At 50.7% G+C, this 125,425-nt stretch overlaps 5 protein-coding genes and 1 long non-coding RNA gene across 9 annotated transcripts; 4 read left to right on the top strand and 2 right to left on the bottom strand.

The window, feature by feature from the left end:
* Nucleotides 1–10,954: 10,954 nt before the first annotated feature.
* Nucleotides 10,955–25,161, top strand: SGCA (sarcoglycan alpha). The gene is made up of 10 exons (XM_072940119.1): nucleotides 10,955–11,051; nucleotides 12,180–12,299; nucleotides 12,402–12,556; nucleotides 12,732–12,804; nucleotides 13,166–13,364; nucleotides 13,794–13,956; nucleotides 14,912–15,120; nucleotides 15,311–15,337; nucleotides 20,746–20,939; nucleotides 24,802–25,161. The coding sequence occupies exons 1-9, from the start codon at nucleotides 10,955–10,957 to the stop codon at nucleotides 20,924–20,926; spliced, it is 1,224 nt and encodes a 407-aa protein (XP_072796220.1). The 3' UTR covers nucleotides 20,927–20,939; nucleotides 24,802–25,161.
* On the bottom strand, nucleotides 15,951–16,805 carry LOC107034994 (histone H1.9-like). The gene has a single exon (XM_015251468.3). It carries the CDS (start codon nucleotides 16,555–16,557, stop codon nucleotides 16,036–16,038), a length of 522 nt encoding a protein of 173 aa, XP_015106954.1. The 5' UTR covers nucleotides 16,558–16,805; the 3' UTR covers nucleotides 15,951–16,035.
* Nucleotides 25,162–28,851: 3,690 nt separating the features above from the next.
* COL1A1 (collagen type I alpha 1 chain) lies at nucleotides 28,852–46,484 on the bottom strand. Its single transcript, XM_006218653.4, has 51 exons — nucleotides 46,244–46,484; nucleotides 44,528–44,722; nucleotides 44,359–44,393; nucleotides 44,224–44,259; nucleotides 44,033–44,134; nucleotides 43,154–43,222; nucleotides 42,871–42,915; nucleotides 42,657–42,710; nucleotides 42,423–42,476; nucleotides 41,837–41,890; nucleotides 41,667–41,720; nucleotides 41,281–41,334; nucleotides 41,149–41,193; nucleotides 40,978–41,031; nucleotides 40,818–40,862; nucleotides 40,601–40,654; nucleotides 40,247–40,345; nucleotides 40,117–40,161; nucleotides 39,917–40,015; nucleotides 39,741–39,794; nucleotides 39,515–39,622; nucleotides 39,383–39,436; nucleotides 39,017–39,115; nucleotides 38,779–38,832; nucleotides 38,590–38,688; nucleotides 37,786–37,839; nucleotides 37,524–37,577; nucleotides 37,352–37,405; nucleotides 37,175–37,228; nucleotides 36,673–36,717; nucleotides 36,482–36,580; nucleotides 36,101–36,208; nucleotides 35,562–35,669; nucleotides 35,299–35,352; nucleotides 35,031–35,084; nucleotides 34,689–34,796; nucleotides 34,548–34,601; nucleotides 34,373–34,426; nucleotides 34,074–34,235; nucleotides 33,881–33,988; nucleotides 33,609–33,716; nucleotides 33,455–33,508; nucleotides 33,250–33,357; nucleotides 32,770–32,823; nucleotides 32,547–32,654; nucleotides 32,143–32,196; nucleotides 31,708–31,815; nucleotides 31,335–31,617; nucleotides 31,035–31,225; nucleotides 30,518–30,760; nucleotides 28,852–30,402 (listed from the first exon to the last, which is right to left on the bottom strand). Exons 1-51 carry the CDS (start codon nucleotides 46,350–46,352, stop codon nucleotides 30,256–30,258), a joined length of 4,398 nt encoding a protein of 1,465 aa, XP_006218715.1. The 5' UTR covers nucleotides 46,353–46,484; the 3' UTR covers nucleotides 28,852–30,255.
* A 5,790-nt stretch (nucleotides 46,485–52,274) lies between these two features.
* Nucleotides 52,275–86,898, top strand: LOC140686308 (uncharacterized). The gene is made up of 3 exons (XR_012060030.1): nucleotides 52,275–52,318; nucleotides 53,482–53,553; nucleotides 85,950–86,898. It is a non-coding gene; the product is annotated as an uncharacterized lncRNA (long non-coding RNA).
* On the top strand, nucleotides 78,922–79,832 carry C16H8orf58 (chromosome 16 C8orf58 homolog). Its single transcript, XM_072940030.1, has one exon. It carries the CDS (start codon nucleotides 78,945–78,947, stop codon nucleotides 79,824–79,826), a length of 882 nt encoding a protein of 293 aa, XP_072796131.1. The 5' UTR covers nucleotides 78,922–78,944; the 3' UTR covers nucleotides 79,827–79,832.
* An 11,454-nt stretch (nucleotides 86,899–98,352) lies between the features above and the next one.
* TMEM92 (transmembrane protein 92) lies at nucleotides 98,353–109,012 on the top strand. Of its 4 annotated transcripts, XM_031674655.2 has the most exons (7): nucleotides 103,490–103,646; nucleotides 103,755–103,917; nucleotides 104,023–104,295; nucleotides 106,877–106,902; nucleotides 107,720–107,809; nucleotides 107,981–108,176; nucleotides 108,416–109,012. In XM_031674655.2, exons 3-7 carry the CDS (start codon nucleotides 104,227–104,229, stop codon nucleotides 108,527–108,529), a joined length of 495 nt encoding a protein of 164 aa, XP_031530515.2. In that variant the 5' UTR covers nucleotides 103,490–103,646; nucleotides 103,755–103,917; nucleotides 104,023–104,226; the 3' UTR covers nucleotides 108,530–109,012. The 4 variants fall into 4 exon arrangements, with proteins under 4 accessions (XP_031530514.2, XP_072794995.1, XP_031530515.2 ...); XM_072938894.1 differs by lacking the exons at nucleotides 103,490–103,646; nucleotides 103,755–103,917 and adding an exon at nucleotides 99,085–99,487; XM_072938893.1 differs by having other exon boundaries at nucleotides 103,490–103,888.
* Nucleotides 109,013–125,425: the final 16,413 nt, after the last annotated feature.

The following is a 125,425-nucleotide window of genomic DNA, read 5'->3' as shown; positions in this document are numbered from 1 at the left end:
AAGGATCCTGGCCACGGTGTGTAAGTGTGTGTAGGGAGGGAGGAGGAAGAGTGGTGGTGACCTACACATCTCCTGTCCTGGCAACCCAGAAAGCTGTTTTGATGCTCTCCCCAACCCCTACATGCACAACAAGGGGCCTGGGATTGTCCTCTATCCTTCCACAGCTGCCAGGGCCTCGGAGTGAAGGTCTACCCCCAGACCATGACAGGCCCAGACGCACTGCTTCACTCCACAGATCAAAAAAATGTCGAATATTGTGGACCCTAGGACCCAGAAAACAACTCAGGCACAAAGCCTCCCCCAACTCCCAGCTGCTTCCTGCATCTCAGGCCTTCCTGCGGCCTCTGCCTCCTCCCTCCCCCCGCCCTCTTCCCTTCCATCCTCTTCCTCTTCTTCCCAATTTTCCCACTCCGTCCCCCCCTTGCCTAGAAGGGCTGTCGAAAAGAAATCCTCTCACCTCCACTGTAGGGGTGTGCGTGGGTTTTGTGGGATATAAACTGGTTAGCACGTGCAAAAGAGTGTGGGGGATGGGGTGTGGGAAGCCGCCTGGGAACCCTGAATATTGGGACAAGGAGGGGCCAGGAACCACAGGACTGGGTCTTGAGGTTGGCAATCCTGAGGCTAAGGGAGAGGGACATTTGGGTTCTGGGCAGGAGCTTAGGGACTTGGATTTCCAAGCTCAAATCTGGGACTTGAACCCCTCCCCCAACAGCCCCCCCCCCCCAGCCTCACTGTGGAAGTTGGGTGAGACAAGTCTCACCTAGTTAGGGGTTGGGAGGTTGAGCAGAGTGTCCTCAGAAGCTCTAGTGTGGATTGAGGGAGGGTGCAGGCCCCTGGGTGTTCTGCCCAGAATCTCCCACACCCTTCAGTGAGTCATCTTAACTGGTCCCAGCCCAAGGGGTCTGTGCCCACGCTTCAGGCCAGGTGAGGAAGCCAGCTTCTAAGGATGAGAGGAGCTGAGAACCAACTGTCAGGCCTAGAGACCCTACCCCTCAGCCACCCCCACCCCCGACCCCCAAGAATGTCTCCAAGCAGCAGCTTGGAGTGAACTAGAATTACTGAGATGCTTGGGTTTCCCTTGTCCAGAGACTTCCAAGAGTGAAACCTCTTTTAAGTGCTTTGGGATGCAGGAGGGTCGGAGCCAGCCCAGAGCTTGGGTGACTGAGGCTAATGAGTGGGATCATTATTTCCAGGGCTCCTGGTTAGCTCCGTGACACCCCCAGCCAGGATTCCTGAAGAAGCTTTAATGGAGCAATGAGTGCTTTACCGTCACTCCTTCCCCTGGGGTCTGGCGCCAAGCCGGCTGGCCCGTGAGAGGCGTGGGGACTGGGGTGTTACCTCCTCCCCTCCGTCCAGTCCAGCCCTTGCTGAGGTGGCCTCCCACCTGCAAGGAGGGGGAGGAGGGTGGTTACTTGTGAGAGGGTTACACCCAAACTGATGAGTGTGAATCTAATTTTCATTCCTGAGGCTGTGATCCTCACCCTCCTAGCTCAGTGCCCTGGGGCAGTCTTTCTCTCTTCATTGTCCTTTGTAGAGTTGCCTGGTGTTTTTGCATGGTAGTTTCTTCCTTACCTTTGCCGTGGAATAGAGGGTAGAGTGGTCCCCACAGTTGGCCCGGGAGCCAGGCTGCCAGAATTCAAATCCTGGCTCCACCACTAGCTGTGTGACCTTGGACAAATCCATTTCCATAAACTGAGGAGAAAGTGGCTGGAACACAGAAGACAGGGTGTGTGCCTTTCCCAATTTTTGCTAAAAAGGCTGGAGGCTTCTACAGGGAGAGATAATCCACCCCCAGCCATCTTCCTGATAAAGCCTCTCTCTGTTTTCCCACCTACCCCTAAATCTGATGAGGGCCCTCTGAGACTGTCCCTTAAGGCTTGCAAGTTTTAAATACCAGGTGTTAACTGCAAAGACGGGTGATGAAGGCAGAGAGAGACCTGATTTGTGATAAATCCCAAGCCCTCAGCGCCCTGGGCTCAGGCCCGGGCTGGGCGCCAAGGTTGGCTTCTCTTCCCAGCCCTGGGGCCTTGAGACTCAGCGTCTGAAGTGGTGTTTCCATGGCCAGGGTCATCTGAGCAGAGGCTGGCCTAGCTGAGCAGAGGCTGGCCTAAACCCTGCTCTTTGGCCGTTTTGTAGTGAGCCAGTGGTCCCTGCCCCAATCACTCTCCTTCATCTGGTCACCTGTGCCAGGGATTTGGGCTGATCCGAGGATGCTGGGAAGGCGTGCATGAGTGTACATGCTTACATATACAGAAGAACTCAAAGCCAGGATGTCAGTGTTGGAGGGCCTTCCCTGGCCTTTGGCTGACCCCTTCCCAGGGGGAATGAGGAGGCTGAGACAGTGGGAAGTGACTTACCCAGTTTGGGAGGAAAGAGACCAGGGTTCACAAGGTCTGAATTGAATCTGAGCTCCACCCTTTTGCTGGGTGACCTTGGGCTAGTCATTTCTACTCCCTAAGCCTCAGTTATTTCAAATTGCTCAAACTTGAATGTCTGAGCGTGTCTCCTGACCATGGACGGTCCTGGGTGTCCCCACCTCTGTGGAACAGAGCAGAACATGGGTTTTGACGTTAGACCATCTTTGTTAGAATCTCCATCCTGCCTTTCCCAGTTAAGGGGCTTCAACAAATTTTCTTCATCTGTCAAATGGAGATAATAGACCAACTTCACAGCGCTGTGAGAATTAAGCGAGTTTTAAATACATAAAGCGTTTAGAACAGCTGCTGGCACGAAGCAGGAGCTTGGGGAGCTGGCTGTTAATGATTACATGTATATCTTTAACACATGTGGGTATATCTTTAACACACGTGTGCATGCGAGGGGAGGTGTGGCTGAATTATGGGCACCAGTGCTCGCCTCTCTTGCATCTCTATGTGTGTCTTGCTTGGACTTTTGGACCTCTGGTTTCCTTTTAAGGTCCATTATATGAAATTCTGACACATAAGCACCCCCTGCCTGTAGCTCCACCAAATATTTTGGGAATGAAGGTGACCTTTCTTCTCTACCTCCCAAAGGGTTTTTCATTCCCTCCTCTTAGTGTCTCAAGTCCCCCATTGCCCCTGCAGGGAGAGAGGTCCCTTGGGGTCCTCCCATATCTGAGAGACTGCCTTGCCTGGATCCCTCTGCTCTGACCCCCTTTCTTTCATTCACCCTTCACCCTTCGCTCTAGTGCTAGTTGGAAAGTTCAAATACATCTTGGGGATTCAGGAGGGAGACCAAGAAAGAGTCGGGTGTGTGTGTGTGTGTGTGTGTGTGTGTGTGTGTGTGTGTTGGAGGGCGGGGAATGGGCAGGACAGAGGAAAGATTTCTCCAAATCATCAGTTGCTTTAAAAGAAAGCCTATATTTAGCCAGGCTTGGAGGGCTTGTAAATATGTATTTTGCAAAGCAGACAGCCATAGCCATGGGAGCGCCAGGGAGGTCAAAGAAAAAAAAAAAACCGGAAGATTGGGCAATATAATTTTGTCATCAGCAGATTCGAAGAACTCTTTCTCCTGCCTGCTGCAGCTGCTATTATTACACATCCCTGTGTTTTGATGATGGTTTCTATTTTTCATCTGCTCTCTGGATCTGCAGTGGGTGCCCAAGGAAGAGACTGGCTGTCAGAGTCAGCTTCCTCCATCAGCCTTTGCCTCACCTTCCCGGGTCAGGGGAGAGAGCATCCTGGCCCTGGACGCTCCACCAGGCTTGGCCAGGCGGGCGTGCACCTGGCACAGGAGGAGCCTCTGCAAGGAAAGCCAGCTCCCTAGTCTCCCCTAGTCAACTCCATGCACTTCAGGTGGCCTTGGGGGTGAGAGCTGGGGTGACAAATCTTGCCATTTCTGAGCAGTTCTACTTTAAAGAACTCTTCTTTCAGGGGAAAAAAAAAAAAATATATATATATATATATATATATACACTTTTTTTTTACTTTTAGTTTGAAAAGTTTCTTTAAAAATACAAAAAGTTCAGAGAATCACATAACAAAGAGAATTTACAAATGCTATCTATCATTCTGTCATGTTTGCTTCAGGTTTTTTTATGTAAAAGAAATAGAACAGGAGAGTTTGGAGTTGAAGCCCCTTTGTCTTTCTCTGCAGTCCCGCTGCCCGCCCTACCCACTCTCACCAACTGAGAATGCATGCTTTATAGCCCACAATTTTTAAATTACCATTTTTAACTGTTAAACACACATAACACAAAATTTCCTGTTTTGACCATTCAAAGTGTGCAGTTCGTTGACATTAAGTACATTCACACTGCTTTGCAAAACCATCGTGATTATCCATCTCTGCAACTGTTTCATCTTCCCAAACTGAAACCCTCTACCCATTAAACAAAAACTCCTCATTCCTCCATACCCCCAGCCCCTGGCAACTACCATTCTACTTCCTGTCTCTATGAATTTCACCATTCTAGGTATGTCATATAAATGGAAACATACCGTATTTGTCCTTTTGTGACTGGCTTATTTTGCTTAGCATAATGTCCTCAAGATTCATTCATGTTGTGGCATAGGTCAGAATGTCCTTCTCTTTTAAGACTAGCCCATAATTTCATATTTTCCTTACATACTTAAGTATTCATAAAGCAGCATATAGTAATGCTTTCTGTACTATTAAAATGTGTATAATGACCATCCAACGGGTGGGTATCATTCTGTGACTTTTTTCACTTGATATGTTTTTCACAAATGGAGCCACACTGATACGTACAGCTTTGGTTCATTCATCTAAACTTCTGTTTACTATTTCATCATGTGAATAAGCCACAGCTTATCAGTTCCTCTACTGACAGGCCTTTGAGTTGTTTTTGTTTTGCTGTTATAAGCAGGGCTGCAGTGAACACCCCTGTGCTTGTCTGAACCCATCTCTGCGGTGTACACCTCAGAGCAGGAAGCCACAGCTGCCTACTGGGCTGGCGCTGCCGGGCTGCTCTCTAGAGGACCCTGAACCACTTTACGCTCTTGCCACCAGCATTTGTACAAGATGTCCTGTCTAACCACATTCTTGCCAACATCTGCTTTTGTTAGACTTTCTATTTTTGCCAGTCTGATGGGTGTGAAGTAGTATCTCGTTTGACTCTGCATTCCCTGCCTCTGAGATGGAACATCATATTTTGTTCATTGGCCATCTGGGTTTCCTCCTTGTGAATTGCTTATGTCCATGTCCTTTGCTATCCATTGCAGCTGTTGATACAGAGAGCCCAACTAGAAGTGGTTAGGAATTTTATTATCTCACATAACAAGGAGTTCTAGGTTTGGTTCATTCAGAGGCTCGACTGTGACACTGAGGAAGAGGTTCTTTCTATCTTTCCGTAACACCATCCTCATCATGTTGACTTGCCTCCAAGACGGGCCCCCTCATGGCGCAAGATGGCTGCCTCAGCTCCGGGCAGCTCAGGCAGACAACAATGTCCAGAGACAGAAGAAAGTGGATGCTTTCTTCTCAGTGTCTTTTTCCTAAAGACCCCGCAGGAGAGCTCCCTTTTGGTCTCAGTGAACAGAATTGCATTTATGTCCACACCTAAAACAATCATTGATTAGAGGAACCGTATTATCCTACTATATTTAAACCAATCACTGTTACCCCTTTGGGAATGGGGAAGGTCCAGCCTCACCCAAAGCCTTGATCCTTGATTACTCAATCAGGGTTCTAGTAACAAGGAGGAAGGGAAAGAATACCGTCTAGGGTGGCACTCAAAAGTTCTGTGCTTTTTTTTATTGACTTGTAGGACGTGTTTATATACCCTGTATACTAACCTTTTATCTGTTTCATGTGCTGCCAATATTGTCACACAGGCTGCTGCTTGTCTTTTAACTTCATTTGTAATGTCATTTTCATAGAAGAAAGCGATTTTTTTAATGTAGTAAAATAATTCAATCTTTTGTGACTTATGTCACTCATCTAAGAAAACGTTTCCTACCCTGACCTCTCCTATCTTTTCTTCTAAATGTTTTAAAATTTTGTTTTTTACTTTTAGGTCTTTAATCCAGCTGAAATTCATATTTGTGGCTGATGTGAAGATTGCTTATACGAAGGGGGGAAGTGTAGCTCAGTCGTAGAGTGTGTGCCTAGCATGCACAAGGTCCTAGGTTCAATCCCCAGTACCTCCATTAAATAAATAAATAAACCTAATTACCTCCTCCTCCCACCAAAAAAAAAAAAAAAAAGATTGTTTATATGAGAAGTCAGTTGTCACAGCACTTTTTTTTTTGAATTGTCTCTTCTCGCTCACTGAGTTGCAATGCCACTGCCATCATAAATCAAATTCCCACATATGCCTGGATCTGTTTCTGGGCACTTTATTCTATTGATCTCTTTGTCTAGCCGAGCACCAAGACCACATTGTTTTAATTACTATCGCTTCCAAATAAGTCTTGGTATCTGTTAGGGGCTAATTCTTTTTCAGAATCGTCTGGTCTCTTATTAGTCCTCTGTTCTTCCACATGAATTTTAGAATCAGTTTGCCTAGCTCTCTGAAAAAATCCTGTTGGAATATTTAGTGCGCTTGCATAGAATTGATAGATTTTTATGGAGAGAATTGTCTTCGTGACACTGAGGCTTCTCATTCTTGATCTTAACACATCCCTCCATTTCTCAATTTATTCCTTTTATAGCCTATAGTTTTTATTGTTTTATAGCATATAGTTTTTCTTCACAAATATCTTTTAATAACTTTTCTAAGTTTTTTTCTGGGTTCTGTACAGTTTTCATTTTATTGTAAATCATTTCTTTTTAAAAAGATATTGCAGTTTCTAATAAATGATTGCTCACGTGTAGACATACGGTTGAATTTTGTATTTTCTTTAAATTTGGATGTTAAACTTTGCCCAACAACCTCGCTGATCTCTCTTAATAACTCTGACAACATGCCTATGGGATTTTTGGGGCTTTCTATATAAGTACTCATACCATCCACAAAAAAAGTCAGTGATTTTGTTTCTTTTCTTTTTCCTAATCCTCTGTCATTGAATGGTGGCTGCTGCATCTGACTTCTCCTGGCTCACAGGCTGTGCCACTGGGCTGGCCCTAGGCAGCTATTGCCTTGCACCGTCAGTTATAAATAAATAAAAGACCCCTTACTTTCTCTAGAGCTTTACAGTTTACAAAGCACTTTTACTTCCATTATCTCATCGATGATCCTTACTGCCTCCACTTTACACAGAGGGAGTGTCTGGATAGGAAGGGCCCTGGGCTCCAAGTCCAGAGATGGAGCTGTGCAGAATACTGTGCTGTGGGACCTCTGACAGTCCCTCCCCTTCCCAGTTTCGCCTGTAAGCTGAAAAGTTTGGCCAGGGATGGTCTCTGACATTCTCAGACCCATGATGGATAGCTTTGGGCCCTAATGAGGCTCAAGGAACCCCTTTGAGGACTGAAGTTCACCAATAAAAAGAGAAGGAGGATTCTGGGTATACTTAGGTCCTCAGGCTGGTGCCCCCAAATGTCGTGGGGGTAGGGAAAGATGGAAATATCTTCGCAAGTCGGAGGGATGATACAGATGACAGGGAGGGTGGGGAAGACGGCACTGTGTCCAGCCCCCTGCCTCCATGCGGCTTCTCCTCCTTGTTTGGAAGAACATCCTCTGGACCCGGAACGGGAGGATGAGGCAGAGCTAGAGGCTGTGGGTCCCCTCCTCCGTCGCCTTCTCTACCGCTGCGCTCAGCAAGGACCTCTGACGCGTATCCCTGCCCTGGGCGGGGCGCTCTGGGGCCATCCGTACTGGTTACACGGCTCTGGCCCAATATTGCGCAGGCGCAAGTCCGGGCTGGAGCCGGCGAACGCGCCCTCTCGTGGCAGATTGACAGATCGCACCCTTTGTTGTAGGGCTGGGGGCGGCGAAGAGGATGCAGGAGAAGGATGTGGGTGGAGTCTGGGAGGCAGATGCGACAATCAGATAAAAATGACGAGAATCTCTTTCCTTTGTCCCTCTTGACGACATCTAATCCTCCGTTTTAGATGCAGATGAAGGAAATATGGCCCTTAGAGATCAAGAGACGGGTTCATAGAGATGGGAGTGGAATGAGCCAGAGTTGGGAAGATGATATATTAATCAATCATTCATTTATTCAGTAGACATTCATTGAGATGGGGAGAGACAAGGACAAAGAACTTAAAGTATTAAACTGAAACACTGACGGGCCAAGATGAGGCAGAAACCTGGGGAGACAGGTGTGGATGGCAAAGCAGTAGGGACAGAGAACCAACTAGCTGAGGTCAGGGCTGGGGTAGCAGAAGTGAAGTAGAGGCATTAGAACCTGGACTGGGCTCGTAGAGACAAGGCTGAGAGAGACTGAGATGCAGAACTGACCCCCCTCTTCCCCCAGATGGATGCTCCAGCTGGGTAGGACCAAATCAGGACTTCAAGATGGGCTCCTATGACCACCTATGAAGTGGTCTTGCCAAAGAAAATGGAACCTACACCTGATATGGCTCTTGATCCAACTACAATTTATGAGAAATAACAATGTACAGCAAATACAATTTGCAAGAAGTACAGCACTCAGAGGAACATGTTAAAGAACACCGTAGAGATGCCATCAGCAAAATCCAGACTGGAAAACTATACAGCAAATGACCTGGTTACCCCAAGGAAAGAGAGAGAGAGCGTTAGTTGGAGGAAGAATCTATAGATTTAAAGAGATTTCAAAAGGACCTATCAATTGCAATGTGTACATCTTATTTGGATCCTTATTCAAACAAATACACTGCAAAAAGAAATAAGACGTTTATGAGAAATTGGAAATTTGAACACTATAGCTCAGATATTAAGGAATTATTATTATTACCCTTAAGGTAAAATCATGTGATTGGGTATATTGATTGTGATTATGTTAAAAAAAAGTCATTATCTTTCATAGATTCACAATGAAATATTGAGGAAATTAACTGGGGGGGGTTGGGGAGGGGTGCAGATGAAACGAGACTGTGAGTTGATCCTTGTTGAAGCTGGGTGACAGATATATGGAGGCGTATTGTATTATTTTGTATACTTTAGTTTTATCTTACATTTTCCAAAATAAGTTTTAAAAAATACCCGTGACCTCCCCCTCCCTATCCCCAGGCCTCAAGGAACAGAAGGTGCTGAGGGTTCCAGCAGCAGGTTGCAATCCAGACAGCTCGGAGGTGGGGCGGTCCTCTGGTGGACCTGAGGAGACGTTCAGGGGACTTCCGGTTCGCTCCTGGCAGAGTCCCTGGTTCTCCTGGTTTTGGGGAGGGGGAGACAGGTCAGTAAGGAAGGCTGGCCTCGGCAGGCCTGGTGGCCACTGGGTTTGGGCAATACTGAGGCTGCGGGTGCCAGTGGGTGGCTGTAAAAATAGCAGCCAGGAGAGGGAGGGGAGTCACATGGAACCAGGGAGGGGCTGAGGCCTGGCCAGCTGGCCAGGCTCTGGCACCTTGGCTTGCTCCCTCAGAGCCCTCTGACTATCCTCTACCTCAGACTCTTTCTTCCTCTTGCCCTCCACCTCTGAGAAGGCAGAAAGGTGCCAAGGTGACTCTGGGACATACCTCGCTCTGTCTGAGAGCCTGAGCGGCCACTGACTCTGGAATCTGCTGGCTATCCAAGGACGGAAGGGATGGCCATATGGGGAGGGAGGAAGGGATGAGGATTGAGTAACCCGCCCACTGGTCACCCCAGTCTGCAGGCCAACCCCTTCCCCCTCAGGCCCATCCAGGGCAGGTCCCTGATGTCCCTGCCTGGGGCATTTGGTTGCGGGGGTGAGGTGGCAACCCCTTTTGTCTCAAGGCCCAGGAAGAATGCCTGCACAGGCACCAAGAGTTTTGGGACGCATGGTCCCCTGCCTCCTTCTCAGGACATCTGGGGAGAGTGCCCCCCTGCCTGCTCTGAATGGGAAGCCCAGGGAAAGAAGGATGCCCTGCCTCCTTCACACCTGGACTGAGATCCTTGGGCAGATGCGGGGAGGAGGGGGCAGTGGTGCTCCCCCTAACCCCCACCCTGACCCCCACCAGGACATTGGCGGGACCCTGGGTTGAATCAAGCACCATGCTAAGAGCTTGCCATGCATTCAGCTGTCTGTCGGGTGGCCTCAGGGAAGTTACACACCCTTTATGCCTCTTCTCATCTGGAAAATGGGGACAAAGATAATACCTGCTTCATGGAACTGCTGTGGGGATGGGATGAGTTACTATATGTAAAACCTTCAGCATAATACCAAATGGGGCAGTTCCCCCGGGGCAGAGGCCGCTCATCTCTGCCCCTTCAGTGCCTGGGACATAGTAGATACTTTGTAAATATGTACTGGATTCATGATTTTGTGGATTCCTCGGGAAGACATCAAGAGGCCAGCATTATTTTCGCCCCTTTGTAGTTGTGGAAACAGAGAGGCTGATGGATTTTTTTCAAGGCCACGTTCTCCAGTGAGGGGTCAAGGTGAGATTCACATCCAGGGCTGTAGGCCTGCAGGCCTGGGCCACCTCCTTTACTCCCCTGTCTTGACCTGGCTAGTCCCATCCAGGGCTCTCTCCCCAGACCAGGGGCAAGTGCTGGAGTGCCTGGTCTGAGGACTGGGCCGGGTGAATGGGCACCCTCATGTGCTCTTAAGGAAGCCATCGCCTTGCCCCCTACAGCTGCTAGTTGCCGGGCCCTGTGGCAGGTCCAGGGATAAAAGGATGATAAGTTCCCAGTCCGCCCTGAAACACTGTGTGATTGGGCTGTGCACAGGGGCTTGAGGGGGTCCTGGCCTAGGGGAGGAAAGGAGGCCAGACAGGCTTCAGAGAGGAGAGGAGGCCTGCGCTAAGTCCTGAAAGGTGAATGGAAGTTTGCTGGCTGGGTGCAGGCTGGAAGGGAACTCCAGGCAGAGGGACCTGCTTGTGCAAAGGTGTGTGGACTCAGGAGAGAGCATTAGGTTGTGGGCAGCAGAGTGAGGCTGGGCAGAAGCCTGGGGTAGGGTGTGCGTGCGTGTGCGTGTGTATGGGGGGGTAGGTGAGGAGAGTAGAAGGGGGAGGGATTCTAGACCGGATGGCCCGGTACAGGAGGGGCCTGCAAGCCTTCAACAGGTGGGGAATTCAGGACAATGGGAGCCATTCGGGCTCTAAGAGGGGATCAAGGCAGTCAGGTTGGTGGTTGAGAGATAGACTCTGGCCCCCAGGAGGGGATGATTAGATGGACCTTGTCACACGAGGAGGGTGGCCACCCTAGATTTAGTGCCTGCTCTGGGTGGGGAGGGGGAGGGCCCCGCTGGCTGAAGCCAGCACAGCTGCTCTGGGACACCTTCCCATCCCTCCCTCCTCCCTGCCCCTGGCTCCTGTCTCTGTCACTCACAGGGCAGGGCCGGGCTGGGGCAGCCATGGCAGCCACGTTAATCTGGATTCCTCTCCTTCTAGGCAAGTTGGGATCTTCTTCAGGGCAGAGGCCGGGGATGGGGGCGTGGGAAGTTCCTCAGGGGAGGAGTCGGGGGTGGGAGTGAGGCCAGGACCAGAAGGACTTTGGGGTGTAAATTCTACAGCCGGTGGGGGCTCCCGGGAACTAAGGTTGGGAGCTCTGAGGGGTGGGGTGTCCTAGGCCCGGCCGGGCCTAACCGCACAGGCCCAGAGCGTCGTGGGCCCTTTAATGGGCTGGCTGGGCTGGCTTCTTTCTGAGTCCAGGCTAAATTTGGCCCTGGGAACGTGTGGGGGCTGTTGGGGCAGGTCCTCTCCCGGGGGATCCCCTTCACTCAGTTCCTACCCGCCTCTAGTGTGGGCCCTATTCCCCCTATATGTTGTGGGGGAGCCCCAGAATGGCTACCTGCCACCTCCAAGGGGTCCTGCCCTCCCTCCCCCAACTCCACTCTCTCCAACCTCCCGACAGCATGGGTTCTTTTCCAAGTGCTCTTAATACACACATGCACACACACACACGCACACACACACACACGCACATGCACACGCGCACTCACACACACACCCCTCTCAGCCAGACATCAGTCCCTTCCCACTGTGACCCCCGATTGAGGGCCTAACATGAGGAGTGAAGGGGCTTCCATGAATCAAAACCAAACCAAAGTCTGGGTCTTGTCACTGATTAAAGTGTGTGGCACAGCCAGGACCCCACCGCATCCTTGCTGGGATCCAGCAAAGCCATCTGCCTCCTCGCTCACATTTCTCCTGTCCCTCGGGGACGCCAGGGGCTGGGTAGACAAGGCGAGCTCATTCCCTGGCCAGGACTGAGGTTGGTTTGTACGTCTGGGGCTCATGAGTTTCCACAGTTCTCCTGGCAGGGCTGGTGGGCACCGAGGCCCAGGAGACCACCCTGCACCCACTTGTGGGCCGCGTCTTTGTACACACCCTGGACCATGAAGCCTTCCTGCACCTTGCTGAGCATGTCGGTGAGAGGGGCCTGAGGGGCGCCAGGGTGGATAGGGGTGCCTGGCCCAGGTCTGCAGAAGGCCCTCGTCGTGTCTCCAACCCTCTCTCCTTCCTTCCACCAGCTGTCCCACCTTCTGTCCCTGTCACCTACCATGCCCACCTCCAGGGACACCCAGACCTGCCCCGGTGGCTCCGCTACACCCAGCGAAGCCCCCATCACCCTGGCTTCCTCTATGGCACCGCCACCCCAGAAGATCGTGGACGCCAGGTCATCGAGGTACCAACAGGGACCCCAGTGGGCTGTGTCACTTGCAGCAGGGATCCAGTGTTCATTCATTGATATAAGTCACATGTCTTCAATTTGGGGCGGTAACTCCGTCCTCTCCTGCCTGCCCAGCTGTACCACGTTTCTCCCATAACCCTGGCTCTCAGCCCTCTACTCCATCCTCCAGGTCACAGTCTACAATCGGGACAGCTTCGACACCACCCGGCAGAGTCTGGTGCTATTGATTGGGGATCCAGAAGGTACCACCAGCCCTGCCCCACCCCACCAATGCCAGTCTTGGAGGCTCTCCCCTGGAAAGAGGTGTAGAAGGGGAGATTTTGGAGTACTGGGGAGGGGCAGGGCATCCTGGAAAGACTCTGGAGCTGTATTCTTGGCTGCTCTGCTGATAGGCTATGGGGCTTTGGGCAAGTCGTTGAGGCTGTGGGTGTGGGGGAAGAGCTTTTGAGGCTTGTGATGTGTGGGGTATTGAGGAGGAAGGAAGGGGGCTGAGGGGATACAGGGAGGAGCTTACGTTGGGGAGGCTTGAGAAGGATCCATGCAGGGCTGGGGGGCAGAGCTGGGGGGTGGGTGCAGCCTCAGGCACCCACTTGGTTCTCCCAGGCCCCCTGCTGCCATACCAGGCTGAGTTCCTGGTGCGCAGCCATGATGTGGAGGAGGTGCTGCCCTCAACACCTGCCAGCCATTTCCTCACAGCCCTGGGAGGGCTCTGGGAGCCTGGGGAGCTCCAGCTGCTCAACATCACCTCTGCCTTGGACCGTGGGGGCCGAGTTCCCCTTCCAATTGAGGGCCGCAAAGAAGGGTAGGCATGCAACCCAGGAAGGCTTCCTGGAGGAGGAGAGGGCAGCTTATCTTTTGTCTGGGTGGTTGGCATAGAACATGGGTCTCCCTAATTTCCAAGTGGGGCTTTACCCACATTTTTTCATGCTCACCATGCCCATCTTCACTTCGCAGCATCATGACACTGTCTCCTTTCTTCTGGTCACCCTCTTATCTCTTGTCCTTCCTGGGCCCAAACCCTAGTTACCCTGAACTCTGCACTTCCTTGTGCCCATGAGGACGTGAAATATCCATCCTTGTTCATTCCTGGCGGGGACAAGGCCACCAGAAGACTGAAATGCTCTGTGTACTCTCATCATTACCCCAGATCTCAGAGTGGCCATAGCCCCCAAATCTCCAGTGCCCAGTAATACCCTCCAATTTGCTGATGGTGGTTTCTGTCTGGGCCCAGGGTGTACATCAAGGTGGGCTCTGCCTCACCCTTCTCCACCTGCCTGAAGATGGTGGCATCCCCTGACAGCCACGCTCGCTGTGCCCAGGGCCAGCCTCCTCTTCTGTCCTGCTATGACACCTTGGCACCTCACTTCCGCGTTGACTGGTGCAATGTGTCCCTGGTGAGAAGGGACCCTAGCTCCAGGGGTGGGGTGGGGCATGGCGTCATGGTCTCCTGCATCCCACCTTACTCTCCCATCTCTGTCTGTTTCTCTTAAGTTGTTTCTCAGTTAGAGAGACACACACACACACACACACACACACACACACACACACACACACACACACACACACACACACACACACACACACACACCCTGAAGTTCTACCTTCTTCCACAAGAGGGCGACAGAATCCATAATCTGGACGAGGAATTGCTATAGCTCCTGGAGCCCCAGAAGTGCCCAAACCAAGAGCTAGAACAGTCGCTCTCACGGGGCAGTTCTGAATCCCTTTCTCCACCAAAGACCTCTGTGTGACAGCTCTGTTCTTTCCTCTGAGGTGTCACCTAGCAAATCGACCTGCAATAAGGAACAGATAGTTCTCACCCCTGTGTTAGAAACCAAAGACGCTCACTATTGCTCTTTGGGATCCTGAGCTGAGGTGGTTAGGGCTCCTAGAGATCCTATTCCCAGGCCTAGGAACCTTTCCTGAGACTTGACCAACATTACGGAGACTGATAATCAACATTCTTGAGCACTTGCTCTGTGCTAGGCACTATGCAATCAACAGATTTTATCCTCACAACCGCCCTGGGAGGTAGGTACCACTATTAGCATCTGACTTTACAGGTGAGGAAACCGAGACACTTCAAAGTCATTGCATCACAGCACTTGCCCGAAACAGAATTCAAACCCACGCAGTTGGACTCAAGAGCTGTGCCCTAACCATTGTACATCTCCTGGGATTTCTCTCCTGGCTCCTAGTCCTGCTTGGTCACAAGAGCTGGAGGAGGCCAGGCAGGAGGAATCCCTGTGGTTGCACAGGGTAGGGTGGCCCCAGAACTCCTGCCCTGTGCCCTGGGAGTCTCCGTGTCCAGGCATTCACCCCTGGCTCAGCCCTGGGCTCTCTGAGCAGGTGGATAAATCAGTTCCAGAGCCTGTAGATGAGGTACCCACTCCAGGCGATGGCATTCTGGAGCACGACCCGTTCTTCTGCCCTCCCACCGAGGCCACAGCCCGAGACTTCCTGACCGATGCACTGATCACCCTCCTGGTGCCCCTGCTGGTGGCTCTGTTGCTTACCCTGCTGCTGGCCTATGTCATGTGCTGCCGGCGGGAAGGACGGTGAGTGTGGGGAGCTGAGGGCAGGGAGGGCACTGGGGCTGGTGCTCACATTGCTGGGACTTCTTGTGGCACTTGTGCTCTCTGGGGACCCAGACCCCTCAGGGAGGAAAGGAGTGAGGAGCTCCTGGCCTGGCCTGGCCCCAGGAGGGGTTGTGGATAATAGCTAATCCTCTCCTTTGCTTTCCCACAGGCTGAAGAGAGATCAAGCCACCTCTGAGTGAGTATGAAAATCTGGGTGCTGGGTGGGAGCTCCCCTGGGTTATCAAGCCGGACCCTCTGACCTCCCTGAGCAGCACAGACAAACCAGATTACTCTGGAATGATGGGGACCACCCTTGACTTGTGAGCTCCAGCCCTGAGCTGGCTGGAGCTGACTTGGCGTTCTCATCTTCTGGTGTCCACGGAAGAATCTAATGTGAGACAGGAGAGCCAGGCTTCAGGGATCTGCTGCTACCCTGGGGTGAAGGGTTTGAGAAGCAACTTAAGAGGTTTCCAGCACACACACGCACATACACACACATTCGTACACAACCACATAACTACACTTCCAGGTGAGTCAGACAAAGGGGGGTTCTAGGCCCCGTTCTGCCGTGCAATTTCTGTGGACCTTTCTGGCCTCAGTTTCTTCACCTGCAAGTGGATGTAGTTGAATGAGCTAATGTCTATGGATGCTTTCAATTGCTCCAGCTCTCCCCCTGGCCTTACTTCCATCTAACCTGTATTTTGCCCAGGTTCCACCCCCCCCCACCGTAGCCTTACCTCTCCTCTGTGCCCCCATGCCTCTTTGTCTCCCCTCCTCCCTTGAACCCCAGAGATTACAGGAAGCAGGTGTGAAATAAGTCAGGCTCCTTTTATTCGCACCGCACTGAGCCCATGGCAGGCCTGGAACCCCGGCCTACTTGCCCAGCCTGCCTGGTTAACTGCGGCGGCATTTGGCCATCCTGCGAACCCCCTTGATGAGCCGCTTGTGGCCCTGTTTGGAGCCCCTGAGCAACCGGCGCTGCCCAGGCTGGCGCTGGCCAGGCTGCCGCCGCCGCTGCAGTCTCTTAGCCTTAAGCCTGAACTTGGAGGCGTTCTTCTTGACCATGAGGAAGGAGGCCGAGGCCCCCTTGCCTGTCACCTGCTTGAGCATGCCCTTGTCCACTAAGCCCCTGAGCACTCGCTTGAAACGCCAGGCCTTGCGTGTCATGTTGTAGCCCCTGGTGGCAACGGCCTTCTTCAGAGTGGCCAGGGACACGCGGTTGCGCGCCCCCTTTTCCGCCACAATCCCCAGGATCACCTTGGATATGCTGGGCTTCCGGTGGGCTTTGGTGTAGGCACGGCGCCCAGTCTTGCTTTTGCCAGGGAGCCCCGACATGCTGGCCTGCTGGCCAGCACCCAGGACACTGTTGGAGGCCAAGGGTGCAGATGGGAGCGGCAGTGAAGTGTCTTTCTGCATCTCTTCCTGGGGTAGATGAAGGGAACTGGGTGCGAGGACCTCCAGGATGGTGGCTGGAAGTCTCTACTGGGTTGCTCCTCGGTGGCTTAGGTGTGTCCCAAGTCCTGGTGCCCTTAGAGGCTTCCTCGTAGGGCTCTGGCCCGAGCCTTGCCCTGGGCAGCCAGAAGGAGGACCAAGGATGCTCACCCACGCTGGCCTCAGCAGACTTGTGCCGCAGGTGCAGGGGGTAGTGAGGTTATCTCTGTGGTGACCTCAGGAGGACAATGTGAGGCCATCAGAATCCTGTGAGGGTCACAGTGGCCTCATTGTTCCCTCCAGGGAGGAGCAGACAGAGATGCCTGGTAGCGTGGGCATCTGACATGACAGGCAGCCCGGAAAGAAGGGCTGTGGCTGAGTGAGCCTGGTGGGTGGACCCACATGGTGTGTGTGTGCCTGCCAGCTGATTTAAGGGTGTTCTGATATCCCCAATTGTTGGTTTTTGTTTTTTTTTGAGTAAAGGTAGATTTATTTAGAGAGATACATACTGCATAGAGTGTAGGCTGTTTCAGAAGGCAAGAGAAAGGCCATGAGGTGTCGGGGTTGGGTGCTCAGGTTAAAGTAAAAGTAGATACACACTCCATAGACAGAGTACGGGCCATCTCTGAAGCTGAGGGACCAAGAGAGGCTGCCACGTGTCATGGTGTTGCCAGTTTTTATGGGCTCGGTAGCTTCATATGCTAACAAGTGGGAAGATCATTCTAACCACCCTGGAGAAGGGGCTGGGATTCCCAGGAATTTGGCCACTGCCCACTCTTCGACCTTTCACGGTTAGCCTTGGAGCTGTCATAGTGCTTGTGGTAGTGCCATTTACCAGGATATATTACAACGAGCATATAATGAAGCTCAAGGTCTGCGAGAAGTCAAATCTCTCACCATATTGAGCCTCAAGGCTCACTGAGGGGTTGAATCTTCCACTATTTTGGTGTTTATTGCTGTGTCATTCCTTGAATGGCTGTGCCCTGCTTCTTTCCCTCCTGTCTCATTCCACCCCCTCAGAGATTTTACTCCCAAAATCTTATGCGAGTGCTACTTCCGGGCTGAGTAGGAGCGTTGCCCCTGCTTATCAGGGAGTAAAAATCTCTGAATGACTAACCTAGGGGCCCCAGGGGCAGGACAGCCTTTTGTTTTTGCATCAGAGGGCAATATGGGCTAGAATCCTCACGCAGCCATCATCTGATGTGAGACTGTTGCAACCTGGAAGACACAAACTTTACCAAGAAATTAGAAAAAGTTTAAGAAGGAAGAGTAGACTTATGACTATTAACAGTAAATGAGACCAAATGTCTTAATGTACAGGTTTTCCTGTGCCACACATTATCGATCTGAAGATAAGCACTCATAGGGGCCGAATATTTCCTGGGCCAGTAACCCCAGTTTTAAACCCGCCGTTTTGACCCCACCATCTCAACCCATTGGGTTAAGAAGTGCAAACATTTTTAGAATCAGAATTACACCAACATTTATGAACTTTTTATGGGGACTACAATTTCCAAAGTGAACAGAAATGTAGTTCCTTGATCTATCCAAGTTGATTTAATTCCTCGATCAACATTGATACAAAGCAATGAAAAGGATTTGCTTTTTCTCTTTCTATTTGCATTTTTATTTGGTAGATTTTTTCCCCCCATTGGGATCAGTGATTTTCTATGTAAATTTTACAAGGCTTAATTTTTTTGGCCTGAGCCAAATTTGATCAATTTTATCTTCTGCCATTGTGGGTATCCTCTTCTGACCAGCTATTGCCGCCACGTCTAGCTTTCCTGGGGCAATTTTCTAGCTCTGGTGGTGTCAGGAAAATCTGCTTCCTCTATCAATTTTGAATCAATAACCAATTTTACCATGTGCGATATTAGCCCTTGTTGGTTTGGATTTTCTGTTGATTTATTTCTACAAAATCCAATTCTTTTTTCTTTTTTTTAGCTTTCTCAAGGCCTGCTATTTTCCAAAGTATCCACAAATTGTGATTCTGCTCCCTGTTTTTTGCCTATGTCGGATTTTAGTGGTCAGAACACCCTCTGGCTCAAAGACCCGCCCCTGTGATCTGTGTGCCCGAGGCAGGGCTGTGGGTGCGTGCGTGGGTGCGTGCGTGCGTGTGCGTGTGTAGGAATGCCTGCCTGTCCATTTGTCTGCCCAAGTGCTGATGTGGAAGGACTATAGAGGAAGGCACTGTGGGTCTGGCTTCTTCTCCTGCTCTGGAAAAACGTCCCCAAAACATTTTTCCACCTGTGTGTGTTGCCAGAGTAATGAGACCCAGATGTGGGGCTGGGGGCGGGAAGGGGCCCTTGAACTAAGGCCCCCCCCACTCCCACCCCCACCCCCACCAGGGGAGCATACCTGTCTGGCTGCCTCTGCTTCCATACTCTTCTCGCCCCCTTTCCCTCTCAGCCTCCCCTTGCCTGGGAATGGAAAATTGTGTTTTGGACAACTCAGTTTGCCAAATTCCAGACTCAATAGCTCATCTTGACCCTCCCCTAGCCCTAAGAGGATGACTCCACCTCCTCCTGCTGTTCCAGGAAGTACTTGGTCCTGCTCCCCTGGGAGGAGTGTGGCTCATTCGGCACCAAGCTAAAAAGTCTTTCCTGTCTAATCTTTCAGGCTCTAGCTGGAGTCTGTGCCCACTACTTGAGACTTGGACATGGGTGGGGATTATCTTCCTTCCCCAACCTGATTAGTAATCCAGTGCTAAGCAGGATTGCTTCCACCCTGCCTGGGAGACCCCCCCCCCCACCGCCACCCCTTTAAGAAAACCAGTTCTTACTGTTTGTACTGAAAAGTCTGTGCCGTCTGCCTGACCCAGCAACCAGGTTGTCTAAAAAAACATTTCCAGGCTGAGCCCCAAAATGTGGGTGGTTTCATGTGAAAGGGTTTGAACATATCCCTCTCCTGGAGGCCAAGGTGAGCAGTAATCACACTAAAATAAAACAACACCCGCGATAATAATAGCAACTGAGGTTTCCCTATAATAATAATAACTACCGTTTGCTGCGTGCTGACCGGTAGACATGTAAATGTTTTTCCTGCATGAACTCAGTTAATTCATACAACAACTGCATGACAGTGGAGGAAATGGTGGCACAGAGAGGTTAAGGAACTTACACAAGGTCCCACAGCCAGTAAGCCGTGGAACTCACATTCAAACCCAAAGCTGGTCCTCATGCTTAACCATGCTTAAACCCTCCTTCTCAGAACGAACCAAAGTTGCCTCTGGACAGCAGAAAGCAAGCCCATGGGGATGTCCCATGAGAATGAGGCTCAGCCTTCTTAGGAGAAACTCAAGCTAGAGCTCAGGAAAGACTCCCTAATGGGTGTGTGGTGGTCGGTGCATTTGGGAGCTGCTGGGGTTTCCAGGGCGGGGCCTGGTTCCACTTCAAGGAGCCTTGGTGTGAAACACAGACAGGGAGGAAGACTTAGCATCCGGAGCTGGGCAATGCTGGGGGCAGCCTGGGGCGGGGCAGGAGAAGGGCAAGGTACAACGGGAGCGGAACACGGGTCTGAGGATCCGAAAGATAAGCAGTCAGAGCCTCGCAGGAAAGAGCTCCGGCAAAGGCTGGGAAAAGGTGGAGGAAGTAGGTCGGCCCGACTGCGATGGGGGTGGTGGGGAGGGAAGGGATGCTCAGGGTGAGGAGAGAGTATTAGAAGAGGGAACCGATTGCTAGAAGGGACCCAGGAGGTCATCAGAATATGAAAACAAGATAAAGCCCAGCAAGCAATGACCTCTGGAAATACATATCCTCTGTGGGTATCTATTCAAGTCTTAGTAGCTCAGGAACTCTTACCATGTGCCAGGCCCTCTTCTAAACACTCAGCCTGCATTTTCTCATTTACTCTCAACAACAACCCTAGGAAGTAGGTTTTATTATTATACCCATTTTACAGTTGAGGAAACTGAGGCACAGACTGGTTAAGCAACTTGCAAAGGACATCCAGCTTTGAATCCAGGCTGTCTGCACCCAGATCCCATGCCTTAGTCACTGGACACTGAGCTGGCACCATAGAACTTTCTATTTGTCCTTCCCCACCCATCATGTGTGTGCGTCTTCCCCCAGATCACAGGTGGGGAAGACTGGGGTGGCTCCGAGGTAGTGCCAAGCTGGGCCCCAAGTAGGGGCTGCCTCCCAGAGCTGATGACTGCTGGCCCTGTGCCCACAGCATCCAGATGGTCCACCACTGCACCATTCGAGGGAACACAGAGGAGCTGCGACAGATGGCAGCTAGCCGAGACGTACCCCGGCCACTCTCCACCCTGCCTATGTTCAACGTGCGCACCGGTGAGCGGCTGCCCCCCCAGGTGGACAGCGCCCAGGTGCCCCTCATCCTGGACCAGCACTGAGGGGCCTGCACAGGTGGGTCCGCAGGGAGATGTCAGCCTCATTTCTGGGAATAAGGTGGCCTCCATCTCAAGGCTGGGGCAGGTAGGGGGATGGGAAGAGATACACAGATCTGTCTGCCCCTCCGACGCAGCAGTGGATGGGGGCTCAGCTGTGCCAGGGCTATGCCCCCCAGTGCCAAGCACTCGGAGCCAGAGGGTCAGGGTGGGGAAGGCAGGAGAGTGGGGCCTGGTCCACATGGCCCCACTCTCTTCTGTTTGCTGTTTCAGTTCAGCCCTGGCCTCATCCTCCCTTCTCGCCCCATTCACAAGAGCAGCCACGACCCACGGCCGCATCCCCCCTCCGGATTCTGGCTCCTGACCCCATGTACTCCAGGCTTGGAATAAATGGAGAGATGAGGATTGGGTGGGGTGAGGGTGTCTGGGGTCAGGACCCCAGAATAAATACCTGTCACTCTGTTCATCTGTTGCTGCCTGCACCTTCCTCTCAGCAGCATCCTTCCCAGCCTTCGTGCCTCTGTGTCTCTTTCCACCTTGTGGGGGCCTTCAGAGGCAGCCAGGGGTGACCAGCTTGCCTTTTGGACTCTTGATATTTTGCTGTTTCTCAAATTCTCTGAAAGTAAGAGGGAAAGACCTGCATAGGCAACCTTGATCTTAATCCTCACATGAACCGACCAGCCTCTGCTAATTGGATCATTCCCCATTTTATAGACAAAGACACTGAGGCCAAGAGAGAAAAAGTGACTTACCCAAGGTCACAGAGCAAGCAAGCAGCAGAGCTTGGATTCGAACCTGGCACCTCCACCTCCACACTGCCTTCTGGAGGGCTGAGGGGTTCTGGAAGCAGGAGATCCAGGCTCCAGATCCCCTGGAGGGGGAGTCCCTTTGTAAGCCGTGTAGGGTGATATGGAGACAGGGTTGGTATTCAGGACTCCGAATGTCCAAGCTTGGTGGACTCCTCATGGACAGGGCCAAGGTCTACAGGACACTGCACAGCCTGCAATCCTTGTTGAGCTTAATGTCACCGGCTTAGCTTGGCCCCGTGTGAGCCCTGGAGAGCTCGGCTGGCCAGGAAGCAGCCGCGGCTTGTTTTCCCCAGGTGGCCACCACCAGCACAGGCTGGCTCTGCCCCTCCGCCAAGGCCACACTCAGTCTCGATGCTGATGCTCCCTTGGGAGGACAGCCCAGAGACTAAGCCCCAGGGGGGCCGTAGTTAAGGAGGGGGCTTCTCAATCCCTTTCTGACTCCTCACACTAGGCCTGGACCCTCCCCACTGACCTGGAGCTGACGCTCAATTATCCCTTCTCCCCATGGTGGGGGTGGGGGTGCGGGTGGGGGCATGGACCAGAGTTTTCCCTCACCTGGAGGCAAAGGCCCAGCCTTGGGGCTGAGGGGAGGCCAAAGGGGCCGGAGCAGCCCCCAGTCTAATGGTGGTGTCCCCAGGGCCAAGGACCCTGAGGAGGGCTGAGTTTCTGAATATGGCACCCCATTGTTCAGAAATGTATAGGCGAGGAGTCATGAGGGCCCCAGGTTGTCCCTGGACCTCCTCCCCTTTGTCTCACTTTCCAGAATCCTTACCTTTGTACTGAATCCATCCACTTCTCATGGCCTCCACAATGACCTTCCCAGGCCAGCACCAGGATCTTGCTCCCGGACCTGCACAACAGCCTCCCTGTGGCCTCCCTGCCTCCTCCCTGCTCCTTCAGTCTGGCCTCCAGCAGCAGTCAGGCCCATCCTTTAAAAGGAACAGTCAGGGAGTCTCGCCTCTCTGCCCTCAACCCTCCAGCGCTTTCCCTTGACACCGAGTGAAGCCACACTCTCGGTACAGACCCGGTTCATCCCTCTGACCTCATCCCCTCCTTACCTCCACTTGCCTGCTCCAGCCGCACCACCTGTTAACACACCCTTGTTGCAGGGCCTTTGCTCCTGTTGTTCCCTCTGCTGGGAACCCCAGGCCCCTCCATGTCCACACGACTCCCCAGTGAGTGCAGTGCAGACCCAAACGGCAGGTCCTCAGAGAGCCCCCTCCGGCCTGGCCTCCAGGGCACCCCGCACAGCCTCCTTGCTCTCTGAGGACGTGCTTTGTATGGGTGCCTCCTTGGGGTCAGCCTCAGCTCGGGAATGTAAGCTCCAAGGGGGCAGGATTCTGCGTGCCCCCGGGGGCGCAGTGCTTGCGTGTGGTAGGCGCTCAGGAAGGAAAGGCCAATGGGGCTGGGCTGCTCAGAGCCCTTAAGGAACTTGACCTCCTCTCTGGGCAAAACGGGTGAGCAAGGCCATTGCTAAAGCTTCCACTATCATCTTCTGGGTCCCCTCCACCCCCAATGGCCACTCTCCACCCGCTAGTCCGTTAGTTAATCCCAGAGCATCCGTGGAGGAAGGAGGAGGCTCCGCCAAGCAGTGCATGTGCTCAATAAACGTTTGTTGACTGAAGGGCTCTTTAGGTAACCACCCCTTACCACACGGGCTCTCTGACAGGAGAGTGCCTCTGACCTCCCATTCGCAATTTCCTCCTTTCCCGGGGGCCCCTCGTCTGGCCGAAACCAGGACCTGCACCGAGTCTGCTCCGATTGGAGGCTCCCTGCAGTCAGCCCGCTGTCTGGGGTGGCTCCTGTTTGATCCTTGCCCTTGTGAAGCGGGGGCTCCCCTCTCCCTGTCTCGTGCTCCCACCTTGGACCTCTGTGCTCTTCCCATGCCGGCCAAAGATGGGAAAGTCTGAGGCCAGCCCCACTTTGGACTTTGCCTTGGGATATTGGCAGCACCTCCCTCCCAGCTCAGCTACAGGAGCACACGGGAGCCTGGCTGCCGGCCGGGGAGGAAGTGGCCCAGACAAGGAGCTGGGAGGATGGCGTGACTGCGGAGGACAGAGGGCTGTGCCCGGGCACAGACACCCACCCCACTGTGCCTGGCAGCACGTGGGGACGGCGTGGACACACTCAGCTCCCTGTCTACTCCCCAAGGGGCAGGATTCCACCTGGCAGCCACACCCCAGCCCCTCACAACCAAGAACAAATAGCAGCTGTCCCCTCCATCCTGAGATTTGACCTCACTTCTCTGTCCCCTCCAAGTGCCACAACCACACTGCCCACATGACCCCGTGTGTCCACCTGCATCCCAGACCCAGCCCTCATGCGTGGCCTGACTCTAGACATTTTCTCACCACCTCAAGTTGGTGAGGAGGCCCTCTGCCAGAAGTGGGGACACAGGGCACCCCTACAGCTAGCCTCAGCCCCCCGTGGACTCTTCTCCTTTATTCTTGAGACACGTGTACACACGTTTCACAGAGAGCTCCTTTGATGTATCTGTTGGGATTTGGAATCATAGTGAGCAGGGCTCCGATCATGGCTCTGACAGTTTACTCGTAGACATTAATTATAACTGTCTTGGGGCTTTTGTGAGAATTTGAGAGGACCAGGAGAGCGCCTGGCAACTGGCAGCTCACAAGAATGGAGACTTTATTACATACAAGCACTCCCATGGTCACCCCAAAACCAGAGGTTCATGGGGTTTCCCTGTCCCCTAAGATTGCAATTAAATGAGCTCAGTTTCCATTCTGCAAGTGGAGGCTGAAATTCACCTGGTCCTCGGCTCTGATCTGCTGCTCCATCCTGCTCTATCGGGTACAGCAGCTACTGGCCTCCTGTGGCTGCTGAGCACTTGACATGTAGGTTCCAAATTGAGATGTGCTGCAAATGTAGTGATGAAATGATAATAGTTGGGGATATTGGAGTCAGTAAAAATATCTTATTAAAATTAATATCTCCTGTTTCTTTTAATTTTTTAATATTGCTGCTAGAAAATGAAAACTTACATATGTGGCTCACAATATATTTTTCTTGAGCAGTGCTGGTTTCATTTTCCTTCCTCTGTCTCCACTGCAGATTGATCTAAACCCAGAACTCAGCCCCCTTCCAGAACACCCGCTCACACCAGGCCTCTGCATGTGTCAGAGTTTTCCGAAGACCTGAGGAACGAGAAGGGTTTGCCTCACAGCAGTGAAGTCATCTCACACTTGAATATGTGATCTCCTTGTTCTAAAATGTGCTTTGGTCCCCACCCCACCCCATCTTCCTTTTCCTCCACTGTTTTATGCAGAGAAAATCCCGCTCTCTCCAGCACCCAAGTGCACAAACTCACCTTCCTCCCAGCCTTGCCATGTGCATCTTCTGCAAAGCGTTGGACTCTCTGTGTATGTAAGGGCCTGATTACCCTCCGAAACAAGGGCCATCCTTCTTCCCGGGTCTTGTCTCCTGGTCCGTGGACATTTCTCAGACCAGGAAATGGATGCAGCGACAGAGCTGCTCAGCATCACTGGGGTCCCAGCAGCCCTGGACTTCAGGATGGTGGCCTCCTCCAGCACGCAGCTCCTCCTCCTTTCCCCTCACTCCTCCCTGCTCTATCTGTCCCTTCATCCTCATCACACAGACCCTCTTGTGCCCTCTGTCCTGCCTACATGCACATACGGCCCAAATGCCTAGACACACGCATTCTCACAGCTCAGAGAGCATCTCTCCGGCTGCGGGGAGTGTGTGTGTGTGTGTGTGTGTGTGTGTGTGTGTGTGTAAGCTGTCTCCATGTGCAAGATCCTGCTCACCCTAAACACCCACTCGTGTGCAGGGCCCCTCTGAACACAGACGTGTTTGCTCCTGGGTGGGTGCGTAGTCACAGGACGACTGAGGCGGACCCACCTCACTCACCACACAGCCTCCCACACTCGTGGCCTTGTCTCTGAGAGCCCCATGTTCTCACACGCCCCCACTCAGCCCCGCCTGGCCCTGCATGCCCCCCCGCCTGAGGCTCCCTCACTCCAGCTAGAAACTCCTCTCAACCTCACCCAGCTCTGTCTAGAGGGCTTGGAGGCACCTGGGAAGTTGAGGGTTAAGAAGCTGGAAAAAAAAAGAGAGAGAAAAGCCACCATATTTCGGTTCTAGAAAATCCTACCAGGAGGTGGGCAACTGCCACAAGAGACCCAGGCTTCTGAGAAAGCAGCAAAAGTAAAAAAACAATTCCAAATGAAGTCTCCTCCTTTTCTACAATTATCCATCTGGATTTGACTGAAAAATCAGCTACAAGGACGTGGCCCGTCCTCTCAGAGAGAAGGCAACAATGAGCCAGCAGAGCAGGGTGGGGAGGCCGCGCGGCGCCTCCGGGCGGGCAGCGGGTCTGGGGGAGCGGGCGTGGGCAGCTGTATTTAGGGCAGCAGTGATGTCAGGGGAGAGGAGGGCTTCAGTGGGGAGTGTGATACAATGGTCCCTTTGTCCCCCTCCCCTCCTGTCCGGCGTACACACTGGAACCACAATCTGGCCCCACATCATGTGACACTGGGAGGGCCGCACAGTGGGGCTCTGCCACCACTCCTGCCCTGACGTGCGTCGTCCCCTCGTGTGCCCTCACACGTGTGTGTGCACACACTGCCTGCACATGCGCGTGCCCACCAGTAGATTTGCACACATGTAGTGTGCGGCGTAGTCACTGCTTTAGCTAGAGCTGTGCTGCCCAGCACCTTCGCCAACAGCTACGTGTAGCTAATAAGATAAATTACAATAAAATTTAAAATTTAGGGAAATGGGTATAGCTCCCCTAGGTAGAGGGCATGCTTAGCATGCACAAGGTCCTGGGTTCAATCCCTAGTACCTCCGTTTAAAAAAAAGAAATTAAAAAAAGTTTTAAATTGAGTCCTTCAGTGGCACTATTCACATGTCAGGCGCTCAATAGCCACCTGTGGCTAGTGGCGACCATACCGGATGGCACAGATAGAGAACGCTTTTATCACTGCAGCAAGCACAGGCCCAGAACCTTCCACCACTGTCTGCTCCCACGTGGGGGCTAGTCTACACTTGCTCGTCCTCTCACACTTGCCCACACCTTTTCACATCAATGCTCACACCTCCACACTCTCACCTAGAGGGGCCACCTCTCTACCTCACGTCCTGTTTAGTCCCCCCTGTATCTTCGCCCGAACCCTGCGCCCAGCCCTGCATCACAGCACCTGGCCTCTGACCTCAGCCGGCTCCGCTCAGCCTGGAGAGAATAACACAGGGTGAAAACACGTCAGCCTAACAGTGGCAACGAGGTCTAGTCTTAATGCCAAGGTGAATTTCGCAGATGTGGATGGCTTTGGAAACTCCAAGGCGAACTCAGCCCGGGGTTAGGCAGGAGAATGAAGGCACAATGAGACATGTGAAACATAAAGGAAGGCCTGGAAGTTGAGTAGGGTGGTGCATCACGGGGAATTTTGTTCACCCTTTTTGGCTGGTATGACAGGTGTGGGCAGGGGAGGAGACAGTGACTGTGAACAGGTGGGTAGTGGCCAGGTAAAGCCTTGAATGTTAGGCTGGGGGTGTATCTGGATCCCCCACGGGGGCAGATAAGGATGGGGCCAAGACAGCCAAGGGCCCCAGGGAGCAGGAGGTCCAGGTGGATGGGAGGTACCTAGGCTGGTGTCAGGCAGGCATCACCCATCAATCAATAGACTGATCAGAGGCTCACCAGGCAACTTCAGGTAATGTGCATATGAATAAACTTTTGTTTACCTGCCACAATTTCTAACTCTCTCTAGGCTAATTCTGTGCTGTCCTGAATGTGGTAGAAGAGTGAATGATGAATTATTCAAGGCTGTAATTAACAACCATGACAACTTAATAACAGCCACAGTACTAGTATCAAAGGTGGTGAACTCTGCGGACTCGTCCATCTCTCTGTGGACCCAAGGGTCTTTCCTGCCTTTGAGGCTTAGGCCCTGAGACCTTGGGAGAGAGGCAGGACAGCTTTTCCCTGTTTCTAGGTCTCTGGGTGCCTGGTCTGCTCTAGAGTTCTGACTCTCTGGATCCTCTGTGTCCCCCCGGACTTCACACTGCTGTCCTCCTTCCCTGTGATTGGGGACCTGACCAGTCACCTTCCCTCTGGGCACTTCAAACTCTCAGGCCAGCAGGGAGGGACAGGCAGAGGGAGAAGGAAAGGGAGTGGAGAGAGAAGGAGGAAGAGGAAGCCAGAGGTTTTTAAAAGGAGAAGAAAGGGGCAGGAGGCAAGGGCTGGGCAAAATGACATCCCCAGGCCATTCCAAACCCTGGGATCTTATGTTTTGGGGACCTAGAAGGCCAAGGGGGACCTGAGGGGTCAGGGCCTATTGCTTTCGTGGTGGCACCAGGTACACGCCTGGACAGCAGCTCTCCAAGGTCCTGGGGAGGCTCTGCTGAGGGTCAGTGGTTTCCTCTCTCCTTCCCTGGGGAGCCCAGGAGAAGGAGAGGAGGCATTTCCCCCTCCAGGTCTCCTCCGGCTCTCAGGGCAGGCTCGGTACAGCCTCCTTGTGCTGCACCGCTGGCTGCTCCCTTGGAGGAACTCAGAGAGGGCGGGCGAGAAGGGAGATGAGGACAGATGACCCTCCGAGTTTCCCCAGGGAGAGGCCTTTCTGGCTGGGAGCGAGGCCCTAGGTACTCCTCGCTGTCCCTCCTCCTTCGCCCAGCCACGGGCCTCCCAGTGCTCCTGGGGCAGTGCCATCCACAGCCCTCCAACCTTGCGGGGTGCTTACAGCAGAGGAGGGGGCAGTAAGCGTTGATCGCATTGACAGGCTTGGGCATGAGGCTTGGGCAGCTCAGAATCTGAAGGGAGGCGTGTGTGTGTGTGCATATGTGTGCAAGTGTGCATGTGTGTGCACGTGCATGTGCGTGTGTGTGCTGCACAAGTGGGTTGCCTGTATAGCACTGTGAGGGAAAAGAGGGGGTGGGAGAAGATTGCAGGAGAGAGTAGAGAGACAGGGTTAAGGCGTGAGAAAGGCAAGAGGAAGGGGGAGGGACCATCGAGGATGCTAGATGAGGAGGAGGAGGGAAGGGGCATAAACCCAAGGAGAGACCACCAACCACCCCAGAGCTCCCTTCCCAGGTCTCCCCTCCCCTGACTCCAAGGTAGGAAATTAGGAGGCCACTGCAGGTCTGTTTGGGTCATTTCCACATGCTTTATTCCAGCAATCAAAATAATTAAAAACATCTCAAATTATTATACACATACAAAATAGGTACAGAGTCTCTTGCTTCCTCCCACCCTTAGGGGGAAAAACTGCTTTGTGCTTTGGGAAATTGTGCTCTGAAACCCAGTGAGAGAGGACGCAGGACAGACAGAGAGAGAGGCCATGAGGATGGGATGCAGCTGAGGAGGAGAGGGTTTCAGAGGAGAGAAAGGTGGGGAGAAAGAGGCCGGAGGTGGTGAGAGGCGGCCAAGGGGATGAAGAGAGGGTGGAGAGTGAGTGGCTCTGTCTATAGCCAGCACTCTCTCCCCTCACGATAAATAGCACCTTTAGAAAATTCACAGGAGTCCCCATCCACAAGGAAAAAAAAAAAAACAAAGAATAAAAAAAGACTTTGAACAGAAAGGAACATTTGCTGGCCTGAGGGGGGTGCATCTCGACTTCTATAGCACCAGTGATTCCCTCCCCACCCCACCCCATCACAGAGATGTAGCACCTTTGATATAAAACGGGGAGCCCCTTCCACCCTGCCCCATCCCCGCCCCCACGCAGTTGCCCCGGTGACACACAAAGACAAGAACGAGGTAGTCTTTTAGCAACACAATTACACAAGGAACAGAGCAGTCTCTCCCACCAGCCAGGCTGCACGGGGGATGGACACGTTTCCCAAATCCGATGTTTCTGCTCTGTCTTGGCCCCTCTGACTTTCCTCCAAACCCGGTGGTGAAGGGCCAGTGGTCCCCTTGGCACGCTCCCCTCAAAAACGAAGAGGAGTATGTTGCAGGGGCCACAGGGATGCCAGATGGTAAGGCTTCTTTGGCAGTCTGTGAACTCCAGGTCCGCCCAGGGTTTGGGGGTGCTGGGTGAAGGGAGTGGGCTAGGAGTGTGGGGGCCATTTGGGTGTTTTAGCATTGCCTTTGGTTGCTGGGCAGACAATGCAATGTTTCCTGTGTCTTTTGGGGAGACTCAGATTTGGGGAGCAGTGGAGGGGAGGCCCCAAGTAGGCATGGAGAAAGGAGCAGAAAGGGCAGCGTTGGGGTGTCATAAGCCCAACGGGCAGAAAAGGACTTACCCCCACATGGGTCTTCAAGCAAGTGGACCAAGCTTCCTTTTTTAAAAAGTTATTTATTTATTCTTTTTTTTTTTTTTTGGTAAGGTTGAATGCACTTTTGGTTTTTGGTCATGTTCAGTTGGTCAAAGATAAAAACTAAGTTTGAGAGATGAATGCAAAGGAAAAAAATATTTTCCAAAGTCCATGTGAAATTGTCTCCCATTTTTTGGCTTTTTGTGGGGTTCAGTTTGGGATGTTTGTCTGTTTCCAGGGTCAGGGGCAAGTGGGCTGGGTGGGAGGGAGCCAGGTTGGAGTGGAGGGAGTTTACAGGAAGCAGACAGGGCCAATGTCGATGCCGAATTCTTGGTCTGGGGCGCCAACGTCCAAGGGGGCCACATCGATGATGGGCAAGCGGGAGGTCTTGGTGGTTTTGTATTCGATCACTGTCTTGCCCCAGGCTCCGGTGTGACTCTGGGGTGAAGGGGAGACAACGGGAGAGGGGTGTCATCCAGTGGGACTGAGTGGGTGGAGGGACAGTGGCCGGCCTGGAAAGCCGAAGCCCAGAGTGGGGGCCCGCTGGACTCACCGTGCAGCCGTCGTAGGTGACGCTGTAGGTGAAGCGGCTGTTGCCCTCGGCCCGGATCTCGATCTCGTTGGAGCCCTGGAGGAGCAGGGCTTTCTTGAGGTTGCCGGTCTGTTGGTCCATGTAGGCCACGCTGTTCTTGCAGTGGTAGGTGATGTTCTGGGAGGCCTCGGTGGACATCAGACGCAGGAAAGTCAGCTGGATGGCCACGTCGGCAGGGTCGGAGCCCTGGCCGCCATACTCGAACTGTGGGGGCAAGAGAGGGAGGTGTGAGCAGCTGTGCTGGAGCTTCTAGTCCGGGCCGCCCTCCCTGGAGTCCCCTGAGAGAATCCCCATGAATCCCTGCCCACAGGCACCCGATGTCTGAGTCAGTATGACAGACCTAGGTCTCCTGCCTCCCAACCCAGCTCTGTGCATCCAACTGAGCAGTGGTCTGGTCCACCCAGGACCTACCCTCGGGCCCTTCTGAGCCCTGGGCCAGCCCATCTTATAAGAGTGGCTACAGGGTCCAGTCCCGCACCTGGAATCCGTCGGTCATGCTTTCGCCGTACCAGACGTGCCTCTTGTCCTTGGGGTTCTTGCTGATGTACCAGTTCTTCTGGGCCACGCTGGGCTGAGTGGGGTACACGCAGGTCTCACCTGTCTCCATGTTGCAGAAGACCTTAATGGCATCCAGGTTGCAGCCTTGGTTGGGGTCAATCCAGTACTCTCCTGTGGTGGGGCAGGGCGAGATAAGAGTCAGGGGACACTGGGGATGGGGGCCCCTCAGGGCTCAGCCCCATCACGGCAGGAGCAGGAGGCGCAGCCCGAGGGCGCTCACCGCTCTTCCAGTCGGAGTGGCACATCTTGAGGTCACGGCAGGTGCGGGCGGGGTTCTTGCGGCTGCCTTCAGGGCTGCGGATGTTCTCAATCTGCTGGCTCAGGCTCTTGAGGGTGGTGTCCACCTCGAGGTCACGGTCACGGACCACGTTGGCATCATCGGCCCGGTAGTAGCGGCCATCTCCCCCGGCCTTCTCTTGAGGTGGCTGGGGCAGGAAGCTGAAGTCGAAACCACCGCTGGGAGGACCAGGGGGACCAGGGGGTCCAGGAGGGCCGGGGGGACCCTGTGCAGAGAAGGAGGAGAGCGGAGTTACCGGGGTTCAGCACTCTCGGGGCTGGAGGGCCATGGGCAGACAAGGTGGGGGGCTACGTACAACAGGGCCAGCATCACCAGTGCGACCACGAGGACCAGGGGGACCGATGGGACCTGGGAGGCCGTTGAGTCCATCTTTGCCAGGAGCACCAGCAGAGCCAGGGGGACCCTGCAAGGAGGAAACTGGTTGGAGGAAGCCTACCAGAAAGCACGGCCCCCCCTGCTCTGGCAGAGAAGCCCACCATCCACTCTGCCTCCTCAGCCCCATTATGGCTCATTCTTCCGGCCGGGCCAGGAAGCTTTGTGGGATGAAGGACAGGAAGGGGGAGACTGAGGCCTGTGTGAGGTTGTCCAGAACCTCTCTTCCCTTCTTTCATCCCCTGCCCCAGACCCTTTTCCAGAGAGGCCAGAGACGCCTGTGTCCCAGGCAAAGGGCCCCGAAGTGAGCCTGGGCTTGGGACCCAGAAAGAGCAGATAAATAGGAGACATGACTCACGCGGGGACCAGCAGGACCAGAAGCTCCGGAGGGACCTTGCTCACCAGGAGAGCCCTGAAGGAGAGATGCAAAGGCAGTTAAGGCTGAGTGTGGGTCAAATTCAGCCAGCAACCTCCCCCCCGCTGGCCTCCTCATCATTCTGGACGTCTAGCCCCAGGGTCTCCAAAGGCTGAGACCCTGCCCCCCACAGTCCCTTTTTGTGCACCCCTCACCCTCTCAGAAACTACTTGGAAATGCCCATGACTCTTCAGACCCCAGTCCCCACTAGGGAAGAGAATGCCTGTCCAGAGAGGGAAACTGAGGCAAAGTGCCTGCCACCGACCCATCACACAGCAGGGCTTGGGGAGATGATGAAAGGAGATGCAGTGGCAGCTGGGGGCTGGGGAGGGGCTGGGTGTACTCACGGGAGGACCAGGGGGACCCTGGAGACCAGAGAAGCCACGGTGACCCTTAATGCCTCTGTCGCCCTGTTCGCCTGTCTCACCCTTGTCACCACGGGGGCCTTGGGGTCCCTAGAAGAGAGATGGGGACAGGCTGTCAGGTGGAAGTTCCATTAGCACTGAGTAGGGTGCAGTTCACATGTGGACAAGGGTTCTGAGGACTTGAGGGCCAGAGCAGTGCACTTACAGCAGGACCACGGGCACCAACGGGGCCAATGGGACCAGCAGGACCAGCAGGACCCTAGGGAGAGCAGAGAGAACATTAGATCCTGGTCAGGGAGAGCCCAGCTGAGGGCTGGCACAGCCTGAGCTGCAGGATGAGACCTGCCCTCAGCCAAATTCCTCTTTCCTCACACCTTTTCCTACCATAGCCATCTCTCCCAAGCCCCAGATGAATCTTCATGTAGATTCAGGCTTCAAGTAAGCTGGGGCAAACACCTGAGGACAAACCTCCCGCCCTGGGGGAGACAGGTACTGCCCAGGGGGAGGGGCCTTAAGGTGGAGCTGTGGCTCAATTTTTTCAGAGAGGCCAAGGGCCCAGACATCCTGGTAGACTCCCTCTCCTCCCCTGCCTAGGTGAAGTCAGGTGTCCATCTGCAGGCCCACCGACAGGCCTGGAGGGTCCCTGGCCTGACCAGAGGCAGCAGGCCAGAGCCCAGCGACTTACAGTCTCACCACGATCGCCGCTCTTGCCAGCAGGGCCGACAGGGCCGGGGGCACCAGGAGCACCAGGAGCACCAGGGGGTCCAGCAGGGCCAGTCTCACCACGGTCACCCTGAGCAGGGAGAAGAGAGAAATCCAGGTCAGCCCTAGCTGAAGGGGTCAGGTGGAGTGGCAGGTGGGGCTGTGGCCCTGGGGTGCAGCCATCTTACCTTGGGGCCAGGAGAACCATCTCGTCCAGGGGATCCTTCAGCACCAGGGGCTCCCTACGGAGAGGGAGGAGAGGTGAGCATCAGGGGGAGGGAGGCTCAAGCAAAGGCCAAAATGGCTACACTGAGGGCACTGGAATGGGGCTGGCAAACTCACTTCACGTCCAGACTCGCCAGGGGGTCCAGCCAATCCAGGAGGGCCCATGGGGCCAGGGGGGCCACGTTCGCCATTTGGTCCAGAAGGACCTTGTTTGCCGGGTTCACCCTGAGGGAGAAGAAAGGGTCAGGCCAGAGAAGGGGTGGGAGAGGGCTCTAGGGCCTCCCAGCTCGTCCACCACATCTGTCCTCGCTGATGCCACACCCTCATCCTGTGCCCTCCAAGTCCTGCAACAGTTCATCCAGGGGTCCGCAAGGTGAAGGGGCACTCACAGAGGGGCCGGGAAGACCAGGGAAGCCTCTTTCTCCTCGCTGACCGGGCAGGCCGACCACACCACGTTGTCCAGCAATGCCCTGAGGGCCAGGAGTGCCAGGAGCGCCCTGTGGAGGGGCAGACGAGGTTAAGATGAATTCTGGCGGCCAGGGACAATGCCCCATCTCTGGATTCCTCGGCCCCAACACTTACAGCAGGTCCATCAGCACCAGGGGCTCCTTTCTCGCCAGCGGGGCCAGGGGGACCAGGAGGACCGACCTCACCGGGACGCCCAGCGGGGCCAGTCTCACCACGAGGACCTTTGCTGCCTTCTTTGCCAACAGGGCCGGGAGGGCCAGGGGGTCCAGCATTTCCCTGGGCGGGGAGAAGAGGGGCTGTCAAGGTCCAGTGGATTCTGGAGCATCACTGAGACCTGTCAGGCCCACCACACTCCTGACAGCCTGTGGCCCACACCCTCCCAGACCAGCGGAGTCTCCACCACAGACACTTACAGAGGGGCCGGGGGGACCGACTCGGCCAGCAGCACCAGGGAAACCAGTAGCACCCTGGCAGAAGAGGACAAACAAGTCATCAGAGGAGAACAGCCCCCTTACCTGGCTTAGCCGCCCCTACCTCCAGTCACAGGCCGGGGAGAGCCTCCGTGGAGAGTCAGAGCAAGGTACTCACAGGGGGACCAGCGCTGCCACGAGCGCCTTTGGGTCCGGGAGCACCAACACTACCCTGTAAGAGAGCATAGAGGTGTCAGGGCCGGGCAAGTCCTGGGTCCAGCCTGCCAGCAGCTTGGGGCCCAGAGGATGAGATACTCACAATGGGGCCAGGGGGTCCAGTGGGTCCAGCAGGGCCAGGGGGACCAGCGTCGCCTTTAGCACCAGCATCACCAGGTTCGCCTTTAGCACCAGGTTGGCCGTCAGCACCCTGGGGGAGGAGGGAGTGTGGTGAGCAGAGGAGAGGGCTGTGCCAGCCCAGGGAATCGGGCGGTTCCACAGGGCTGAGGAAGGACAGGAACTCCAGGCAGGAAGATGGTTGAAAGGGAGACAATTTCGCCTCCACCCTCCTTCTCTGAATCTCCCAATGCCTCTGTCCTCATCCAGTCACCCAAGGGCCCGGGTCCGCCTGGAGATGGAAGATGAAGGGGATCTTGGTACTCACAGGGGGGCCAGCGAAGCCAGCAGGGCCGGGGGGACCAGGCTCACCACGGTCTCCCTAGAAGAAAAGGAGGCAAATGGAGAGATGCCCTGATCTGGGAGAAGGCGGGATGGGGTAGACTGGAGGGCAGCAGAGAAGAGCCTGAGGAGCACTCCCCAAGGACCATAACAGGTGGGGGCCAAGGTGGAGGAGGGACAGAAAGAGGGCCAGGGGGCAGTATGAGGGAGAGAAGGGCTGAGTACGGAGCCTTAACCGGGTCTTCTGTACTTACGGGGGCACCACGAGCTCCAGTGGGACCAGCAGGGCCGCTAGGACCAGTTTCACCCTGGAGAGGGAGAGACAAGAGGCTCAAGGTCAGGGGTCCACACCAAATGGTCCCAGTAGATGACTCCAGGAGAGTCCCCCTCCCTCCTGGTTCCGCCACTTCGAGTCACCAGCTTGGAAAGGCAGGAGCTGCCTCGCCCTCAGAGTCATGCCCAGGCTTGCTGGGGAAGCTGTGTGTTAGGGAAGAAGGTGGGGAGGCAGCCACCTCACCTTGTCACCAGGGGCACCAGCAGGGCCAGGAGGACCAATGGGGCCAGTCAGACCACGGACGCCATCTTTGCCAGGAGAACCATCAGCACCTTTGGGACCAGCATCTCCCTAAAGACAGGGGAAAGCTTGAGACTTCCAGCGTTGGGCAAGGAGGCGACCTATAGCATCCTGCTTGTGTGACCCCTCTCCAGCTCTGCCCTGCCCCTACCTGTGCCAAGGACTCAAGATCTTTCAGTGGAAAGGTGTCTGTGTGGGGATTCTGGGGGAACCTAGGTTAAGTAGCCCCATGCCTTGAGTGGAAGGATGAATGAGGGAGCCGTTATGCAGGAGGCACTCCACCTCTTGTTGCCATGGTAACACATGGGAAGGGAAGGGCCTGGACTGCAGGTAGAGGATTCATCAGCCAAGAGGCCAGAGAAGAAGAAGGGAGGTTAAGGAGAAGAGGGAAAGGCCCCAGGGAGGGGAAGGAGAGATGCAGAGGAATCCACAGCAGAGAGATGGGAACCAACAGGGCTCAGGGGAGGGGGAGTTCAACTTACTCTGTCACCCTTAGGGCCTGGGAGACCAGCTGCACCTCGTTCACCAGGCATTCCCTGAAGGCCAGGGGCGCCCTGGCTACCGGGGGCTCCAGGAGCACCAGCATCACCCTATGTGACAACCAAGAAGACTGGAGTGAGGCCTGGGGTCTCGGAAGTGGGTCACAGCTTTGAGCCCCCTCTCAGTTTCTCCCAGCCTTGGTTCTGAGGCCAAGGACAAGCAGTAGCTAAGAGGAAAGCTCACAGCCCAGAACCTTAGGCTGCACATGGACCCCCACCCCAGTCTTGTCCCCAGTCCCTTCCCAACATCTAGTTGGCTGTGGTCACTGCCAGGCATCCACCCCCCACAGGAAGGGTGAGGCCTGGTCCTCATGCTGCCCTCACCTTAGCACCATCATTGCCAGGGGCACCGTTGGCCCCACGGGGACCTGCAGGACCAGGGGGACCTTGCACACCACGCTCGCCAGGGAAACCTCTCTCGCCCTGGAAAGGAAGGACAGGGCACATGATGGCTGCTCCAGAGGCAGGGCCAAGCGCCGGACATCTTTGTGGAAGCAGCAAGAGGCTCTACTTACTCTTGCTCCAGAGGGGCCGGGGGCACCCAGGTCTCCAGGAACACCCTGAGGAGGAGGGAAGGACAGACAGTGAGTGAAATCCATCTTGGCCCTCCCAACTACAAAGGACTCCTGTCCTCCTCCAGGGGGCTGGCCCCCGGAGTCTGTGATTTGAGATCGACCCCCTTCTCAGCACTGAACTGGGATAATCCTTTTACTTCTTCTCAGGATGTGCCAAAGCCCACCCCTCTCCCCAGACTTGGGGTTGAGGGAAAGTCAGAGTATTTAGCAGCTCTAAAAAGAAGTCACCCAGATCATCAGCCATGCAGCTCCTTCCAGGGCCTATTGGGCAGAGATGCAGCTCCCTGTTTCCCTCTGTGTAACGCCCTTCATGATGGGAAGTCCTTCCTCGTTTCTAACCTTGATCCCTCTAACTGATGGCTGTCCGATTAGCAAGGAGGGCTGGACTCTCCCTCTGTATTCCCTGCACTCCTCATCTCTCCAGCTGGCTGCTACCTCTTACCTGTTCACCAGGTTTGCCTGCTTCACCAGGAGGACCAGCAGGGCCAGGGAGACCCTATAGGTGGGAAAAGGGGGGAAGGAAGAGAAGGATTAGAATCTGGAAGAGTACAAAGGGGTGCTCCCCGCAGCCCTCTCCCTGCAGCCCTCTCCCAACACCCTGACAGTCATGAGGCCTCACCTGGAATCCGGGGGAGCCAGCGGGGCCTTGTTCACCTCTCTCACCAGCAGGGCCCTGCGTAGAGGGAATGTCATGGTCACGGGAAGGCCCAGGAAAAGGGGCACAGGGGGATGCCTCCCTTTTCCTGCTCCTCAATGCCCCCTCTCTAGGCCTCCCTGTCAGGGACACTCACAGCAGGTCCGGGAGGTCCCTGAGCTCCAGCTTCTCCATCTTTGCCAGCAGGACCCTGTGGGGAGACAGTGAGAAAAGGCGCAGGGTGGTGAGGCAGTCGGGCAGCTGAGGAAGAGTGCATAGGCCCGGGGTGGGGGGGCCTGGGCCTGGGGCTCCGACGCCCTGGTGGTGGGCTGCAGCCCGCTGCATCCCCCCTCCTGCAGGATGTCGGGAGGTGACGTGGGCAGAGGCAGAAAGGGGACAGGGACCAAAGAGATACTTACAACAGCGCCGGGGGGTCCAGGAACACCTCGCTCTCCAGCTTTGCCAGGCTCTCCCTGTGGGGAAAGAGAGTTAGGGCTGAAGGGGCTAAAATGGGAAACTGGGGCGTCCTGGGTCCCACCTGCTTACTTTGAGTGGAACTTTTTTAACACCTTTATTGGGGTATAATTCCTGTACAGTGAACTACACATACTTCAGATGGACAATTTGATGAATTTTGATAGATGTACACACCTATGAAACCACCAGGAGTGGAATTTTTTAAAGGAGCTTTTTATTACTTTTTAAAAATCTAACTGCGCTGGCGCCGGGGGAAGGCCTTTGCTGGCTTCAGCTGCTCCATCTTTTGGCCTTTCCCTGAGCCCTCTCCTCTTAGACCACCTGCCTTTAGGCTCCTCTCTCCACCCTCTCCCCCCTTTCTTCTCTCCATCACAAGCCTGTGGTGATCTGAGCTGCAAAGGGCTTTAATCTCCTCTGATATCTCCTTTTGAACCTCAAAGAACCCACCAAGATTTAGGGGTGACTGTCATGTAAAAGGCCCATCCTCTCCCCATGTATGTATGCATGTGGGGGCACCAACGAAACTTATTTCCAGGGATACAGCAACGGCAGTGGAGCCAGGAGAGGTTTCTCATTTATTTTATGGATATAATTTATGGACTGAGGCCCAGAGAGGGGCAGTGAGTGACAAACAGCAAGTCAGTGGCAGAGCTGGCCCCAACGCCAGGACTCTTCTTCCCACCCCCACCCTGAGTGTGTCTGTCCCCGGCTCTGAGATTCTGCGTTACGCCTTGCTGAATACTCACAGCAGCACCTTTAGGCCCAGGGAAACCCATCACACCAGCCTGACCACGGGCACCAGGAGGGCCTGGGGGTCCAGGGCGGCCATCTTGACCAGCGGGACCCTGAGGATGGGAGGTACGAAAGTAGAGGTGAGGGCGGAGGGTGGGAGGTCAGGAGAGTGGTAGGGGGCCACACAGGAGAGTGATACTTACAGGGGGGCCAGTTTTGCCATCAGGACCAGGGCTGCCAGGGCTTCCAGTCAGACCCTAAGGGGAAGGCAGAGAGGTGTGAATAGGTTGGGGGACAAGGGTGGTAGAACAGAGTTGGGGGCCAGGGTGGAGGACACTCTAGAAGGCGGATCTGTGGTCCTGCTCCAGAGTGCTTCATCCCAGAGCCCACAGAGAATGGGCAGGGTCCTGGGCCAAGCTGGGCAGAGGACTAGGGTCTCACCTTGGCACCAGGCAGACCAGCTTCACCGGGGCGACCAGCTTCACCAGGAGAACCTTTGGGGCCAGCAGGGCCAGGAGAACCACGTTCACCAGCGGGACCCTGGTTGGGGGAGTCACAGCAACAATTAGGGTCCAAGTCTGGGCCTCTTTACCAGAGGCCGGCATCTTCTTTCCTGGGCAGTGGAGTGGGTAGGCGGGGGAGCGCTTTGAGGGGCATTGGTGGTGGTGGGAAGGTCAAGGTGAGGCTGAGTGTGAAGAAGGAGGTCTGCAGCCCCAGGGCGGGGCACTGATGACTGGGTGGTGGGAGAGGGAGTGGGTGACTACACCTGGAAGAGGAAGGTAACGTCCAGGGTGGAAGAGAGGTTACCTTGGGACCGGCGACACCATCTGCACCAGGGAAACCACGGCTACCAGGTCCACCCTGTAGGAGGAGAGGAGGTCAGTGAGCTCAGACACGCGGGCACCAGGCTGCACTGGGTGTGGAGAAGGGGGCACTTACACGCTCGCCAGGGGGTCCAGGCAGGCCAGCGGGTCCAGGTTCACCTCGGGCTCCTCGCTTTCCTTCTTCGCCAGCAGGGCCAGGGGGGCCTTGAACACCAGTGGGACCCTGGGGAGGGTAGAGAGCTGGCTTGAGGCTGAGCCTCCAGCACCAGGGGCTCCCATTCCAGCTTGGACCTCCCCCCAGGGGCTCCCAGGACAGACAGATGGAGCTGCAGGGGACTTACAGGCTCTCCCTTGGCACCAGTGTCTCCTTTGTTGCCAGGAGCACCAGGTTCACCCTGTGTCGGGGGAAAGAAGATGAGTGGAAAGTGAGTTGGCCTGGATCTTCATGCTCCCCAGACGAGGGTCACTCCAGCCAGCAGTGCATGGGGTAGGGCAGGAGGGACAGAGTGGTACTTACGCTGTTACCCTTGGGACCAGGGGGGCCGCTGGGGCCCTGGGGTCCAGAGGGGCCTCGGGCACCAGGGAAGCCAGGAGCACCAGCAATACCAGGAGCGCCCTGCGGGAGGCAGAACAAATTGAGCCCAGGAGTGGAGGTCACAGGATGGAGCAGAGGAAGATGGGTACCAGGAGGAGCTCTGAAACCTGCAGGATACTTACGTTGGCACCTTTAGCACCAGGCTGTCCATCAGCACCAGGGTTTCCCTGTGGAACAGAGAGAGGTGGGTGAGAGACAGGCAAGGACTCTGAGTTGAGGAGGGTCACAGGGCTCTGAGGAGGTAACACTTACAGCAGGGCCGGCAGCACCAGCAGGGCCAGGGGGGCCAGGCTCACCACGCACACCCTGGGGACCTTCAGAGCCTCGGGCTCCTTGGGGACCAGCTTCACCCTGGATTAGAAGAAAGAGCATGTCAGGAGCCACCCTGGGAGCCCAGCCTTACCTCCGGATGACAGGGAATAAAGTGTCGAGACAGAAGATCGAGAGCCAGGACTCCAAGATCAGAGAAGGGGACCCCAGAACAAAGGTGTTGGGGACTGGGCTTTTCTCTTGCCACTCTGGGTCCCTCTGGTTTGGGGAGCAGGGAGACACACACCCCTTGGCCTGTGGGAGCTGCGCTCAGAGGAGGAGGGTAGGGGTTCTCACCTTAGCACCAACAGCACCAGGGAAGCCAGGAGGACCAGCGGGGCCAGTGGGACCCTGAGAATGAAAGGGAGATGTTAGCAAGAAGATGGTAGCTTCAAGTCACACCCTGGGACAGAAGAGGTCTTAGCGTTCAGACCTGCCCCCGGAATCAGCCCCAAGAGCTGGCACTGAGACCCCTCCCCACTCCCAGGCACTGAGGTCTAGGGGCTGTACTCACAGGGGGTCCAGCAGCACCAGTAGCACCATCATTTCCACGAGCACCCTGCAGGAGAGAGGGGAAGCCAGGGTTACCTTCACTGAGCACTGCCCAGTCCCTTTAGTTCCTGAGGAACCCTTTCCAGAACCGTGGGAGCCCCCAAGGGGCCAGGAGTACTTACAGCAGGGCCGGGGGCTCCAGGGCGACCTCTCTCACCAGGCAGACCGCGGGGGCCCTGACAACAAAACCAAGAGAAGCCAAGTGAGATGGGAGACACAACCCTCTCCTCCAAGTCCCCATCTTGCCCCTACACCCTGCTTCATCTCTTCCTTCTAGAACTGGACACACTCACCATCTGACCAGGAGCTCCATTTTCACCAGGGCTACCAGGCTCACCCTACAGAGCAGAGAACAGGGTTAGGAATTCATTCACGAGGGGACCAGGGGCCAGGTAGAGGACCGCAACATTCATACAGCCACTTACCTTAGGACCAGCGGGACCAGCATCTCCCTTGGCACCATCCAAACCACTGAAGCCCTAAGATAGGAAGAAGGGCCAAAGCGAGATCCTATGGAGATGGTGGATCGCCTTGACACCCTCCCAGACCTGAGGAGGAGTCTCAGCGGGCCATTGCAGCTAACCCGCTGTGTCTGAGCTAGACTAAACCCCAAGTGGCCCAAGATCTCACTCCATCCCTTTATTGGGATTTCTTTCCCAATGAAGGGAAATTCTTCTGGATGTCTACTCTCTCTACCTGTTGGAACTTATGTAGCTGCCACCCTATCAGGACACCAGGATCCTTTGGGGAAAGGGCTGGAATGGTGGGATGCTGGGACTTTGGGAACTTAGATGATGCAAAGGGGACTCACTCTGTGTCCCTTCATTCCAGGAAGGCCAGCTGTTCCAGGCAATCCCCGAGCACCCTGGAGAGAAAAGACAGACAAAGGCAGAGCCATTAGAAGGCAACACCGTGGACACAGCTCCCAAACAAAGTCCAAATGCAGCAAAACTAGGGGGCCAGCCCCACCATCCTGCTCACCTGAGGTCCAGGAGGCCCACGCTCACCAGGGCGACCAGGCTTTCCAGCTTCACCCTGAGAGAGAGAGAGAAAAGGTCACTGTGCCTGTGTCCCCTGAGTTGGAAAACCAGGGACGGTCCAAGCCCTCCTGGGATTGGATTATTGAGAGTCAGGCTTAGGGGCCCAGAATCTTATCTTGGTTTATATCTATTGTGAAACACTTGCTTGGTGAATTTTGAGTCCCTCCAAAGGAATTTCTCTTTATTTCTGCCACCAGCATCTTAATCTCACCATATGGAGTGCAAATCTGAGGTGTCCAGAGTGGTTAAGCATAAGAAAGTCATTCACCCCAAGGGACAGGGTTGGGGACTGCTTTAAGGTGGCTGGGATGAGGGGAGGGACAGCCACCCCTGTTAGGAAGATTGGGAAACATCCCAGGAGGATGAAGATCTTTGTTCAAGAGCAGTCCCATGCATCAGGGAGAATGTGCCCTCCTTTCTCTGGGTATCAGCTCTAAAGGTGATGGGGCACTGGAGTGGAGATTATAGGGACCTAGTCCATGGAGGTGGTGGGGGTCAGGTGACCTCTCCTCACCAGGGCTACTTACATCATCTCCGTTCTTTCCAGGGGGGCCAGGAGGACCACGGGGACCCATGGGACCCTAGAGGAGACAGGAAGAGAGGATGTTAGGATAACCAAGATAAGAAAATAAGAAGGAGAAGGCTGGGATCAGAAGGAGGAGTTAAGAAAGATCCCAGATGGGGGTCCTTCAATAGGAGAATCCATATGTTTGCAGAGGAAGGGTGTGTTTGCATAGAGAGTACAAGTCCTTGGCACTTACGGAGGATCCAGGCTCGCCAGGCTCACCAGGGGGGCCTTGGAAACCTTGGGGACCCTGGAGAACAAGGAGAGAAAGATAGGGTAAGAAGGGCAGGTCCCTGCCAAACTGTCCCCCCATCTCACCAAGAAATCTCTGAGCACTTTCCCTACCCTCATCCCAATCCTCCCTCCAAAAGACCGAAGCCCAAGGTAGTGTAGACATCCAGGATACTCACAGGTGCACCAGGGGGGCCAGGGAGACCACGGGGACCAGAAGGACCCTACAGAAAGAAAAGAAAGGGAGGCCATAGTGATGCCTGTGTAGGAAAGTTTATCTCCCATGGTCCCTGTTCGAACCACCCAGTTGCCTTGCATCCTCTCTGGATTTTGAGATCTCAAAGGTCATCTCGACCGCCTATATTATCTATGCCACCCCGGATGTCAGATGCCTTCATTGGCCCATCTTGTCTGAATCCCCATCTGCTCCTCTGTCATCTACACCTCCTGCTGGTAGCTCACCATGGGGCCGGGCACGGAAATTCCTGTTGATTTCTCATCATAGCCATAAGACATCTGGGGAGCAAAGTTCTAGAAGAGAGAGTGCATGAGAAAGCAAGGTCAGGATGGTGAGTTGAAAGGCAGAAAATATCACCAGTAACGGGGAAACGGATGTCACGTGCCTCCTGATGTGATGCGCTATGCAGAGGACATTATGTGTGGCATAGTCCTGCCCAAAACGCATCACTCGTATCTAATCATGACACATCCAACCAACCCAAACTGAGCGACAGTCTGCAAAACAACTGGCCTCTTCAAAAAATTTCAGTGGCATAAAAGACAAAGCCTAAGGAATGTTCCAGATGAAAGGAACATTCATGACAGTGAAATGCAATCTGTGATCCTGGATAGGGGGAGAAAATGCTACAAAGGATGTTATTGGGACATTGGTGAAGTTTGAATACGGACTGCATGTTAGATAATAGTATTGCATCAGCTAGATTTCCAAAATATAAGTATTGTGCAATGGTCATGTATGAGAATGAGAGAATGTTCTTGTTCTCAGGAAATAACATACGGAAGTATTTAGGAGCAAAGGGACGTAACATCAACAACTTCTCTCAAATGGTTCAGAAAAACATCCTGATAATTATATGTGTACATATAGACTGATAAAGGAAATGTGATAAACCGAAGGAGATGTGTGAGTTCTTTGCATTATTCTTGCAACTTTCCTTTTTTTTTTGTAAGTTTAAAATTATTTCAAAATATAAAGTATGCCATCTGCCCCTCAAAAACCCCAGCAAAGAAAAACATCCTGGGCGGGGGTTGGGGGGGCGGCGGGATGTGGTGAGGCCCAGCACACAAAGCCTTCCAGGAGCGCCAGGACTATTCACTTACTCCTCCGAGGCCGGGGGGTCCGGGAGGTCCGGGAGGTCCAGGAGGTCCGGGAAGTCCAGGCTGTCCGGGGATGCCATCTCGGCCAGGGGGGCCTGCGGGTCCCTGCAGCGGGAGAGGGCGGGCGGGGTGAGCGCAGGCCAGAAGCCACGCCCACCTCTAGCCCGCAACAGCCGAGAGAGGGCAACGCTTACCCTTGGGCCTCGGGGGCCAGTGTCTCCTTTGGGTCCCTATGGGGTTGGGGGAGAAGAAACAAAAGGAGCCGAATTAGTGAAGGAGAACTGTGAAGAGTCCCGGGCTGGGTGGCGAGGTTGAGGGCAGAGGATTACCTCGACTCCCGTGGTTTCTTGGTCCGTGGGTGACGCTAGGGAGGGAAGAGACGCGGCTTAGAGGCAGGGTTTGCTCCAGATGCTCCCGGAGGCAGTGGCCTTGCCCGCACGGGGCAACAAAGTGCTCCCCTCCAGCCTCACCCGCCCCGCCCCAGGCCCGGAGCTATACCCTCGCCATCGGGGCAGACGGGGCAGCACTCGCCCGGAGGGGCTTTGGCGCCGGGACAGTTCTTGATTTCGTCGCAGATCACGTCATCGCACAACACGTTGCCGTTGTCGCAGACACAGATCTGGCAGGGCACCGGTTTCCATACGTCTCGGTCATAGTACCTGAGGCCGTTCTGTACGCAGGTGACTGGTGGGACTGTGACAAGAGGGGGAAGGTGGGGGCGGTCAGCGGCTCGTGAGTCTTGCACCTCGGGGCTCCAGGTACCCCAACCCCATCATCCCTTCCCCTCTGTCTTAGAGGTATGTTTAGATTTGCCATTTCCCGCCCCCCGCTTTTTTTCTTTTTTGGTTTTTGTTGTCCCCTTCCCCAAATCCTTAGAAGCTCATCTGCTCCTCATCAGCGTCAGTGACAGGGCCGAGGCGCCTGGCCAGGGCGGCTATAACTCTTTCCAGTTCTTAGGAATTTAAACAAAGCTTTAGTCCGGGGTTGCTTCCAATCCCAACCTCAGTCCATAGGCGCTGAAGCCAAGTGAAATAAAAAGCCATTGGGTGGGGGAGTAGGGGTGGGGAAGTGGGAAGAGAGAAACAACAGTAAGCGCTCCATCCAAAGGTCAGGCTTGTGGGGTGTGGTTTGGGTGGAGACAGGAGGAGGTGATGGGAGGAGAGATGGGAGGTCCAGCCCAGATTCCGCCCCATTCCCGGGGCAGGTGGGATGGCGTGGGCGGGGCTAGAAGGATGGAAAGGGTCTGGTTGTGTGGGATCCCACCCAGAGACTTGAGATGTACCCTAAAAGTAGGATACGCCCTAATCTCCGGCGCCCAGACATCTCAAAGGGCCGCTCTTGGGGACAATCTCCATTTCCAAAAGCCAGCCAGTGCCTCTGGTCACTCCTTAGCCAAAGAACTAGAAGTCCGCAAATAGTAAATTCAATAAGTTAACCACGCCCACCACGGAGCGTCTACCCAGACGGCCACTAGATGGCGGGCAACACTAAGCAATTTCCCTCAAATGGCCACTTCTTTCAGAGACAGAGGCTACCCTATCCCCAGGTTTATTTTCCAGGTCTAGGGGTGGGGTACACACCCGGCAACCACCCGGGTCTTCTCGCTCTAGCTCCTGAGCGGGGAAGCGCTGGACAGGGAGGCGTAGTGCCTAGTGTTGATCAGCAGAGGGCGCAAGGACCCTGCCTGGCCAAGTCCGCGCCGAAGTTTCTCATGCTCCAACCCGCCCACTCTACGCGCCCCCTCCCCCCTCAGCCCAGCACCTCCGCTGCCCCCGGAACACTGTCTATCCTGCAGAGAGAGCAAACAATCTTTCCTTATGAATCATCCCATAGCCTTCGTGATTGCTTTTACATCTTGGGCTCCAAATTCCCCGCTCGGCGCCTCAATCCCATCTTCGATGTACTTTCCCCCAACCCAGGGCCCAGACCCCATTTTCCCCGCTGTACTTCACAGTGAGAGTTCAAGACTCCTCAAGTGCCAACTCACGCGGTGCTGCATCTTCCCCTCCCACTCTCGGGGGGAGGTGTTCATCCACACCCCTACCCAGAGTGCACTGCCTTCTATCCCAGGGCGCCAGGAAGAGCCCTCACCGTCTTCCTTCCATCCCTGAGTCTCCGGAGCATCCCAAGTCTCAGTTTAAGCGGCGGACCCCCAGGACCAAGCGCAGGACAAGATACCAAACCACCCTGGACTCCCAAAAGTTTGGGACTTACTGTCTTCTTCTTGGCCTTCTTGGCCTTCTTGGCCCTCCTCTTGGCCGTGCGTCAGGAGGGCGGTGGCCGCTAAGAGGAGCAGGAGCCGGAGGTCCACAAAGCTGAACATGTCTAGACCCTAGACATGTAGACTCTTTGCGGCTGGGGTGGGGGTTAGCGTCCGCTCATGCGTGGCCTCACACTCCGCGTGCCTCCTGCTCCGACCCCGAGGAGAAACTCCCGTCTGCTCCGACCACCGGCCCGGGCCCTTTTTATACGGTCTTGATGGAGAGCGGGGAGGAACCCTGCCCCTGGGAGAGGGGGAGCCGGCTGCCCGTCCCCCAGCCAATCAGAGCTGCCTGGCCCGGCCCCCAATTTGGGAGTCGGAATGGAGAGGGGGAGGAGGAGGGAAGGGAAGGGAGTCCACCGCACATCTCCCCCCTTCACAGCAGCTCAGCCTCCCCAGCCCCCCAGCCCAGCCTGGGCCAGAGATGCTGCCGCTAGGGTGCGGCTAGGTCCTCAATGTAGTGTGGGCTAACGAGTGGGTAGGGGCATCTCTTCAGCTTTCTTCCTGGGCCCCCCAATCTGGGGAAACTGGAACTGGGGAGCTGGGTGGGTGCCTTCCAAAGATGGAAGGATTGGGGGTGACTGAGAGAGGGTCCCCTGGTCATGCCTCACTCACCCTCCTGACATCCTTGGCAAGACCTAAGGGATGGATATGAAGAGACAGGCTAGGGACCACTCTAAAGCAGGAGAACCAGAGAACTAAAAAGATACGCCTGTTTAGGGGTGTCTTCTGGTGTGGCTGGGGTATGGAACTTAGAAATATTTAAGGAACAAATTAGAGGTTCATTTATAGAAATTAAGAATCAGATACTTGGTGATGGGTGCTGGCAAGAGGATTTTTATTTTGAAGATGTCGTTTTTTTTCCTGCCAGGTCTGAGGCCCCAAGATGGACTCAAATGCTCTCCCCTAGCATGATTGAGAGATGGGGTGGGGAACCCGAGGCACTGGGTGAGAAATTTGACTACGAGTTCTTTCCAGGAGGCAGCTTTGGTGTTGAGTGATGGGGCAGCAGGCTGGTGATGGGGAATTGCTAAGACTTCCACCGGAGGGGGAGTAAGTTTGCACAAGGAAGGCTGTGCTCTTGGCGGCTTAGAAAAGGGTCTTGTGTTAGGGTCTGTTGTGGTTGTGGCTGGGTCTGGTTACAGACCCTCCTATCCAACACAGTCAAACCGGAGAGAACTCCATCGGAGAACACTTGACCAGAGAGAGGGTGCTCCTTCTGGGAGCTGCGTAAAGCCCTGTCTCTGTCTGTACTCAGGGTTGGGGGCTTATTGGGGAATTTGGGTGTCTGGAGGAGATTTGCCTTGGGGGTTTGGTATGGAATTACAGGGAACAATGAGTGACCTTATTTTAGAGGATGTTTCCCTCTGCCTTAACCTCTTTCCTGAAAACCTAGGGCATTGCTATTTGTACCTGAAACCAGGAGAGAATCATCTATACCCTGAAAGGCAGTGAAGACCCTAAGAACAACAGGCTACCTTTGGAGAAGATGCCTCTAGAAGCCAGTGTCCTCTCTTCTCCAAGTCGTAGCTTCCCAACCATGCTCTACCCCCAACCCCAATCTATCCAGAGCCAGGCCCTGCCAAAATCTGTGGGCCCAAAGGAAGGCAGTGAGGGTCCCTTTGCAGCGCCCCATCAACTCCAGTCCCTCCTGCACAGCTCCCCCACCCCCATCACTTCAGAGCTGCAAACGTGGAAGCGGGGAGTCCCGCCTCCCCCAAACCATCCAAGATTCCATTGCCTCCCCCCCCGCCCCTCTCCACGCCCTCCCCCAGCTGGTTTTGTGCAACGAAGGCAAAGGAAAAAAAAAAAAAAAAGACCAAGAGAACAGAATGGGAGGGAGCCACGTCGGCTGGCCGGCTGGCCGTGGGCAGCCAGGATGAGTGGTGCGGGTGGGGCAGCAGAGGGAGACTGCAGGGGCTATAATTAAAGGGAAAATATAGAGTTTCCAGAGAGGCAGGGCTGGAGACAGCAATGGAGGGACGGGCCTTCATCAATTATCCCCACCATGTGGCAGCAACTTGTGGCCCAGGATCTGCCCCCGCCTAGTGCCAGCTACTGCAGGGCAGGATAGGGGGCTGAGGTGCTGAGATGGCAGTTCCTGCGCCCTCCAGTGTGGATCAGGGACAAGGAGCACCCCCCTCCCCACCTCAACAGGAGACAAGGATCCTGCCCCTCAGAGTGGTCACCCTTTTGGAGTGGTTGTCTGGGGCAGAGGGTCACAGGCTTGGGGTGAGAGTTGGTGTGACCTGCCCACCTCCCTGCTTGCTGAGTTTTTGCAGCCAGGAGGGCTGATGCCCACAGCCCTCTCCCCAGATGCTCCCTGTTCAGGCTGCTCCTGGACCACCTTAAAGGACAGATTAAGAGATGCGGATTGAAAGTTGCTACATCTTGGGCCTGGGGTTCTGGAGAATGGCTAGGGACCCCTGAGATTGGGGGGTGGGCTTTGTGTGTATGACAGCCACCGCCCCAATGTCCGGTTTCAGACCTCCATTCCAGGGGCTGCAGGCAGGAGTTTTCCAAGCATGCTTTACACGTGGCAGAGAGCTGAGGCCCAGGGCCCCCTCTGCCACTTTTTCACTTGAAATGCTTGGCGGGCACCCAGCCCGAAGATGTGTCTTTAATTTCTGTAGCATGACAGCGAGAGGAAGAATGTACTTGGGGTCTCCTCCCAGCCTGGCTGGGCCTCCTTGGCCAGAACTGAGGGCTTGAGACTTGGAGGGAGGAGGGAGGAGGGAGGAGGGAGAGGGCTGAGGCCGGAGAGGGGAGGAGACGCCACCTCATCTTTAGGAAACTCTGAAGCCCTGACTTCTTGTGGAATGTAAGACTTTGTCTGGCATTTGGAGTGGGGGGAGCAAAAGCCAAAATCTGCCCCCCCCACCCCTAAGAAATGGTAAAGTCATCAGTGCTTAGGGAAAAAAAATTCCTCAAGAAGAAAAACAGAAGGAGGAAAGTGCTGAGCTCTGAGTTCGCTCCCTCTCCAAATTTCCCCGAGTGCCCTCCCTCGACGCCGGAGGGTCAGGCCTGTGCTCCCCCTCCCCCTGGAGCCCCTGAAGCCCCGAATCTGGACTCCATGATGTGGGGTAAGGGAGGAGAGACTACCCAGGTGCTGGCGCACCTGGCAGGCAGGCTGGTTGGCCGGTCCCAGTTCTCTGCCCCCTGCTGAGGTCCTGTTGCCCTCTTTCCCATAATTGCCCCTCCAGAATGTTCTTCTGCCCCCACCCTGGCTCCAGACTGGTGATGGAGAGAGGGTCTTTGGGAGAGGAGTTGAGGAAAGAGAAGGGAGGGGGCCTAAGAGTGAGGATGCAGTGGACTCGATCTCCGTGCGTCCCCATCGTCCCCTGCCCAGTTGCTATTGAGGATCCCTGGGGGCAGAGTCTGGGGACAGATCCCAGGTGTGGGGGTTCTCTCTTCTTCCCTTTCCTCAGCATCGCACTGCCTGGGTCCTTTGGTCCTTGGCTAAGTTCCTTAACTTCCAGGCACTGCTCTGCTCTTTCTTGCCTCAGCCTCAACCCACGTCCTTTGACCTGGGAGTTCCCTCCATCTCTTCATCCTTTCCAGGTTTAGAAGGAAGATGATGAATCAAGCTTGTCCATGTAGAGTGTTAGGTGCCTATGAGACATCCAGTCAGAAAGATGGAGGGAACTCTCAGGTGTCTGGGTCTGGAGTCCAGAGAAGAGACAAACATGGGGACCTCCCCCCACCAACCTACTCAGGATGTTGGTGTAGATGGAGCTGTCCCCAGAGAAAGTATGGAGGGAGGAGAGCTGAAGGGCTGGGACTAGGCCTTGAGGACCCTCGGGGTTTAAGGGTTGGGAGGGGGAGGAGGAGCCTGCACAAGAAACAGGACAAGAGTAGGAGTAGGAGGAGGGCAAGGAGGAAGTGATCGAGGGTGTCATGTATGCAGAGGGAAGGTTGTTCTAGAAGGAGGAAGAGTTCTATGTTGCAGGGAAAATTAGTATGAAGGGAGCAAAATGGTCACTGGATTTAGCAACATGGCAGTGACTGGTGCCCTGTGAGCTGTTTCAGTGGAGTGATGGGCAAGGAAGCCAGACTATAGTGGGCTGAGGAGTGAGTGGGAGGCCAGGAAATGGGGTCAGAGTGCAGACAACTTGGAGGAGGAGTTTAGCTGTGAAGGGGAGGAGAGCGTGTGGACTTCCCCCCTCCCTGCCTCCTTTTCTTTTTCTTTCTTGCCTCACATCCCCCCACCCCACTCCTGTCTGTCTTTCTGTTCCCTACCTCCCTCCTCTTTCTCTCTCGTGGAACTTTGCTTCTTTTTCTACTCTTCCTTCTCTGGAGCTCTTCTTCCAGACCCCATTTGCCTTTCTCATTCATCCTTTTCTCAAATATCCACATCCAGGACCAGCCTTTATTTCATTTTCTCCATAGAGAGAGCCCTTGGTCCAGGCTATTGAAGAGAAGGATTGATTTCTATTCCTGCAGACCCTGTCACATTCTCTGGGACCCCTCAGTCCAAGAGAGGGAAACTGGGGCAAAGAAACCAGGGAAGGAGCTGGGACAAGCTGGGAGAGAAGGGCTGGGGTGTGGTCCTTTGGTGACATTAGGACGCCCAGGACCACTCCAGCCCCACCGGGTCCACAGCCAGGTCCCAACTGAAAATAACGTGCTGGATGGGGACGTTGTCAGGCTTGGGGGCCACAGCCTCCCGTCCGTTCTGTGGTGATCACAAGGGAGAGGTCAACGCCCATCTTTCCTGCTGGAGCACAAGCTCCCGGGACAGGGACCTGTCAAAGTCATTATTGGATCAATGGCCCCATTCAGTGTCTCAAGTCAGAGTAGAGTCTCGTTAAAGTTTGAGTGAGTGAATTAACGGAATTGTTATTTCCCCTTTCTGGTTTAGTTCAGTTCTGCCCTTGCTTTATCTCATCCCCACTTCTTTTCTTTTTCTATTCTTTTTTTCCTATTCTTTTATTTCTCCCTTTATCTCACTCTTAATCTTTTTCCTTTTCGTGTATTTTTCTTCCATTTCTAAGTTCTTTTCTTTCCTTTTCTTTCTCTCCTCTGCCTCTGTCCCATTGTTCCACCCCTCCACCCACACACCCCTCCCTCCCTCTCTTCCTCTCATGCTCTCTTTTAATATTCTTGGTGCTCAGTCCCTTCCTGGGGGGCGGTGGCTGACTCCTGTGGGCATGCGCTCCAGCAGAGGAGAGAGCTGCAGCAGCCTCGGAGGGGCGGGGTTAAGGGGGAGGCTAAGGATTGCATCACAACCAGATGTCAGTCTTGCTGAAGTGTTTAGGAGATAAATGCAAAGGTTTCTTGGAAGCTTGGATCTGGGGGGGGAGAAAAAGAGTGAGGAGGCAGCCTGTGTGAGCCAGAGGCACCTGTCCAGACCCTGATCTCCTCTTTTCATCCCCACCCCCTCCCCTCACAGGTAAGCCTCGGCCACAGAAATCCAGAGTCTCTCCCTCTTCTACATTAGCCACCAGTTCTTCCACCTGGCAAACCTGGGAGTCTGGAGTTTCCTGGGCGGGAGGGTGAGCAGGGGCGATCCCACTGCACCAGCCCTGGGCAGAGCACCCCTCTGGACAGTCTGGCTTGGACATAGAAAGGATCCAGAATTATTCATTCAACATCGTTATATGCCAGGCACTTTGCTGGGCACTGGGCATTCAGTGTCTGCCCTCATGGGGCTTACATCTGGTAGAGACAGACACGAATGAAATCACATAAATAAACATGTAATTGCAACAGTAGAGGTCATGAAAGAAAGGAGCCCAGAGAGCCCTGAGTGGCAGGTATCCCAGGCAGGAGGAAGTATGGCAAGCTCTAGATGCTAAGAGAACCCAGAGAAGGCTCGTGTAGCTGGAGCACAGGGAGCCAAGGCCAGGCAGGCCGAGGAAGCCACATCAGAAGTTTGTCTTTATCCTTACAGCTTTGGGCCCCAGTAGGAGGTCCAAAGCAGGGAGGGTCACAATCAGGTCTGCATTTGTCAAAGATCACCATGGTCACTCAGTGAAGCAGGTACTGGAGGATGGCTGTGGTGGAAGGTGGCTGCTGCAGGCAACCAGGTGAGAGCTGATGAGAGCCTGGGCCAGGTTGAAGGAGATGGAGACAGAGAAGGGGAATGGATTCAAGAGGTCTTTGGGAAGCAGAATTTACAGGCATTGGGGTTGGATGAGAAAGTCTGGTGAAGAACAGGGATGACTCCTGGTCTTCTGACCAGAGAGCCTGGATGATGTGGTACCCTGGAAGAGAAGAGGCTGGGCGAGGACCCTATTTAGGGAAGAAGATCCTGAGCTCAATGCCTGTTGCAGACACTCTAGTTAATTGTATTCAGTGGATGGTTATTGCAGACCGCCTGGGGCCAGCTCTGGGCCGGACAGAGCTCTGGGGACAACAGCTCCTGTCCTCAGGGAGTTCAGAGTCAGGAAGTAGGGTAAAATAAATACAAAAATGTCTTTCACCCAAGGCAGCATTGGCTGTGCTTTTGAGTAAGTTAGTTCATCTCTCTAACCTTCATTTCCCCAACCTGTGAAATGGGGTAGTAATAAGATCACCTTGCTGGCACATCCAGCAAGGTAAGTGGAAGCCTCCAGAGAGATGCGAGGGACGGTGAAAATGCCAATGGGAGACAAGGCAGGTTTTGTGGAGGAGGCTGCTTCTGAGCTGGGCCTGAGAGGGTTTGAAATGCAGGATTGGGATGGGAGGGAAGGCATCGCCAAACCTGGGAAGCCTGACACACACAGAGACAGAGGCAGAGAGAGAGAGAGCCTCGGGCAGAGGAAATGTGGAAGACAAGGCTGGAAAGAAAGGCTGGGGCCAACTTCTAGAGGCCTGGAATTCAAGGAGAGAAATTTATAATCAATTTGGTGGTCACAGAGAGTCAGTGACCGCTTTTAAGTAAGGTATACTAGTGAGCCTTTTGCCAAGTTCTTGTCCAGAGAACCAATGCCTTGACAGCAGAAGAACTCAAATGAGAAAGCTAGGGCCTTTGGGAGGAGGGGGAGACGCAAGGAAACCGGATGGAATTTGTGGCTCTTAGATCAACAAGAAAATATGGTGTGGGAGCAGGCAAAGAGGTAAACCAGATGATCCCTCCAAAGTTGGAGTTCAACTTTTTACTAGATTCCAGAACTCTGTCGTTTCAAGGTGGGAATATCATATAACAATAGATGTTCAGTTGGAAGGAAATGGTGAACTCATTCTGCCCTGTCCTCCTCTCCTCGCACAGAGGAGAAAACCAAGGCCCAGAGAAGGGAAGTGACCGGCTTAACGTCACACAGCTGAGATTCAGAGGTCAGGGGTAAGATCTCTGCTGTACTTCAAGATCCTGAGTTTGGGGAGGGGAGGTGGGGGTCGGGGATCGGGGGGGTGGGGAACTGGAGGGGCCAGTGGAGCAACTGGGGATGGGGGCGCCTGCATGACACAGGGATCCCACATAATCCCTGCCCAGGCCTGGGAAGTTGCTCTCCAATTCTCTGCTGAGCCATGTGGCCAGAGGGGGAAGGGAGCCTGGTGGGCAGGGTGGAACTGCCACATGGAAGAGGCTTGATGTGAACCATCTGGCCTGGGCGGAGTGTGGGCTGCAGAGAGGGGAGGAGCAGGAGACGGGAAAGAGGCCACAGTGGGCGGGTGGACAGCGGGCTGGGGCTGGGAGTGGCCCAGCCTGGAGGCCCCTACCTTCCAGCCTGCTGCAGTCCAGATGCCTTCACAGCCACGGCCTGGCCCATCCAACCCGCTGACCTCATTCCCAGCTCCCCTCCCTCGCAGGCCCCCCTCTGCCTGCCACGTAGACTAAAGGCTTTAGCTGCATCTCCTGCTGGGGAGAGGGAGGACAGAAGGACACAGGCACCCTGAGCCCAGGACTCTGCCAGATCAGGCAGACCTGGGGGAGCAGTGGTATTCCCTGAGCCCCCAGATCACTCTGGGCCTCAGTTTCCCCTCCCCAAGCATGAGGCCCATGATGGAGGGGAGCATGACGTGAAGCACATTGGAGTGGACGAGAACCAGGGGGGAAGTCATCAGGAGGGTGACCTGCTTCCTCACGACAGAAGGGTGTCATTCTCAGACCCAGGAAGACATAGGGCAGGACCTCTTCCTCTCTTAAAGTGCTTCTCATCAAAGGGAGTTTCCTGAAGGTCTGCGTGCGGGCATCTTCTGTTCTACGGAGACTTTCTCGATCCTGCTGCATCGGGAGTGGGATATATGACCAGGGTGGCAGTGGGGAGGCACGTTGTCTCCCCTCCCTCAGGCCCCTCTCAGTGACCTCTCCTCCCATCCTGGATCCAGTCTCCAGGCCAGAGCCTCTCTTGGGCTCTGCCTCTTGACCTTCTGCCTTCCCCTCGCCTCCCTGCCCCCCGGGTCCTGGGTCCTCTTCGACAGCAGAACAGGGGGCTGTCCCGCTGCAGCCGCCTCTCCTCCAGGCGTTCCCGGCCTGTGAGTCATCGGGAATGTCTGCTCTGGTTGTAGCTTCCTCCCAGGCTGTGGACCCTCCGGCCCCCCCTCCCCCAGGCAGGGGGCTCTGGACCAGGAGGGGGAAGGCTGTGTGTGAATCTGTGGCGAGGCCTTGCTTCCCCCGGTGCAGTGAGGACGGGCTTAAAAGAACTCCCCCAGACTCCACCTTGCCCATCACAGATAGAGTGTCTCGTCCTTTCTCCCGTCCCCCAGGTGGGGAAGCAGGCGGGGCAGGCAGGGAAGACCAGGACTCTGGGGGGCTTAGGCGGCTCCCCTCCTCTGGGTCAGGGCCAAGCTGGGAACCTGCCCAACCCTCTTTCTGAAGGGCCCTCCCCACATTCAAGGCCGGGTCTGGCAAGAAAGCTGGAGAGAGGCCCTGCTACCGCGGAGGACTCCAAGGATGACACGTCCTGGCTGGGTTGGGGAGTCCACGTCCGCAGGAAAGGGGGAGGCTGGTGCCTGGACCCTTCCCACGGGGCCCCTGCACCCTGTGAGGCTGCCTCCGGCCCTCTCCTCCTCTCCTTCTCCCAAGCAACCCTGTCCTGCCTCCTCCTTCTCCAGCCTGAAGAAACAGCTGTTGGCGGAGGGGGGATGGAGGGGAAGGGCTGGAATTAGAAAAGTTCCCATCTTTACTCCAAATGTGTCTGCTGCCCCCTTGTCCCCCCCACCTCCCCCCCATCCATGGATTAGTTGTCTAGAGACCAGATGTCTAGGACCAGACTTGCCTGGTGACTTTGGGCATTTTTTTCACTTCCCATTTCTGAGCCCCAGTTTCCTCATCTGTAAAGAGCCTCAGTTTCCTCATCTGTAAAATTGGAGCCTGGATCAAAAAAGTCCCTACTGGTGAGGTTGGACTAGGATTCTGTCTCTTCCCAGTCAGATACTCGGGCACTCACACACATCCTCACCCATACCCACCGGCTCACGTGCTCTCTATCACACACATGCATTCATCCACTGTCACACCCGCATTTGCATGTGCACACACTTCAGCTTACTCTGGGGCCAGCAGATCCCCCACGGCTTCTCTGACAGCGCCCTTTCTTCCCTCCCACCCATCACACTGCCCCCGCCTTCCCGCCCCCTTACATTTTCTCCTCCCAAGGTCACTGGCAGGGCAAGGGCAAGAGCGAAGAGTGGGCCGTGAGATGTGAACCCGGAGTGTCACTCCTCTGACCCCTGCCAAAGACCACTCCCGCCACCCCCTCAGGGCGGGGCTGGTTGAGGTTGGGTGGGAGGGAGATGAGATGGAAGAGGAGTGGAGCAGAGAGGTTTCGCTTCTCTTCCCAGCTGAGCTTTATTAACATTTACTTGCAAAAATGTCCGTCCATCCTGGGGCCTCCCCTGAAGTGTGATGATTTTAGCAGCTTGTACTGGCCGCCCTGCCCCAGGCTGCACCCTTCTAGGAACTCCTGCCTGAGGGAGACTGGTCAGAGCTCAGAAAGGACAGTTCCAGGGGATGAGCTATCTGTTGGCCAGGAAAGGCGTGGGAACTGGGCGGCAGAGCACACCCCGCAGACCCAGCCCGACCAGGAATAATAGCAAAAGTCTCTACCAGGCTATGCCCTAAGCACGCCACACGTTTCAACTAACGTTCTCCTCACAAAACCCTCTGAGGTGGGTGCTATTATTGTCTCCAATTTCAGAAGAGGAAAGGGAGGCACAGAGAGGCTTGAGTCAGTTGCCTGAAGTCACAGAGCCAGGAAGTGGCTGAGCTGGGCTTCAAACCCAGGCAGCCTGGCTCCAGAGCTCACAGGCTTAACTGCTATTCATGACAAGTCCAGGAGACCCAAGATGGATGCAAGGAGTGCTCTCCCACTTAGTCTAAAGAAGTGACCATTTGCACAAACACACACGCTCCAGCTGTGTGCATGGAGGCTAAGGATCACAACATCGCATGGCTGGAGCTGGACCACAGGCACCGTCACAGCTGGAAAGCACTCAGGCGGTGGTGCCACCTCCCTCCCATCTGCCGAGGAACTGTTCTGAGCTGACGGCACCACACACATCATCTCATCTAATCCTCATAGTAGCTCTGGGGGTTGGGAGGTCAGTCTTAATACCTTGATTTTACAGATGGAGAACCTGAGACCCAGAAGGGACAAGGCATTGTCCCAAACCCCCTTCCTAGAGCTGAGAGGGAGCCCACATGCTCCAGCAGCTGGATCAGACTTCTTTTCATTGCCTCGCGTGGACACAGGAAAATCATACCCATGGTGCTCCTGTACGATCCAGGCTAAGAGTTACCAGGCATTTTCCGTGTGCCAGATAGTCAGTAGCAGCTCACTGAATGACTACGACAATCCTATGATGTTGTTTCTGTTAATATCCTTACCCTCATTTTGCAGATAAGGAGACTGAGGCTCAGCGAGGTTAAGTAACTTGCTTAAGGTCACACAGCTCAGCAGTTGCAGAAGAGATCTGGATCCAGGCTCTCACCACTGTGCTATAGCCCATTCTCTAATACTGACTGGCTACTACCCATTCAGTCAGTCAGTCAGTAGCCGCTACTGACCGCCTGTTGGGCCCAGCACACAGAGGTGAACAAGCCTGGCGCCCCAACCTGCCCCTGCCGGGTACCACATGGCAGATGGGGACTGCACCCTCTCTCACTCTCCTTCCTTCCCAGAGAGTCTCCTCCCTAGGGAGCTAGGACACGTGGCTCTTGGCTCTTGCAAGGGGAAATACTGAGGTGGTGCCAAAACCAGTATGGGAGGCAGGGCAATGCAAATGGGGTGGGGGTAGGGCAGAAGGGGGCAGTGCTGGGAGGGGACAGGGACACCATTCTGCATCTGCCCCCATTTTGGTCTTCTGCTCACATCTAATCTATCTCAGCTCTTGTCCTGGCGTCTCTGCTGATTCTCTCCGTATCTGTCTCTCGGTGTATGTTCATTTGTCTCCTGTCTTTCCTTGTCCTTTTATTGTTTATCAGCTGCTGTGTGGGCTGTGGATCGAGGACTTGGGCACCCACCACCAGAGTGGACATCATGTCTAAGCTAGGCCCACTTCCAGGGGATCCATCAGCTCTGTCCCAGGACCCTTCCTCCTGGCCTTCTCTCTACAAAGGACCACAGTCCTCTTCTCCTCAAGCCTTCCTCCCAGGCTCTCTCTGTCCATTGTCTGAACACTAGCCTTGATATCACCAGTCTGTATGTCTGGGATGTGACCTGCCTGCCCTTCACATGGGGGGAGGAAGCCATGTCCCTCCCATCAGAGGCAGAAGCATGTCTCCATGTTCAGACTTAGGGCTCCTTGAGGACAGGGATTGTGTCTCTCCCACAAGACTGAGGTTCCTTGAAGATACAACCTGAGCTTTCCCCATGAGTGGTCCATAAGTGTTAGAGATTTCTAAGGAAAAAAGAAAAGAATAATTTTACTTATAAACTTGGAAATGCAAAATTGATTTAAGATTTTCATTACAACCCCATTGTGTTCTTAATAACTTCACATTCTTCAACATTGTACGTGATACAGGGTTTGCATTTGGTTGATCTATCTTGGCAGTTTGTCTCAGACGATATATTTTTATATCATTTATGGATTTGGGGTTATTAATTTGCGATGTGTAATGTCCTCAACTCAAGTAAGGAGTCAGTGGTTCAAAAGTGGCTTTCTGAAGCTGAAAAAGAGTGATGAAAATAGTAACCCAGATACTACAACTGAGAGCAGTGTTATAAAAGTAAATAATGAACCAGAATCTAGTTCCCAAAAATGCAAGTCTCGAAGAAATCAGACGTGTATGATGATTTCACACACGTAGCTGAGAAAGAAAAGTGTAAATAGTGAGTGTGGGATATTGCATTCCGACACTGCGCTCCATTGGACTGGATATCCATCCCATCCTAATCCCCAGAGTGTTGTGTGTTATGAAACTTTGTCAAATAGTGGCATAAAGCCATCAAGCCTTTCACATCATTTTCAAACAAAGCACAGTGACCTTTCTGGTAAACCATTAGAGCCTTCTCTCTCTTTCTTTTCCAGAGCAAGAGTAAAATAAGCTTTTCCAGGACAAAATTGATGGATTCCCCCCCACCCCCTGACTGAAGGCAGGAAGGAAGAAAAACAAAACTACGTAGGCAGCGTTTAAAACTGCATTCCTCTTAGTAAAACACAGATACGAGGAACTATCTGAGAAGCTTGTAAAACAGCTGTGTTATTAATGACACACACTTTTCTCAGAGAGAGTGCAGAACCAGCTTTTGGCAAATTTCCTTTATCAAATGACAGTGTTGGGCATCTCACAGTGTCAATGGTATGCGCTATGAGAAAATAGTTTTGTTTTACTAAATCCTGCTGCCTGAGACTCCTCATGAAAGTTGTATATTTTTACTCTTCTAAGCTTCGGGTCGGGCTAGCACAGGTAGTGAACATACTGGCATCTGAACAAGCTGCTTGAGATCTCAGAGCTGTTCTCCAGTGGCATAATAAATGACTTTCAGCAATGGTTTTTATCTCATCTCTCTTTCCTAAAAGAGATGTGGGCCAAGGGAGAGGGACAGTATAGCTCAAGTGGTAGAGCACATGCTTAGTATGCACGAGGTCCTGGGTTCAATCCTCAGTACCCCCTCTAAAAATTAATAAAACCTAATTACCTCCCCCCACCGAAAAATAAAAAAAAAGACAGATGTGGGCCCAGGTATGTAAAGTTGGTTACAATCAATGAGGTATAGAGTCTAAACACACTTAGCTTATATGTCATTCGTACATCAGAGAAAAGCATTCAGTAACTGTTAGTTTTACCACTTAAAACCCACGCTTCAGGAAAAAAAAATTCTTTGCTTATGTGGTCATTTTGTGAATCATGATCTGCACTGAAGATTGGCTGGCAAACACTACTGAGGGAGAACAAGAAAGGGCTCCCTTCTAAGGATGAAAAAAGTTGTACCCGAAAGCTAATTCCATCTGTTTCTGGAACTTTCCTCAACATTTTGGCAATACCAGCTATTGCCCCCTAATATTCCTTTCCCCCCTTTTCTCTCATGGTAATAGTATTCCCGATTTTTAGCTGTTTATGTGACCACTCAGAGTAAAAACTACATTTTTTTAAACTTCTTTTCAGCTAGATGTGGTCATGTGACAACGTTCTGGCCAATGAGATGTGAGCTGAAGTATGACTTTCAGGTCCCTATGGGGACATGCCTTCCCACCCACTTTCCTCCAACTACTGCTTGGAACTTCATTTCATTGTGAGCCGCCTTGGATCCTGCCCATGAGGGCAAGACCTAAGTGTGGCAGAACAAGAAGACAGAAGGAGCCTGGGTTTCTGAACAAGCTAGTGCAGAAGAACCACCTTTCTAGCACTGGACCGCTTGTCTCTGGGCTATTAGATGGAAGAGAAACAAACTGCTGTTTTGTTTAAGCCACTATTTTTATGGATCCCTGTAATGAATGGCCAAACCTAAATCCTACCCAATACACAGTTGAAGGAAATACTGAAAATAGTGAGTATGATTCAATCTCATTCACTGAGCATACTTCTCAGCATCCTATGCAAAGACAAAGACGGCAAGTTCAAGAGTTCACTTTTCCACCCTGAGATATTCTAGCTATGGAGGGAAAAGGTTCCCACAAGGAGTTTTGAAAAGAATGATGAGATAAAACCATTTTTCATGTCACTGATAATGCCACTCAAGACCACTTCTAGATCTTAAATGTCCTGCTCAGATGGCAAAATGTTCAGCATCTGTGTTGCCCAGACATCACCAAACTGTTACATTTCCTGATGAGTATCAAGTTAGCAGAATTCCTTAGAACCAAACTGCAGTACGACTGCTCCATTATGAGAGTTTGATTCTTTCTCAGTACTTGATGGTTTTTGTTTCTGAGCAGTAGAAAGGAATCAGTGACATATTATTAAGGTTATTTTTAAAACCACATCCAAATATGACATCAGAACTTAAAGAATTCTTTCCGAATCAAATTCAGCCGAAGAGAGGAGTATGTTACTCTCTTTCTCAAAGTGAAGCACTCAGTATTCTAACTTTTGGAAGCTTTGTACCTGTTGACCAAGTAGCCAAGAGAATGGAAAATAGTCTTCAGGGAGAAACAGCTCTGCGAGTTCTAAATTCTTGTTTGGTCTGAATTCACAACCATCTAACAGCCACCAAATATTTGCTGCCATTTCTAATGACCTGCTATTGAGGTTTAGGATTTTCTAATTTAGTACGAATAAAGAGTAAGAGAAGAAACTGACAGGATGTGAAAATTCCTCATGGCTCCTCTTTGTCACACAGAACACAGAGACCCTGCTGGAAATTTTCAGACAGTATCCTCTCTCACTGATATGAAACAATTATATTTCATACTACTTTTGTGAAGTTACATTTTTAAAATGACTTTAGAAACACAATGTTGTTCCTAAATTTGCTTAAACTTGGTGGTTGGTGCATTCCTCAACGCCCGCTAAGGAACTGCTAATACTAACAGTGTGAGAAACATTCTCCCCTACGTCCTAACATGGCTGCATTCCACAGCAGATAAAGAAATCCCTAAAGGGAATCCAGGGGGCCCCCTAAGATCTGGCAGCCCTGCTGGTCCAGTGCAGGCCCATGTGCCAGCTGGACTGACTACTCCATCACAGCCTCTCCCAGTGGGTCACAGGCTCCTGCTCACGCAGTGCCCAACTGCGCCATCCCAAGTCTGGTGTGGGAGGTCAGAGTGTTCTCACCATCCAGACAAGACCCAGAAGTCCAGGGAACTTCTCTCCAAAGCCACTCAGCTTGTGGGGGAGGGGCCAGGATAAGAATCCAAGCCTTTTTATGGCCCTGGAAAGGCTCTTTCCTCCACACTTAAATGTCTGCAAACAACCTAAACCGCAAAATGATAATGGCTACAGTGTACTTGGGACTCACTGAGTACCAGGCCCCCGCGCTCACATTGCCTCAATCTTCTCAACAGCCTCCTGAGATACTCCCTATGCGATATATCATTAGTTCCACTTTACAGATGAGAAAACTGAGGTTCAGAGAGGTTAAGTAACTTACCCTGTCACATTGCTAAGGAGTGGCAACGCCGGCCTCAAATTGAAATCCGACAGCCAGGAAGGGGCTTTTAACCCCCACAACAAAAGACCATCGCACTGGACGCAGAGTTCTCCCTCCTTAAAAATCTCTCCATTCACTGGCTCAGATCCAGCTGCTCTCTCTTCACCTGCCTCACCACCTCTGCGAAGCTGGGCAGCAGCCTCCCTACTCCTCTCTATGCCCATGTCTAACTGCTTCCTCAAAAGGCCAGGGCAGCCTTCCGAATGCATGCGGGCTCCTTCCACCTGGCTCTGCCCCTGGCGCAGCGGCCCCCCTCACCTGGGCAGGACCCGAGCCCCCGGCCGCCTTCCTGGGCTCCGGGGCTGAGCTCGTTCGGCTCCGCATGGATCCACGCTCTGCTGGCCCGACACCACCGACTCTTCCCACGTGTGACTCTCCAGCATAGACGACTCCTGTCGCTCATGCTCACACACCTCTGCCACGTGTGCCCCTCCCCGGCCACTCACTGTCCCCAGTCACTTCTGTAGATTCGTTTTCCTCCGAGTCTCTAAAATCCGGGGCTTTTCCCGCCTGTCCCCAACTGTCCTGTTTCTGGTCTACCTTTCTGGAATGGGTGCCCCACCCCCTCCAGGCCAACTCCCAGGCAAGCTGCCTGCACCCACCCTGGGAGGCAGGAGCCCCCTTAACTCTGCAGCCTTGACAGGGCTTTGGACCACGAGTTCTAATGCTCTTGGAGGCCTTGGTGCTGGCACCCCTCCTCTGCCCAGAGCATTCTCCTCCACCTGCTGCCCGACTCCTACTCTCCCTTATGTGTCTCCAACTCCTCATCCTGCCCAGACTCGCCCTGTCAGGGTTCTCCCACAAGACTCTACCAGAGCCCATGCCCTGCCTGGCTGGTGGCCCCCTCCCATCCCACCCTCCAACGGAGCCCTGGTCTGTCATCTTCATCCTGGCTCAGGGCCTGGTGCAGAGTGGATGCTCAGTGAATATGCTGGGAGAGTAACTGGAGCTCTTGAGAGTTTGGGCCCTGGGCTTAGACTTTCAATTCAAATCCCAACCTTTCCTTCTTACAGCTGTGTGACTCTGGGCAACTTACTTACCTTCTCTGTGCCTCAGTTTCCTCAGCTCTAAAATGGGGCTAATAATAGATCTTTTCTGAGGTTGTTGTGAGAACTTAAAGCAGTATCCGGCATAAATGATATTAGGTATTTTATAATTACTATTAACCTTATTTCTGCTGTTAGTTTACTGTTTCATATATGTCTCTTCCACTAAACAGCAGACTTTTTAGGTGTGGGAGGAATCCTCAATTCCTAACTCCCTAGGGCCCTGCCCAAAGCATGCCAGCTGTCCCTTGGGTCCTGCCCTGAGAATTCAGTATTCTGTGAAGCTCCCTTACCTGGCCCCAACCAACATCCTGGCCCCTGGCAGTGTTCCCACCCCACTCCCCTGTCCTGAGGGCTGATGTAGCCCTGAAAGCCTGGCCCTCTGCTCACTCATTCCAGAACAGTCCCAAAAATCCAAGGGGAGATATTCTGTCTTCTACCACATCTCCCATCCTGCAGCCCCTTCTCAGAAATTTCAAAGCCCAGAGAGCTGTTTCTAGAGCTCTGGATTTGGAGAGAGGAACCCTGTTCAGGAAGCCACTGAACAGCTGTGTGACTTTGGACAGGTCGCTCTACCTTTCTGAGCTTTACTTTTCCACACCTGTAAAATGGGAATAAACCCAGTCCTGCTTCCCTCATAGAGTTGTCCTGATGCTCAGTTGCATAAACTGGAGACAGGGTACTTTGTAAACAGGCAGTGTGAAGAAATGCAAGGCACAGTTACCATGGAGTTGGAAGTGTGGATCAGGACCAAGCCTGCAGGCGTCTGCGGTCAAGGCTGTGCCAAGGGTGTGACTACTGGGCTCTGGGTCCTCCAGCAAACTGTTGTGAGGTGGGGTTGACTGGGGAAAAGCCTAAGCCCAAGCTTTGTCCAGAGTCACTCAAGGACTACTGCTTGGTCCCTGTGTCCCCGCCACCTGCTCTCACCACTTCTCCAAAGTACCTTCACATGCCCCTGAGGGCCCCAAGATTCCTACTGAATCCTGATGCTCAGAGGCGCTGCCATGTCTGACTGTCAGCTCCAACGCTCCTTCCCCGCCCCCCACCCCGCGCCTGTGACCCAGTCCAGCTGAATTAGGAATTTCCTAACATTAGTCATGAATCTTTCAGTTGCAAATGCCAACAGCTTAACTCAAAGTGACTTAAGCCGAAAATTAAATCTATTTGGGTTGTTTAACCAAAAAGTCAAAACACAACTGGGTCTATGGGCTAAAATGATACCAGGAAGACTCAGTTTCTCTGTCTCTTTTGCTTTTCTTTGAAATGGCTTTTTTTTTTCAATCTGGCTCCATGTGGTGGTCTCAAGCCGCTCCAGGTTTATTTTCTAAAACCTAAGCAACCCCAGAAGAAAAACAAAAAAGCCTCTTTCACAATAGTTTCAGAAAAAAAAGTCCCAGCGTTGACCTATATTAAGCTAACTTGAGCCCTTCCCTAAACCAATGACTGTGGCCAAGCAAATGAAATATGCTGATTGACCTGGGCGCATGCCCACATCAGCGACACATAAACCGAGACTTGGAGGAGGGGAGGGCATAGCTCAGGGGCAGAATGCAGGCTTACCATGCACGAGGTCCTAGGTTCAATTCTTAGTACCTCCATTAAAAAATAAATAATTAAGCCTAATTACCCCCCCAAAAAAACCCCAAAAAATAAAATAAAAGTTTATAAAAAGAATTGGGGAGGGGCAGTTCCCCTAAATAAAATCTGGATGCTATTTGTGGAGGAAGAAGGAATGAATATTAGGGAAGCCAGAAGCAATGGATGTCCAAAACATTCCACACCTTGGCTGGTAGCATATATACACACACATACATATATATTTATATATATATGAAATACTTACATATACTTATGTACATTCTTATATATTATATATACTTATATACATACGCATAATATTTATAAACTTTTTATCACCATCTTGTCTTCTCATTTGGAAATCATTTCAAATTTACAGAAAAGTTCCAAGATTAGTACAAAGAGCTTTTTTTTTCCTGAAGCATTTGAGGGTAAATTGCTAACATGACGTCCCACCATCCACAAGTACTTCAGTATAAATCCCACAAACAATGACATTCTCTGAAATAACCACAAGGCAACCATACAAATTATAGATCTATTACTATAATTTATTCATGTTTCACCATTTGTCCCAATAAAGTTCTTCATAGCAAAAAGACCCGATTCAGTATCATGCTTTGCATTTGGTTGCCATGCCTCTTTAGTCTCTTTCAGCGTGGAAAGAGACCACATTGAAAGCAGTCTTTTCTTGCCGATCATGACTTCATAAATTTTGAAGGTTATAGGCCAGCGATTTCATAGAGTACCCTTCACGTCGGGTTTGTCTGTTTCCTCATGATTAGATTCAAGTTATGCATTTTAGGCAGGAACATCACAGGAGTAATGCTATGTTCTCACTGCATCTTATCAGGTGATTAGTGACTTTAGTTTGCCCCATTAATGATGATGTTAATTTTGATCTTTTGATTAAAATAGTGTCTACCACATTTATCTACTGTAAAGTTACTTATTTTTCCATTATAATTAACAAATTTGGGGGGTACTTTTGTAAGGTACTATGTAAAGTCCCATTCCTCATCCAACTTGGACCCATTAATTTTTGCATCCAATGATATCTCTTGGCTGAAATATTCTGTATTATGATAGTGCCCTAATGTTGGTGATCTAATGCCGTCATTCCTTTTGTCATTGTACTCAGTGGAAAAGCTTTATATTTCCTTCTTTATATCAGTATTAAGATTATTATTTTGATGCTCAAATTGTCCAGATTCTACCAGTGGGAGCCTCTTCAAGCTGACATCTGTCTTTTTTGTTTCTGATATGGGCTGAATCATGTCCCACCCCCACCAATTTATGTTGAAGTCCTAACACCCAGTGTGACTGTACTTGGAAATTTAGCCTTTAAAGAGGTAATTAAGGTTAAATAAGGTCATAAGGCTGGGAGTCCGATCCAATAGGACTGGTGTTCTTATAAGAGGAGGAAAAGACACCAGGATGGCCAAGGGAAAGGCCATGTGAAGACACAGCCAGAAGGTGGCCATCCATAAGCCAAAGAAAGGAGCCTCAGGGGAAATCAAACCTACCAACACCTTGATCTTGGACTTCTGGCTTTCGAGAACCCTGAGAAAAGTAATTTCTGTTGTTTAAGCCGTTCAGTCTGTGGTATTTTATGTCAGGCCTAGCAAATGAATATAGTCCCTATCATTCTTTGAGCAATTGCTTACTTTCTGGCATAAGATGTTTCAGGCTCATTTTGTATTTTACCTGCCCCAGCCCTGGGGCCAATAATTTCTCCAAAGAGTTCTAGTTCTTTTTAGCGGAAAATGGTACTTAGAAACCAAGGTATGAGTGCTAGGCGCTCATTGCTATTGCAATGCCACTGTTCCCAAGACTTCTCAAGGGATGGACCTGGGGAAACACATAAACCTATACATATTCACGTCAGTATTTATTTCTTTATCCGTATATGTTGAAAATTACAGGTTCATACAGATACCTCCAATTCTAATCCAACACAATAGGATTCATTCTAGTTTTCTCCCTTTCCCTTATTTGTAATGTCCTCCAGCAGCAAGAAACCTGGATTCCATTATCCTTAATATATTTATTTATTTGATCAGTTCTCCTCTTTACAACCAGTTTCTGTCTCTGCTGCTACTTCATTCTTGGTAGATACCGTCCACTCTCTGCTTGGACTCTGTTATCCCATTCCAGGCCACCCATCTGCATGGATGCCCTCCCATACTAGTCAGGCTGACTCCTCACACTGGGCCACCCTTACTCTTCTCAGGCTGACACCTCACACCTGGCCACTCTATATGCATGGAACCCTTCTTAACAATACTGTGGTTCTGACTTCCCATGCCAGATCATCCCTATGCAGGGATCCTCTCCTCCACTAGGCTCTAATAACCTGCATGGACCATTCCACTGCATGGATGCCCTCACTCCCATCAGGCTGACTAATGATACCATCCACCCCATCCTCCACGGTGGATGCCTCACTGCCCAACGCTGGCTCTGATTCTTTGCTCTGGACCACTGTGGCTCTCACCAGCACCACCACAGGCACTTACCTTGCTCTGGCTCACCCAGCAGCTATAGGGCTGAATTGTTCAGGTATGGAAGGAAAGGAAAAGAAGGAAATAAAGGGGAAATGAAAGAGGGAATGGGGAAAGAGAGTGGAAGAGAAATTTTAAAAATTGATCTGTAGCATATTTGGTATATAAAATGCACAAATGTTAAGCTCATTCACACCTCAGTGAATTTTTACAAAGCAAAAAACATTGCTAACACCTTAGAAGTCTCCTTCATACCCCATCCAATTATTGCCCTCCCCAGGATAAACCAACTTCTGTCACTCTGGAATAACTTTTCTTATTTTTTAACTTTATGTAAATGGAAACATATAATATATTGTTTTGTTTGTGACTGGCTTCATTTACACAATATTATATTTATGAGATTTATCCATATTGTTACATGTAGCAGTAGTTTGTTCTTTAGCATTGCTGTATAGTATTCCACTGAATGGATATGCAGCTATTTATCTATCCATTTATTATTGATGGCTCTTTATCATGAGGAGTAATGTGGCTACTAATAAACTTGCAATGCCCTTTTGGTATATGTGTGTGTGTGTGTGTGTGTGCACTTCTGTTGGATATGTACTGAAGAGTGGAACAGCTAGATTATACAGAATGCATATGTTTAGCTTTAGTAGTTATTGTCAGTTTTTTCTAAAGTGGTTGCACAAATTTATATTGCTTCCAGCAGTATGAGAGTTCCAGTAGCCACATCCTTGTCAGTATTGTCAGTCTTTTTAATTTTAGTCATCTTGGTCAATGTGTAGTGGTATTTCATTGTGGTATTAATTTGAATTTCTCTATGTTGAATATCTTTCCATGCATTTATTAGATATTTGGATACTTTCTTTTATGAAAAACATGTGAAGTTTTTGTTCATTTAAAAAAGGGATTGTCTGCCTTTTTCTCTTATTTTGTAGGATAATTTTAATAAATTCTGGATATAAGACCTCTGTCAGATACATATGTTGAAGATATCTATCACTCTGTGACTCAACTTCTCACTCAATGATATCTTTTGATAAAAAGAAGTCTTTTATTTTACTGAACTACAATGTATTAATTTATTATTAGCTATGTGTGTGTTGTTGTTTAAGAATTCTTTGCCTAATGTCAAGGTCATGAACTTACTGTCTTTTGTTATTTTCCATGGTTTTCTTCTAGAAGCTTTCCTTTTCTTTTGCTGTTCACATTTAGTTTTTATAAATGCAATTTTAAGTTTTAACAAAGATATATATGAACATGGTTTAAGAGGCAAAGAATTTACAAGGCATGTAAAGAAAAGCAGCAGTCTCATACCTCTTCAGACTTAATTTCCTCTCCCCAAAGTCAGTGATTTTCAACTCACTCAGCTGACGTTTTTGAGAGAGCTTCTCCTTATCGCTAAATAACAAGTTTTGTTGCCAATTCTTGATTTTTCAGTTGTGGGCATTCTCTTTTGACTTCCTTGTATGGAAGATGAGGAGTTACTTCTTTTCAACTCCTCCCCTCTACTACACTCAGTCCCACTTCCAGTCTCACTAACCTCCCAACATGTAATGTTAATTTTGGTTAGGCCAATATTCAGTGTTTACTCTGAATGTGTAATTGGTATTGGTGTCTGAACTGTGCAGTGTACTATGATCACTTCTCCTTTTTGTTCTCCTGGAGTTAATCTTGCTTTGTTTTTGCTGACATTCATTTAATTTTCTATGGAATGACCACTATTTCAACCTCAGTTGTCCAAATTCCCTGTCAAGACATTGAGGCACATCAAAGTTTCTGTCAGTTTCCTCTTCTTGAAGCAACTTCCTCTGCAGGCTTTTTGTTTGTTTGGTTGGTTGTTTTTTTTTTTGATCAGAGGGAGGGGTGATTAGGTTTATTTATTTATTTGGTTATTTATTTATTTGTTTGTTTTAATAGAGGTACTGGAGATTGAACCCAGGACCTCATGTATGCTAAGCACACACTCTGCCACTGAGCTATATGCCCCTCAGACCTTTGATTCACACCAATCCTGACTAATCGCTCCCTAGCTCCAGTGAACAACTCTCATACTGGAACTTCCTTTCACCATCCTCTTTAGGATTCCCTTTGCCTTGTTCTTACATGTGATTCCCTCATTTCTTAAAGCTCATGTCTTCTTTTTTTCTTGTTTTATTCTCTTGTTTCTTAGAAGTGTATCCTCCAATAAGTTCTTGAGAAGGAGTACAAAGGGATATACTTCCTGAAACTCTGAATATTGAAAATGACTTTAACTTATCCTCATATTTGATTGATAATTTTGCTTAGTATAGAATTCTAGGTGCCAAATAATTTTCCTTTAGAATTTTGAAGGCATATTTTGATTGTTCTTCACATGTGGATTAATGATTCATCTAGGACTAGTTCTTCTGTACAGAGTGAGGTAGGAGTCAAAGTTCATTTTTGTTCCCATATGGATATTAAATTTATCCAATACCACTTATTATAAAGAACACTCTTCTTGCTCATCATACCATTGGACTATATGGGTGTGGGTCTGTTTCTAGACTCTCCATTGTGTTCCATCAGTCTATTTGTCAACAAGTTTGCCAATACTACCTGTTTAAATTATTGTAGCTTTGTAATAAGTCTTACTAACAGATAGTTTAAATCCTCCAACTTTGTAGTTCTTTAAGATCATCTTTGTCATTCATGGCTTTTTGCATTTCCATATACATTTTAAAATTAGCTTGTCAATTTCTACCAAAAAAAATCAGGATTTTTATTCAGTTAAAAAAAAAAGATTTGAGATTTATTTCACATGCCATACAAATCACCCGTTTAAAAGTGTATAATTCAATGGACTTCAATTTTTTTTGCAGAGTTGTGTAACCATCTCCACAATCAATTTTAGAATATTTTCATCACCCTTCAAGAAAAACCTCATGCTCATTAGCAGTCACTCCTCTCCCCAAACCCCACTCCCAGCTCTCAGTAATCATCAATTCTATTTTCTGTCTTTATAGATTTGCCTATTCTGAACATTTTACATAAATATGAAATGGGTGGTCTTTTGTGACTTCTTTCATTTAACAAAATGTTTGTAAAGTTCATCCATGTTGTAGCACGTATCAGTACTTCATTCTGTTTCATGGCTAAATAATATTTCATTATATGGATGTACCGCATTGTACTTATCCATTCGTGAATTAATGGTTATCTGGGTTGTTTCAATATTTGGGCTATCAAGAATAATGCCACTGAACATTCATGTGCAATATTCTGTGTGGACATGGTTTCATTTCCTTTGGGAAATTAGAATTGCTTATTAAATATTCGAATTTCTGGGTCACATGGTAATATTATATCTATCCTTTGGAGGAAGAGCCAAACTGTTTTCCAAACAGATTGCACCATTTAACGTTCCCATCAGCAGTGTACAAGATTTTATTGAGGTTGAATTGAATCTGTAGATCAGTTGGGGGAAGAACTGACTACTTTACAGTACTAATACTACCAATCTGTGAATACAGTATATGTCTATTTTTTTTAAGTCTTCTTTTCCTCTCAGTAATATTCTGTAGTTTTATGTGTAGAATCATGACTATACTTTGTTGGATTTGTTTCTGGGTTTTTTTTTTAATTAAAAAAATGCTACTGTTGATGTAATTTTTAAAATTTTCTAATTGCTTACTGTCCGCTTATAAAAATACAATTGATTATTGTATTCTGACCTTGTTTCCAAAACCTTGCTAAATTTATTCATTCTTATAGCATATCCATAGTTTTTTTTTAGTTTCCAACATACATAATCATGCTATCAGTGAATAGCCACAGGTTTTTTTGTTCTTTACCAAGCCTCACATCTTCTATTTCTTTTTCTTGCCTTATTGCACTGGATATGACTTCCCATTACAATACTAAATAGAAGTGGCGATGGTAGACATCCTCAATTTGTTCTAATTTCAAGGAGATATTTTTCAATACTTTACCATTAAGTGTGAAATTTGCTGTAGATTTTTCTGTTTGATATTATCAGATTAAGAAAATCTCCTTTATTCCTAGCTTGGTAAAAAAAATGTTATCATAAATAAATGTTTTTTTTATGAAATTTTTCACATATATTGAAAAATGACTTTACTCCTTTATACTTTTAATATGGAGAATTACATAATTTGTTTTCAAATGTGAAGCCAACCTCTCATTCCTGGAATAAATTCAAATTTGTCATGATGCATTGTCATGTTTATATAATACTGGATTTGGTTTCTATTATTTTGTTTAGGATTTATACATATGTTTTTACAGAAATTCTTCTGTAATTATCCTTTTTTCAGAGTCCTAGTTTGCTCTTGATATCAAGGTTATGCTGCCCTCATCCAAAAAGTTAGGAAGTGCTTTTCATTTTTCTCCTCTATTCTCTGTAAGAGTTTCTCTGTAAGAAAAATTTGTGTTATTTCTTTCTTTTTTTTTCAAAAGTAAAATATCTTGTATCTACCATTATTCTACAGAATAACTCAACTGCCCCCTAAATCCCACATTCCACCTCCCTTCCTTCCCTTGGGAACCACTGATCTTTTTACTGTTTCTATAGTTTGCCTTTTCCAGATTGTTGGACTCAGTATGTAGCTTTTTCAGACTGGCTCTTTTCACCTAGTAATATGTATTTAAGGCCACTTCATGTCTTTTCATGGCTTGACAGGTCATTTCTTTTTAGTGCTGAATAACATTCCATTATCTAGATATACCACAGTTTATCTATTCACCTACTGAGGACATCATGGTTCCTTCCAAGTTCTAGCAATTATGAATAAAGCTGCTATAAACATTCTTGTTTAGGCTTTTGTGTGGACATAAGTTTTCAATCATTTGGGTAAATACCAAAGGACACAATTTGCTGGATCATATGGTAAGAGTATGTTTAGATTTGGAAGAGACCACAAAACTGTCTTCTAAAGTAGCTATACCATTTTCCATTTCTACCAACAATGAATGTTCCTGTTTTCCACATCCTTACTGATGTTGTCAGTGTTTTGGATCTTGGACATTCTAATAGGTGTGTAGTTGTATCTTGTTGTTTTAATTTTCAGTGCCTTAGTGACATGTGATGTTGAGCATCTTCTCATATTCTTCTTTTCCATCTGTATTTCTTCTTTGGTGAGTTGTCTGTTTGGATCTTTGGCCCATTTTAAAATTGGATTATTCATTTTCTTAAGGTTGAGTTTTAAGAGTTCTTTATACATTTTAGTAACAGTCCTTTATCAAATATGTCTTTTATAAATATTTTCTCCTAATCCGTGGCTTGCCTTCTCATTCTCTTGACAGTGTCTTTTGCAGAATAGAAGAATTTTCATTTTATTGAAATTCAGCTTATCAAGTCTTTCTTTCATGGATCATGCCTTTGGCATACCTAAAAAGTCATCACCATACCCAAGGTTGTCTCTTACGTTATCATCTAGGAGTTTCATAGTTTTGCATCTTACATTTAAGTCTATGATTAATTCTGAGTTAATTTTTGTGAAGGGTGATAAGTCTGTGTGTAGATATACTTAATTTCACATGGATGTCCAGTTGTTCCAGCACCATTTATTTAAAAGACTATTTTTGCTCCATTGTATTGCCTTTATTCTTTTCTCAAAGGTCAGTTGACCATATTTATGTAGATCTATTTCTGGGCTCTCTAGGCTTTTCCATTGATCTACTTGTCAATGCTTTCACTGATAATATACTCTCTTCACTACTATAGCTTTATAGTGAATCTTCAAGTTGGGTAATATCAATCCTCTGACTATGTTCTTCTACTTCAATATTGTTTTCCCAATTTTAGATCTTCTGCTTCTCCATATAAACTTTATGATTAGTTTATTGATGTCCACAGAATAACTTGCTGGGATTTGGATTGAAATTGCTTTGAATCTGTAGATCAAATTGGGAAGAACTGATTTCATCAGTATTGCATCTTCCTGTTCATGAACATGGAATAGCACTACATCCATTTAGTTCTTTGACTACTTATATCAAAGTTTTGTCATTTTCCTCATATAGATCTTGTACATATTTTGTTAGGTTTCTGCCCAAGTATTTCTTTTTGTGGGTGCTAATATTGTGAGTTCTTTTTTTCAAATTTCACTTGTGCATTGCTAGTATATAGGAAAGTAATTAACTTTTGTTTAGTAACCTTGTATCCTGCAAACTTGCTATAACCACTTATTAGTTACAGGAGGTTTTGTTTTTTGGTCAGTTCTTTCAGATTTTGTACATAGACGATCATGTCATCTGTGAACTTTTTTTCCTTCCCAATCAGTATACATTTTATTTCCTTTTCTTGTCTTAATGCATTAGCTAGGTCTTCCAATACAGTGTTGAAAAAGTGTGGTGAGAAGTGACATCCTTGCCTTGTTCCTGATCTTAACAAGAAAGCTTCAAGTTTTTCACCATTAAGTATGGTGTTTAGCTGTAGGGTTTTTGTTTTTAACTTTTTTTATTTAAGTATAATTGATTTACCATGTTTCAGGTGTACAGCAAAGTGATTCAGTGTATGTATATACACATATATATATTTTTCAGATTATTTTCCATTATAGGTTATCACAAAATATTGAATACAGTTCTCTGTGCTATACAGTAGGTCCTTGTTGTTTATAGATTTTTGTTGATATGCTTTATCAAGAGGAGAAAGTTTCCCTCTATTTCTAGTTTTCTGAGAATATTTATCATGAGTGGGTGTTGGATTTTGTCAAACACTTTTTCTGTATCTAGTAATATGATCATGTGATTTTTATTCTTTAGCCTGTTGATATGATGGATTAAATTAATTGATTTCAAATACTGAATCAGCTTTGCATACCTGAAATAAGTCCCACTTGGTCATGGTGTGCAATTCTTTTGATCCATTGTTAGATTTGATTTGCTAATATTTTGCTGAGGATTTTTGCATCTATGTAATGTTTCTGTCATACATGAGCATACATATATTTCTTTTCATATTCTTTTTCATAATAGGTTACAAGTTATTGAATATAGTTCCCTGTGCTATACAGTATAAACTTGTTTATCTATTTTTTATACAGCAGTTAGTATCTGCAAAGGGTCTTGTTTTTTGATCCACTCTGATTATTTGTCTTTTAATTGAGGTATTTGGATTATTGATATTTAAAGTGGTTATTGGTATAGTTGGATTCATATCTACCATACTTGTTACTGTTTTATATTCGCTGCCCTTGTTCTTTGTTCCTGTTTTTGTCTTCCGCAATTTTTCTGCCTTTTGTACTTTAAATGGAGCATTTTATATGGTTCCATTTTTCTTTCCTCTCTTAGCATATTAATAATATTTCTTTTTTTAGTGGTTGCCTTAATGTTTGCAACATACCTTTACAGCTAATCCAGGTCCACTTTCAAATAACTATACAGCTTCATGTGTAGTATGGGTACCTTATAAAAACAAAATAATCCCAATTCTTCCCAGTCCCTTGTATTATTGCTGTCACTCATTTCACTTACACACACATAAGCATATATAATCAAATACATTGTTGCTTTTATTATCTTCCACAAAATTTGTCATTCCTTACCCCTTGTTCTATTCAGTCTCTCAACAGATTGGATGATGCTTTATTCATTCTGCTGAGTCAAACGCTAATCTCTTCCAGAAATATCCTCAGATACACCCCCAAAATAATGTTTTACCAACTGTCTAGGCATCCCCTAGCCCAATCAAACTGACACATAAAATCAGCCATCACACCATATCAACGGCATATTAGTCACAGTTGTTTTAAATTCCTGGTCTAGTAATTCCAACATCCTGCCATATCTGAGCCTGGCTTTGAGGCTTGCTGTCTGTCTCTTCAGACTGTGTTTTCCGTCTTTTAGTATGACTTGGAATTTTTTCCTGATAGCCAGATATGATGTGGTGGGTAAAAGCAACTGCAGTAAATAAGCCTTTAGTAATGTGGTGAGTTGTGGGGGGAGGGGAAGCATCCATGGTCCTCTGAGTAGGTCTTAGTCTCTTAATGAATCTGTACCTCTGGATTATGAACTTCATAAGTGCTTTTTGTTCCCTCTCTTAGGTGGGACAGGATGGTTAGAGTGGCTAGAATTGGGTGTTTCCCTTCCTCGAGTCAGTTAGACTCTAAAAAGCTCCAATAATTTAGGCTCTATTGAAATCGTTTCTCTTGAGGGCAAGCCTTGTTAAAAAGAACAGAAAGCTCTGGCTATTTTAAATTGGTTACTTTTCCCCTCCTCCTGCCAGAAGCGTGAGAATTTTCCCCCAATATTTACTGTGAGAAACTTGTGGAGTCTTGGAAGTAAAATTCACTAAAAAGTAGAATTACCATAACTGGGTCCCTGAAGTTTTTAGTTCTCAGGCTGTTCACACTGTGTCTCCTGAAATTCATCAATTATAGTTGAGGTTTTTCCTGCATCAGCACTGGTTCCTGCGGAGGTGTTTGCTTATGGGTTTCTGCAAAGTTAAGCTGTGATTTTTCAATACCTGCCTGCCTGCCTGCTCTCCAGCTTGAAGGGCAGCAATCTGCCCCATGATGGATCCAAGGAAGAGTGTTGACTTTTTCAGTTTGTTTAGTTTCTTAGTTGTTATTAGGGTGGCCTTATGACTTCCTAGCTCCTTACATGTTGGACTACAATCATCTTCAGTTTTTAAAGGACATTTTCTCTTTTTTCTTTTTCTGCCGGTTTGCCAGTAATTTTTACAGTATTTCACATATATCATTTCATTCTCTTCTTGCTTCCATAATTTCTGTGGAAATGTAGGATGTCAGTCTTAATGACAGCATACAGTTGGTCCTCCTTTTTAAAAAGACAGTCTGATAATCTCTGTCTTGGAGTATTTGATCATTTACATTTGATGCAATTATTAGTATGGTTGGTTCTAAATCTACCCATTTTCTATTTGTTTTCTTTTAGTCCTAGGTATTTTTTATTTCTTTTTTCTTCTTTTCCTGCTTTCTTTTTCACTAATTGACGGTTAAAAAACATTCCTTTTATCTCTACTAATGTCAATAGCTATGCTGCTTTTTACATCTGTTTACTGGTTGCTTTAGGACACAGGTTAGCATATGGCCCATGGCCTATTTTTTACGGTCTATAACAAACTTTATTTTTTAGAGCAGTTTTAGATTACAGAAAATTGTAAAGATAATACAGAGTTTCATATATCCTGTGCCCAGTTTCCCATGATATTAGCATCTTGTATTAATGTAGTCCATTTGTTAAAATGAATGAGCAATTAGTAATACATTAACTAAAGTTCATGCTTTATTGGGATTTCCTTCATTTTTGTAAATTGGGGTAAAATACACATAACACAAAAGTTACTATTTTATCCGTTTTTAACTACTCAGTTCAGAAGTGTTAAGTATATTCACATCACCATGCAACCAATCCCCAGAACTCTTTTCATCTTGCAAAACTGAGACTCTCTGCCCATTAAACAAAAACTCTCCATTTTCCCCCTCCCCTCAGCCCCTGACAACCATTTTACTTCCTGTATCTCTGAATTTGACTACTCTGGGTACCTCACATATGTGGAACAATAAAGTATTTGCCTTTTGTGACCCGTTTATTTCACTTAACGCCCTCAAGTTTCATCCATGTTGCAGCATGTGTCAAAACTTCCTTCCTTTTTAAGGCTGAATAATATTCCATTGCATGTATATCCCTCATTTTGTTTCTTCATTCATCTATCAGTGGACACTTGTGCTTATCCATTCATCCACCACCTACATTTTACCTAATGTCCTTTTTCTGTTCCAGGATCCAATCTAGGATATCAGGTTGCATTTAATCATCGTGTTTTCTCAGGCACCTCTGAGCTATTACAGTTTCTCCACCTTTCCTCTTTTATTTTTTTTTCTTGATAGCCTTGACCGTTTTGAGGAATAATAATCAGATAGCTTGTATTATATCCCTTCATTGGGATTTCTCCGATGCTTTTCTCATGCTTTGACTGGAGTTATAGGTTTTTTGAGGGAAGATGCATCATATAAAGAGTACATACTATCAGCATGACTTATCACTGTTGATATTGATCTTGAGCACCTGGTTAGGGTGGTGTTATCAAGTCTCTCTAAAATTACCCTCTTCGTCCCTTTCCATCATGTTGAGTAGTCACCATGCCCAGCCCACATTTAAGGAGTGGGAAGTTATGAACACTTCCTTCAGAGTTATCTATGTAAATTATTTGGGGGATTTTTGCCTGGGAGATTTGTTAGGAACGGTTTTTACGTTTTTTAAAGGCTGAAAAAATTCAGAAGAAGAAGAATATTTTGTGATATAAGAAAACAGTTTGAAGTCCAAATTTAAGAGTCTACAAATAAAGTTTCATTGGAACACAGTCAGGTTCACTCATTTAAGTATCGTCTAGAGCTGTTTTCACGCTACAACAGCAGAGCTGATTAATTGCAATGGGGACTGTATGACCTTCAACATCTAAAATATTTACTGTCTGGTCCTTTACAGAAAAAATTTGCTGACTCATGCTCTAAGGCTTACAATGTGCATCTTTAACTTATCACAGTCTTCCTTCAAATAATATCACTTTGTGTAAAAGTTAGAAACTTAAAATACTGTAGTCCAATTACCCCCTCTAATATTTTGTGTCATTGTTGTTATACGTTTTATTTCTACATATGTTGTAAACCCCACAATACATTGTTCTTCTTTTTGCTTTAAATAGTCAATTATGTTTAAACAATTTTTAAGTAAGAAAAACATATTTTATATTTATTGATGTATTTTCCATCTCTAGTTCCATTCATTCTTATGTGTAGATCCAAATTTCCATCTGGTATGTTCTTCTGCCTGAAAAACTTTCCTTAACATTTTTTAGAGTGTAGGTCGACTGATGATGAATTATCTCACTTTTGTGTGTGTGTGTGTGAAAAAGTTTCACTTTTAAGGATATTTTTACTAAATTTTTTAAACATTTTTTATTGATTTATAATCATTTTACAGTGTTGTGTCAAATTCCAGTGTAGAGCACAATTTTTCAGTTATACATGAACATATGTATATTCATTGTCACATATTTTCTTCGCTGTGAGCTACCAGAAGACCTTGTATATATTTCCCTGTGCTACACAGTATAATCTAGTTTATCTATTCTACATTTTGAAATCCCAGTCTGTCCCTTCCCACCCCCCTAGTTTTACTAAATTTAGAGACTTAGGTTGATAGTCCCTTTCCATCCACAACTTTAAAAATTGTATTCTATTGTCTTCTGGCTTGTGTAGTCTCTGACAATAAGTCTATGATAATTTTATCTTTGTCTCTATATGTAGTTTCCCTTTTACCTTCTGGCTTCTTTTAAGATTTTTCTCATTGTCACTGATTTTCAGCAATGTGATTACAATGGACCTCATTGTCGTTTTATGTCTTTATGAGTAGTGTTGAGACTCTTGGATCTTTGGGTTTCCAGTGTTTGTCAAATCTGGAAAAATTTTATTCAGTAGCTTTTGGTTTTCCCCTCTCTTTCTGAACTTTGGCTACAACTATGCTAGACACTCAATATCCTTCCATAGGTCACTGTGGTTCTCTTATGTTTTCAGTGTGCTTCCTTTATTTCTCTCTATGCTTCCTTTCAGAAACGTTCTGCTGATAGGTCTTTGTGTATCTTTGAGTTTACTGATCTCTTCTCCCACAATGTCTAATCTGCTGTTAGTCCCATCCCTTCAAAATATATTCAAAACACACTTAGGTTTTGTACTTTTCACCTCCGAGACTTCAATTTGTTCGTCTTATGGTTGTTTCTTTGAAGTAATGTGCCTTTATTTTCTTGGTGCTTTGAAGATTTTTCTCTTTTAAAAATCTCTGTTAAAAATCTTCCTTAAGGGGGAGGGTATAGCCCAAGCAGTAGAGCACATGCTTAGCATGCATGAGGTCCTGGGTTCAATCCCCAGTACCTCCTCTAAAAATAAATAAGTAAAACTAATTACCTCCCCACAACAACAACAAATAAATTTTTTTTTAAAGAAGTTTAAAAAAACTTCCTTAAAAATCTTTTAAGGGCCCGCCCGCCCGACAGCGGCGCGGGGACCGGCCGCGATCGCCGCTGCCCAGGCACCGTGTAGGGGCCGGACTGGGGCCATGCTGGGCCTGCGGCGCGTCTTCGCCGTGGAGCCGCTTGGCGGCCGGGATGTCACTGGCGAGGACCTGGCACGTGGCTGCCGAGTGCCTGGAGTCACCAGCACCTACAGACCGGATGCTGGTCCAGTGTACTCGTCACACTTCTGGGAGGGAGGTGGCAAGCTGAGAGGTCTTGAAAGGCAGATGCTGCTTCTCAAACTGGCCTCCCAGGACTCAGGAGTGGAGATGGTGGTTGGGGACAGCTCCCCAGCCACCTCACGGGGGCTTTCTCAAGACTCTCTGAACTTTGAGCCCATGGGGAGCCCTGAGGCCCTGGCTCTTGGGGCTGTGGAGCCTCCTGCCCACCTAAGACGGCTTCTTGCCAGCCGTAAGCTGGAGCAGGTGCTGGAGCGGGCCCGCCAGCTCCCGACTTCCCCTGCCAGCTTGTCACAACACTTCCGCTCCCTGAGCCCGCCCAGCCAGCCTGGGTGTGAAAAGCCTCTTTTTGGACCAGGGGGACAGGAGGCCACTGAGGCAGAGAGTGACCTAGAGGCACACCTGGAAGAAGCAGAGGTGGTGAGGCCTGAAGCCCAGGCCTGCCTCCCGGGGCAGGGTCTTCGCTACCTGGAACACCTGTGCCTAGTGCTGGAGCAGACGGCGAGGCTCCAGCAGTTCTACCTGCAGCTGCAGACTCGGAGGGCCTCTGGGGATCCTGAAGAGGAGTCGGAGGAGTCGGCTGTGGCCCCTTCATCTCCATCCTCTCATGCCCCAGGCAGTGAGGTCCATGAGCCGTGGGAGCAGCTCAGCCAGACTGAGGAGACAGGAGCAAAAACAGCTTCACCCCCAAAGGCAGAGGTCCCCAGCCCCAGCCCTCCCAGGCTGTCAGAGGCCCCAGCAGAGTGAGCTCACGCCTTCCCATCCTCCCAGGGACACAAGGTCAAGGTCCTCCTCAACCGGATCCAATGGAGGAGCCCTCGACCTGCTGAACCCACTGCCCTTCCTGAAGGTCCTGCCCGCAGGACTGCAGCAGGGGGCCTCCATGAAAGGCCTCCATGCCTCCCCCTCCGCAAGACCTTTATGCCATCGTTAGCAGTTAAGAAGCAAAGAACAAAAAACTTTTCTTTGCACTGAGACCTTCTGGTGCCAGGATGTGACCCCGAGTGGGAGGGAGCCTTCTTCCTCGCCCTTTGCCCTGTTGTGGGCACTGCCTGGAAAAGATGCTGACACTTGCCCTTCTCTCTGAGCCTGGGTCCATGGGAGGCCCCAAGATGTGGCATCTCCCAGGCTCCTCCCTGGTTGCCAGAAATCTCTGGGCTGCAGCAATGTGAACTAACTTATTTATCTATCATCCACAGAGTTTGTTCATCATAGTGATCTGTACCCAAATACAGCTTCTTTGTAATTGCTCTGTTCAACTTGATTTCTTCTGTCACATGTAGAAAAAAGTTGGCCAATAATATTGCTTCTGCCCCATGCTCTCTTTCCTCTCCTTTTTGGACTCCAGAAAAATATGTTAGATCTTTTCATTGTGTCACATGTAGCATTAATGCTATTTTATATGTTTCCCATCTTTTTCTTTTTCTCTGTCTGTGCTTCAATCTAGGTATTTTCTACTAACCAGTTTTCCAGTTCACTAATCCTCTCTCCTGCTCCATCTAATCCACTTTTAGATCTATGTAATCAATTCCTAATTTCAGTCATTGTATTTTTTCCATTTGAGGATTCCACTTGATTCTTTCCTCTTTATTTATTCCAATTCTCTCATGAAACTATCCAACTTTTAATCTATTTTATTATACAGAGGAATCAGTTACTTTACAACTGTGTCTGATAATTCCAATATCTGGGTCTCCTCTGAAACTGTTTTCTTTTCTCTTTATCTTGGATTTCAGGCATTCATTAGTCCACTTGGCATACATGACAATTAATTTTTCTTAATTTGAAGCAATCTCAAACTCATAGAAAGATCACAAATATAGTACAAAGAAACTTCTCCCTGACTCATTTTAGAGTAGCTTGCCATCACCTCCCTAACACTTCAATGTGTAATTCCTATGCACAAGGACATCCTCCTAGATAACCACAATACCACTATCAAGCTCAGGAAATTAACATTGGTACCTTCCTGCCCTCTAACCCACAGACTCCATTTGAGAGCTTCACCAGTGGTTCCAATAATATTTTTTATAGCAAAGAATCCAGTACAGAATCATATGTTACGTTCGGTGCTCAGGTATCTCCAGTCTCCTTCAATATGGAAAAGTTCTTCCATTCTTTCTTAACTTTAATGACACTTTTGCAGATTATAGGCCAGTTGTTTGGTAGACGGTCTCTTAATTAGGGCTCGTCCAAAGTTTCCTCATGACTAGATTCAGTTTATGAGTTTCGTGCAAGAATATCACAGAAGCGATACTGTTTCGCTCTCATTTCATCCTATCAGGTGATGCATGATTTTAGTTTGTCTCAGCGCTGTTGATGTTCGCTTTGATCACTTAAGTTGGTGTCTGTTAGTTTCTCCATTCTAACACTGTAAAGTTACTCTTATTTCCCCTTACAATTAAGTAGTTTGTGAGAAAGTGCTTTGAGAATGTGTAAATATCCCATTTCTCAACAAACTTTCCATCTGTTTATTTATTTATGTCAGTACAGAGTCATGGATTCTTATTTTATTCAGTAAGTTACAATCCATTAACACCATTATTTATTTTGTTGCTCAAATTATCAGTATCCAGCCAATGAAACTTTCTTCCAGCTGGCTTCTGCATCCTTTTGACAAGCCTGCATCATTCTTTGAATACCTTTTTTAAAGGACTTGAGGCATAATTTAGGTACCATTCAATTCACTCATTTTAAGTGTAAAATGTAATGAGTTTTAAGATATTCACATATATGTGCCCCCATCACCACAGTCAGTTTTAGAACATTTTCATCATCTCAAACGTAAACTTGTAATATTTAGCTATCTTCCCCCTATCCTCCCATCCCCACTTCAGCAGCCATTAATGTACTTTGTGTCTCTGAACATTTGCTTATTCTAGGCTTTAATATGAATGGAATCATACCATGTGTGGTCTTTGTGACTGGCTTCTTTCACTTAGCATAAGTTTTTGAGGTTCATTTAAATTGTGGATGTATAATTACTTCATTCCTTTTTGTAGCTAACTAATATTCCATTGTATGGATAGAACACATTTATTTGCCTGTTCATCAGTTGATGGGTATTCGGGTTGCTTCCATCTTTTGGTTATTATGAATAATATTGCTATAAACATTCAGGGATTAGTTTTTGTGTGGACACACATTTTCATTTCTCTTGGGTGTACATAGGAATGGAATTGCTAGGTCATACGGTAACTCGGTTTAGTCATATCTGAGTACGTCTTTACATTCCAACACAAGATGATCCAAGCTTATGTGTATTTCCCCCACCCCAGCCCTGTAACCAGCCATTTCTCAAAGAAGTCCTGGTTCCTTTCATACTGGACAGTGGCATTCAGAAATTAAGACAAGTGCTAATTATGCTCATTATTATTAAGATGTAACTGCTCCCAGACCCTCTCAGTGAATGAAGCTGGGAAATATACATATATATACATACATAAATGTACATGCATTGACACCTGCATGCATAATATAAACAACTACATACACACACAGCAACGTTTATTTCTATAACTGTTTATTTTGAAAATAATAAGTGCTTACTCATACCTCCAGTTCCAGTCCAACACTACAGGGTTCATTCTAGTTTTCATCCTTTTGCATATTCATAATACCTTTTGCCAGCAGTGAGAAGCCTGGTTCATTCCCTCAACAAATTCACTCATTAGGTCAGTCCTACAGTGGGTAACCAATGTTCCACTGCCACTGCTCCCCACCCCACAGACTCCTGCTCCTGGGCTGTGACACCCTGCCTTAGGCCACTCAAACCACCCCTTCCCCACCACATGGCTGTGCTCTTCACCCCAAGAGCTTCTGACATCCCTCCCAAGCTCCCCTCTGGAAGCCCTGCCCCACCCCTTCTAGGGATGCCCTTCTCACCCCCTGTGACTCCACCTCTCGGCCCTTGGCCACTGCCCTGGTCAGATGTCCTCTTCGCCCCCCTCAGGGTCCAATCTTCCTTACGGAGGGGGCCCCTAGTGGACATCCTCCTTTTCTTGTTTGGGTTTCGATGCCCTACACCAGGCTCCCATCCTCCTTAGATGCTCTCCTTTCTCGGCTGGAGCTCTGACATTTGGGCCAGCTTATCTGCCCACAGGACTGAACTGTGACCGACTCTCTCTCTCCCTCTCTGCTCTGACTGCCCCCCATTGGAGACGCCCACCGTCCTTACTTCAGCTGAGCTCCCACACCATGTTCTGGGCCACTGCCTTCCTGCCCCTTGCCCCAGGGACACCTACCTAGCTTGGCCCATCTAAAGACTTCTGGACTGAACTGTTCTTGAAGGGAATGGAAGGGAAGAGAAAAGAGAAAGAAAGAACAAGAATGGGGAGGTGGGGGAGGAAGAAGAAGTGTAGAAGGAAAAGAAAAAGCTCTGCTTGGCAGTTTCTGTTGAACGGCGGACATTGTGTGTGACATTGTAGAGTTTCTGGTTGACGCAGTGAATTTCATTTCCTCCTGGCAGCCAGACAAGCACAGGTACATTGTCCTGATGCAGAGAAGCTGATCTACTTTGCCCTTATTTCTGGGTGTGGCCCTTCCCAGGGTCTCAATTGGAAGCTGGTTTGAGCGGCAGAGGAGAGGATGGAAGCTCTTAAAAGAAATGCAGCTGGGGACGGGGGTGGGGGAAGCTATGCTCAGTGGTACAGCGCGTGCTTAGCATACACGAGGTTATCGCCATTAAGATAAATAAATAACCTAATTACCTCCCAACCCCCAAAAATTAAAAAACAAAGTAAAAACAATTTTTAAAACAATTAAAAAAAAATAAATGCAGCCTGGAAGAGGAGGAGTCAGGGTGCCTCGGGGGCTCAGGAGGAGGGCGGTGAGAGACACTAGGGCACATCTGTCCACAGATGGGAAGGAGGCCCGGCGACTGGGAGACGTGGGCGGCGCCCGCAGAACAAGAAGGTGGGGGGCAGGAGGGGGGCCCTTAGCCTGGAGAGGGTGGACTTTGTTCAGGCGTGGACACCACCTCACCCTCAGGCCCTCCAAGTGCACAGGAGGGCAGGTGGGACACTGCCTGCGTCTCCGTGGGCTGTGGTCTCCTGGAGTAGCTGGAGATGAGGTCACTGTGAGGGGGCAGCCATGATGGGGAGAGGAGTGAAGAAGGAACAGGGTACAGCCCGGGGACTGCGACTCAGTGACAGAGGGAGTTTAGTTTGGGAGGAGGGCAGTGAGGGCAGGGGAGCTTGCTGGGGAGGGATTTCAGTGAGAGGGAAGGGGCTGGGTAGAGACTGGGGGCTTATTAAGCAGGAGGGGCATGGAGGTCTAGGCAGGGAGCACCTGAGAGCAGTGACACTGTCCCCACTGACAGTGAGTGGCCCCCTCCCCACCCAGAGCCTCAGCCTCATTCTTTTCCAGGGCTGGGGGCGGGGAACTGCAGACTTTCTGCCTCCTGGTGGGTGTGGGGTCCTCCGATAAGCCTTTTCCCCCTGGGGTCCCAAGGCAGGCGGGTGTCCTGGGTGGAGGGTGGCAGTGGGCGTAGGGAAAGGGCGGGGGGCTCGCTCCCTTCACCACAGGGGCAAGCAGGGGGACCCGGAGCCCCGGGCTGGCTTTGTTTCTCATTTTGCTCTTGGCTCTTCTGGTGGAAAAATCAAAGCGCTCCCCTTGGTACAGCTGAGGCGGAGAGGGTGAGCTTGGCTGCGAGGCTGTCCTGGCAGCGAAGTCGAGAGGCAGGCGGGGCCTGGCTGGGGACAGACTGCCCCCCTTCTCAACCCCCTCAGCTTCGACGTGGCTCTCTGGGCCCAGGACTAAGTCCTGAGTCTGAGGTGGAGGGGGCTGGGGCCAGGAGGAGGCAAGTCCTGGGCTCCGGCTCAGCCTCAAGCCCGTAGCTCCCTCTCTCCCAAGGCTGCTCCCAGAACAGTCTTCAAAGGGTGATTTTTAAAGTCCCCTTGGAGTCCTAGAGGGAACCACTGGGAAGCTGTAGCAGGAGGCATTTGAGTCAAACTGGGACAGGCTTTCTCCTCACAGAGGGCTTTTTCCAGAGGGGAGGCAAGCTGTGTGCTCCGAGGGTTCCCCGGGCAACCGCTGGGCATTTCCGGAACACCTGAGGATGTGGGAAGCCTCGCTGCACACTGTCCATGTCACCTTCACGACCACCCCGAGCTCAGCATTGGCCATCCCCGTATTAGCGGTGAGGAACCTGAGGCTCCAAGAAGTCACAGGTTGCAGAGCCTGAAAGTGGCCGAGGCAGGATTTGAACCCAGGTGTCTTGCTCACTGGGTGATCTCTTTCCCCAACACGGGGACTGCTGGACAGCCTTTCCCCCAGGGCTCTCCCCTGGTGGGCTACCTAGCCAGGGAAAGAGCCTTGATGGAATCCTTAAGGTGCTTTGGGCCATGCCCCCACCTCAGCACCGTTCTTGGTCCCTCCTACTGTCCCCAGCCCCTTATTTGGCTGTGAGATGCCTGGGGTTATCTCCCTGAATCAGTCCTCGTCTTGTAGAGCTAGCACCACCCCCACTCCATTTTCCCAGCCGCCCCAGTCCCTGGTCCCGGCCCCCTCTCTCTCTAGCCTGATGGAAAGAGGAGCCCAGAGAGGAGCCCAACCGCTTTCCCTCTGGAATCTGCTGCCTCGGCTTTCAGATGGAGAAACCATCTGGAGTGTATTATGGGCAGTGGAGAAAGCTGAGAGCAGGAAAATGTGAGTTGGCCCCAGCAGCGGCGGCTCCTGTCTGCAGGAAGAGGGGCTCAGTGCTCTTCAGGGGATGGGCCAGCAGCTTCCCCCACCTCCTCAGTCCCTGGAAGGAGCAGATAAGAAATGTGCAGGAGAGAGTGGCCTGGGGAAGGCAAGGCTCAGGCTTCCAGACACCTTTGCGGAGCCCAGTTTGAAGCTGCTAATCTTATCCACCCTCCCATTTTACAGATGAGATCGGGGTCCAGAGACGGATACTGACTTCCCCAGGGTCACACAGCAAATCATGAGGGCAAGATCAGAATGAGAACCTTTCCACCCATATGCAAACACCAATGGACACTGGAAGTCCCCAGAGACAAGATGGAGGGACGTGCAGGAGCAAGGGGCCAGGCTAGAGGCTGGATGATTCTTCTCTCCCTTGCTTCAGATGAGTGAAGTGAAGGCGCAAAGGCTAACGAGAGCAGGAAAGAACATCCTTCATTCTTTTTGGGTCTCCATTCCTTGCCTCCCCTCCCATTCCTGCCCCACAAGCCACCCTCAGCGTGGCCCTGGGGTCGGGCCTCTCGGCTCTTCCTCTGGGTCCCAGGAGACCCTCCTCCACACGGGGCCTCAGCTCCAGACGTGGCAGGACGAGCAGGAGGAGTGAGGTTTCTCTGTTCCCTCCCAAGTGCTGCGCTGGCGGCTCCCGAAATAAAAATCAAATGTGGGCTTGGCAGAGAGAGCAGGGTGGGAGAAGCAGCCAGCCGACAGCGCAGAGCGCTGGGACTTCATTCTTTCCATTGTAACTTCACCTCCTAACCTCTGGCATTTTAATTATTCTCCTACCCGCTTGTTCTCCCTGGGCCAGAGGGTGAGCTCACCCTTTCCTCTCTAGCCTGGGAGGGGGTGGCCACTGCCTGGACCCCCAGTCGCCATCCTGCTCCTGGGAAGCTCGGTGGGGGCCAGGCTCGGGGCACCGCCTTGCTGCTCCCTCCTGCTTCTGCAGTCCCTGGGGTGGGGTGGGGTGGGGAGCTGGAGGGGCCTGTCTCCCCGGCGGCCAGCCTGGCACCTAAGGTTCCATTATATTGTGAATTCCATAATGTGAATCATTACGTCTTCACACCCACTGCTCCATTTAATGGTGGCCACTGTCTTAAGCTGAGGCATCACCGGCTCACCACCCATTTTGTGGACACCGAAGCCATGGTTAGTGTGTGCAGAGCAGGGTCCAGAACCCAGGCTGGTAGCTCCCGGTTCTGCACTCTTTCCAAATCCAGGAAGAGGGTAAGAACAGCACAGGCTGGCTCATTTGCCTCATCTCCCAGAATGTCCAGTTTTTTCCCAATGGTAAGTCATTTAAAGCATTGTTTTGATATTAAAACATACAAGGACATCATATGGGGTAGGAAGTAACATGCCTATGAATTTTTAAGGTGGAAAACAAGTTCTCAGAGCTCTCCACCTGAGGCTGTCCGCAGATGCCAAGGAGCAGCGTCTTCCCCCTGGGCCTGACCATGAACTGGCCGAGGTGCTGGTCGTATCTACTTGTGGCCAGTTTGTTCAGACCCCAGGCTGCCACTGAAGATATGCTGGGTGCCGGCAGGCAGCCTTGAGCCGTCCTAGGGGGCAGAGGCCTTCTCCCACCCCCAGGCCCAGAGCTGGGGCTCCCTGCTGATTCTGGGTGTCTCCTGTGGAGGCCAACTTCCACAAGGCAAGCAGCACAGATGGTGGGAGCCTCAGCTGTGACCCCAGGGCCAGCAGCCCAGCAACCTTAACCAAGCCCTCCTGCTCCAACCCCCACGTCCTGGAACCCCCCTGAGCTCACTGCCTCGCAGGCGCAGCCCTGGAGGGGCACCCTCTGTCTTCTTCCTTCTTGCCCTGTAAGTTTCTCTTGACTGAATGTCCCATCAACAAATGATTCCTGGGCACCTACTCTGCCTGTGCCAGGCCTTGTTGTGGGCAGTTATGGTCTCTTCTCTAGTGGAGCTTCCAGAAGTAAAGAGTCAAGTGCTGTTCAATGAGATGAGCTCTGTGATGGGGGAAATTAAGGCTCTGGCAGCCCCTGGAAGAGGCTGCAGTGAGAAGAGCCTCAGGGAGGATGTCCCAGGGTAAGTGATGATTGGGAGGAGCCCAGAGGAAGAGCCTTGCAGCAGAGGGAACAGCGCCTGCGAAGGGCCAGGGGTGAGAAAGAGCCTAGAGCAGAACCCACAGGAAGGAAGATGCTTCGAGGGGCAGGCAGGAACCTGCTACGGGGGCTGCAGAAGCTCTTGGGGAGGAGGTAGGGTAGGAGGACATGATCAAGCATGTTCTAGGAAGATTTCCAGATGAATTGTGGAGGACTGTTTGGAAAGTGATCAGAATGGAGGTGGGGTGGCCACTTGGAGGCTGCCACAGAGGTCCAGGTGGGAGGTGATGGTAGCCAGGCCTTGGCCAGTGGCAGTGGCGGGGTTGGGGTGGAAAGAGGTGGTCAGATCGACAGAGATTTGGGAGGAGAAGTCACAGGACTTGGTGACTGATTGGCAGAAGGATAAGGGTTGGCTCAGGTTTCTGGTTTGAACACCTGGCTGAGTGGTTCACTGTCGAGCATAGTGACTTTGAAATACCCGGAGGGATCCAAGTGAAGATGCCCACCAGGTAGCTGGACATATGGAGGCCCCCGAGGAACGTGCACAGAGAAGAGGCCAGGCCCAAACCCGAGGGGAGATGCAGAAGGCAGAGCCTACAAAGGGGCTGGAGAAGGAGTAACCGGGGGAGAAGGAGGGAAACCAGGAGAATGAGGGGCATTTTAAAGGAAGCAGCTTCAGCGGTTACAGAGGTGAGGTAGGAGGAGGCCTGAGAACGGACATGCGGTCTAGGGACCAAGAGGCTTCTGTCTCTCTGACCCCCAGCCTTACCCAGTCTCTGTGCCCCTGCCTCCCCCGTCTCTGATCTCTAGCTTCCCCAGCTTAATGCCCCGCCACTCTTCCTCAAGTGCCCTCCTTTACCTCACTCTTTCTCTCTGCACCCTCTTCTCTTTGACCAGAAGGCGGCTCAGCATCTTTCTGAGGGAAACTTCATGCCACCCCCACCCACACAGGTCTTGGTTTCCCTTCCCGACTCCTGAAATCACACCCCACCCCCAAGAACAACAATCATCGCATATACTTCTCACCAGAGAATCACCCAGAGCTCTCAGAAGCTGGAGCAGAGAGGGGCACACACTGCCATCTGGCCCTCGGGGCCACTCACTGCCTCCTCTGATTGAGCCCCCCTGGGGTGCCCAGGCTCCAGCACAATTCCGGGCAAGCTTAGCCCCCAGGGCCTTATGGTCTAAAGCAGGGAGAAACAATGACCCCAGCAAACCTATGCAGACTAACAGGAGAGGCCCAGAGAACAAGCTATGTTAGATCCAGCAGACGGATCCAAGCAGGCTTCATGGAGGAGGTGACTCTGGGTAGGGCCTTAAAAGGCTAGCAGAATTGGTTGGAGCCAAAGGGGTTTCCGGAGGAAGGAATGTGATGAGAAAGGGCATGAAGGTGGAAAGGGGGACCCATCATTTGAGTGGCAGCCAATAGCTCAGGGTGGCTGGTGGCCCCAAAGAGTGGGGCCAGAGGAGACAGGTGGCAGCAAGGTGAAGGGGCTGGATTGCCGAGGGAGAAGATTTCAGACTTTGTCCACTGCTGCCTCTTGATCCAGCGCTGTCTGATCTGGTGCTTTTCCTCTTTTCATCGATTCATTCATTTGGGAAATACTGCTTGAGTTCCCACTCTGTGCTAGGCAAGAGCAGAAGATATTTTGAAGGACAGGATAAAGTCCCTGCCATCACAGAGTTTAGATTTCCGGAAGGGACACAGACTAGAAAGCTGTAAATAAACACTAACATTTAGATCATGACAGAGGTTGTGAAGAAAACAATGACTGGTCACTGAAAGGAGAGGCTGGGGCCTGCCTCCCCTCAGACTGAGGGCTCCCCAAGGGCAGAGCCTGAGTCTCCTCCGTCAGACTGCGAGCCCGGCGCCTCCGGGGATGGACAGAAAACGGAGCGTCTGGGAGCAAGAGCTGATGTGGCTCAGAGCCCTCCGAGGAACGGCTGCATCCCCAGCTCAGGGACCCTCCAGCAGGCCCCACTTGTCCCACATGCTGACCACGGGCGCCCCCTCCGTGGGGTCCCCTCCAGGGGGCCATGACCTGGAGCTCCAGACTTGGATGGAGACTGAAACCCACCGCCTGCTGCTGGAGGAGACAGGTACAGAGGGGCCTGCAGGGGCCTCCTTGGGGGGACCCAGGGACACAGGGTAGTGGGGACCTGGAAAAGGACCCCTCTTCCCAACCAGGCCCAAGTGGGAGGGCTTCCCTCTTCTCCTCTGCGTCCAGCCCCCACCCCATTAAACCCTGAAATTACCCTCAGCCCCACCTGGAACTGGAGAGAGTGCCCCAAAATAAATCCTAAATTACATGCTGCCTGGGGGCAACCACAACTCTCCTTCCTCCCGCCCCACCCAATGCTGGGGGGCCTCCCCGCCAGATGGGCTATTTATACAGCTCCCCTTTTTGCTGTCTGGCCTTCTTGTCCTTGGGTGAGGCCCAAGCAGGCTACACAACGCTCCAGGGAGGTGGAAGGGGGTGGGGAGGCTGTGAGACTCTCCAGGGTCTGACAGGGCCATGGGGATACAATTTATAGTCCAAATCAGGATGCTCTGGGTTGCTGCTAAGAATCGCACCCTAGTTATAGCATGGATCTGGACTGTCCTGTGGACACCGGGCAACTGATCACCCAGGAATCGGCCCAGACTCCAGCCTCCCAGAACAGTGCCTTCCCAGGGATGAGAGAGAGAGAGATTGAAGTTGGGAGAGACACTGAGAGAGACTGAGGGAGAGAGAGAGAAACACAGTGAGTGCTGCCTTCAACCCCTGGTCGCCCAGGGGAGCAGTTCTGAGTAGGGGGCACCCATACACACACCTGCTGATGTGGGCAAGGGTGGCTTCATCTCCAAGGACCTCAGGCATGGCTGGAGTCTGGGGGAGGGTCTGGAGCAAGAAAAGGAGGAGCTGGATATGGCTATTTGGAAACCATTGGCTTTGGACAAGGACTTCCCTGGACAAAGCCACTATCTAAACTGGGAAGCTGGCTCCAGCCACCAGGACTGCTCCCCTCAAAGACAAGAGGGAGGGAAAAGGCAAGAGAGAAGAGAGTGGGACAGAGACGTGCACATGGAGATGGATAATGACAGAGGAAGGGAGGGGAGCTTCCGGAGCCCCAGGCCTGGCAGCACTGTCTCTACTGCGTGGCACCCGTGAGCCTGGACGCCTGCCCACTGCCACTGCCCTTCTGTGTTTCCCTCCCCCCTGCCCCCACTCCTTGCCCCCTTGACCCCTCTCCCCTTCTCTCCTGGAGAGTGGGTGAAGGACTTCCAGACAGCCTCAGGAGGGGGACTCTCCTGCTGCTCCTCTGTGCCCCACCATGCCCCCTCCCTTCTGCCCTGGGAGCAGGAGACACTCCCCCAGAGAGCTGCCTCCAACTGCCCCTCAGGGGGCATTGTTGGAGCCAAGGCTCCTCCCTCCCCTCAGGTGCCCCGTTGGGGAACAACAGTTAGTCCAGAGAGAGGACAGAGAAAAAAAGTGTCCCCTTCTAACTTGGGCTCAGCCCTAGAGGAGGTGGAGGGGACAGGCACTGAGAGGCAGGGGGTTGGGAGGGGAAGGAAGTGGAGGGGCTGGGAGAGCCTGAGAAGTAGCTGGCTTCCAGGCCTGAGTCCCAGGAGGAGGGAGCAAAATGGCCCTGGGATTGGGCAGAGCGGGTGGTGATCTTGCTGTCTGGAGGACCATGCACACATCCGAGTTGACGTCTCACGAGGGTGATTTAGGGGATGGGGTTCCTCCTCTCTGGGCTTCACCCATGGATTGTGAGTGATAAGAGGGAACAGGACAGCACAAGATGAGCTGACTGAGTCCCAGCCACCCCTGAGGGTTATTTGCATTCACAAGTAAAGTGGATGCTGAGAACTGTGTCGAAAACTGGGTGGAGCAGTCTGGGGTGGGTGGAGGGTGATGGAGAGGAGCAACAGAGGATTACTCCAGTGCTGCCTGACAGGGCAGAGGGCCCTGTGGCACGGGGGCAGGTCTCAAGTCACAACAGCCCTCCTCAGAGGTGTCGACTTGCCTCCCTATTAAATTTGATTATCCGTCTGTGTACCAGTCCCCATGACCCCCACCTGCCCAGAAAACAGTGTTTATGGGGCCCGGAGCATTAGACCTGTCATTTAGTTGGAGGAGACAACTCAAGCCACAGCGAGCCTGATGTGGAGAAGCAGTGCCCAGCTTGTGGCAGGCACCAGCCCAGACACTTAGTGCCCTGTTTACCCTGGCATGGGCGGCTGGCACAGGTGGGGCTCTCCAGGGAGTGCCCAGAGGCCCGGCCAGCAGACCCACCTGGAGGCCAGAGGCGGCCAGAACAGCAGCTCTGTGGTGCTGGGGGAGGGGCGCACGGAGAGGCATCTAGCCCCGCGGCACACCTGGGCCTCGCGCTTCAGCACACAAGGGGATGGCCCCCCAGAGCCCAGCCGCTTCTCAGCTGCCCTGCGAGAGGAGATACATGGGATCCACTCAGCAGGAGAAACTGTAGCTCTGAGGATTCTGGAAACTCCCCCAAAGCTCCCCCCAGGAAGTGGGAGGCCAGAAGAGGTGGAGGAAGCCCCAGGACTTCAGAGCCCTGGTCTGATGTGCCTGGACACCTCTTGATGCCCCAGGTCCCAGGGACCCATCCTCCGCAACAAAAGGCACGTGGCCTCACTTAAGTGTGCACCGTCTCAGCCCCCACCCCCAGCCACTCACTACACAGATGCCGTCTCGACATTCCTTCTCTACCATACAGACCCAGAGACCACACCCCCACAGCCTGGCATACCCAACACACACAGAGACTTCCAACACTCTGCTTACAGGAGTCAGACACGGGATGCTCACCCCAAGACACCCCTTCCCTACATATAACCTACACTCCTGCAATGAGGACACACACACACACATACACACACAGACTCACACACAAGTCCTCTGCACCCATATACTCTCCTTCCAGTGCCACCCCCACCAAAGGGAACCCAAGGGCGTCTAACACTTCAGTCCTGAGCGTCTCCCTCCCTCATCTCTATTACCCCCTCCTACCCCCTCTGCCTGTCCCCCTCTCCACTTGTTGCCCCCCACCTTCAGCCCTTCTCCAGGAGATGGGTGATGGGCGAACCCCTAGCTAGGCCCCTTGCCCTGAGGCCTCATTCTTTCCTCTTCCCATCCACGCATGGTGGGAAATGAGGACTGCAATCTGGGCGGTTCGCGGCAGCTCCCACTCCACTGGCCCGCAGGCTTCAAGGAGCTGGGGGCTCCAGAGAAAGGGGAAAACCAGCTGGCAGTTCCTGGGAGGGGGGAGCTCACTTCCTTCTGCTCACCATCCCCCCAGTGGACCGCCCACCCCTCCCCATTCCAGGCTGAGTCATCCTTACATCTGGAGCCTCAGCACATCTGGAAGAGCTGAAGCCTCTGCAGGCAGCGCCACGTGTACACCCCTCCCCCATACTGCAACTCACCCCCCCAGGCTCCTCCCCTCAACCTCCACCTGGGCCAGGCTCCCTGTCAGAGTAGGCCGGCGTGCACCCCAGTGCCAGCCTCTGCGACAGGACGTCCATCGACCTCAGGGCCTCTCCCAAATAGCAGAAGCCATGGCCACTCAGTGCCCACTCCCTAGGCAGGCAGGGCAGCGCTGGCCTTGGGAGAGGCCAGGTCCCAGGTTGAGGGAGGCAGGCGAGCTGGGCCTTGAGCAGGCAGTGGTTTGGCCCAGCAGGCAGAGGGAGTTTATCCTGGCTCCCAGCCCCGAAGCCAAACATCCTTCACTAACCTCGCAGACACATCAAAGCTGGCCAGGAAGGGGCCCTTCAGTAGAGGAAACCTGCAGTCCTGGCGGCCTGACAGCCTGGCTCCAGGCACAGGACCACCCTGTCCCACTCGGCAGCCTAGGCTTGGGATGGGCTTGGCAGACTCGAGGAAGGGGACACTTCCATCCCATCCCTCTTCCTTACCCCCTCCCCAGGGCTGCCAACCTCACATCCCAGGAAAAAACTCTTCTTCATTTGTACTCGCTCTCATGTGATCCACAGATTATTCAAGGATTAGATGAATCACAATTTGAAATGGAAACAGCTACTCGAGAGTATTTGCAATCGGCCTCCATCCTCTGCAATGAGGAGCCCCATAAATTCTCCTCCACCAGAAGCTTTTCATCTTCAGGAGAAAAGAATTCTCAAAAAAATCCACCAGAATCATTTTCTCCTTCAGACCCTCCTGCAGGAAGGGCGACTGTGCCGGCAGGAACTAACCCTGAAGTCACTGCACGTGTGTCACAGCACATATTCTGTTACTGCAGGCAACTTTATGCCAACTGTTCAACACACGCACAAAACACAATGGGAATACCACAGCGTGGGCACTGAATTACCCTCTAAACCCACCGGCTTCACTTTTCCCAGGGCTTTCATCCTTGGGTGATGAAATTCAGCTAAACCAGCCGCTACGGTCCCCAATCCCCAATAATGACGTTAGAAGTCTCATTTCTCTTGTAATGCAGACGTTGAAGATAGACTGCTCTGAGGCCTTCGTGCAGCCAGCCTATGCCAAGCTCATCTCCAGAACAGGCCTCCTGATGAAGCTTCTCAGTGAGCAGCAAACAGTAAAGGTGTCCAAGGCAGAGGGGGATACTGACCAATAGAAAATGAATAATTACATGAGTGAGAGCACAGAGGCCAGAGTGAACAGAAAGGGCAGGAGTCAAGTGAGGAGAGGACAACGCCTGAGACATGGGGACCTGGACTTATCAGTGTAGGACATGCCATTACAGTGCAGGAATCTGGACACGGAGAAAGAGGCTTGGACTGGGACTGGAAACATTTCAATAGGAAAATGAGCAGAGCCCTCCTGCTGCTCTGGAGAATTTTCAGCCTCCTTAGTGGGCTCTGGAGTTACAACTGCTAGATCTAGGGGTTTAACTGTGAGGTTAGGCATCACTGGATGCTGAGCTCCATCTGGACCTGCAGGTGAAAATGTCACCTTACTATGTACTAGCGGTTATGCTGCAACATCTGTAGAGATGTCTGGAGGCGGAGTTGGGTGCTGATGCTTGACTGTAGTAGGTTCAACCTCCTCACGGATCTCTAGAGGCTGAGATGGGGCCACCCGCTCAACTGGATCAACAGGACAGTGTCCAGGGACAGGGCCCAGGGTCCAGCAAACTGATATGGCCCTGCAGGCAGCTCTCCATCTGTATTTGTGTCTGGCTAGGAAACAAAGCCTCAGGCAATTCCTGATGAGGCCTGGCCAACCTCTGGGCTGCAGAGGAGGGTGTCAAGTAATTCAACCCCCCCAGCTCTGCCCAGGGTGTTGGCCTGTGGGGAGATTCAGGTGGGAGTTTAGGGACTGTGAAATCCAAGGCTCGATCAGCCCCGGGGAGTCAGAGGTCAGCTGGACAGGGTCCAGGGACAGCTCCGGGCGCAATCTGCCTGGAATAACAGGCAAAATGCTTAAAATGCAAAGAGGGACTGTAGAAACAAAAAGTGCCACAGGGACATGACACCCCATCCTCCTTCCTTCCCCCTCCCCAGGGCTGCCAAGAGGGTGGTGTTTGCCAAGGCGAGGCTGGCACCAGGACTAAGCTTTGGCCCCTAGACCAGGGCTCCCTCCCATACTTGCCCCTCTCCCACCCTCCGGGCGGGAGACACTGATGGGGGCCTCACTTTGTGCCACAGCCTTTCGGCCCCAGCCTGGAAGAGGCGTCTGTGCTACATTGTAGGGGCACCGACTTCACCCCCCAGGCTAGCATGTTCAGGAAAGGGCCTTTCCACATGGGTAAGGGAGGATGGAGAGGGCAGGAGGCTTAGGGGTTGGGGGAAGAATGGAGCTTCAGAAAACAGAAGCTGAAGTGGAGTCGGAAGAGGAGAACTGGGCTGCAAGCCACCGGCCTGTCTCAGGGGACAGCAGGGGCCAAGGAGGAAGAGGGGCTGTGAGGTGCTAACAAGGGAGGGAGGAGGTGCTAACAGAGCGACTGGGGTGAGGGGGATCCTGGAGGCAGACCCTTAAAGGCTGGCCCGCTGATAAGGAAGCCAGGGGGCGCTGAGAATGGGCTGTGGCATCCACACGGGAGGCTGGGTGTTGCATACACGTATGTACACGGGTGCAGACACACACTGCATGCACCCACACACGCATGTGTGCACACAACTCCAGCCAAGTCCATCCTCGGCTGGGGGCCAGATGATGCGGCTGCTTCAAGGAGCTATGATTTGCAAAGAATGTGATCTCTGCCCACCTCTCTTCCCCGCCCCTCTGCTCACACTCATTCTTTGCCTAACTCCCAGGTCCCTGAGAGGCGATCATTTCCACAGATGTCCCAGGCTGCACCTTCTCCGCATTTTAGTCTAAGTCCTCAGACCCTTTAGAAGCCTGCCCCTCGACATGCCCAGCCCACAGAAGGGCTACCCATTCCACTAGCCGTCCTGAACCTCAGCTTGTTCCGGACTGGGAAGTTCTTCTAAAGTCTAACAACAGTCCCCTGTAACATCTGGATGTGAACAGAGACACCGGGCTGCAGCAGGACCCTCTTTCAAGGGACCAGTAAGAGCAGAGCCAGCAAGTGGGGCTCCCAGGGGATCCTCAGCCCCTTTCTTCTCTCTACAGTGTCCTATCTCAGAGAGTCACCATTGAGGGGGGGTGGGGGAGCTATAGAGAAGGGGACCCAGAAGCAGGGGACCAGGGCTAGGGGGCTCTCAAGCCCCTGAACCTGAGTTAAGTCCTTCCAATCTGAGTCTTAGTGGCTGTGCCACCCCAGACACCCAAAGCTCATTAGCTCAGCCTTCCCCCTGACTCCTCACCACCCACCTCTTGGAGGTGTTTCCCTTCCCACCCCTGGCTGTGCCCCGGAAACCTACACTTTGGAAGGATAATGGCTTCCAAATGCCATTTTTTTGTCTCTGCTAAGACTCCACAAAGGTGAGCATTAGCTGAGCTTCTCCAACCCACTCCTTAGGATAATAAGGTCCCTGCACCGTTAATTGTCAGGTGGCCCGTCTCCGTCCACTCTCCTGGCCCATAGCTTAGTGGCTCAGACCTGGGGTCAATTCCAAAAGTCATCTCTCCACCCCTACACCCATCACTTCAAGAATGAGTGAGGGCTCAGTGGCTTTCAGTTTTCAAAGAAACGCTGGGAAGGAGACTCAGACCCTGGTCTCTTGGCCAAGAATTCCTATTGGCAACCTAGCGTGCATCCTGCCTCTCTCAGAAGGTGGACACTGAGCCGAGCATCCCTAGCAGTACACCCCGTAGGAGTTGCTCAATCCCCAGCAAGCCATCTTCCTCACTTGGGGGTATGTGTACACATGGGGAGGGGGCAGGAAGCCGAAGAGGTGGATTCTCCAAACCACACAGCCTGTGGAGTTGGGGAGCCCGGTCAGGCTGGAACAAAGCCCCCAACTGAGAGCCCCCCACCAAGGACTCTGGGAATTCATTCCCTATCCCCTTGGAGAAATCTGGCCCCCTGACCCTGGAAGGCCCCCAACCAGCTTCAACTCGGGTGACAACAGAGCCAGTGTTTACTTGGAACAAAGCGCCATGGGGAAATGAAAGCTGAATCAGAACTGGGCTGGCCCCTGCAGCCGGGTGGGAACATTAGGACATGTACGCACATCTTCAAGGAAGAACGGCCAAGGGCATCAGACAGGCCCAGAGGAAAGTCCTGGGTCAGGGTGAGCAGCGAGGGGACCATCACTTCTTGCAGGAAGACCCAAGTCTAGGCAGGCTTTCTGGAGGAGGTGGTATGTGAGCTGAGCCTTGAAGGATGGATGAGAATTGGCTAGATTTCAAGGAGGGCATGGGGCAGGTGTGCTAGGTGCAGAGGAAAGGAGGGAAGCAGAAGAGCTGGGTGTGAGGGTGGAGAGCACGTGGACAGGACGGGGAAGCCAGCACAACACAAGGACAGGCGGGGCCCGTTATGAAGGACCCCACCGTCTCCCTGAGATGGGACTTTATTCAGGCAGAAGTGGGGAGACTCTGGAAGTGAGGGAGTGAGAGAGTGACACGCCCCCACAGGGGCAAGGAGGAGACCAGGCTGGAAGCCCTGTTGAAAACAGCGTGATGCCCCGGGGAGCCACACTGGTTGGGGGCAGTGGCAGGGGGACAGCTGACAAGCAGAGTCCCCAGTCCCCCTGAGCTCTCAGCCCAAGGGCGAGGCAGGCACCCACCGTGAGGCCAACCCAGGCAGTGCTCAGTGGGCAGTCGGGGAGCAGAATTGGAGACAAGCCAGGAAGACAGGGAGCTGCTCACATCCCCGGACCCAGCACCACTGCCACGTGCGGTCCCGTGTCCTCCAGGAGTAGTCAACACCAGGTCACCCTCTGAAGTCGGTCGCCTGGCCCACCCCCTCTGAAGTCGGTCACCCGGCCCACCCCCTTTGGCCTGGCCCTTGGGTGGAGGGAGAGGACTTATTGGCCAGCAGAGGGGGCCAGTGAGCAGGGCATTCGCGGGTTTGGGGTGACTGGAGCTGGACTTTGGTGGCCCATCCAGAAGGGCTGAGAACAGTTCTCCGAAGGAAGACCCTTAACTCCTGGGCACCTCATTCTGCCTCTGGCCCAGCCCCTCTCACGGGCGTTTTTTAAAAAGCGCGGGCGCTCCTTGCGCTGGCGCAGTGCTGCTTCCGCTGGAGCGGCCAATGCGCGGAGTGGGATGGTGGAGTTGGTTCGTTTCGCGATTCCCACCAGGAGTGACAAAACCTTGCTGGTGTGGGAGCTGAGCTCCGAACCCAGGACCGAGGCCTTGCAGGTGATTTGGCCAGGGTGGAGGGAGGGATGGAGAAAGCTACCCTCCCCCCAGTAACTGGGAGTCCTGGGCCAGGTGATCCACTCCCACCGCCGCCCGAGCCTCGCGTCCCAAGGTGACCCCCGCACTTAAAGAGCTTATGAACTAGTGGTGAGGAAAAGATGCACAAACAAATCAATAAAGAATAATGCTCTGCGTGGGGAAGGGAGCGTGTAGTAGTGCTGGGGGTGGGGGTAGCAGCGGTGGTTCTGTACGGGGCTCTCTTGGAACGCAGGGATGTACACACGCTGGTCCCTCTGCCTGCTCAGGGCGGCGGTCGACTGGGCACTGAGCCTCCTCCCGTTCCCGGCCCCGGCCCCGGCCCGGAAAGGCGGGGAGCCGCGCCAGCAGCCGGGGCGCACCAGCCAGAGCCGTTACCCGCAGGAGCTGCGAGGGAGGGAAGGGAGCGATCTAGGGATCGGGGAAGGGATGGCTCCGCGGCGGCGCACGCGCGCCGCGCCCCGCCTGCCCTGTCCGCCTGGTTCCGCTGGGGAGAACGGAGAGGAAGGGGGCGGCCCTGATGGCCCGGGTGCGGCGCTCCCCAGGACGGCCCCTACGCGCCCCGGGTGGCAGAGCGGGATGGGGCCGGCGCGATCTGATCTGCCTCCACCGCCAGGGCGGCGGGAAGCAGGCGGTGCTGTGCGCAGGCGCGCCCGGCTGAGCCCTCCGCTTGGGGCGGCCCGAACTGGGTTGGGGCATGCGGAGACGGCCTCCAGCCCCCGCCGGGCCTGAGCCGCAACTGCTAGAAGCCGGCGGCGGTTGTAACGGCAGCAGGCCTAACGGCCCAAAGCCGGCACAGAAGATCTAGGCACTAGGCCACAGCACTTCACACCTCTGATCTTGCTTTTGCTCACCTGTAAAAGGAGGGAGATTTAAAATGCCTGTTCTGCCCACTTCTGGGGGAGAAGGGAGTAATATAATAGGTAAAAAAAAATTTTTTTTTGAAAAATAAGCAAAATTTTTATTTAAGTGGCAAATGTTATTATTTATAATGTGCTCCAGATCATTGATAGAGACCATATTCAAGCTGTTCTGGGCACGAAAGCACATCTTGGAAGTCATCAAGTTAAGTGCCAGTAAATCTAATGTATAGAAAAATCCTTGAAAGCATCTGAGTGTTTTGTGGATAGAAATGCTTGAGATTCAGAGCAATTTGAACCCCTTAATTACTTGATAGATAATATAACTAAGAACTAATAAATATAATTAACTTAAGATACTGGATGGATAGCAAGCCTTTAAATGATTCCTTACATAACTCAAAGAATTTTTTCTGAGAATTCTGAAAAGTGACATGGTTGTTTTTGGATCAAAATGCAAAACTTCAATTATTTACTATATAGGACTAACTTCTATATGTAGGGGAAACCTGGGTAATGGTGCCACCTAAATACCCTAATTCTTACTCAATTTGGAGATGGTGATCTCTGCTCCGTTTTCATTTAATCATTTCTCACATCTTCTTTTGTGTCCATCTCTCTCCATCACATACACGCACACCCCTATCCGCTCTTAATCACCAAATACATTTAATGCCTACTCTTCAGACCACAAATTCTTAGAACCCAACGCTGGGTAGCACTAATGTTGCAGAGCTGCCATTCTTTTCTCTTTTCCCAAACCGTATCTGGAAGTCCCAGACAGAACTATATTAAGGCTGCAAATGAAGCCATTTGATTTTTCCCCCATTAATTTTTCCCCCAAGCGACACTGACAAACATGCGGAGGCCACGGGAGGCCGCGCCAGACGCGGGCACCAGGGGACTGTGGGTTAGTGTCCTCCAGGAGTAGCCAACACCAGGTCACTCTCTGAAGTCCGTCACCCGGCCCTCCCGCTCTGGCCGGGCCCTTGGGTGGAGGGAGAGGACTTAATGGCCAGCAGAGGGGGCCAGTAAGCAGAGCATTCAAGGGTTTGGGGAGACTGGAGGTGGACTTTGGTGGCCCATCCAGAAGGGCTGAGAACAGTTCTCCGAAGGAAGACCCTTAACTCCTGGGCACCTCATTCTGCCTCTGTGAAATGCAGCAAAGAGCTTCGGGCCCCTTTCCTCTGCCCGGAATAAAACATTTATTGCTTGTGTTTATTGAGCTAATGTTTACCATTACTGTGTGCCAGACACTGAGTGGCTGACTTCATCCTCACCATAACCCTATTACGAGGGAGGTACCGTTATCCACCCTCACCCCCTTCACATGTGAGTCTAGAAAGGCAAACAGAGAAGTTTAGTTTCTTCGCTAAGCTCACAGCACACACCAGAGTAAGTGGCACACTTACAACATAATATGGCTGAGCCTGACTAGGGCAGAACATCCTGGGGACTTTAGAAAGAAAGGTCCCAGCCCATAAGCCATTTATGGGTATCAGTGTCCGGCATGGTATGGCAGGGAGGGGCTGAGAGGAACAGAACTCAGCCTGGCCCTCGCCCCTTACCCAGGGCCTGGCCCCCAGGGCCAGGCTGCACCAGGCCACACAGGCCTCTCACCACAGCTCCCAGAGAGGAGTGCCTGCATCCCAGGCAGCAGCTCCAGAGGCCCGACGTGTGTGGCCTCTGAGGCTGTCCCTAGGTGTGGGGTCTTGAGATCTGCGTGGTTTGGGTCCTGACTCAGCCCCTGTGTCGCCTGAGACTTGGCTTCCCCACCCCTCTAGACTCCAGTTGGCTTCTCTAAGAAGGGAGCAGGTGGACCAGCTGACCTCCAAGGCCCTTCCAGCTGGGCCCTTGTAGGACACAAAATCAGCTCCTTCTTTAGTGAATGGGCCAGGGAGACACGAGCGAGTATGAAGACATTTCAACTTTGCTGCTCTTGGGAAACCCCAGATGGAATTTGGCATGGAATCTAGAAGGACCTACTGACTGCATGAGGTCTCTGCCCCCCCCCGCCTGTGTCCCCGCACATCTGCGCACACACATGCACACACACCCCGCCCACTGCCAGATTACGTGTTGGGAGGAAGATGTTGTCCTTGTCCAGGGCCCTCCTGCCTCTAGACAAGAAAAGGCCCTTGTTTGCTCAGTCTGGGGCCCCACTGGGCCCCCACCCCAACCAGACCTCACCTACCAAGAACGCTGGGGCCCTGGGAGCCAGGATGGATGTTGACAACAGGGCTTGGTGTTTCTGGCTTGACCTGGGACCACCCACCTCAGACCCCTCAACCCACCCCCACTCGCAGGAAGGAGGATAGAAAGGAAGTTCGATGTCGTAGAAAAAACTGGTGACCCAGAGGCAGGTCCCAGAGGCCCTCTGGACTCTGCCCGTAAGCCTCACTTTCCCTTTGGGGAGACATGGGGCAGGGGACAGAGTAGGGGTTCTTCTCTGACATTTTAGGGATGTGGGTAGGGTTGCCAGATTTAACAAAAACACAGGCTATCCAGTTACATGTGAATTTCAGATAAACAACAATTTTTAGTGTAAGTATGTCCCCAATATTGCATGGGACAGATTTATACTTAAAAGTTATTCATTGTTTCTCTGAAATTCAAATTTAACTAGGCATTCTGTATTTTGTCTGGCAACCATACATATGTGTCAGATGTGTGACAGAGGGAAGCAACGCCATCCTGCCCTCCTCCTGCTCCTCCTCCGGGCACCCACTGCCTGGTCCCTTCACCTCGTCAGCCTTCCACATCGACCCTTCATGTTCCTCCATGCCCTTCTCAGCACCCTCATTTCACTCCCTAGTATACCCACCCCCCACAAGCTCACCCATCTTCCCCTCCCTTAAGGGTGAGGATAGGTCCTCTGGAGGGCTCCAGGTCTGGGCAGAGTGGCAGAGGGTGTGGGGGAGATGCCTTAGGCCTTGGGTGTTGGTGCAACTTGGCCCTGGAAGCCCAAGTCAGCAACAACTTCACTAAGGAGGCAGCAGTGTGGGTGCTGAAGGGAGAAGGCTCCAGCACTCTTGAAACTGGGACTCCCTTGGCAGAGGGGTGGGCTGGGTCCTGAGCCAGCTGGAGGGGGAGGAGGGAAGAAATGCTGCCCCCCATTGCCTTCTCCAAGATCCACCACCAGAAACTGCGAATAGAGAGGGCATTGTCCAGGGCCAGACTCCAATTCCACTTGGATCAGGAACTGGAAGATTCTGTTCTTAGGGGCCAAGAGATAATGAGAAACAGAGACAGGGGAAGAGGGAGACCAGGGAGAGAGATACTGGGAGAGAAAGCAGGAGAGTTGGTGAGAAACAGACCCAGAGACAGGGAGCCACAGGACCAAGCCAGAAACAAGTGAAATGGAAAGAGACAGAAAAACAGACTCCTCCACCAAGACAGACAGAGATTAACAAAGAGAAGAAACAGAGATGGGGAAACAGGGAACATGTAGGAATGGAGAGAAACTGCGTGGAGACAGAGATGAGGAGAAACTGAAACAGAAGACAGAGACTGGGAGAAATGAGGAGAACCAAGGAGAGGTTAAATATAAGACAGAGATAAGATATTAAAACTGGGGAGATGAGAAACAGAGGTAAGGAGAGAGCTTCGAGAGAAAAAGAAAAGGAAGCCAGAGGAAGACGCTGTCCTTTCCTACTAGGTTGGGGATATTTCTCAGTGGCAAAGACAGATTTGAGACATAGCAGGAGATGTCTAAATACCTAAGAACTGCGCCGCTCCTGGAGCCCTCCACCTTTCCCCAGGTCAGGGAGCAGCACCCCAGCCACCATGTCCATTTCACCCCCGCCCCAGGGGCTCCATCTCTCCAACTCCCACTCTGTCTCCAGACGTCTCATCTGTGTTTGCGTGTCTGGTTTTCACCCACCGAGATGGCCTCCTACCCCACCCGCCAGCCAGCTCCCCTGAGGGAGCTCTGGGAGGCCCAGCCCCATGTCCCAGCCCCGCGCCGCCTGGCTCCGGGGGAATCTCGTGTTGAGCGATGCTGCCACGAGCCGGCCGGATCCGGGAAGCACATCGTGCCTCAAGGGCTGGCCGCTGGCAGCCGCGGGTGGAATCCCGCCCCTCCCAACCGGGACCGCCTCGGCGGGGTCTTTCCAGGAATCCGGATGGGCTTGCTTGCCCACGCCTCAGCCCAGCCGTGGATCCGGGGACAAGTCTCTGAGTCTTGGGGCTTTAATTTCCCCTGTAGTCAAGTGGAGGAACTGTAAGAACACCTCCTCCCAGGATTCAGGGGGAGGAGGTGCGGGGAGATGGTGCACCAACGTACTAGCAGTGCTCTGCTCCTGGGTCTCCTTCCCTACAAATCACCCAGGCCGTCCCTCCATCCCTTCTTGGGAAAAAAGAAGAGAAAACAAAAGTGACACCTCGCCTCCTCTCTCCGGCAACATCTGCCCCTAGAAGTCCAGGCGGGAAGGGACTTCAGTGGTCCGGCTCCCTCTGCATCTGGTCGGCGCAGCAGTCCCTCTCTTAAGCCTGTAACTACTTGGGGGTGGGGCGGTTGGGGGTTGGGAAGGGGTAGCTCAGTAGTCTTGAAATGACCCCATAGGTTTTTTTTTGTTTTGTTTTTTGTTTTTTACCAGTTTGTTGCTTCTACCTCCCAGACTTCACGTTCCTCTCCCCTTCCCCGCCCTTCCCCGCCCTTCCCCGGCCTGACCCACCCCGTGCGTTGGCTCCGCCCCCACCCCAAGGCGGGGACCTATAGGTGGAGAGTCGTGGGAAAGGTCGCGGCCCCGCCTCTCCCCTCCTTCTCATACACGCGGAAGCTCAGTGGCCCCCATGCCAGGATGTCTAACACCTGGGTCCCCGGCCTCGTACCCTACTTGCTGTTCGGCCTGCTGGCCGGCTTCCAACAGGTGAGCGCTTAGAGGGTAAAGCTGTCGAACTTTCGGGCCCACTCTGGTGGGTCAGGGACCTGCTTCTGCCGCCGGATCACCACCTTCCATTGTCAGGATTTCCTCGTGATCACAGGCAATTAGCAACTTCCTTTCTCTTTTTGCCCGGGAGGTTGGGGCAGCGGAGGCAGGCCCTGCGATGGCTTGGTTTCCTTCACCTCGAGGGTACCGTGTAGTGGGACCCACCGCCATCCTACAAAACTAGCGCCTCTCTGTGACTGGGGACTTTGACCCTCATATTAGCCTTGTCTTGTCCTTCCCGCGGCGTCAGAAAGCGGGGACTCTCCGGAGCCTGAGGTCTGGACGCCTGGTCAGCCTGTCTCCCCAGCTCTGTTTTTCCCATACTGGGTGACCTTGGAAGAAGTCCTGGCCCTCTCTGAACTGTGTTTTCTTGTTTGTGCCCTAGAGGAAAGGAGGCTCCCTCATCTCCTTTTTAGGAGTGGGGGTAGGATTCCAGCTGGTGATAGGATTTGATCCGGCTGCCTGGCCCAAGGCTGGGGAGACCTCTGGAATCTGTGGTTTCTGAGATTCTGAGGGTTAAGGTTTCAGCACCTCTTCATTCCTCCCTCCCCCAGTGATGGGGGTGGTCTATCCAGTTCTGGGATGGGAGATTACCCTAGAAACTGACATGGGTCCGTTAGAACACGGATTTTTTTCTTCTAAAAGTCTGAAGGAAGCCCCAGGCCTTCTCCCTAAACATTCACGAACTGTGCTGACTTTTAGAGCAGCTCTGCCCCAGAAGCCCTGGCACCTCCATCACCAGCTGGCACCAGGTTTGTGTCACCTCTTGCTGATTCCTCCCAGCAATTCCAGGGGGCAGGTGCTGTTAATGCCCCCAATGCATATGTAAGAAAGCTGAAGTTGCCCAGGATTACCCCAAGGCTTGATAAAACACAGGCTCTGAACCACCTCAGATAAGACCACTCCCTATTTACAACAAGGCTGGGAAGAGAATCTGGGAGAGGATCCCCTACTCCTCCAAACAGGAGCTCAGGATTAATTTATTAAACCTGTTCATTGTCTTTCTTTGTTGGGGGCCAGGAGAGGGGGGAGGAAGAGGGGCTGGGATCTGAGGGAAAGGGGACACACTGAGTGCCTGGACCTCTTGGGCTGTCCGCCAACTCTGCAGTCACCTCCATGTGCTGTGTGGCCCTTACCCTCTCTGGGCCAACCTGCGGGGGTTCATTCCTGCTCCTGACCACACTGGCCAAGGCTTGTGCGAAGGAGGTGTGCACATGGGATTGCGCACACAAAAGGGGAATCAGTCCAACTGTTTATTGGCTGTCATTGGTATTCTTAGCTCTGCCATTATTGTCGTTCGCATTGAAATGTTATTTCAAAGTATAAAGATATGGTGGTCTTGCCAAAGTTGGCTTCTTGTTCTTGAACCCTGGTTGTTTGCACTCCGCCCCCCACTCCCCAGGCTGGGATAGGGTGACAGATAACCTCCATTTGTTGTGTTTCAGCACCTGCATTCCTCTCCCAGGGTCTGGGAGCAGCCAGAATGAAATGAAACCAGGTTGTCAATGGATGCTCCTCCATTCATTCTGCCAATATCATGACTGTTGGTTTTCAACAGTGATGAAACAGACAAAAAATCCCTGTGCTGGTAGAATTTACATTCTACTGTGGAGACAGACAATTAACAAGCTAGAGTAAAATATATTATGTGTTAAATGTTGATAAGAGCTAGGCATAGAAAGTAAGCACAGTTAAGGGAAAGGGAGTACTTTGAGGGAGTAGATGAGATTTTAAATCAGATGATCAGAGAGGACAGTGCTGGACCAGGCTTTCAGATACCTGGGGAAACGATGTTCCAAGCAGGGCTTATACACATATTTGCTGTCAATCAGGTTAAATTCTGTAATGATAGCCTAAAGGGCCCACAGAACTAGTGCAGAAGAGGTAGGGAGGAAGGAGCTGCTTCCAGAGAGGAGGATCTGCCCTTCTCAGAGCCAGGAACTCCCCAGGCAGGGATCTGAAGGATGAATGGGCATTCAGCAGGCCCTGAAGGCTCAGGGAAGAGGGCTTGCCCTTGTATGCAGGTGTAAAACAGCCAGGCATGTACAGGGAACTCCCAGTGAGTGTCTATGCCAGAGGGGGAGGGAGGCGGGGCTAGGGCTGGTCCCTGGAGTTGGGCCTCAGGGAGTGGTTGAAGGGGCTTCCCACCAGGTTTTGAGTGGTCAGATTCGTGGACTGGAACTGCAGCGGGTTGGGAGGGACACTGGTGGGTAAGTTGCTGGTGTCCTGGCCCATCATGGGGATGGATGAGAAGGGTGGTCAGAAGGCTTACAGAGCTAGGGGTGAGCACATGTGGTGGGAGGTATGGTGAGGAGAGGAAGGAGAGCTGGGGCCACTGGGTGGCAGCTGAGGGGCCCCAGCCCTTGACCTGAGGCACATGGAGAGTGAAGTGAAGAGCAGGTTTGGGGGAATAGGCCGGCCCACTGGGGACCTGTTGGCCGTGAGGTACCTGGGTAACATCTGGGTGGAGACCCCACCCCCACATTTATGACCCCAAACCTCTACCTCTTCTCTTCCACAGGCTGCAGCCGCATGTGGTCTCTTATTGTAAGTCTGCAGTTCGGGCTGTAAATTCCAGTGTGAGGAGAAGATACCCCAAATCCTGCCCTGCCTGCCTCCATCATCCTCACCCACTCCCCTTCTAGCCAGAAACCACCCCTCCAATCCCCCACCCCGAGAGGGAGACTCCCCTGCTCCACCCCTTCCCTCCCTCCCTCAACCATCAGTGGGCTGATCTGAAACCTAATCCCCATCCTTACTGCAGTCTCCCGCCTATCTCCCCTCTGAGGGTACCCCTGGAAAGCAGGGCAGACACTTTTAATATACATTAATGCTAAGAGGCCCAAGCGCAGTGAGGAAGGGCTCGGGGGGGTGGTCTCTGGGAAGGAAAGTGTTTCCATCAAGCCAGCACTGGACGTTCCAGGAACACCCTGTCCTTCCCACCTCCTCCTCCACAGGCACCAGCCACAGCTCCTCCTGGAGTTAGCTCCTGGACCCTCCCCACTGCCCCTCTCTCTACAACTACTTAGAGGGATGTTGTAGCCCCTATAACACTCAATCCCCACACCTGCCCAGTGAGGTCAGCAGGACATTCATCACGCCCATTTTATAGATAAGAAAAGTGAGGCCCAGTAAGGAATGTAACTTGGCATGAGTGCACAAGGCTGGTAGTGAGATGAGCCTGAAACTCAGGTCCTAATCCCAGCGACAGTTTTCTCCCACTGAACCCTTAGAGGGGTCCGTATCCCAACCCTGCTAGGGGTGTGGCTCGTGCCCTGAGCAAATGGGTGGGTTTTAGGGAAGCTGGGATCCTTCTGTCTCCCCACCTTGGTAGCAATGGTCTCTCTTGACCCCCTACCCCCAGCACCTGCCCTAAAGGATTCAAATGCTGTGGTAACAGCTGCTGCCAAGAGTACCAGCCAGAGGTGTATGAGCTCTTCTCCGGCCCCTTGAGGTGAGCCTAGGGCCAGTTCCTCTGGGCACAGTTCTCCAAGGGGTCTGGTCCACACAGGCCTGGACTGGACTTCCTGCCAAGGAGAGTGGATGGAGGTCAAGGGAGGGAGGGAGGTGCGAAGGGGCTGGGCTGGGCTGGAGACTCAGTGATGTTGATGGTTCCTCATCCCAGAACCTCTGTCATCGTCATCCTGATCATCTTGCCACTCTTGTGCATCTGTGACCTGGCTAAGCGCTTCTGTCGCAAATGCAGAAAGCTGGAGCAGGACCCCCCGATGGATCACGAGGGGACACCGGAACGGCCTTCCGTCGCTCCCCCCGAGAGGGTCAGGGAATCCATTTCTGAGCCCCCACCTCCCTACAATGAGGTAGGTGTCTGTCCCAGTCCCTGCTTTGCCCCTCGGCTGTCTGTACCTCCCTATTCAGATTTTTAGAGCAACAGGGACAGTGGGGGGTGTCTTTACAGCACGTCTCTGGACTCTAGGGAGGGCTCCACAGCCAGCACCGGGTCACCCCTCTCCCTAGTAAACATGCCGCCACCAGCACATGGGTGGCAATGGTCAGTGGCAGGCCCTAAAAAGACTCTGTGTCCCCTCCTTTCCTGCAGGTGATTCTGAAGCCCATACTGGGCCTGCCTCCCACGGAGCCACCCCCTCCCTACAGCTTCAATCCTGAAGAATATGCCAGGGTGCACAGAGGCATCGACAACCCAGCCTTCTGAGCCCCCTCCTGCCTGGAACCCTGCCATCAGCAGCCACCTCCCCAAGGCCTCCTGGGTCAAGCCGGAGACTCCGGGGACCCCTGGAATGCCCCCCAACCCATCCTGCCACACCTCTGCCATTTTTGGCTTTAACTTATTGCTTTGCCTACCCCTGTTCTACACCAGTTGCCTCTCTTGTCCCATGGACTGGTCGGGAGTGATAGTGTCCACCCCTCACCTGCCATCCCAAGTTAGAGGCTGCCAGGAGGAAAGCGTGCACAGCTGGAGGTGCCGGGCAGCAGAATGGGCTGCTCTGAGGAGTGGAGAGAGCTGTGCCTCTGGGAGGTACGATCTTGACAGATGAGATGTTCTGGAGGGCACTAATGTACTTTGGGAGGCAGGACTGCTTGAGCTCTGAGCCACCTCCAGTTCTGCCTGAGGAGACCCCATTGTTCCCTCCCCTCCCCTCGAGACACGTGTCCCATTAAATTTCAGTTGACGGTTGCTGAGAGTCGGCCTCTGACTGTGTGGGGAGGTGAGCCCAGGCACTGCTGGGGGGCTTCGGCGGGAGGGTCACTGCGCCTGAAATTCCACCATTGATGATTCATCCAAGACCGTGTTGATGATGAGCCTGGGAGGACACCACGTCTGTGGGCCACCTTCTGGGAGAGGGTCTTTGCAGATAGTGTGACCTCTGGTTCCTTGAGATCTCTGGCTGCTAAAGAGCCTGGATGGGGAGCTGGGGGTGGGATGGGAGTGACCATTGTGTGCTTCCCCACCCCGTCCTCCCTCTGTTTTCCCTGGGACACGGGCACGCAGAGCCCAGCTCTCTGATCTCTGACTCTCTCATCACAGGGGTGGGGAGGGGCAACAGAGGGGAGTGGGGGAGGTGGCCATCTGTGGGGCAGGGCCTCGGAGAACGTGGTCCACTCCACCCTGGGATCTCCGGAGGAAGAAGAGGAGAACCTTTCAGTCCTGCCTGATTCTGGGTACTGCCACCTCAGCCCGACTTGCCGGGTTAACCCCTAAGAGGAAAGAGACTTTCGCCATTGCAGCACAGGAGCATGCACGGGGCCTTCGTCCCCAGGGGGCCTGCAGCAGAGCGTGGAGCTGGGAGCCTGGCATAAGACATGCAGCATGAGAAACACCCCTGTGCCAGCGTCTCAGGGGCTCAGGCAGGTCTGGGATCCTCCACCCCAACCCTGCCTTTGCCCTGCTCCCCACAGCCTCTGAATGCTGGCCTTCCTCCCCAGGCAGAGGGCACAAAAGTAATGCTGGCCAAAGCTCCAGTGGGGGCTGAGGTAGAACTGGCCCTGGTGCGCTGGCAGGGATGCCTCCTCTGGGGCTCTCCCAATAATGCCCTTTCTTGGGGCATCAGGACCCAGGTAGGTGACACGGCCGGGGTAGGGAGATGGCACAAAAAGATGTTAGAAACAAAGATGCTAGAAACAGGGGCTCTGGTGGGGGATTCTGGCTGGAGACAGAGCCCCAGAGAGAACAGTAGCTACTGGACAGCAGAGCTCCAGAGTTGGCAAGAGAATGAGCCCAGCCATAGGCAATTTCCCTTCAGTTTTGAGGACTGATCACAGGGAGCAGAAGGCAGATATGTGAGTGCTTTGTGTAAACTCCAGTTAGAGACGTCCCAGAGCCGATGCTGCCCTCACTGTGGTAAACACCCACCCCGGTGAGAGGATGTTAAGCAATGGGCCTTGCAGACCTGGAAGAGGAGGTAACCCTCTGCCTGGACGCTGCCTGCCTTTCATCAAAGATGACATAGGGTCTTTAAATCCTTCCTAGCAGCAATAGAGTGGCCTGGAGGAAAGTGGCTGTCATGAAGCCCAACACGGCTGGGACCTGGTAGCAGAAATGAACAGTTCTGTGGCTCTGTTCACTGTTGGTGGGAGCAGAAATAGCGTGATCTTCCTGGGGGGCAGTCCAACAGTATCCATTCATGCCACAGATGTTTACAAAGATCCTACAATATGTCTGGCAGTGGGTCGCCATTAAAATTTAAAAAGCACATGACCCAGCAATTCCACTTCTAGGGATGATCCTTCAGAAATGCTCATACAAAAGAGCTCAAAGAGATGTCCATTGCAGCATTGTTGCTGGGGGTAAATGAAAACACCCTTAATGTCCATTGATACTGCAAAGAATGAAGTGGATCTGAAGCACTGACCTGGCACAATGTCCATCATTTATTGTTACAGAGAAATGGCAAGTTTCAGAACAGTCTATGATCTCAGTTTGTACATATATACATCACATGTGTGTGTGTGTGTGTGTTTCCCCCTTTGTAAATGTACAAAGAAGATCTAGAAGAATATGAACTCAACCACACTTGCCACACTTTTACCAGTGGTTGGCACTGTGGGATGGAGGGATGGAAGTAGTCAATTGTAAGGGAGGTTTCCTATTTTGTGTGCTTTGTCATTGTTTACATTTTCCAAAATGAGCAAGCATGGCTTTCACAATTTAAAAAAGATCTTTAATGGAAAATATAAGCAGCTTTAGAAGTTAACAAAGACTCACCTTGTGAACTTTGATCGACGGCAATTCATGTATTATCAGCCCTGCTACGAGGAAGAGGCTGGAAGGACTCAGACTCGTGGCACACACATGACATGCAAGGGACCCAGGGAATAAATAATTGATGGACGTGGGAAGGCCTGGACGCCTGCCAGCCACGTGAGGACATGTGATGCCTGTATGTCGCACCTATGCAGGACTGTGATGGACACTCAGTATATGTCAGACATCTGGCTGGTTGGTTGGGTGGATGAGCAATTTCACAGCGACTGAGAATTCACCCCTGCGCTTCATTTAGCAGCTCAAACACAACGAAGAATAATAAAAGATGGAATCACTTAATGAGTGAATGAATGATTAACTAAGTGAACAGGTGAGTGAGTGAACAAATGTGAAGATCTGCCAGGACATTTGAAATGACACAGGCAGCCTGGTTACCACCAAGGCAGCACGCCCAGTGACGGTGGACTTGACCTGTCTGCAGGGGCTCCCCCAGAGGACTGGGGAATGTGGGAAAAGCTCTGAGGCAGGGAGCAGGCAGGGTAGGGAGGTGGGGGGACCTCAGGCTCCTGGGAGGAGGGAGGAAGAGAAAGGGGATTCAGCTGCTGCGGGAAGCTGGAAAGAGAGATGACGCCAAGAATCCTACTCACCTCGGGACTAGGAGCCAAGACTCCAGCTTCTGACATTTTAGCTTCGGCATCCAGCACCTCTAGGTCTCAGGCCCCGTTTGCACAATGAACAGGTGGACCCCATCCAGCGCTGGCAGGATGTTGCTCTCTGGCTCCCAAGTTGGGAGGGGCTGAGCAGCTATGAGAACTCAGGGGCCCTCCTTGACTCCAGTAGCCTTTTCTCTACCACATCTTGATCTTGTCATTCCTTGTCACCTCAGACCTCCCACCCTGTGAACATCTCCTCCTAGTCCTCCCGCTCAGATATTTTATCAGCCCCACGCCCGCGAATCTGAGCATGCTGAGAACTCCAAGTCATCAGCCTTAGCTTCTTGCAGTGCCGTCAGCTATGCCCTTAATGCCTTCAGCCAGCGTGGAGTCCTGGATCCCCACCCTCTAGCCCCAGTTCTAAGTCCTTTACCCTTTTCTCCATCCATTGTCCTCACCTGGAAAAATCCCAAACTCTGGTTGGAACCAACTTCTGCTCAAGAACCAGTACACCTGTGCAATTGGACTCACTTCAAAATCAAACCTGCAAATCTCAAGTGGACCCTCAATGCCTTAGAAGCATTACTTCCTCACTCTTGAGATGACAAATTCACACCTTCTCCTCTGAATCTCTCAAGCTCCCAAACTCAATTTCAGGTCGCAATGCAATCACACTAGAACCACTCAATTCTGCCCCACCCCAACTGCCGCCCCCCACCCCGCCTCTGGCTGCCGTGGAAACTGCATTGCCTTCCTGCAACTGGACTCTACCCCTCATAGCTTCTCAGGACCTCGCTCCTGCAGTGATTCCTGCCCAGCCACTTCTCCCTCATCACTGGACCTTGATCATGATCACCTGTGCATCATCGTGCCCCATGATCCTCTTAGAGAATCCCCTGATACTCTCATCCCTCCCCTTCTCACTGCACCCTGCTCCAGTCAGCCCTTTGTCCCCATCATTACACGAAACAGCTCTTGTCCACATCACCAGTGATCTACATCTGGCCAAAGGCGAAGGTCAGTTCTCAAGCCTCATTTACTCGGTCTCTGGGCATTTGACACATTTGGCCACTTCTTCTTCTTAAAGAATTTTCTTATCTGAACTTCTCTGATGCCACCCCCTGGTTTTCATCCTGTTCCCCGCCGCTGCTTTCAGGTTTCTTCACTCTCCTCCCCTGCCACTAGCTCTGAATGACAGTTGATCTGGGATCCTATCTTCAGTCCTCTTGTCTTCACCTTCATTCCCTCCCGTAGTGGGTCTCACCCAGCTCTGTGACTTCATAGACCATCTGATGAACCTCAGATCTTTATTTCTGGCCAAGACTTCTTCCCTGAGCTCCAGACTTAGGTAGTCAACTGTCTAACACCTCCACTGGGATGCATTTCATAGTCCCAGCTAGGTCCTAGTTTCCTCCCCACCCCAAATCCAGTCCTTCCCAAGTTGTCCCATCAGAAATATATGGCACTACCTGCCAGCCTGCTGTTCAGGCCCAAGAACTGGCGTATTTTTCTAATTTCTCTCTTTCCCTCACCCCTGGCCTCCATCCTGCCTCCAGAATAGATCCATGTCCCCTTCTCACCGCTTCACCAATACAGCCCTAGACCAAGTCACTGTCAAGTCTAGCCCAGGCTGTCCCTTTGCTCTCCTCACTGGCTTCCTGCCTCCTCCGTCATCTCCATCTTGTGCCCTGCATGACTGCAAGATCTTCCTAAAGCATAAACGTGACCTATCACTGCCCTGCTTAAAGGCCTCTGATGAAGATCTTTAATTACTTAAGAATAAAGAATTTGTTCAGATGCTAGTGCTTCACAATATAACTTTAAATTAAATACAAATATCTAATAGCAAAAAAAAAAAAAAGCCTCTTCTGATCATCCATTGTGCTTGGAATAAACTCCAAAGCCCTGGCCGTGGCCTGCGGGACTTGCAAGGTGTAACCCCTCTCATCTTCTCCCTGCTCACTGCATTCCAGCCACCGTGACCTCTCTCCGAGCCTCGACTGTCCCAAATCAGCCTGGCTCAGGGCCTGTAGTGGCTTTCTGCTTGGGACCCCTCCCTCTGTACTTCTCTCCGGGACTTCACAAGGCTGCCAGCTTTTCATCATTCTGGTTCCAGTTAACCTGTCACTTCAAGGAAATATTCCCTGAACACCCCACAGAAAGCCGCCCCTCCAGGCCCCCTCTGTTACACTAACCTATTTTATTTTCCTCACTGCACAGCCTCATCCTGGAAATCACCTTGTTTGCATTATGTGCTTCTGTGTTGACTGCCTGTTTCCCTTCTCTGGACCAGCGCTCCTCAGGACAGGGACCTGTCATGTTGGCCGCCCCGTCCAGAGTCTAGAACAATGCCCGGCCAGGGGCAGGCCTCCTCCTCTGTGGACCCACTCACTACCTGCAGCCACCTCAAAAGCAACGCCCAAAAGGTCCTGCAAGACAAACAACCAGGTGAGGAGCTGCCAGGCCTGCAAATACCCACCAGTGCCGTCTGTTTGACACCGGCCCTCCATCCGCGAGGAGTCACTGTGTTCTTTCTCTCTCCACCTGCCTCCCATTCTTTCTTTTCTTCACTGAATATTCAGCACCTCCCATGTGTCAGGCATGATTCCAGGGCCTGGGTAAAGGAGGCCCACAAACTAGACACCATTCCTACCCTCATGGAAAACAGATGCTAATCAAGCAATCCAACAAGTGAATCTGTGGTTACACTGTGGGCTAAATGCTGGGGAGAGAAAACATGCAAGTAGCGTTAGAGAACATGGTGGGGCGGGGGCCTTCTTTAGATGGAGCGGTCAGGCATGATCCATCTAAGGAGGCGACATGGAACTAATTCCAGAAGGAGAAGTAGACTGGTGTGAGATAGCACGGAAAAGAGCACTCAAGACAGAGGGCCCAGCATGTGCAAAGGCCCTGTGGGGAAGGAGCTTGGTGGCTGAAGACACTTAAAGGAAATCCCTCCCCATGATCCTTAACCAAGGGTGTATCTATTTCCTAGGGTCGTCAGAACAAATAAACACATCCTGATGGCTTAAAACAATGGACATGAATCCTCTCACAGCTCTGGAGGCCAAAAGCCTGAAATCAAGGGGTTGGCAGGGTTGTTCCTTCTGGCGGCTCTGAGGAAGAATCCATTCCATGCCCTCTTGTAGCTTCTGGGGGCTGCTGGCGATCCTTGGCAGTCTTTGGCTTGTGGCTGCCCTCCAATCTCTGCCCTCGTCTTCAACAGCCTTTTCCTCTGTGTCTGTGTGTCCTTCCCTGTATCTCGTAAGTATACTTTTCATTGGATTTAGGGCTCATCCAGGATGATCTCACTTCAAGATCCTTACCTTAATTACATCCGCAAAGGCCCTTACTCCAGATAAGTTCACATGCTGAGCTTCTGAGGGGAAATGTCTTTTGGAGACACAATTCAACACACTACATAAGCCATAGCCTTAGACATTCTCACCCGGAGGGTACCTCAGAGATCCTCTGAAACAGTGTCTTTCAAAGTATAATCCCTAAAAAACTAGTTCTAGAGTGTATGCTTAAAAGGGGGAAGTAGCATTCAGTGTCCAAATAAATTTGGAAAATGCTGCATACAAATCTCACTTAGCATATTAAAGGGTTGAAAATTCACAGCAAAGAAGCCACATTATCATTATTTAAAGCAAAACATCCCTAGTTTATTTCACCATAAAACCCCATTTTCCTTCTCATAATCTCTGTGGAGTTTTGAGATCCTATCCTCCCATGGAAATTTGAGAGAAATACTGATGTAGTCCAACCTTGTCTTACTATAGACGTGATGATCAAAGTCCAGAAAAGAGAAGTGACATATCCAAGATCACACAGCTGGCAGGGTCAGAAGTTGGATTTAAAACTCAGTCTCCTTATTCCTCAAAAAACTAAAAATAGACTTACCATATGATCCAGCAATCCCACTCCTGGGCATATATCCAGAGGGAACCTTAATTCAAAAAGATACATTCACCCCATTGTTCATGGCAGCACTATCTACAATAGCCAAGACATGGAAACAACCTAAATGTCCATCCACAGATGACTGGATAAAGAAGTTGTGGTATATTTATACAATGGAATACTACACGGCCATAAAAATAAAAATAATGCCATTTGCAGTAACATTGTTGGACCTGGAGATTGCTATTCTAAGTGAAGTAAGCGAGAAAGAGAAAGAAAAATACCATATGATACCACTTAAATGTGGAATCTAAAAAAAAAGACAAATGAAGAAACAGACTCAGAGACATAGAAAACAAACTTATGGTTACTTATGGTTACCAGGAGGGGTAGGAGGGGAAGGGATAAACTGTGAGTTCGAGATTTGCAGATACTAACTACTATATATAAAATAGATAAACAACAAGTTTACACTGTATAGCACAGGAAACTATATTCAACATCTTGTAACCTATAATGATAAAGAATATGAAAATGAATACATGTATGTACGTGTGTGACTGAACTATTATGCTGTACACCAGAAACTGACACAATATTGTAAACTGACTATACTTCAGAAAAAAAAAAACAACCCTAAGTCTTTAAGAGATGAACAAATTCTTGAGTGCCAGGGGTTAGGGATGATGTGAAGGAGGGAGTGGGTGCGACTATAAAAGAGTAGCAGGACGGGATCTTTGTGTTGGTGGAATAGTTCTGTATCCTTGATTGTGTGGTGGTCACACAAATTTACACAGGTGATTAAATGACACAGAACTATACATACATATTGTACCAATGTCGATTTCCTGATTTTGTTACTGTATGTAAGATATAATTGTTGGGCATTACGTAAGATGCAACCACTGGGGGAAACTGGGTAAAAGGAACTTGGGACCTCTTTGTACTATCTTTGCAGCTTCCTGTGAATCTATAATGATTTCAAAACAAAAAGATTTTACAAACTCAGTTTCCTGCCTCCAGATGCAGGACTTTTTTACCTTGTTAAAGTTTATTAGATCAAATATAGTTTCAGTTTATGTACCCAGGGCCCAATACAAAAGACAGTTTATTGCTTTTTATAGTTTGCCATTTATATAAACTGCAGTAATTTAGATGTAGAGGGGGGTGATTTGCAGACACTCCATTGCAATGATGAATGCAAAGTTGGATGCATCTTCTCGCTCCTTCACACCTGACCATGACTTTCTTGTAGCTAAGTGTTTGGCTCTTACTCACATAGAGACAAAGGGACAAGAAGAAGAGGACCACAGCCGAGTTTCTTAGTTATCTAGATGTACCTCCTTGGAGCAGGAATATATGTATTTTATATATACACACATATGTAATATACATATTGACATACATTATATTATATTATATATATAGACAAGATGTGGACTTTATTTAATAAAACAGTCAACTGGCTGGATTTGGCTCATGAGCCATAGTTTGCTGAATTCTGAATTAAAACATATAATATAAATGTCTTACTTTTCCATCTCTGATCTCCTACTCAGCTTGCGTATGCTTTTTGCTTTTGTTGCTGTCTTGTTTTTCCAATTTCTTTTCAATTTTTTTTATTGTAGTAAAATATACATAACATAAAAATTACCATCATAACCATTTTTAAGTGTACAGTTCAGTGGTATCAAATACATTCATGATTTTTGCAACCATCTCCACCACCCATCTCCATAACTCCTTCCACCTTATAAAATTGTACCCATTAAGTAACAACTCTCCATTGTCTCTCCCTTCCCCTCAGACCCTGGCAACCATCATCCTGCTTTCTGTCTCTATGATTTTGACTACTCTAAGTACCTCTATCACATAAGTAGATTCATACAATATTTGTCTTTTGGGTCTTAGCATAGCATCTTCAAGGTTTGTCCATGTTGTGGTATATGTCAGAACTTCCTTCCTTCTTAAGGTTGAGTAATATTCTATGGCATGTACATACCCCATTTTGCTTATCCATTCACTCATCTGTTGATAGACAGGACATATGGATTGCTTCCACATTTTAGCTCTCATGAATAATGCTGCTGTGAACATGGGTGTACACATAGTTCTTTAAGACCTTGCTTTCTGGGGGAGGGTATAGCTCAGTGGTAGAGTGCATGCTTAGCATGCGTGAAGTCCTGAGTTCAATCCCCAGTACTTCCACTTAAAATAAATAAATAAACCTAATTAACCCCAGCAAGAAACAGACAGATTTTCACTAAAAAAAAAAAAGGTCGGGGACGGTATGGCTCAAGCAGTAGAGCCCATGCAGTAGCATGCCCCAGGTCCTGGGTTCAATCCTCAGTACCTTCTCTAAAGTAAATAAGCTTAATTACCAACCCCCAACCAAAAAAAAAAAAAAAAGGCTTCGCTTTCAATTCTTTTTGGTATATACCCACAAGTGGCATTCCTGGATCATACGATGATTCTATTTTTAGTTTTTTAAGGAACTGCCATACTGTTTTCCACAGCAGCTGTACCATTTTACATTTCTACCAACAGTGCACAAGAGTTGCAGTTTCTTCACATCCTTATCAACGCTTGTTTTCCATTTATTGGATAGTAGCCATCCTAATGGGAGTGAGCTATCTCATTCTGGTTTTGATTTCCATTTTCCTAATGATTAGCAATGCTGGGCATATTTTCATGACTTTATTGGCCATTTGTGTATCTTCTTTGGAGAAATGTCTACTTAAGAGCTTTGTCCATTTTTTAAAATCAGGTTTTTTGGGGTTTTTTTCCCCCTAAGTTTTTTACTTTTTTGTTGTTGAGTTTTAGTTTTGTAATATATATTCTGGATATTAATCCCTTATCAGATGTATGATTTTAAAATATTTTCTCCCATTCAGTGGGTTGCCTTGGTACTCTATTAATTTGTCTTTTGATGCACAAAATTTTTAAGTTATCATGAAGTCCAATTTGTCTATTTTTCCTTTTATTGTTTATACCTTTAGTGTCATATCCAAGAAATCATTACCAAAGCCAACATCATGAAGCTTTTGCCTTATGTTTTCTTCTCAGAGTTTTATAGTTTTAGGTCTTACATTTAGGACTTGGATCCATTTTGTGTTAATTTTTGTACATGATACTCGGTAATGGTCCAACTTCACTCTTTTGTATGTAATATCCAGTCTTCTCAGCATCATTTGTTGACTGTTCTTTCCTTCATTGAAGGGTCATGGTTCCCTTGTCAAAAATCATTTGACCATATATGTGAGGGTTTATTTCTAGACTCTCTATTATGTTCCGTGTCTGTCTTTATTCCAGCATTATACTGCTTTCATTACTGTAGATTTGCAGTGAGTTCTGAAACCAGGAAGTGTGAGTCCTCCAGCTTTGTTTTTGTTTTTGTGGTTTTGTTTTGGCTATTTGGAATCCCTTGAGATTCCCTATGCATCTTAGGATGGATTTTCTATTTCTGAACAAACAAACAAATAAGCATCATTGGGATTTTAATAGGGGTTACATCGAATCTGTAGATCAGTTTGGGTAGTATTGACATCTTAATGGTATTGTCTTCCAGTCCAAGAACACAGGATATGTTTCCATTTATTTGTGCCTTCTTTAATTTCTCTCAACAATGCTTTGTAGTTTTCATTGTACATGTCTTTCAGCTCCTTGGTTAACTTCTTTCCTAAGTATTTTAATCTTTTTGATACTATTGTAAATGGAATAGTTTTTGTAATTTCCTTTTCAAATTGTTCATTTCTAGTGTATAGAAGTGCAACTGATTTTTGTGTGTTGACTTTGTATGCTGCTAATTTGTTGAATTTGGAAACAAGCAGGACCCCGTGGGGCTCTCCTGGGTACAAAAGCCTTTCTGTGTCCCCGACTTCTTGTTTGAAGGAAAAAATTTCAGTCTCCTAGACCTTCCCTGAATTCCAAAGGTCATATCCAAACAGTTACTGATTAAGGGAGTGAGGGAATGCAGAAAGGAACAATGGTGTAGCCATGGGGCAGGGTCCTGAGTCCTCCTTAAGAAATATGCATAACAATCTGATATACATCTCTACAGGAATTAAGGCCCCCACCCAGGTGGAGAATAGTAACTTCAGGCAAAGTATAAGCACAAGGACTGGCTGGAATCAGAAGGCAGATTCTTGGAATTCCACCCTGTTACCTCTGTCACGAACCAATCAGGGGATGGTCACATACCCTGCAGACCTCTCCCCAAATTTTGCCTATTAAATCTGTTCCCCCCAAACCACTGGGGGTCTTTTGAGCATGAGCCTCCCTATTCACCTTGCTTGGCCCTTGCAATACCTTTCTCTGCTCCAAACTTGGTGTTTCCATTTGTTTGGCTTCACTGTGCATTGGGCACATGAACTTGGGTTTAACAACAAATTCATTTATTAGTTTTGACATTTTTTTGGTGGAATCTTTGGGGTTTTGTACCCATAACATCATAACATCTGTAAACAGAGATGATTTTACTTCTTCTTTTCCAGTTCAGGTGCCTTTTCTTTCTTTTTCTTGCTTAATTACTCTGGTTAGAACTTCCAGTACTATGTTGAATAGAAGGGGCAAAAGTGAGTATCCTTTTCTTGCTTCTGATCTTAGGGGAAAAGCTTATAGTCTTTCAGCATTTAATGTGGTGTTCCCTGTGGGTTTTTAATGTATGGCTTTCCTTATGTTGAGGTTGTTTTCCTTCTATTCCTAGTTTGCTGAGTATTTTTTTTTATCATGAAACAGTGTTGAATTTTGTCACATTCTTTTTCTGCATCAATAAACATGATCGTGTGTCTTTTTCTCCTTCATTCTGTTAATACAGTGTGTTTCGCTGATCAATTTGTGTATGTTGAAGCATCCTTGCTTTCCAGGAATAAATCCCAGTTGACCAAAATGTATCATCTGTTTAATACACTGCTCGGTTAGGCTTGCTGTATTTTGCTAAGAATTTTTGCATCAACGTCCGTAAAAGGATTGATCTGTAGTTTTCTTATCGTTTCTTCGTCTGGCTTCGGCATCAGGATAATGCTGGCTTCATAGAATGACTTAGTAAATGTTCCCTTTTCTTCAATTTTCTGGAAAATTTTGAGGATTGATATTAGTTCTCTTTAAATATTTGGCAGAATTCACCAGTGAAGCCACCAGGTCCATAGTTTTTCTTTGTTGTAAGAGTTTTGATGACTGATTCAGTCTCCTTATGAGTTATCGATATATTCAAATGTTCTGTTTCTCCATTATTTAGTCTTGGCAAGTTTTGTGTTAACTAGAAGGGGAGGAAGGAAAGCAACAACAATTGCTGTTCTCCTCTTTGAACCTCTAAGATCAGAAGCAGAAGTCAGCATTCAGCACAGATCCTTGATATTTAGAGGGCAGGCTCCCTTTTGCCCACTCTGGTTCCTGCAAACTGTGCAAGCTGCTCTAGGAACAGGTACACAGCTACCTACAACTTGGTTGAGGATGGGGGATGGATATGTGCTACTGTGCTAAGAGCTGAAATTGACTGATTAACTGCAAGTTACTGTCTGAGCCTTCCTCTGGAAGTTGCAAGCCATTAATAGATTCCAGGGTTCCAAAACAGTTATATCAGACAGATTCTGCCAGTGCAATTGTTGTCTAGGTGAGGAGATACATTCCTGTTGCTTCCTACTCCATCATCTTCCCAGAATCCTTTTAGCAGGATTATATTTTAATAATATGCATTTGAGAATTCTCCGTTGTGTTAGCTGTGATTTGACCAGTAATTTATTTCAAAACTTGCTTTAGTTTCCTGCCAACATTTTCTCAGATCAAAGGATGTTAAGAACTTTGATCAGAGACTCAAGAAGACCTTTTTATGTTTTGACACAGCAAGAGCAGAACTTTCACCAACAATGAAATTCCAGACTTGTCATACTGCACATTTTTTCCACATGATCATTTTCTTGGAACTCTCTCCATCTGCTTCCCCTATAATGACAGTGGGACTGGAGAGCAGCCATTTTTCACAAAGTGGTTCTACCTCCGGCCACAGCTCAGGGGTGAGCACTGATCCAACCTGGACCCATAAGAGCCCTTCCATAAGAATTTCGATTTTGGGGCTTAGCGAGTCTGTCTGTTATCTCTAGATTGCTGAATTATCAAAGCTGTTAGATGGAGAACCTAGTGCCCCTGAGGCCCATGTTAGCCACTATGTGAAGAAACTATTCCTGAATGCAAGCTTCTACTGCTCACTGCATGACAGACCAATAAACTGAGAGATGGGTTGTTGGGGCAAAGAAAAGTGACTTTATTCAGAAAGCTAGCAGAGAGAGAAGATGGTGGTCTAGTGTCCCAAACAACCATCTTACGTGAGTTAGAACTCAGGCTCCTTGTATACTGAAAGGGGACTGGGTGTGGATCATTGTTGCAGACTTCTTGGCCTGGAATCCTTTGTTCTTTCAGCTGTCCACATAGGTCTAGTCACAATCTTCCCATAAACTTCCAACAAGACAACTGTTATTTTCTGTCTGCAACTTTTTATCTCTATGTGAATGGGAAAGTGTTACACCTTTAAAGGTCAGAGCCTTGAGAATAGGCCATCATGTATATTTCAGGTTATGGGCAACTTTCTTTTACAAAAGGTGCAGAGCCAGCATGATTCAGCACAGGCAACAGAGCACAAGGGTTAGAACCAAAGGAACAGATCCAATATGGAGTCAGGTTTGTTCTTCTCTGTTACAAAACCTGGTTGAGTGAGAAAGAAAGAAGCCAATGTTCAGAGGGAAATGGAGATAGGAGACAGAGATAGTCCTGATGGCCATCAGATACCTAGCTCCATTTGTTCCTGAGATCTAGCTGCCTTCCCATGGCCAAGCTATTCCACCCTTCTTTGGAAACCAGTAGGTATTCACCCCACATTTTGCTGGCTGGTGTGAGTTTCTTGTCACTTGCACCAAAGAGCCCTGAGTAGCCTGCTAGACCAGCTCCTTCATTTCACAGACAAAGAAACAGATTCTGAGAAGAACTCTGACTTCCCTAAGTCGGCCAGGTTAGTGAGTAGCTAACTGGAATTAAACCCTCAAGTCTCCTAATTGTAGCTCCCATGTGTGTCTGCACAGCTGCTGCAATTGTGGTGCCCTGTGTCATTTTCAACGCCTGGTGATTTCCAATGTCCTCAGTTGGAGAGAAATGCCTCCATCCCTCCCCCTATCACAAAACAAAGGGGAAAAGGTAAAAATATATCATCAAAACATAACTGGAGACCTGGGACCTGGGGGCGTTGGCACAGGAAATTGAGAATGAGAGGAACAAAATCAGACTTGCTGGAGGTGAAAACTAAAATGACACCACACTATCTGTGGCTGAACTCACACAAGGAAGACTGGATCAAGGGCAGTCTTCACCTCCTCTCAAAACGCTCACGCAGGATTCAGATTAAACTGAGATAACAGATCTCCTCCGAGGCAAAGATAAAGGAAGATCAGAGACCCACTCCAAGTGTTGACTGCCTGTGGGTCCCCAAGCCTTCCAAACTTCTGAGATCACCCTTACCTCTAATCTAAAATAGGATGGCATGAAGGGGGAGGCCCAGATGCCCCTTCTGCTGAGTTGCACGATTCCTCGCCAGCCCCCTGATCTTGCAGCTGACAATTTCCTCTTGTTCCCTCACCCGACCCTAGACACAACCCTACATCCTGCCTCCCACGTGCCAAGCACAACTGACAAAGTTGTGTGTATGTGGCTTTCCCTGAAGGTTTGGGGTAACAGTGGGGTTACCCTGTTAATAGGCCCTGACAGCTCTGAGAGAGTTTTGTTTCCCCCTGGGCCACATGCTATGTGAGGGTAACAGGCTGGTCACTGCTAAATGGATGACTCAGTAGCCTGAATGGAAATGTGTAGCAAGATGATGTGTCTGTGGCCAAGCAAGAACTTGCCTTCACAGTGTTAGTTAGATCCCAGTGACCTGCCCTACTGAAAGCTGGCTTTACAACCCCAGGAGGCAATTATTCAGGAAAGAAGTGGCAATTATTCAGGAGACAAGTTGTTTGGTGAGACCCCATTAGAGCTACTAAGGACAAGGCAGATCTGTACCCAGGACAGACAGAATCCCTTGGCCACCACTCCAGGAACCCAGCGGGATCCAAGAAGCCACAACGGCTGACACCTCCTTGCTCATCATCCCCTGGTACCCTCTGAGCCTCTCACAGTCAGTTGGTACTTCAGTGGCTTCCCAGGGCAGCAGGCAACTTCTAGGCAGCTCCCAACCCCACACTCTGCAGAATCTGTCCAGAGAGTCACATCTCACATGAGTACATGGTGTGTATCAGTCACCCCTGACCTCAATCCTAGAGCCCTCCCACCTAAGGAACACCTCACCTGGCCTCTCCCTAGGCCCTGCCTGGGCTGGGCTTCTCTTCCTCTCCTTGTGTTCCCAACAGAACCCCCAAACTCCAACCCACAGCCCCTCTGAAGATGATTTTAGCTCCTTCTATCCGAGACGTTCCATTCCTTGGCGGACTTGCCTTCCACAAGAAAACAGGTTCATCAAGGTGCTTTTCTAATCCAAAGAGTAATAATCATTTCTTTAAAGGCAATTCTGCCTGATTCTGGACCAACACGTGCAATTCAGAAACCCTAACAAAGATTTTTAAATAACGAAAGGTGCCCTCCCCTTGCATCTCCACAACATCAATTGGGTCCATGTGTAGGGTCATTCTACTTCCCACACCCCAAACTGGGACATATATTCTGATAATTACACAGAATCTTTGAGATCAGAACAATCCTAGAAAGTCTAGGATGTACTGTCATCAAATCTGTTTTCCGTGTATCTACGACTCACACCCAGAATGGTAATAGATCTATTCCTTGACTCTCCTTTGCTGGGGAAACCTGAGGGATCCCAGAGTAGTCAGAGTCTCAGGCACAGGAGAACACCTTGGGGAGCCTTCAGAATCCCAGGAATGAGCCATGAGAATCAGCTGGGTTTAATTTCAGTGGTTCCTAGGGGTCCCTCAGAACTCCTCAGTGACAACTATCTGTTCCCAACAGTTTCCTCAGAGGAGGACTCCAGCTCAGTCTCTGTTTGGGGCCCCTTCCAATCCTGGCCATGGAGGGTAGGACACCCATCTGGCTCTGGCATCCTGCAGTGAGCAGGGGCAAAATGGCTGACTGGGGTTGGAGGCCTGTTTCTCACTCCTTCTAGAGCTAACCAAAATCAAGCCTGATGCTCTGCTGTTCTTCTTCGCTAAGATTTAAACATTTTACCTCCTTTTCAGAAAAGAGTCTTAAAGCGGAATTTCTGTACTCAGGATAGACTGTTTCCACAACTTCCTGTGGCTGGAAGGCAGGTTTGAAACATGAGGTCCAGGGACCCGCGATAGTTTCCTGGACAGAATTTAGGAAGACTGTGAACTGAAATGGGAAAAGGATTCCATTTTGATTTTCACAAACCTCTCACTGAAAGTTGGCTTTTCCTTAATTACGAAGGTAGGGGACAAGCCATGGCAATATCGGTACCTGTGGGTTTGTCACATTGAAACCACAGATGTTGTATGTTACCTCAAAGTCATTGCAAGAATCTTGAAATATCATTCACACCTGGAACTACCTTAAAATTAGGTTAGTTATTAGATTCACTATCTCATTACCTAGTATTTTTATTTTAAAAGCTCATATATTATTTTATTACAATTTTTCTGAATATTTTGATTATTGGTTTTTTTAGTGTTTGTTTAATGGGGGGAGGTAATTAGGTTTATTGATTTATTTATTTTTTAATGGAGGCACTGGGAATTGAACCCAGGACCTCATGCAGGCTAAGCATGCACTCGACTACTGAGCTATATCTTCCCCTCTGATTATTGCATTTTAATAC

Source organism: Vicugna pacos, chromosome 16 (assembly GCF_048564905.1).
Source record: "Vicugna pacos chromosome 16, VicPac4, whole genome shotgun sequence".
Taxonomy (NCBI): Eukaryota; Metazoa; Chordata; class Mammalia; order Artiodactyla; family Camelidae; genus Vicugna; species Vicugna pacos.
Note: the sequence above shows the minus strand (reverse complement) of the source record. Positions and strands in the feature narration are given on the sequence as shown.

Coding starts and splice junctions, on each gene's coding strand:
- SGCA (XM_072940119.1), top strand. CDS start 10,955: ATGGCCCGGTACAGGAGGGGCCTGCAAGCCTTCAACAGGTGGGGAATT. Junction 12,805..13,165: donor ATTGATTGGGGATCCAGAAG/GTACCACCAGCC, acceptor TGGTTCTCCCAG/GCCCCCTGCTGCCATACCAG. Junction 13,365..13,793: donor ATTGAGGGCCGCAAAGAAGG/GTAGGCATGCAA, acceptor GTCTGGGCCCAG/GGTGTACATCAAGGTGGGCT.
- TMEM92 (XM_031674654.2), top strand. CDS start 98,433: ATGGTGGAGTTGGTTCGTTTCGCGATTCCCACCAGGAGTGACAAAACC. Junction 106,903..107,719: donor GCCGCATGTGGTCTCTTATT/GTAAGTCTGCAG, acceptor CCCTACCCCCAG/CACCTGCCCTAAAGGATTCA. Junction 107,810..107,980: donor CTCTTCTCCGGCCCCTTGAG/GTGAGCCTAGGG, acceptor TCCTCATCCCAG/AACCTCTGTCATCGTCATCC.
- C16H8orf58 (XM_072940030.1), top strand. CDS start 78,945: ATGCTGGGCCTGCGGCGCGTCTTCGCCGTGGAGCCGCTTGGCGGCCGG.
- LOC107034994 (XM_015251468.3), bottom strand. CDS start 16,557: ATGCAGAAAGACACTTCACTGCCGCTCCCATCTGCACCCTTGGCCTCC.
- COL1A1 (XM_006218653.4), bottom strand. CDS start 46,352: ATGTTCAGCTTTGTGGACCTCCGGCTCCTGCTCCTCTTAGCGGCCACC. Junction 34,602..34,688: donor CTGGACCCCCTGGCCCCATT/GTGAGTATCTCA, acceptor GCTCTCTTACAG/GGTAGTGTTGGTGCTCCCGG. Junction 32,655..32,769: donor TTGGTGCCCGTGGTCCTGCT/GTAAGTGCACTG, acceptor TCTCTCTTCTAG/GGACCCCAAGGCCCCCGTGG.